This window comes from Macaca fascicularis, chromosome 4 (assembly GCF_037993035.2).
Source record: "Macaca fascicularis isolate 582-1 chromosome 4, T2T-MFA8v1.1".
Classification (NCBI taxonomy): domain Eukaryota; kingdom Metazoa; phylum Chordata; class Mammalia; order Primates; family Cercopithecidae; genus Macaca; species Macaca fascicularis.
The window spans coordinates 17,950,734-18,089,732 of NC_088378.1; the positions used below are offsets into that span (position 1 = coordinate 17,950,734).

The 138,999-nt window shown below is 38.9% G+C and overlaps 1 protein-coding gene, 3 long non-coding RNA genes and 2 pseudogenes across 9 annotated transcripts; 2 read left to right on the forward strand and 4 right to left on the reverse strand.

Moving 5' to 3' along the window:
* Window positions 1–30,548: 30,548 nt before the first annotated feature.
* On the reverse strand, window positions 30,549–61,385 carry HDAC2 (histone deacetylase 2). The gene is made up of 14 exons (XM_005551629.3): window positions 61,098–61,385; window positions 50,139–50,251; window positions 48,706–48,823; window positions 46,660–46,734; window positions 46,054–46,192; window positions 43,302–43,443; window positions 39,529–39,621; window positions 39,343–39,451; window positions 35,813–35,953; window positions 35,175–35,283; window positions 34,093–34,223; window positions 33,171–33,326; window positions 31,530–31,587; window positions 30,549–30,920 (listed from the first exon to the last, which is right to left on the reverse strand). The coding sequence occupies exons 1-14, from the start codon at window positions 61,147–61,149 to the stop codon at window positions 30,890–30,892; spliced, it is 1,467 nt and encodes a 488-aa protein (XP_005551686.2). The 5' UTR covers window positions 61,150–61,385; the 3' UTR covers window positions 30,549–30,889.
* Window positions 57,552–60,966, reverse strand: LOC141410044 (uncharacterized). Its single transcript, XR_012433372.1, has 2 exons — window positions 60,293–60,966; window positions 57,552–59,815 (listed from the first exon to the last, which is right to left on the reverse strand). It is a non-coding gene; the product is annotated as an uncharacterized lncRNA (long non-coding RNA).
* A 301-nt stretch (window positions 61,386–61,686) lies between the features above and the next one.
* On the forward strand, window positions 61,687–70,155 carry LOC135970518 (small ribosomal subunit protein uS14-like; annotated as a pseudogene).
* On the reverse strand, window positions 68,097–108,099 carry LOC141410042 (uncharacterized). 6 transcript variants are annotated; one of them, XR_012433366.1, is made up of 4 exons: window positions 107,947–108,099; window positions 86,825–86,982; window positions 79,880–79,978; window positions 68,097–78,465 (listed from the first exon to the last, which is right to left on the reverse strand). It is a non-coding gene; the product is annotated as an uncharacterized lncRNA (long non-coding RNA). The 6 variants fall into 6 exon arrangements; XR_012433369.1 differs by lacking the exon at window positions 79,880–79,978; XR_012433365.1 differs by lacking the exon at window positions 68,097–78,465 and having other exon boundaries at window positions 78,472–79,978.
* On the forward strand, window positions 103,591–115,014 carry LOC141410041 (uncharacterized). Its single transcript, XR_012433363.1, has 4 exons — window positions 103,591–103,785; window positions 105,310–105,486; window positions 109,523–110,957; window positions 114,436–115,014. It is a non-coding gene; the product is annotated as an uncharacterized lncRNA (long non-coding RNA).
* Window positions 111,181–114,079, reverse strand: LOC135970390 (acyl-coenzyme A diphosphatase NUDT19-like; annotated as a pseudogene).
* Window positions 115,015–138,999: the final 23,985 nt, after the last annotated feature.

Here is a 138,999-nt window from a genome sequence, read left to right on the forward strand (position 1 = left end):
AAGACCCACCTGGGCAACATACTGAGACCCCATCTCTATAAAAAAAAGAAAAAGAAAAAAAATTAGCTGAGCATGTTAATGCACCTGTAGCCCTGACTACTTGGAAGGCTGAAGAGAGAGGATCACTTGAGCCAAGTAGTTTGGGGTTACAGTCAGCTATGATCATGCCACTGCACTCCAGCCTGGGCAACAGAGTGAGACTCTGTCTCTAAATTAAAAAAAAAAAAAAAAACTTTAAAAAGTGTTCATTGATAAATGCATATTCTCTCGAAATTAGTTCAATTTGAAACAACTCCAAAGATGTACATTTCCAGATCCCACCATTTCTTAAAGAAAGGGGTCGCCCTCATCAGACATTTTTCCTATTGTCTTAGGGATTAACATCCCCTCTTACTCCTCATTACTTATGCAAATTTCTGCAGCCGGCTTGAATTTCTCCTCAGAAAATGGGTTTTTCTTTTCTATCACACTGTCAGGCTGCAAATTTTCAAACTTTTATGTTCTGCTTCCCTTATAAAACTGAGTGCCTTCAATAGCACCCAAATCACCTCTTGAATACTTTGCTGTTTAGAAATGTCTTTTGCCAGATACCCTAAACCGTCTCTCTCAAGTTCAAAGTTTCACAAATCTCTAGGGCAGTGGCAAAATGCTGCCAGTCTCTTTGCTAAAACATAACAGGAGTCACCTTTGCTCCAGTTCCCAACAAGTTCCTGATCTCCATCTGAGACCATCTCAGCCTGGACCTTATTGTCCATATTGCTATCAGGCTGTTGGTCAAAGCCATTCAACAAGTATCTAGGAGGTTCCAAACTTTCCCACATTTTCCTGTCTTCTTCTGAGCCCTCCAAACTGTTTCAACCTCTGCCTGTTACTCAGTTCCAAAGTCACTTTCACATTTTCAGGTAGCTTTTAAGCAGCGCCCCACTCTACTGGTACCAATTTACTGTATTTCGCACTGCTGATAAAGACATACCTGAGACTGGGAAGAAAAAGAGGTTTCATTGAACTTACAGTTCCACATGACTGGGAAGGCCTCAGAATCAAGGCAGGAGGTGAAAGACACTTCTTAAATGGCAGCAGCAAGAGCAAACGAAGATACAAAAGTGGAAACCCTCGATAAAACCATCACATCTCATGAGGCGTATTCACTACCACAAGAACAGCATGGGAAACCACCCCTATGATTCAAGTTATCTCCCACTAGGTCCCTCCCACAACACGTGGAGATTACAGGCACACAATTCAAGAGGAGATTTGGGTAGGGACACAGCCACACCATATCACTAATTTAGGACAGATGCATCGTTGCGATTGTAAGAATCAAACCAGAGCTATAACTCACACAGCTTCTGTCACATGGTAGATGTTCCATAAATGCTTACTGTATTTGATTTGGACCTTGTTTCAAAAGCCCTTATTCACATTTTTTTAAAAGTTGTAGAAGGTAATTTGATCACCTTTCTTTCCATCTTTCTAGTTGGCATTTCATGGGTGGTTCCACTGAAAAGCAATCAACTTTGATATTGTTTGAATATGTGTCCCCTCCAAATCTCATGTTGAAATGTAATCCCCAATGTTAGAGCGGGGAGCCTGGTGAAAGATGATTGGGTCATGCGGGCAGATTTCTCATGAAGGGTTTAGCATCATCCCCTTAGTGCTGTCCTCTTGATAGTGAGTGAGTTCTCCTGAGATATGGTCATTTAGAAGTGGATGGCACTGGCCCGGCGCGATGGCTCACGCCTGTAATCCCAGCACTTTGGGAGACCGAGGCGGGCAAATCACGAGGTCCAGAGATCGAGACCATCCTGGCTAACATAGTAAAACCCCACCTCTACTAAAAATACAAAAAATTAGCTGGGCGTGGTGGCGGGCGCCTGCAGTCCTAGCTACTCAGGAGGCTGAGGCAGGAGAATGGTGTGAACCCGGGAGGCAGAGCTTGCAGTGAGCCCAGATCGCGCCACTGCACTCCAGCCTGGGCGACAGAGCGAGACTCCGTCTCAAAAAAAAAAAAACAAAAAACAAAACTGTATGGCACCTACCCGCTCACCCTCTCTCTAGCCTGTGCTGCTGCCATGTAAGACGCCTGCTCCCCTTCACCTTCCACCAAGATTGGAAGCTTCCTGAGGCCTCCCCAGAAGCAGGTGCTTGTGCCATGCTTCCTGTACAGCCTGCAGAACCATGAGCCAATTAAAACTCTTTTCTCACAAATTACCCAGTCTCAGGTATTTCTTTATACCAATGCAAGAATGGTCTAATACAACTTCATACCTTATGACATTGATCATTAGTTTTCCATCTTGCTGAGTAGAATTGTTCTTACTTGGGGTTTCTAAAGTTAATCTCAGCTTAAATGAACACATGCTAGACTTTATAGCTTCACTTATTTGAATTTTGAAGACAAGCATTTAATTATATATGTTGATCAATGTTGATAAACATACTGGATAATGTAAGGGAAAGAGGAGAGAAACAAATTCTCTAATAGGAGTTTAGTTTAACCTTTCCTAAAGTTTACAAAAAAAATCTTAGAACATCAAAAGTCTGTCCAAAAAAATTTGTGAGCAACCTTCTATTTCCCAGGCACTCCCAGGAGCACAAGGGACAAAGAAATAAGTAATATATAGTTCTTACTCTAAGTGAGAAATTTTTTTCATTCAAACAGTAACAGTTATTTTTGGTAAAATAAACTCACACAATGAAACCACAATCTTTTCTAGTCTCATAAATTAATTAGCTAAAAAAATACAAAAGTATTTCTATAACAATTCTTTCAAATTTAATTACCAGATTAAGAATATTCCTTTGGATATTCTAGTTCCATGATTGCTAACGTTATTAATAAAACTTAACATAATTTAATCTATATAATATTCTGACTCATTGGTTCTAATTTAAGACTTCTGAAAACTCAATAAGAAAACCAATTTGTAGCTGTTTTTATACAAACTGCCTCAATCATTTCATTACATTGTTATCACTGTATCAGGGAGAGAAATAAGAATCTATTTTTACTGAATAGAAATGTATTTAAAATAATATTGGCCGGGCCCGGTGGCTCAAGCCTGTAATCCCAGCACTTTGGGAGGCCAAGACCGGCGGATCACGAAGTCAGGAAATCGAGACCATCCTGACTAACACGGTGAAACCCCGTCTCTACTAAAAAATACAAAAAACTAGCCGGGCGTGGTGGCAGGCGCCTGTAGTCCCAGCTACTCGGGAGGCTGAGGCAGGAGAATGGCGTGAACCCAGGAGGTGGAGCTTGCAGTGAGCTGAGATTTGGTCACTGCACTCCAGCCTGGGCGAGAGAGCGAGACTCCATCTCAAAAATAAATAAATAAATAAATAAATAAATAAATAATATTGCCCTCACTCTCTCCTTGTAAATCATAAAAGAAAAGGTGAGATGTGAGCTTTTCATTGTTTAGCCAATAAGATAGGTATTTAATGGTATGGTTGTAATTTGTAATTCTCTGGCTACCAAAAGATTTTTGTACCTTTTATGTATTTATTAGCCATTTGATTTCTTCTTTTGTAACATACATATTTAGGTCTTCTAACCATTTTGCTTATTGATTTATATTAATATTTATATATTTTGAATACCAGGGGTTTTTTGGATATATGTGCTATAAATACTTTCTCTGTTCTGTTTGTTTTTTTGTTTTTGTTTTTAGTTTTTAAAGAAACAGACAGTTTAAATTTACCATCTGAAAAAGTATGTAGCCTTTTGCTTTGGAAAGCTATTTTTACTGGATATAGAATTTTAGCTGGGTAGTCTTTTTCTTTCAATATTTTAAAGATGCTGCCTCACTCTCTCTTGGTTTCCGTTGCTTCTAATGAGGTATCTGGTGTCATTTTTATATAAAATTTTTTCTCTGTACATAATGTATATTCCTTCTAGCTGCTCTTAAGATTTTTATCTTTCTCACTGGTTTCAAGCAATTTGATCATTATATTTCTTGTAATATTTTCTTCAGGTTTCTTGTGCTAGGGATTCTTTGAGCTTCCTGAATCTGTAGACCCATAGTTTTCATCACATTTTAAATTTTTTCAGTTGTTATTATATTTCCTTCATTATTTTTTCTACCCTCACGCTCCTCCTTCAGAAGCTATTATTACAGGTTTATTAGCTGTATTAGTTCATTTTCACACTGCTGTAAAGAACTGCCTGAGACTGGGTAATTTGTAAAGAAAAGATATTCTTTTCACTGTTCTGCATGGCTGCGGAGGCCTCAGGAAACTTACAATTGTGGCAGAATGTGAAGGGGAAGCAAAGACACCTTCACATGGTGGCAGGAAAGAGAGAGCTTGTGAGAGCTCAGGAATAACTACCATTTATAAAACCATAAGATCTCGTGAGAATTCACTCAGTGTCACAAGAACAGCATGGGGAAAACCACCCCCATGATCACCTCCCACTAGGTCTCTCCCTTGACATATGGGTATTACAATTCAGGATTAGATTTGGTTGGGGACTCAAAGCCAAACCACAGTATTAGGCTACTTAATGCTATCCCACAGTTTAATAATGCTCTCTTTATCTTTTTTCAGTCTTTCTCTCTTTGTCGCATCTTGAATAGTTTTGATTCCTATGTCTTCAAGTTCACTAATCTTTTTTCTGCAGTATTTGATCTGATTTTAGTCCTATCCATTATTATATATCCTAGACATCGTATTTTTCATCTGTTGAAGTTATGTTTGGATCTTTTTTATGTCTTTAATGTCATCATACAACATGCTCAATGTTTCCTCTACTTTTTTTCCACTTGTTGAGTTGAAAAAGCCATTTTCTATCTTCTTAAACATGTTTTATATGTTTCTTCTTATAACTATTTTAATGTCCCTATTTACACACTTAATTTACCACTTGTATAATTTATGGATCCGTCTCTACTGACCAGATTTTTTTTCTCCTTATTTTGGATGCAAAATAAGAAGAAAATTGTCTTATTTTTTCATTGTCTTATTTGCCAGACATTGTGAATTTTACCTTGTTAGAGGCTAGATTTTTGTATATCTATAAAAAATCTTAAGCTTTGTTCCAAAAGTCAGGAAATTTATAGAAACAGCTTGACTTTCTCTTGACCTCCTTTTAAGTTTTGTTATATGAGATCAAAGCAGCCATTAGTCTAGAGTTGATTTTTTCCAACTATAGACGATGCCTTTCTGAGAACTCTACCTGTTGCTACATTAATTATGGGGTTTTGTAATCTGACTGATAAAAATACAAACTACTTCCAGCCCTATTTCAGATCCAAGTACTGTTTCCTCTGATACTTGTGGATGGCTCTTTCTCCAACCTCACCCATTAAGTTACATGTATATGCTGATCAGTATATAGTTGAAGACTTAGCTACAGATACCTAAAATTCTCTCTCTCTGTATAGCTCTGTCCTCTCCAGTACTCTGTTCTATGAAGTCAAGCCATTTTGATCTTCTGAGACTCCCAGCTCCACCTCCTCAGCTCAGAAAGACCACTGGGTTGCATCTGGATTTCTCCTTCCGTGCACTGTGGCCTGCAAACTGTCTCCAGAAAGTAAGCTGGAGCAATCACAGGTGTATTAATTTGCTGGGGTGGCCATAACAAGATACCCACAGATTGGGTATTAAAACCACAGCTTTAACAACAGAAATGTATTTTCTCACAGTTCTGAAGGCTAGATGCCCAAGATTAAGATGTAAGGTTTTGTTTCTGCTAAGGTCTCCCTTCTTGGCTTGTAGATGGCCACCTTCTTACTGTGTCCTGACATGATCATTTATCTATATGTGGGTGTGCACCCCTGTAATCTCCTTATTTGTCCAAATTTCTCTTCTTATAAGGACATCGGCCAGGCCAGACTAGGGCCCACCTTAGTGGCCTCATTTTAACTTAATCATCTTTTTAAAGGCCCTGTCTCCAAATACCATCACATTCTGAGGTACTGGGGGCTAAGGCTTCAACATACTAACTATAGAGGAATACAATTCAGTCTATAACAGTAATGCTGCCCTCATTCTGTTTTTCCTGTCTCCCATGGATCACTCTTCGGCGCAGCCTGATGTCTGATAACTATTGTTTCATATATTTGCCTAGTTTTTAGTTGGTTTGGGGGAGAGGGTAAATCTGGCACTATATTATACCATCTTGGTTGGAAGCAGAAGACTGAAACAATTTTAAAGTACTACAATTTGTTAACCTTTTTCTTGCTTACCCTAAGATACGAAGATATTATTTTCTTCTTTTTTCAAAGATTTATAGTTTTGCCTTTCTTGCTTAAGTTTTTAATTCATGTGGAATTGATTTTTGAGCATAGAGTAAGATTGAGGTCCAATTACATTTTTCCCATAAGGATATATAATTGTTTCAGCAATATTTAGTGAAAAGTCCATCTACTTTTCCCTTTGCTATGAAGTACATTCTTATAATAAGTCAAATGTTCATAAATGTACAGTCGATTTTTGAGTCCTCTTTTCCATTGGTCTAATAATTTATTCCTGACCAATTGTGTATGGTCTTAATTACAAAAAGTAAAAAGTTTGATAATACCAATTATTGATGAGTTACAAATGAAAAGAAATATTCATACAATGCTACTGAGAATATAATTCAGTACAACTGCTGTATTAGTGTACTAGGGCTGCTATGACAAATTATCATAAACCAAGTGGCTTAAAACAATAGAAAGTTATTGTCTTACAGTTCTGGAGGCTAAAAGCCTAATATCAAAGTATTGGTAGGACCGTACTCCCTCCAAAGGCTCTAAGGACAAATTCTTCCTTGTCTCTTCTAGCTTTTCTGGTTGGTGGCAATGTAGCTAGCTGCATCATTTCAATCTCTGCCTCTGTCTCTACATGGCCATAGTCCCCTCTGAGTGTGTCTTCTCTGTTCCAAATCATTTTCTCCTTATGACATCAGTCAATGGATTTAGGACACTCCCTAATCCAATATGACTTCTTCCTAACTTGATTATATCTGTTATATCATACAGTCATATCATCAACACCACAGTCAAGATGTAGGACATTTTCATCATCTCAAAAACTTTCCTGATGCCCCTTTGCAGTCAACTCTGTCTAAATTCTGGCCACAGACAAGCACTGATTTTCTTTTTGTTGCTATAGTTTTGTCCTTTCTGAAATTTTATATAGGTGAAATCAATTACAGTAGGTAGTCTTTTTATATGGTTTCTTTCAATTAGCATAACATTTCTCAGGATCATCGAAGTTGTTTTCTGTATCAGCGGTGTATTCCTTTTATAAAAATTTATTACAATATATTGAATTTCCAACAATGGACATTTGCATTGTTTCTCTTTTGCTTCTATGAACAGTGTTACTATGAACATTTGCATACAAGTCTTTGTATAAACTTATGTTTTCATTTTTCTTCAGTAAATACCCAGCAGTGGGATTGCTGGATCATATGAAAATGCCAGACTATATTTCATCAGCAACATCTGAGAGTTCCAGTTGCTCTACACCCTAACACTTAATATTGGTCAGTCTTTTTAATTTTGGCCATACTAGGGGGTGTGTAGTTGCGTATTGTTTGGTCTGAATTTGCATTTCCCTACTGACTAATTGTGTTGAGCTTCTTTTCACAGTGTCTATTAACTATTACTATATCTTTCCTTGGTGAAATACCTGTTTAAGTGTTTTGCCTTCTTTTCAATTGTGTTGTTTGTCTTAGTAAGTTATAAGGGTTTACTACAAATCTGGTTACAAGTCCTTTGTCAGATGTTTTGCAAACATTTTCTACAACTCTATGGCTTGCCGTTTTGTTTTCTTAACTGTGCTTTTCTAAGAATTTTTTAAAAATTTTGAAATGACATACGTCTTCCTTGTTATTTTTGCAAGCTCCTTAAGGTCAGAAATTGTGACTTACATGTTTGAAGTACGTAGTATATAATAGGCACCTGTAAATATTTAGTGACTATAATTAGTAACATTCTGAGGCCAATTATGTGGTAGTCACTGTGATTAGTGCTTCAAATTTTTGCTTGCATTCTACCGTCACGTACCTATAAGTAGATATTCTTACCCTCATTTTGCTGTTGAGTAAATGAAGCCGCAGACAGGCTTCATAGCTTGACTAAGGTTGCACAACTAGTAAGGGATAGGGCCAGACTCCAAACCTGGGTCTACTTGACTTTAAAGTCCATACTCTTAGCCACATGATGATACCACCTTTTGTTGACTAATGAATGAGTGAGTGAATGAATGAATTCTACCTTATTTGTTCTTAAAGATTATGTGTTTATGTGCATATGTATTTGTATTTACTTTTCTACACATTAAAACTCTCTGCAACAATACAAGGAACTAAAAAACACAGTTAGCCATGGTGGTAAGGAAGAGTTGGGAAAGCAAAATAGGAAAGAAAGTTTATATACGTCTTTTTTTTAATTTTTAGACAATGTGAACGTATTATGTACTACATTCAAAGTATTGAGTAAAAACAATAAAGTCCCATATTAAAATAATGGTTTGTATTATAAATCAATAGAAAAACAGTTTGCACATTTAATTGAGGAAGCAATTGTTAACGATTCTTAGACCGGGCTCAGTGGTTCACACCTATAATCCCAACACTACAAGAAGCCGAGTTGGCTGGATCTCTTGAGCTCAGGAGTTCAAGACTAGCCTGGGCAAGATGGTGAAATCCAGCTCAACAAAAAATACAAAAATTAGCCGGGTGTAGTGGCATGTGCCTGTAGTCCCAGCTACTTGGGAGGCTGAGGTGGGAGGATCACTTGAGCCCAGGAGGTTGAGGCTGCAGTGAGCCAAGATTGTGCCACTGCACTCCAGCCTGGACAATAGAATGTGACCCTGCCTCAAAAAAAAAAAAAAAGCAAAATAAAAACAACTCTCAGAATAAGAGAAAGGTTGATTTCTGTGGAGAATTTCCTTTAGGGAATTTTAAAATTTCCAAGGCCCAACATGTGACTTTAGATATGTGCACAGATCCAGGCCAGGAGCAGTGCCTGTGGCTTTAGAATTCACATCTTCCTTCAGTGAATTGTGTAGTAGCTCTGGTGTCTGGCAGCCAAGCCCATCTTACTGTGCACTCTTGGCCCTTAGCAGGTGAGGCATTGGTTACTGTTGAAAACATGGGGTTATTGACATAGAGGTCTACTTGTAGTCAATCGCCGCCTGGATTCACAGAAGGACAAATTACAATGCATTTTGAAAGACTGGTCTACAGTCAAATACCAGTTATCACAGACTTCACTGGCCTTAATGAGGAGGCTGAGATGGATTTAATTACTGGGACACGCAACGCTTACACCAAACTCTTCGATTCTCAACTTGGAAAAGCAAATGTGGATACAGATGAGTGTGGACATAGCTTCAGTAGGAAATGTCAAGTTTGTTCATCACTCTGAAGTTTCTTCAGCTGCCACAGAAACTGCACCCTCCCTCCCGACTGGTTGGTGATCTTGCTTTGCTCCCAAGAAGGTATTTTCTGCTGACCTGATAGATCAGGTAAGAGAGTAGCAATGTGTCTTTTGTCCTCTGCCTCCAGTTCCCTGGCTGCCTGCATTGCTGCATTTGTTATCTGTGGATTGAAAGTGACACCACTCTCGAGGAGGGTGAACGCAGAGGTGTATGCACAGCTAGTACCAGTAACACCCCTAGAATGAGCCAAGAGAAGATGAGGGAAGGAGGAAAGGGAGCCTTAGGTATGGGCCTAGGAAAAAGGTCGGGGGTTACTTATGTAGGAGGTATGGATGGTGAAGCTGGATCTCTTCTTACCTGTGGTGAGCACACCATACCGGACAACCCAGGGCCTACATTGTAGAGGGTGCACTCTGTGCATGCAATGCATTTTGTCAACAGAAAGCTCTGTGTAAAAGTCTTAAAGCAACTCCTTAGAAATCCTGTTTCATTATTAGTTTAGAAGGAATCAAAAATGGAAATGTGGCAAGAACTGTAATGGGTATTAAAAGCCCCCGCTGGCAGTGCTGGGTCTTAGCTCCCTCCAATGGTGATCCTCTTCAAATAAGGAGTCTTGAGCCAAAAATCCACCCTTCCTGTTAAATAAATGTTTATAGTCATTACTTTATTATAAAAGTGATAATAGCTTGACAGTACAGCAAAGCACAATGAAAGATAAATGCATGTAAATAGTATAATGCAGTAATTAAAAGCCTGGTAAAAATCTCAACTCTGTCACTTAATAACCTAAATCACATAATAGCTTTGTGCCTCAATCTTCTAAAAAGTGGAAATAATACTGATAATAATAACAGTAATAGTGTTTGCCTTCATGATATTATTGTGGAGAAGAAACAAGTTAATATAGATAAAGTATTTAACATAGTATCAGGCAACAGGAAGCAGACAATAATTCGTTGTGGTTGGGTTATGATTATTGTTGTTGCTATTATTGTTATTATGACACTAACATTATCTACAACTTTCTATATTTCATCTGTTAACAAACATTTCAATATAAAATCTGATCCTACTCCATGACTCAGACCTTTGTCATTTTGATTGAAAATATGTTTACCTGCTGGTCCCCAGTCTCACTCTTCTGCACCTCAGATCAACTGAGTGTATATTCAGAGGTAAGTATGTGGTAAGTATGCTTGTCATTTACATTATCTGTCAGCATGAGTATTGGTTTCCTAGAAACCTAATATTGAAAACACTTAGCATTGCTAAAAGCATTAAATGAAATAAAGACTCAATATAGCTGCACTAATCTGTGCTTTCTAAATTTACTGATGGAAGTGAAGAAAGTAGGTTGGCATGGAGTTTGTACAATTTATGGATCACACTGATCTGAATTCAGACAGTGTGTGCTCAGATAAAAATATTGTTTCCTTCCATGAGGTTTCCAATTTTGCAGAGAAGAATACCTCTGTTTAGTTCATTACTTAACACAATGGGTGGCCTTGCATTCTGGAAGTGAAATGACACAAGAATGTCTTCACTGCATTATCCAGAGGTAAAGATTCTCTGGCACAAAATCACAACCAAGGTGGGGTCTCAAAACTATAGAACAAATGGCAGCAGCCATGCAGCCAGCCTTGGTTCGGGTGGGCTGTAGAAGTAGAGGTTGTCCTCGTGTGATCAGCACTGACTTCCTGTTGTGGCCACACGGACAGAGATGAGATGGCAGAAAGCAGGAAAGAAACCAGAGCTGCAATTGACAGGTGACTGGTCAAAGTTGAAGGGACAGAGACTACACCAAAGACTTCTCAGAAAATACTTGCCTAGGAGGCTCTTGGAAAGATACTCAGAGTTGCTAAACATATCCTGTTACTAGGAAAACGAGAGTTTTATCTTTCTCTTATTCAAAAAGAAAAAACAAAAAGAAAATTAGTGCTCTTAAGAAAAGGTATTTTAGGCCGGGCGCGGTGGCTCAAGCCTGTAATCCCAGCACTTTGGGAGGCCGAGACGGGCGGATCGCGAGGTCAGGAGATCGAGACCATCCTGGCTAATATGGTGAAACCCCGTCTCTACTAAAAATACAAAAAACTAGCCGGGCGAGGTGGTGGGCGCCTGTAGTCCCAGCTACTCGGGAGGCTGAGGCAGGAGAATGGCGTAAACCCGGGAGGCGGAGCTTGCAATGAGCTGAGATCCGGCCACTGCACTCCAGCCTGGGCGACAAAGCGAGACTCCGTCTCAAAAAAAAAAAAAAAAAAAAAAGAAAAGGTATTTTAATGTCATCCATTATAAAATTAGAAAACCTTGAAAAGCAAATGTTTCTTCTGACCATTTACATTGAGCTTCTTTCATAATCTCATATGCAACCTTGTGGATTGAAGGTGGAGAGTCCTTAGGATCACCCAGGAACATCTCTCTCTGCTCCCCCTGCTACGCAGGAGGAGATTTGAAACCACATGTGTCTACTTCATTTCTGTCACTGGTAAGACAGTGTCATATGCTTTGTAGGTAACTCAAATATATTGTAGGTAACTCATAGATGTTGATTGAATTAATGTTTAATAAAATGAGATCACCAGTTCTGCTGTTATCGTCATCCTCATTTCAATTCACTGAACTTTGTACCAAAGCCAAATATATTATTAAAAAAATAGAAAAAACAAGAAACTTCTGAAAAATTAATACAATCTAAATAATAATCATTAAAAAGTTGGTAAATTATGGTAAAATGGCATACTATGCAGTCATTAAAGAGACAATGTTGCTCTATATTTATTTACATAGAATGGTATCCTTGGGCAAAAAACTTATTTAAAAAATAGAAGCAGTTTAAAATATGTTTGATATAATGCCTTTTGTTAAAAAAAAAAAAAAAAAAAACCATGTATGGGTATATGTGTAAAAATGTGTATGGCTGTGTGTGTTTGTAAATAGGAAATAATTGGAAGATATCCAACACAAGTTTCCATGGATGAGATGGGAGGCAGATGATAAGTGATATTTGTTTCTATATTTTATATATTACTATATTTTCTGTTTTTATAGTAATGAAAAAGTATTAGTTTACATTCTGAAATAAATTTAACTAGCTTAAAATAATATGTAGCAACAATCTTAAAAAATTCTTAATTATTAAAAATCTCATCATCCAATAATTATTTAAATACCTTTTCACACTATCTGTATAAGTTAGCTAATGTTTTATAACAAAGCCTTAAAGTACTAATTTATTATTATGGCCCATGAATCTGTGTGACACCTGAGGACTAAGTATTGACTGACTTAGGTTGAGCTTCGCTGATATTATAGACTGAATTATGGCCCTCAAAATTCCTGTGTTGAAATCCAAATCCCCAGTATCTCAGAATGTGATTGTATTCAGAGATGGGGTCTTTAAAGAGGTAATTAAGATAAAGTGAGGTCATAAGGGTGGGTCCTAATCCAGTAAGATTGGTATCCTTGTAAAAAGAGGAGATTTGGACACAAACCTGAGCATATAGAAAACACCATGTGAAATAAAGACAACCATCTACAGACCACAGAGAGAGGCCTCAGAAGAAACCAGACCTGCTGATGCCTTGATCTTAGATCTCCAGCCTGCAGAACTGTTAGGAAATAAATGTCTGTTGTTTTAACTTACATAGTCTCTGATACTTTGCTATGGCAGCCCTAGCAAACTCACAAGCTGCTATCAACTGGGCTCAAATTGTAGGTTGACTAAGAGATCTGCTCTAGGCTAGATTTGTCTAGGGTACTTTTGCTGGGGCAACTCATCTCCAAATGTCTAAATTTTCTCTTCAAGCACCTGTGAACTTCAAGCTCTGGCATATCCTTCTCATGGATGGCAAGAACACAAGAGAGAAAGTGGAAACATGCAAAATTTCTTGAGGCCTAATCTTGGAGCTAGCACACTGTCACTTCTGTCTCATTCTATTGGTTTAAGCAATTCACATGAGTAAGCCTAAGGTAGAGAATTATGCTGTGCCTACCATGGGAAAGCATTGCGAAGTGGCGTGGTAAAGAGTGTAGATGTGGGGGAGGGACAGTGGGGCAGAGGAATCAGGGCCAATGATATAATCTACCATGATACCTTAGTGTTCACATATCTGTTTATATTGCAGCAGTCTTAGACCACATACTGTAACTATGTATTTCCAATTTCACTTAATATTTAATCTTACATCACATTTTTAACAAAATTCATGTTTTTTATTTTATTGAATGCTTTATATATATTAACTGAGACTTCAGAGGTACATGGTCAATTGCACGGTGGGATAGTGAGGAACTAGAATAAAGAAAATCACATTGAAAATTTGTTGCAAAAAATTAGTCAATAAAATTAACGCATAAATAAACCAATATGAAAGTTTAACTCACATAGAAAATTTCCTAACAGCACAGTGTAGTGTTTTGTACATAGCAAGCATTCAATCATGTTTGTTGAATATATTATGTGAATTTGTTTTGAATGTGGGAATGGTTGCTAAAACAACAGATTCAAAATGTGAAAAACCTCATTTGTTGAAACAAAGAACAACAGCAACAGTAAAAAATACATACAAAATACTGATGGCAGTATAAACTGTAAAATGTCACAATTTAGTATCCATCCTCAGCTTTCTGCTTAGAAACACGTGGAAGCACTTTACAGGCCTGTTAAAACATTTTGATCCACTTGGATGAAAGATTAGCTAAAATTTAGCCATTCTGTTACCACTTTAAAGCTATGATTTTATTTTTGCACTCCAAACACACTTTTAAGTTACTGAAAAATGAATTATCAAAGAATTTTGTTTTCTGAAGAGTGGTAAGCCTCATTTTTCTAAGGGGATCAAAGGATGAGAAAGCTTTGTTGAAGGTTTCCTTCTAAGAGAAAGTAAATCTTGGCTCCAAATTCATTTTCCAAATCAGGAAGTAGAAAATTTTTTCAGGAAAGGATTGAACTAGGGAAGTAGAAAAAAAATATTTTCCACTGGTTAATTATTTTGATAATTTGGTTCTAAAAACATTACCAGTATATATATTGCTAAAAAATATTTTAGTGTTTTATATGGTAAGTGATTCCATCATTTAAAAAGTATGTGGAAATTGCAAAGCTAAGCAGCAGACATATATTTATTACATTTGGTTCATGCATATACTCTAGGGATAGCTAAATGTGTGTATAGTACCCCTCTGTCTCCTCTATGAAACCTCTCCAAAGCTATTATGAATTATATTGTTTAAATATGTACTCACTCAAGCTTCATGAGAGTTATTCCCAAGTCAGTTTCAGACTGAACACATGTTGCATCTGTTTTCTGTTTGTGAATATTGAATGCTTGGCACTTTCATTGGGATATTTTTCTTTGGAATGAAATAATTTCAAATATTCACTTAATCAAAACATCAGTTTCCTTTTCCAGTTTCCATTGTGGATTGTTGGTAGGTTTCCCAGACCTTGTCTCTTGTGCTGTGCAGAGGGACCCTCCTCCTCTTGGTGCATAGGAAGGAGCAGAGGGGAAAGGAGGCAACATCTGGACCATGGGCTTGTCCCTTCTCCACATCTTATTCCTCTCTAGATTTCACCTGACTTGAGGTCTCATTCAAGTACTCTTGAAATTTTAACTGTTTTGTCCTCTTCTGATTATTTATAACTTTCTTTTTTTGTTGTTTTTGAAAATGTTACTGGGAGCAGAAAAATTGAAGTTCTGTGAAGCCACTGGAAACTCACCACTCTCTCTCCTGCCAGTTTCAACAAAAAGCTTTTGTGGACCTATATCTTTGGGATATATATGTTTAAGCTAAATTAACCTGGCAGGAGAGATACATTGAGAAGGGTTGATTGAAGCAGTAAGAGATTGGAAGGGGGGGAGGACAAACTCAGAGGCTCTGGCCATCATGCATAGGCGAAATGAAGAAGATAACTACAGTAAAATTCAGTGGAAAAAAAAAAAAAAACCATGTGCTACTGGGAAAAGCATGGACTTCAAAAATCAGAAAAATTGGGGTTGAATCCCAGCCCAACAACTCATAAACTCTGTGACCTCAAGCAAGGTACCCAACTGCCTTAAACCTCACTTTCTCTACTTATAAAATGGGCATGAAATCAGCATATGTAATTGTTCTAAAGACTGAATTATAAAAGTTTTTAAATGCTTAGTGTTTTAATCAGTTTAAATTGCTACAACAGAACACCATAGACTGTGTTAAACAACAAACATTATTTTTCATAGTTCTGAAGGCTAGGAAGTCTAAGATAAAAGCATGAAGAGATTTGGTGTTAGATGTGTGCCCACTACTTGGTTTATACATGGTCATCTTCTCACTGTATCTTCACCTAACAGAAAAAGGGCAAGAAAGCAATCTGCAGTCCCTTTCATACAGGCACTAATCTCATTCATGAGGGCTCCACCCTCATGACATAATTATCTCCCAAAGGCTCCTCTTAATACTATCACATTGGAGATTAAAATTTCAACTTATGAATTTTATGGGAGGGGACAAAAAGGTTCAGTTTATAACACCTAGTATATAATAGATGTTCAATGATTTTAAATGGACATATTTGAGAGATATTATAAAAGAAAAAATAAATAAATAATGGACTGAATACAGGAAACCAAGGAGAAAGATACTCAAAGATGGGACGGTAACTAGGTTATTGACACACATATTGTAGTGGGGAAAGAGAGTCAGTTTAGAGTAAAAGCTCATGAAGTTAGTATTGAACACATTGAGCTTGAAGCGATGGCAGGCTATCCGAGTAAATACGTGCAGAATGTAGTTGGAAATACAGTACTGGAACACATGTGAAAGGTTCCAGGGGGGCTACATATTGGGATTAAAGATACGAGTTTTAAAATCATGTACTGAGAAATAATATGTGAGTCCATGAGAACAGACAAACTCACTAGAGGCTAATAGCAGAACCTTGGAGAACATCCATAATTTAGAGAAAAACAAAAGAAGAAGATCAATTTTTAAAAACTTAGGAGGAGATCTAGGTAAGCCTTCATCCATGGAAACCAATGGAAAAGTCTCAATGAATGGATAATTGACACTATTACATTGTCAATACATTGGAAAGACCATAAATGCCCATCAAGGGGGATTTAAATGCTCAGCAAATTCTAGCACATCCACATAAAGGAAAACTATGCAACCTTTAGAGAATGGTAGATCTGTATTTATTGACATGGAAAATATTTTAAAACAAATGCGTTAAAAAACCATAGGTTAAAGAACACCATGTGTAGAATGTAATCCTGTAAAAATGAATACATAAATACATATGGAGTAGGTATAGAAAGTCCTTAAAATTGTTTTCTGAGTTCTACTAACAATTACCTATGATGGCATCCAAGGCGAGTTTTACTTTTTCTTTGTACATTTCTACACTACTTTTTTTTTTTTTTTTTTTGCAATAATCATGTATCATTTCAAAAACAAAGTATTTTTAGAGAAGAACGAATACTACTGAAGTTGGTATTGTGACTTTATATTCTTATATTATCTGTTGGTCCACATTGAATCCTTTCTGCCACTTGCAGGCCATTTGCTCAGCCTTAGGATGTCTTTCTGCAGGTTACCTCATTGATTGGACCTACCTAGCTCTTTAGTTAGCATTAGTTAAAGTCACTAGTGTTGTCCTTTGAGGTGCTCCGTGGAGAAAAAGTGTTGTGTGGTCAATAGGTTAGAGAACTGTGAATGTGATACCTCACTTTAAGAGATCACCAGTCACTCCTGCACATTCAATCTGTGAAGGTGTTCCTGAAAATGAACTTGTCAACATTTAATCTAATACTTCCCCAAAATCTTTGAGCATTGAGCTATTTTCTTGTTTTATCAACTGCTAATATACCATGGAACTAGTATCTGCAAAGCAGATTATGAGAGACATGAACTTAAATGGTGATCCAGTGCTTTGTTACGGACTTTTCAGCTTTTCTTGAGTGAAATTCAGTTTGACCAGCTAGTACATGCAGTCCCTAGACTCCCTTGGAATCTCTCCAAGAGACAGGTCTGTAATCTAATATTTCCCTTTTTTCTGTGGTAGGTCTCCATCAGGCAGGTTGTACACTGTCAGCAAGTACTTTATAGTTATATTTTTTGATCTCTTCAATATTCTAGTTGGATTAAAAAAAGACAAAAATACAGAGAATCCCAAAGTTTGCTTCTTTGTGTAAATTGTTCATCTCCAACTTTCCTCTTATCTGGAAATTAGAAAATGTTAACAATATTTCAGTGGTAGAAAGTTAATCACATTTTGCAGCCAATGAGTTGTTTTAAGAAACTATCAAAGTAATTTATGTTTTCATTGAAGATAAATTGAGAAATAAATAGAAGAAATTTAAAAACATATTAATCACATCATACAGAAAAAAAATCACTGTTAATATTTTGATTGTTAACCCTCTAGACTCTATTTATGTTGATACACATATATAGAGTCTGGATCACCATTTAAGCTCAAATTTTTCATAATCTGCTCTGCAGGTACTAGGTCCCAATTTTATTAGCAGTTGCGAAAACAAGAAAGAATTCTATGCTCAAAGAATTTGGGGAAGTATTATTAATAGATTAAATGTTGTGAAATTTATTTTCGGTGTATGTATTTGTTTTTTTGTTATCACCTGAACAACAATGTAGTCACATTATATGTTTGTTATATAATCTGCTTTCCCTCACTAATTAATATATATGTAAATATATTTCCATGTCAAGAATATAGACATACATTTTAACTTTTATGGAATAATAAGTATTTAAAATAATTAATAAACTATACCTTCTTAAAGATATTTTTAATGTTTTATAAATTGATACATAATATACGTATTTCATGGTACATGTGATAATTTAATACATTTATATAATTTGTCAAGATCAAATCAGAAGGGAAGAGGGAATGAAGAGAGGTTCATTTTTTTTGAGATGGAGTTTCACTCTTATTGCCCAGGCTGGAGTGCAATGGTGTGATCTCGACTCACTGCAACCTCTGCCTCCGGGGTTCAAGCGATTCTTCTGCCTCAGCCTCCCTGATAGCTAGGATTATAGGCAGCCACCACCACGCCCAGCTAATTTTTAGTAGAGATGGGGTTCCACTATGTTAGACAGACTGGTCTCGAACTCCTGACCTCAGGTGATCCACCCACCTCAGCCTCTCAAAGTGCTGGAATTACAGGCGTGAGCCACTGCGCCCAGCTCGATTTAATTTTTTAATCTATATTGATTTGGTTTTTGTAAATCATTAGAGACAGGAGTCTAGTTTCTTTCTTCTGCATATGGTTATTTAGTTTTCTCAGCACAGTTTATTAAAGAGGCTGTCCTTTCCCCGTAGTATGTTCTTGGCAATTTTGTTGAAAATTATTTGGTAGTAAATGATGGGTTTATATCTGAATTTTCTATTCTGTTCTGTTGGTCTGTGTTTGTTTTCATGCCAGTACCATGCTGATTTGGTTACTTTAGTTTTGTAGTATATTTTGATGTCAGGTAATGTGATGCTTCCAGCTTTGTTCTTTTTGCTAAGGATTGCTTTGGCTATTTGGGATCTTTTATGGTTCCATGTAAGTTTCAGATTTGTTTATTTCTGTGAGGAGTATCATTGGTATTTTACTAGGAATTGCATTGAATTTGTAAATTGCTTTGGGAAGTATTGTAAACTTCCTTCTTAGTACTGCTTTTGCTGTATCCCATAGATTTGGGTATGTTGCATTTCAATTTTCATTTGTTTCAAGAAATTTTTAATTTTTTTCTTAATATCTTTATTCACCCTTTGGTTATACAAGAGTATATAATTTAATTTTCATTTGTCTGTGTATTTTCCAAGGTTTCTCTGGTTACTGATTTCTAGTTTTATTCCATTGTGGTCAGAAAAAATATTGATATGATTTCTACTTTTTTGAATTTTTTGAGAAGTGTACTGTGGCCTAAGATATGGTTTATTCTGCACAATATTCCACCTGCTGATAAAACAAATGTGTATTCTGCAGCAGTTGGAAGAAATGTTCTGTAAATGTCAGTTAGGTCTATTCATTTTAGCGTGTATTTTAACTCTAGTGTTTCTTTGTTGATTTTCTGTCTGGATGATCTGTCCATTACTGAGAGGAGGATTTTGAAAGTTCCCTACTATATATATATATTTTTTTTTTTCTTTCTTTTTTTTTTTTTTTTTTTTTTTTTGAGAGGGCGTCTCGCTCTTTCGCCCAGGCTGGAGTACAGTGGCCGGATCTCAGCTCACTGCAAGCTCCGCCTCCCGAGTTCACACCATTCTCCTGCCTCAGCCTCCCGAGTAGCTGGGACTACAGGCGCCCGCCACCACGCCCGGCTAGTTTTTTGTATTTTTTAGTAGAGACGGGGTTTCACTGGGTTAGCCAGGATGGTCTCGATCTCCTGACCTCGTGATCCGCCCGTCTCGGCCTCCCAAAGTGCTGGGATTACAGGCTTGAGCCACCGCGCCCAGCCAGTTCCCTACTATTATTGTATTGCAGTCTATCTCTCGCTTTAGATCTATTGCTTGCTTATAAATACTTGGGAGTTCTGGTGTTGGGCACATAGATTCTTATAATTGTTATATCCTTTTGCTGAATTTATCCCTGTATCATTATATAGTGAATTTCTTTGTCTCTTTTTGCAGTCTTTCATTGGTGGTCTATTTTATCTTATATACATGTAGCTACTCCTCTTCTTTCTTGGTTTCCAGCTGCATGGAATATCTTTTTCCACCCATTTACTTGTAGTCTGTGTCTTTATAGGTAAGGTGAGCTTCTTGTGGTCAGCATATAGTTAGGTCTTGTTTCTTTATCCATTGAGCCGCTCTGTGCCTTTTATTTGGAGAACTGAGCATATTTACATTTAGTGTTATTATTGATAAATAAGAACTTACTTCTGCCATTTAGTTGCTTGTTTTCTATCTCCTCTTTTCCTTTCCTTTTTTTTTTTTTTTTTTTTTACTATTTTCCTTTGTGGTTAAGTGATTTTTCTCTGGTAGTATGTTTTAATTTATTGGTTTCATTTTTAGTGATTATATTATATTGTGGTTACATTATACTTATAAGAAACAATGTATAGATATACAGTTATTTTTTAAAGATGACAACTTATCATAGATCACAAGTAAAATAAAAATAAAGAAAAAAATTTAAACTCTAAATGTAAACTTCATCCCCCACCAAATGTTGACTTTGTCTCAATTTACATATGTTTATATTGCATATCTCTTTCTAAGTTGCTGTAACTATTTTTATTTTTGAAAGATTTGTCCTTTGGGCTTCATACTAGAGTTATGAGTGGATTACACACCATAGTTACAGTATTATTCTGGGTTTGTCAATATACTGAATTTCCATCAGTGGGTTTTTTTTTTTAATCTTCAATTGTTTTATTTTTGTGTGTTAGTGGATTTTTCCCCCCCTTTCAGATTGAAGAGCTCCCTTTAGTATTTCTTGTAAGATAGGTCTGGTGGTGATGAACTTGCTCAGCTTTGGTTTATCTAGGAAAGACTGCAAATATTACAGTATTCTTTATAATCTTAATCCATTTCTGATACTGGAATTTTGACAGGCATTGCACTGAATCTGTAGGTTGCTTTGGGTTGTATTGCCATTTTAATTATAAATCTTCTAATTTATGAGCCTAGTATTATTTAGGTTTTACCATTTTTTTAGATCTTTAATTTTTTTCAGCAGTGCTTTGTAATTTTCAGTGTATTAAGTCTTTCACCTCTTGGTTAGATTTATTTCTAGTTATCTTATTCTTTTGAGCACTATTGTACACAAAATTGTTTTCTTAATTTCCTTTTCAGATTGTTAGGTATATAGTAACCAACTGATTTTCATGTGCTGATCTTGCACCCTGCAACTTTACTGAATTAATTAACTTTGGTAGTTTTCTTTTGGATTGAGATTTTCTACATATAAGATTGTGTAATCTGCAAATCAAGATAGTTTCACTTGTTTCTTCCCAATTTAATTGACTTTTATTTCTTTTTCTTGTCTAATTGCTCTGCTCTAATTCTAATACAATGTTGGATAGTGATGATGAAAGCTAACATCCTTCTCTTTTCTTGATCTAAGGGAAACTTCAGTTTTTCACCATTGAGGATGTTAATTATGGGTTTTTCATAAATGTTCCTTATAATGTTGAAGAAGTTCCCTTTTATTGTTAGTTTTCTGAGCATTTAAAAATATATCATGAAAGGGTGCTGGATTTTATTAAATGTCCTTTCTGTGTCACTTCAAATGGTTGTGTGTTTTTTTTTCTTTGGTCTAGTAATGCTGGGTATTACATTGATTGATTATCTTATATTTAACTTATCCTGTATTCCTGAGATAAACTTAGTTGTGATTTATAATCCTTTTAACATGCCGTTGGGCTCAGTTTGCCAGTATTTTGTTGGGGGTTTACATCTATATTCATAATAGATGTTGGTCTGTAGGTTTTTTTTTGGCAGGGGTGTTTGGGGTTTTGCTTTTGTTTTTGTTTCTTGTGGTGCTTTTGACTGCCTTTGGTCTCGGGAAAGCTTCATAGTTAAGAATATTCCTTTCTATTTTTCAGAAGTTTTAAAAGGATTGGTGTTAATTCTTTAAATGTTTGGTAGAAATCATCAGTGAATTTGGTCCCAGACTTTTCTTCGTTGGGAGGTTTGTGGTTACTGATTTAATCCCGTTATTTGTTACAGGTCCATAGAAATTTTCCATCTGCTGTTGAGCCAGTTTTGGTAATTTCTGTGTTTCTAGGAATTTCTCCATTTCATCTAGGCTATTGAATTGTTGGTATACAATTCTTCATAGTACTCATAATCTTTATTTCAGTAATGTTGGCAGTAATATCTCCATTTCCATTTCTGATTTTAGTTATTTACATAATCTTTTTCTTAGCCTAGTGGTTTGTCAATTTTGTTGATCTTTTCTAAGAACTTCTCAAATTTGATGAAATACGTGAATCTACAAATCTAAGGAGCAACAAAATCCAAGGATAAACACAAAGAGATCCATATTGAGATTCAATGGGGTGTCACAGTTCAACATGAAGACTATTATTTTTCTCAGTGTGATGCCTCATTTCCTGTGTCTCTGAGTCTAGAGCCAATCTGATTCAACTTCAGCAGAGGGTACACCTTTTTATTAGTGTGGAGGAGGGTGCTCCTTAGGCTTCTCAGTGTAGGGGAGAGTATCCAGGGGTCTAAATACTCCTCTTAATGACATGAGTCAGTCTTCCTATTTTAAACTCCAGTCTGCACTGGTTTTCTATGATGCCTCACATTTCTAGACCTTTCTGGAGCTCTGTTCTGGGAACCGATTGCTCCCTAGCTTTTCCCTTTGCAGGTGGTTTTAGTCACCACTTGCTGGTTAACTTTCCTAAATGGTCATTTCCCTTCTCTGCTGTGGTTTCCTCTTCCATTTTCCTTCTGGATTTTTACCTCCTTTTAATATACTAGTGAAGCTTTGGGAAAGATCAGAGATAAACTCATATCTCATTTAACTTCATAGCTATCTGAAGTTGATATTTTCACCGTTTTACAGATGAGGAAACCGAGGTGTAGGAAACTTATCCAAGGTCACAAATAAGTGATGGAGCCTAGTTTCAATGGTCTTTATATTGCCCTATATAGCCTCCCTGAGAATAAGTACACACAGTTTGCCTGAATATCATCTGACTTCACTGTTCAAAATCACATTTTGTTTTAGAGTTCCCTCTGTTCTTTATGGTAAAAGTCAACAAATTCACCCTCAGAATAGCGGTGATAATGGCTCGGAAAGATGTTGATAGTTGTGCAGGAAGGAAGAATGGATTCACTTTTAGGGAATGGAGGGCAAAGCAAGAGACTCAGGTCTAGCTAAGCCCAGGCCAGAGATAATAGCGGACACACTATTTCATTGCACACAAAAGGTAACACCAAAGTCCTTTGGAAAGGGGAATAGGCTAGTTAACACTTTATTGCCTCTCAACTTCAAGTATCTCCTCTATTGTTTGCACTGCAGTATTGGAGTTGAACCCTTTAAATATTTCTGTTTTGCCACTTGGCATGATGTCAAGCTGCTTTGCTAGTGGAGGAAGGAGCTTCTTTTCTCACTTTCAGGTGTGCTCTTCTCATCAGGTCCCTGAAACACACATGGCTTCTTTAGCTCCTTACTCCTACATCTCCAGCCAGTTCTCTAGGATCTGACCGCTGCTGTGTATAATGATTGGCAGCACTAGATAGCTTCCCTTGCACCAGCTCAGGGAGTTTCATGATAAGAGTTCCTCCTGTGAGACAACTTTCCATGAACAGCTTTCCCTAACACTCTAGAGGGCAGATATCCAGCAAACGTTTGAGAGTGAATTTTCAACAAGTTATACCCATGCAATGCTCTGAGGACTTCTCTGCCATCCAGTGACCCATGAGTGTGGATTCTCTAGAATGTATATACACACACACACATATACGTGTGTGTATATATGTGTGTGTGTGTGTGTGTGTACATATATATAGAGAGAGTTCTCTTTCTTTTATCCCTTATTCCAGTCCTGTTATTATTAAGGATTATATTTAACTTTACATGGTCTCTGACTTTGATTTTTTTTAATAGTAATGCTTGGTATAATCAACTGATTTAAAACTTTTTAAAAATGAATTTCTATGGGCAAATGTTTAAATATGAGAAAAAAAGTTGACATTAAAAGGAATGTCTAATAAGCCTATCCTATTCAACAACCAAGAAAGATATTGCACACCTATTATACATAAAGACATAAAGGCATATATATTTTGGACTTTAAAGAGCTTGCAGGACAGGAAAGGCAAAAACGTTTTATCTTTAATGCCAACTCTTACTATCTGGGTTAATGGCTATCTGGGTTGATATGGATCTCAAGGCCAGAAAGGAATGATCAATTTGTGACATCAGACACAAGTAAAAAACAGGGAGTGGTGGAAAAGCATGTCAGCTGTTACCTAGACAGTTTCATAGATTTAGTAAACTGAAGCACAGAAATTTAAATGACTTGCCCAAAGCAAAGTTGTATAATGTAAAGGCTGGTGCTAGACCCGTATATGCGACTTCCAGTGCATTGTTCTTTACATGTTGCTGCTCTAGATGACGATGGTGTTTTGAGGTCAGGTCAGAAGCACAAACAATTTAAGATGAGGCTTGTTTACCTTACTTACCTATTGGGGTACAGATGTGTTTTTCTGTACCCAGATAAATCTACAGATTTATTGCCCACCAAAGTCACAAACAGACTGGAAATAAGATAGATTTACAGAATTTTCTGCCTAACTCTAGAAATAGGATGGCAGAAGAGTCATTACGTTAAGAAAGCCCAGTGCTTTGTCATTTACTTTAAGACGTATTAATTTGGATTTCAGACAAAACAGATTACAAAAGGGTGTTTGGCATCAAAAGGAAATAGCACAGGAATTATGCCTAAGCCTATTACATATGAACACTGAATTATACAAATAAATGTGTGTGACAATAACAATGCTTATGTGATTGTTGGGGAAGATGACAGCTAGTAATAATTTGGACTTTGAATTATATTCTTTCCTGGAAAATGGTATTTAAATTTTTCACACCTACTTGCCCAAACTTTCTTATCAGATGCTGAGTTGAAAAGAACATACCTAGATTCTATGAAAATTAGAAATCTAGCCTTTTTAAGAATATGACTTTGGAAATACTGGTGAACAGATCTCCCATCCTTACGCTTGGAGGGCTATTATCTACCACGGGCACAACAGTGCCCTCTTGAGCACCTTAATTTCACCTAGTCTAGTCAAAGGCAACACAACTTCAAACCTTCTGGCTAGACTTCAGAATAAGAAAATTTTTGAAGTGCATTTCTCACTTAAGGACATAGCATACTAAAAAAATAAAAGCAAAAGGGGAAACTCTTGGCCTTTTAAATCAAACATTATTTGTTGCCAGAAGTGTAATGACTTTTTGTTGGTATTTGTTAAGTACAACCAGTTTTGATACTGTGTTCTCTTTTACTTTAGGAATTGCCTGTCTGTACTTTCCTTTAAAAGTTTAACCTGTACACCATCCTATTAAGTATGTGGCAAGTGCATGGAAGTGACCCTGGATGTTTATTTCTGAAGAAACCAAAAAGATGACTAGTAGAGGATACGAGAGAAGCTGGAAGCTACTGATTTATCAATAGAATCAAAAATCCACAACACAAAAACAGATTAGAGCTTCTTTGTTCAACTCACTCCTAAGTATAAACCACTGGTTGCAAAATGGGTCTGGCCAAAAAAATTTCATATTCAGAATCCTGCTACTCATTTTACTTTAGAAATATTATACATTTCTTTAACATTTAGAGTAAAACAACCTTAATAAAAAGAGCAAATAACAGAATCTAATCAAGGTGTCTTCTGTCCTTAACCGGCTGTTTATTCTACTAAAAAAGAATTTTTCATAATAATCCTAATCATAACTCTGCAGTGTTCAAAGACCAAAGGAGTTAGGTACTTAGTTTAGTAAACAGTAGTCGTGGAACAAGCACCCAATGCCCCTGAATATTCACTGTTTTAAGCTATAATTCCTAGAAATAAATTTCAATTATTTCCCATTCTGTATACTAACCGATTCTTACCACCAGTCAAAACAGAAATTATTCTGGCTCTAATATTAGTTCCATTTTGTCTGATCAGCAAAGTCACAATTAGTCAATGACTACCAGATATACTCTACTGTGTTTTGCAGATGTAAAACTTAGAAATTAGTGTTATAATTCTTATAGAAAAACCTTAAACAGTATACTTAACTGTAGTTTAATTCAAATAGTTTTTAATCCAATATTGCATTCAAAAAGAACCTGTTAATACATGTTACTCTGCTTGTTACATGGGCCACCAAGTGACTGTAAAACACACAGAAAAATTTTTAAATGCAGTATCTGCCATCTTGTGGTAGAGTGAGGAAATGCAGCAATTGAGAAATTGCTAAATGCTGTGATCCTGAACATTTCTCCACATTGCTCATGTAAATAGCCAATAATAATAATAAGATAGTTCTATATTTATGTAATCTATTTAATACCATTTTTCTTGAGATTATCCTTGAGTACATTACAGAGGCATTAAATCCCTCCAAAGTTGTCAAATATTATTTGTATCCTTGCTAAAATCAGGTCTCAAAAAGATTGCTTCTCTATCCACCACGACCTAGCAGTCTGACGCTAGTAGGCCTCAAACTGCAACAAAAGGCTCAGCTACAACCCATCTGGCATCTAAAGGAACACTCGAAAATTTAGAACTTCCCCTGGCACCACTCTTACCCAACTACCTACCTTTACCTCATAACAACAGCAAGCCAGGCGCGGTGGCTCATGCCTGTAATCCCAGCACTTTGTGGGGCCGAGGCGGGTGGATCATTTGAGGTAAGGAGTTCAAGACCAGCCTGGCCAATATGATGGGAACCCGTCTCTACTAAACATACAAAAACTAGCCAGGTATGATGGTGCACGCTTGTAATCCCAGCTGCTGGGAGGCTAAGGCATGAGAATCACCTGAACCTAGGAAGCAGAGGTTGCAGTGAGCTGAGATCATGCCACTGCACTCCAACCTGGGCAACACAGTGAGCTCTGTTTAAGAAAAAAAAAAAAAAGACCAAAAAAAAAAAAAAAGCAGCTAACCCTTACTGAGCATTAACTATGTTATTAACTCAATCCTCACAACAAACCTATGAAGCAGGGACTATTATTTTCCTCATTTTAAGTTACAAAGCAACTGAAGCACAGAAGTTAGTAATTTTCCTAAGATTATAGTGAAGAGACCCTAAGTTATTGAAATGATTACTACTTGTTTTCAAAAGCCCCTATCATTTATATCACAATGTGAATAACAAATATTACCAATCCCAGTTATCAAAAAAACTTCAGCAGTATTGCTATATCAAAACCATAAAAAAACAGAAGATGCAGGTGACTAACTTCAATGTAAAAACTTCAAATAATCACCCACTGACAGAATGCTAGTAGCTCTGGTAGAAGGGCAAAGCTTAGATATGATATAACTAGCTTAGAGTACCAATGCTGACTTAGAACAGTGTCCACCCATGCCACAGACAACTGAGACAACGTGGCACCTTCATTAAATGAATTAAATAACTTTTGAGTTAATGTCTTAGTTTACTAAACCTGACATGAGTTTCCTCAAACACTTGCCAATAGTTGCTTTCTAAGTCTGTAACATGATAGGTTTAGGTCAGGTACAGTGGCTTATGCCTGAGTCAGGAGAATCGCTTGAGCCTAGGAGTTTGTGACCAGCCTGGACAACACAGGGAAACACCGTCTCTCCAAAACAAAATTTAAAAATCAGCTAGGTGTGACACTTGTAGTCCCAGCTACTTGGGAGGCTGAGGTGGGAGAATACCCTGAGCCCAGAAGTTCTAAGATGTAGTGAGATACGATCATGCTACCACACTCCATCCTGGGTGACCGAGATCCTTTCTCTAAAAAAAATAAATGGCCAGGCGCAGCAGCTCACGCCTGTAATCCCAACACTTTGGGAGGCCAAGGCGGGTGGATCACGAGGTCAGGAGTTCGAGACCAGCCTGGCCAACACAGTGAAATCCTGTACTAAAGACACAAAAAAAATTAGCCAGGCATGGTGGCAGGCGCCTGTAATCCCAGCTACTCAGTAGGCTGAGGCAGGAGAATGGTTTCAACCCAGGAGGTGGAGGTTGCAGTGAGCCGAGACTGCGCCACTGCACACCAGCCTGGGTGACAGAGTGAGACTGTCTCAAAATAAATAAATAAACAAAATATGTTTTAAAAACGAGGTTAAAAAGTAAGTCTCTCTATAGCTTTTTATTTACTGAGGTTAAAGATCTTTTCATATTTACAAACTGTTTCCCAGTTCACATCCTTATACATTGTTCCTCTACTATCTTTACATATGAGCCTTTTGACCTGGGATGTGTTACAAATCTGCCTCCCACTGTCTCTTGTCATTTTTCTTGACTTGGCTTCAAAGTTTTTGTTGGTCCACTGAATTAATTTTTGTTATCAAATATATCATTTCTTTTATAGTTGAGTTTGGTGTCAACTTAGGCCTTCTCCAATCCATTTGCTTTAAGAGTTTAGGTTTTTGGTAGTTTTATCTTTTCCTATTTAAATCTTCTAGTGGAGGGCAGAAAACTCCTGGGTTTTTTTTTCCATTTGGTTATCAGTTGTTATCCTAATTCCACTTACAAAATAATGTCTGTCCTTGCCAATTTCAAATATCATTTTTATCCTACATGAATTTTTTAAAGTATTAGAGTATTTTGACATCCTACTATGTTACACTTACCTTACTAGACACCAGAACCATAGCGTCTTTACAAATTATTTCTAGAAATTTTTGTTATTACAAATGGGGGTCTTTGTTCTTCTAACAGATTTGGTCACTGTTACTGATTTCTGGATATTAATGCTGTACCAAATCACCTTGCTGAAATTGCTTTAGTTCTCTTGAGGTGTTAGTTGTATATAACAAACTACTTAGAAAAACAAAAACTCTTAAATACACCCAAGGAGATTCAGTATAGTATTAAAGTGTACAATTTCAGCATGTTCACACAATGGAATACATAGCAGTCAAAACGAACTATACTTAACATGTCTCAACAGGGGTAGATCAGAATATTAGATGGAAAAAAGCAAAGGGCCTTTGTCTCCCAGCACCTGAGTACTGAGCTCAGTTCTCATCTTTACTGTCCATCTCCGGGATCTCCTAGGTGACTCTACCACAGCCCCCACTGTCCTGTGAGCTGCAGGTACTGGGAGATCCATAGGGAGGATGCCGGAACATCTGGAGCCTGGGAAATGGTATTTTCTTATTTGAAACTGAGGATCATCATGGTGGACAGGAGGCACGGTGGGAGGAGGGCGAGGGATAAGACTACAAATAGGGTGCAGTGCTCGGGTGATGGGTGCACCAAAATCCCACAAATCACCACTAAAGAACTTACTCATGTAACCAAACACCATCTGTACCCCAATAAGCTATGGAAAAATAATAAAAAGAAAAAAACGAAAGTTACAGAATTGTCTAAATGTAATACCATCTGTTTCACCAACACTAAATACATTTAACTATCCTCCTAACCAAGGGACTAAGTTCCTTAGTTCCTAATGTCATAAAGGTTTACAGGTTGATAACAAATATGTAGCTAAAGTACAAAAACATGGGTAAAACATGCACAAAAACATGGATAAAATAATCACAATAGTGATTACTTCTTAAGGCTGGGATTACGGATGACAAAAGTACACGAAGAGAGCTTCAATTTAGGTGTATTTTAAGAAAAAAACACTGAAGCAAATATAGCAAAAGTAAAATATTTGTTAAATCTGGGTGGGTGCACAGCTGTTCATTACAAAAGTCCACGTGCTATTGTGAATGTCTAAAATATTTAACAGAGCTGTAAAGAAATATTTTCTCTCTTAATATTTTATCTCAAAAGAATCAATTGGGGCCTAACAAAAAAGGAGATTTTACTGATTTTGGCAAGTTCCTAAAATGTTTTGTCTTCTTTGCACATCTTAGTAGCAGGAATTACCCTCACTTGTCTGCTTCCTGGCACTAGAATGTAAGCTCTGAGTGAAAGCATTTTTCCATTATTCAGTTACACTCCCAGTCTTAAAATGGGCAGACACACAGTAAGTAGTTGTTGAATGATAGATCATTTGTGTTTACTTCCTTGACTTAGAAACCTGGATGTCATGTAACTAATAACGGAATCTGGATGCCATGTAAATGCAGTAAAAGAAACAGGTTTTGTCTGAATAGCAGGTTCCATTATAACCCAGCAACATACTAAACAGGCAAGTATGGTCAACACAAGTTCTGGTCCGTTTCTTCTTTCAATTCAGAATTTCCATTTCAATTTTTGAGGATCTTTGGGTCAGCTCAAAGAACTCCTACATCTCAACTGTAGAGTCTGTATTATTATTTCATAAATTGTAATGGGATGTTAATCTTCACTGATACTAACTGGCTAAGTTATAGAGGGCAAGGTGGTAGAATTTCTATTGCAAAAATAAATAATAATTACTATAAATACTCTTCCCAAAGAAACAGCAAATAAGATATCTTTCGAGCTGTAATTATTATCTTTCATCTAGAGTGTATTGTAAGTCTAAAGAAATGATGTCATTAGCCGTTGAAACAAGATTTCATATTGTAGTAATAAACAGACAAAAGACAATCCAAGTACAATTTTTTAATAAAGATAATTACAAAAGATGGAAAAATCAGCTCAGAAAGGCCAATTACTTCTTTAATAGATCAGTTTTTTTGACATAATAACTCACATCAATTTTAAATACTATCACATAAAGCATGGTGGAGAAAAGAAATTTTGCTTCATAATTAGAAAAACTCACAATAAAACTTGCCAAGAAAAACAAAAACGAAAAAGCCATTTGAAAATAAATACAGTCCATGCCAAAGTAGTATAAAATGAAGCCAGAAGTCTTCAAAAAGAAAACATTTTCCTTTCAATATTTTCTTTTTAATGATTTTCTGAAATTGGTGAGACTGTCAAATTCAGGGGTTGCTGAGCTGTTCTGATTTGGTTCTGTTAAAAGAGGCAATGTGAAATATTAACAATGGCACAATCTCGATTTCAATGCACTGACCTACTCTATTGATCAGGTCCTGTAGGCTCATGCTAACAAACACATTAATTGATAATGTCTTAAGTGTTTCTGGATAATTAATGCCTTAATCTTTCTAGTGATTTTATAATCATTCCAAGTTATCCTGTAAAGGCTGGCACAAAATTATGTATGCTCAAACTTTTACATGCTTTCTGACAATAAAATCCTCAACTGTTTTTACTTAAAATTGTTTCTTAAACGTACCTATCTCACAACACTAAAAAAATCATGTACACAGAAATAACACCATGAAAACCATTAAGTGCACATATAAAAGACAATAGCAAAAAAGGATCTCAGATAAATGATGTATAAAAATACAAACTGACTTAGTTTATATTGATAAACCAATAGGTAAGATGGCATATGTTGTCTTATGTACCAATACAAACTAAAATTCAGAGCACCTCATAATGATGTTCTAAGGTTCAGTCTAGTATTTCTGAAGTGTGTACACACACACACCAATAAACATGTTTAGCATTTTTATAGTATGTAAAAAGTACTCAATAAGGAACATCATTTACCCTTTGGTATCTGTTTTTTCACCACTGTTGTCCTTGGATTTATCTTCTTCCTTAACGTCTAAAAATAAAGATTGGGAAAAGATTAAAACCTATTTTGAAATATAAAATGTATATATATTATTTCAAAATATACTTTATTTTTAAAATATAAAAAAGTATCATGCAATCTTATTATTAATGAATTAGGGTCTAAATAAGCTTTGTGTTGGGTGTTTCCTAAACGATGGCAGTACAAGCTATGAACAGTCACTGGATTGGGGTGGGGAGGAAGAGAACAGGTGGCCCTAACTCTAGGTTTTGACCTATAGATTTAAAAAGTGTATTTCATTTTTCTGTAGGCTGAAGAAGTTTAACAACTGCAAGGCCCTATCAGAAGAGCCCCATCACCAAATAGAGGGTTTATTTTTTAAGCACAGAAAAGATAAAGCTTTTAAAAATGACAACACCAAAAAATAGACAAGACGACGACATAGTGAAAATGAAAGAAAAGAAAAAAAGTTAGAAAAATCCTACAGCTAAAGTCAAGTCCTTACCTCAGTCATGGCTTGAATTTTTGGATGTCAATCAGTATACAAATATAGACTGAAGCCATCATTATAATACACTGCGAAGTTAAAATTATAAAATGGTAGATAGAGAACTGTATGTAGCCTATTGAGGAGTGAATTCACAAGGAAAAGAATAGAACTAGATGTGTCAGATGTTACAAATTACGAACTCTCTAGTTAAAAAAAAAAAAAGCCAGCTTATTCACATAACTTCAATTTGATAGATACAGGAAAAATTGGATCAGTACCTCTAAATCAGTTTTTCACATGCTACAGGATAAAAATTAACAGGTTAACTAAAACGTGTGCTCATCACCATTACCTGCATTAGGAAATGCATCAAGCGCTGAGAATACAAGTATTTAAGATATTGTGTTCCCTAGCCATGAGCAGCTCAATCTAGCAGGGAGACAAAATCCTGTGAGGTGCTATAATATGTGTTAAATAAAATGGCAGAGGCATGTGTAAGTGTTCTGGGAAGTCAGATGAAAGGTAACAGATTCAGGTAGCAAATTCAATTGCCTAAAGCTAACACAGCGTTTTAAGGTAAGGCAATGTATCAACGTATTAACTCCTTCCTAACCCACATCCCAAATCCCCTCCTAGCTTTCCTCAGAGCTTTTAATGTTTTCTTCAATTTCTGAACAAAATCTATTATTTGACCTTTTTCAAAATGGCAAAACTAGTCTAAGGGTATGTAACTCTTCTTTGTGTTTTCTCCCATTAAATAAGCTTTAGGTAGTTAAAAATTACCTTAGAAGTTCAGTTCTGACCATGCATTACAAATAGATTCATAATTACTTTGTCCTCTTTCTTACCCAATCTCTATCACAGTACAATGTTTACTATTTTAAACCCACGTTATCAAGAAGATAAAGTTTCCTATATTATTAAAGCAAACAGGAACAATAACATTTATATAAAAGCTTTAAGAGCTAAGCACCACTTACATGTAAGAAAAAAGAGAGTCATCTACCTAGCATACTTCCTCCTTTGATACTTGTGAAACTGACTTTAGGATCTCATAAACATTACAATGTAGCTCAATTTTTAAAATTTACAATTAAAATAACTACCAAGAAACAAATCTGACCTGCTTTTTTGTCCTCTGTTTCTTTCTTATCTTCTTCAATTCTAGCTTTCTTTGCTCCTTTCTTATGATCAGCCACATTTCTTCGACCTCCTTCTCCTTCATCCTCAGAATCTGAGAATTCTTCATCACAAGCTATCCGCTTGTCTGATGCTCGAACTGCACAAAAGATTTTAATAAATTTTGACAAAAAGAGTCATAGGTTTTATAATCATTATAGCATACTCATACAAACGCACCAGCAGTTACCACATTTAAAGGTAAAGGATAACAGATGCCTAATGATTTTAAAATTTGAATGGAATGAATGGTTTACTTAATATTGAAAACTTTGCTTTCAAGTATGAAGAAATGGCTCAAAAACACATAATAAAAATTGGGGGAATTTCTTTTTCTTTTAAAAATGCTGAAACTCTGAAGGAAAAAAGTGTGTTTTTCTAATGGGGATAGGAATAATATCATTACTTAAAAAGTAGCATTTTATTTCAGAGCTGAGAGGTGAAGTAGACCAAAAAAAGTACCAATACCAAATATGTTAGACAGTCTATACCACTACATGTACCATTATGCTACAATCTAACCATCATATTAAGTGTAATGAGAAGTTGCAAAATCAAACAGATGTTTAGTTATTTGGTTCACCCTACTTCAAATAAATGAGATGTCTTATTAATTGCCAAATATACTGAAGTGGCTAGCTTTTGATAACTTTCAATCATGTATGTATATCCAGCCATACAAACTGAAACTGCTGACACCCAAATCAGGTTTTGAGATCAGGAAGGTAAATCTCTGAAAGTGGCAAAAATGACAATAATAATAGTGTGCTCGTGAACATGACTTAACAGTGAAGTTCTTAGGCCACTAAAACCTTCAATTTGAAGTATCATTTTGACAAACTGGAAAAATAAAGGCATTATCTTACTAGAAATTCTCTTGTCTGGATCTTCTCCATCTTCATCTCCACTGTCTTCATGAACAGCATCTTCTGGAATAGCTTGCATCTGGACACCAGGTGCATGAGGTAACATGCGCAAATTTTCAAATAAACGCTGTCTAAATTACACACGCAAAGTTTATTAGACAAAATTCAATTTCTTTGCAGTTCTTACATGCAAGAGAAAATATTTAGCAAAAAATTTCATCTTTGGTCTAGCTAAACCTATAAATTAAAAGGTCTCTCTCTGTTGCCCAGACTAGAGTGCAGTGGCAAGATCATAGCTCACTGCAGCCTCAAACTCCTCACTGTAGCCTCAAACTCCTGGCAATCCTCCTGCCTCAGCCTCTGCATTAGGACAACAACTGTACGCCACCATACCTGGCAAATTTTTAAATTTTTTGCAGACAAGGTCTCACTATACTGCCCAGGCTGGTCACAAACTCCTGGTCTAAAGCTATCCTCCCATCTTTGACTTCCAAAGCATTAAGGTTTATAAGCATGAGCCACCTTGACTGACCAAGGAGGCATTATTTTAGTCCCCCATTTCAATGAGGGGAAAACACAAGCACAAAGGCAGGTGAACTTATCAAACATCATACAGCTTGTTTGTGGTACAGAGGTGACTCAAACCCATGCTATGTACTATAATGTCTCTACTTTGCTTGTGGAGACAAAGCCTTAACAAAATGTTTCAGACAATGAAAATAACTTATAGTGCGCCTTGCAATTTTCAAATACTTTTCAACTAATAAAAAAATATTATTTCCATTAACTGAAGAAATTAACTGGCTGAACATGGTGGCTCATGCCTGTAAGCTCAGCACTTTTGAGAGGCAGAGGTGACAGGATCACATGAAGCCAGAAGTTCGAGACACCCATCCTGACAAAAAAATTTTAAATTAAAAAAATAATAATAATAATAAGTAACTTAATGTTTCAAATCCTTTAGAAAGAAACAAGAGAAATGTCTAATAAAGTTAAAAGGACCCATCATACTTGGCCCTCTAAAGCATCCTAAATCTTTGTCAAGATAAAATGTTTATCAAAACAATTCAACGATTTCTTACTTTATCTTTTCCATATATTCTGGAGTGTTCTGGTTTGTCATGTTTGAAGGACTAATATGCAGTTTGAAGTCTGGTCCAAAATACTCAAAGTAATCATTATACGGCAACTCTATTGAAAACAATAAAATAGAGTTACACATTACAAGCTGAGTTTTCACAAAAATCCATGCACAGAATCCAGATTCAGGTGGTGAAATAGTTCCAAAAGGTTTAAAAGTGAACATAAAGTGAATGTTCTCCTATTTATAAAGAATGGCACTTACTCTAATCATCCATCCATCCATTTTGATATACAGTCTCTGACTTTCAACGGCTTGACTTACAGTTTTCTCGCTTTTTTGTCACAACTTCAATGTCTTGTATTCAATAAATTACATGAGATATTCAACATTTTTTTTTTACAAAACAGGCTCAGTATTAGATTATTTTGTCCAACTGTAGCCTAACCTAACTGTTCTGAGCATGTTCAAAGTAGGCTGGGCTAAGTCATGTTTGGTAGGTTAGGTGTGTTGTATCAATCTTCTACTTATCATACTTTCAATTTATGATGGGTTTATCAGGACCTAATTGCAACATAAGTGGAGGAGCATCTGTACTGACAGTTCATACAATAAAGATATCATAATAAGAACACTTACCATTGGGAATCTCACAATCAAGGGCAACTGCAGTCTCATATGTCCAACATCGAGCAACATTACGGATTGTGTATCCACCTCCACCAAGCATCAGTAATGGTAAGTTAAAAGTTTTTACAACTTCTACACATTTAGCATGACCTAAGACAAGAAGATTTGGGTAACAACAAAATCTGCATACTGCAACAGTTTGAAAAATAAATTTTAAAAAGATAGTAAGTGCAAATGTTATTCAACCAAAATGGTTTTCCAAATATTTAAAAAACAAATAAAAATGTAAAAAAGTTCGAGTCTAAAACTCCTTTCCAAACACGTTTCACACAATAATACATTAAAAAATTAAGATTAACTAGCTATTTAAAAGTTTTTAAATACTATTTTACACTTTTTAAAACACTTTTATTTAAACACTTTTTAAAAGTGTCCCTGATGGAAGTCAAGTACACAATTATATTAAGACTATAATATGAACATACACCTATTTTATTAACACAGAAAGATGTTCATGTAGGGTTACATGGTGAAATTAATCAGGTTACAATAAAACATTATGTATAATCTAAATTAATTTTTATTACCACTTCTTTCCTTATGGACATGTGTAAAATAATTACGGAAAGCTAAACAACATAGTTTAACCCTGAGTTAACTTTAGGTAGTGGTACTGAGTAATTTTCATAACTTAAGAGTTAAAAATATCTATTACTATTTTCAAAAACTTCTTCAACTTCTATGTGTAAAAATTTAAATATAATATTAATAGTAAACCTAACATAAAAGTAAATATTTTCTGTGGATACATGTCTTAATTCAATAATCATTTATAAGTTACCAGTAAGTTCTCCTTGAGGAATATTACCAGTTAGGCACATAACTCAATCTTTAAAGAAGAAAATCGTTTTTCTATATTTCTTTCCAATTCAGAGTTAATTTTACAAAGTTTATCCGTTCTCTTCATGTAACTGTATACTGTGGGAATTTTCATTAAGCATTCTTCAATAGTTGCCCTATGTGATTTACATAATTCTAGCACCCAATTTTTATTACTGCTACTAGAAAAGTTTCTTATAACAGATAAAAACCATTTGGATATTTTTAAAGACAAAACAAACATACAAAAAGTTAACTTACAGGCTTCCAAGTCAAGATAGCTGGCTAAACAAAGAGATGTTTACTTTTCCTTCATTCCAAAACTTGACAAAGATGACTGGAAAGGGATTTTTTTAAAGGCCAAAATTCAGAAAAATGAAGAATGGGAGAGAATACAAGAGCAAGAACATAGCTGATGGGAGCAAGGAGATGGACAAGAGATAACTAACTTCAGCAGATCTGAAAAAGCTGAATCAGGCCGGGCGCGGTGGCTCACGCCTGTAATCCCAGCACTTTGGGAGGCCGAGGCGGGCGGATCACAAGGTCAGGAGATCGAGACCACGGTGAAACCCCGACTCTACTAAAAATACAAAAAATTAGCCGGGCGCGGTGGCGGGCGCCTGTAGTCCCAGCTACTCAGGAGGCTGAGGCAGGAGAATGGCGTAAACCCAGGAGGCGGAGCTTGCAGTGAGCCGAGATCGCGCCACTGCACTCCAGCCTGGGCGACAGAGCGAGACTCCGTCTCAAAAAAAAAACAAAAAAAACAAAAAAAAAAAGAAAAAGCTGAATCAAAGCTGGCAGTAGAGAAACTCAGAATGAAGTTTAACACTTGGGAATTACAAATATCCTTACATGCTTTATACAACTGAAACACTATTAGCTGAAATACAACGTTAATTTTTCTCTAAGAGTGAAATGATTATAAAAACTATTAAGTACAAAAACATTAAGGACTTTCATGTCTAACAGGAAAACTGATAGTTAATACACACTCTTAAGAGTACATCAGGTAGATCGTTTTAGAAAGTTTATAGGCCGGGCGCGGTGGCTCAAGCCTGTACTCCCAGCACTTTGGGAGGCTGAGACAGGCGGATCACGAGGTCAGGAGATCGAGACCATCCTGGCTAACACGGGGAAACCCCGTCTCTACTGAAAAATACAAAAAACTAGCCGGGCGAGGTGGTGGGCGCCTGTAGTCCCAGCTACTCGGTAGGCTGAGGCAGGAGAATGGCGTGAACCCAGGAGGCGGAGCTTGCAGTGAGCTGAGATCCAGCCACTGCACTCCAGCCTGGGCGGCAGAGCGAGACTCCGTCTCATAAAAAAAAAAAAAAAAAAAAAGAAAGTTTATAAACATTTTGAGGCAAAAGATGGTTATTAACACATTAAGTTACATGCTGTTCAACCACTGCTGACCTACAAAGGGACAATTAATTTAATATCATTTAACTTAATGTAGAATAACAGACTATACCATAATTCTAATACAGCTGGTATAGTAGCAATCGTAACATTAAGTAAAGAAGCTTTTAATATCTGTATTTAGTTATCCAATTCCATTAAGACCAGCAGTTGTTCTGGAGAAAGTTCTATCTGAGAATTCTCTACATCTTAGAGAATACAAAGCAGAGTATCAACTTGCTACCTAAAAGTTCACATGGAAAAAAACCTCTAAAATCATACACAAACACTCATGATAAAAATCATTTCTAACCAACAAATAAATTTTAAGATCTTATTAAATTTCAGATTTATTCTTACACCCTAGAAGTTCATTCCAGAATGGTGATATTTTGCTTTGGCCTAGACTTCCATCATATGCTGACTTCAACACGTGATCAAAATTTAGTATGTACTGCAGCACTCCTAATCTCCCACACACTTTTTATCAGGAAGCTACTTGAGAAGGCGCTCCACGAAAACATGAGAAAAAAATTAACGACAGAGAATAGAGCCACCAGGAAGAACCAATACAATAGAAAAAAAGCAGAGAACAGCTATATGTCCCGCCAGGTCTACCAAAGAGAGTCATCCAAACATGAACAGATGAGAAGGCTGTTTTTCAAGAAGGTAAAAGTGACAGAATACTCAATGGATCTGAACATATGGAGATACTGAGACACCAGTAGTTTAGCAATAAGTGGAGAGAAAACTAAGCAAATGTGAAACTTAGGAACAATTATTCGGCAAAGAAAACTTGGATAAGCTGAAAAGTGTTTAAAGATGCTGCTGTAAACACTAAATGTCACAACCAAATTCTGATTTGTAAAAAATAGAGATGTGGGAAGGGTTACAAGTATGCTGTGGGCAAAGTGGTGAGGAGAGCTAAACCCTCTTCTTCCTTAATGAGAATAATCCAATTAAGTAATAAAGTATGCATTGTTTTATTGACACTGAGTCAACAAAAACATTCGAAAATAGCTGCCTTGGGTTCAAACTACAATAAACTAAAAAACTAGTCATATATAAATGTACATATAAATCTGCCACAATGTAACAAGAATAACTCTAGTCATATATACAACAGACAAAACCCCAGGAAAAATGCAGAGTATAGTGTTAAAACAGCAGGCAAGAAATTACAATGAGAACTTTTATGGGAAGTTCTTAGGTGGAAGAAAAATCATTTTTTTTCTGGGAATACCACCCTTTGAATTGCTTACCTTTCACTGTTAGATTGAAACAACCCAGTCTATCACCAGATAATGAGTCTGCACCACACTGTAATACCACAGCACTAGGTTGATACATCTCCATCACCTTTGAGATAATCTACACACAAGATAACAAATGTTAGCATCTCCAATAACATTCTGAAATTCCATTCCAATTTTGAAAACAATACTTACAGGCTTAAATATCTGCCCATATGACTCATCATCTATACCATCTCTCATTGGAAAATTGACAGCATAGTATTTGCCTTTTCCAGCACCAATATCCTAAAATACATAAACAGATCTTAGAGAATATTCTATAACAAAAAGTTTGACATTTGCTTACTACATTTTGAAAAGACTAAAAGACTATTAAGGATCCAATTTTGAATTCATCTTAGAAGTTGAGACCGGAACAATCAAATTGAGAAAGGAAATAATAAAGAACAAATAAGTATATGCTCCAATATTTATAAACTGATTGTAAAGCACACAAGAACCATTTTCAATTAATCTGTAGTGATTATTTTTGAGAGAAAAGAAATTTAACACAAGCAGTTAAAGGCAATGAAATTACATTATTACCTTAAACCAGAAAATCCATCATAAGCAGAATATGTAAGATGGCAAGGCAACTTTATGAGTAAACCTGTGGAAAATAAATGAAGCCAAAAAACCCTGCAGGACAATCATCCGCACAATCCTTCTTGTGGTTCACAATCTGTTGGTATGAGTTTACTTATGATGAAAGAACGACCCAGACTTTCTCGAAGATTTAACAGCTACCAACTAAAGCACCAGATTTGTTCTTTTTTTTTTTTTGAGACGGAGTTTTGCTCTTGCTGCCCAGGCTAGAGGTGCAATGGCACGATCTTGGCTCACTGCAACCTCTGCCTCCCAGGTTCAAGCAATTCTCCTGCCTCAGCCTCCCAAACAGCTGGGATTACAGGCGTGCGCCACCATGCCCGACTAATTTTGTATTTTTAGTAGAGACAGGGTTTCTCCATGTTTGTCAGGCTGGTCTCAAACTCCTGGACCTCAGATGATCCGCCCACCTCGGCCTCCCAAAGTGCTGGGATTACAGGTGTGAGCCATGGCGCCCAGCATCAGAGTTGTTCTTTAATTGGACTTCAAATAAATTTTGTTTCTACTGGTTGAATGAGTATCACTCCAGGCATTAATCTCTCTCAAAAGACACAAAGGTTCCAGCTACATATACTCTTAAATGATATATACACGTATTATATATACTTATTTGTATATGTTATGCATTTGTATGTGTGCGTATGCATTTGTGTGTTATGTATTCCTAGAAGATACTGTATAGTACAGATATTACTATAAACTAGTATTTTAACTGCAATACCAAAGGATTAGGAGCGTGCCACCCTTTTTCTTCTTTTTTTTTGATGGAGTCCTGCTCTGTCACCCAGGCTGGAGTGCAGTGGCGTGATCTCGCCTCACTGCACTCCAGTGAGCCAAGATCGCCTCCTCGGTTCAAGCAATTGTCCTGTCTCAGCTTCCCAAGTTGCTGGGACTACAGGTGCATGCCACCACGTCCACCTAATTCTTTTTTGTATTTAGTAGAGACAGGGTTTCACCATATTGGTCAGGCTGGTCTCGAACTCCTGACCTCAGGTAATCCACTTGACTCAGCCTTCCAAAGTGCTGGGATCACAGGCACGAGCCACCGTGCCTGGCTGGGGTGTGGGGTGCCTAATTCTTATGTGTGTTAAATTATAATGTCTGAAGATCCATGAATTTTTAGGATTACTAGCACTTGTGCAAGTTCTTCCTGAACCTCTCATGGAATGGTCTTAGCTTCAGTTCAATTTCACAAAAGCAAAATTTACCCTCAATATTAGAGTTATGAGACCCATCATCCAACGAGGGGAAAGCAAGCAAAATTACACACCTCCTCTCCCAATTTTTCTTGCAGTCTAAATTTTTATTAAGATTTAGTAACTAAATATAAGCCATACAAATATGGAAAAGACAAAGTATAGTGAATCCTTACACTCCTACTGCACAGTTAAAACACAGACGAAATATATTTTGACTCTAAGATTTCAGAATGCAGAAAAGTTGGTCAGCACTTCTCATCCTAACTGCCACTAACTAGCTGGCAACTCAGAGCTGCTGCCCTTGTTAGACTAAGCTTTATCTTTTCCAGGTCTCATTCTGCAACTGCTACTACGCCACCTTTCTTTCTTCCACTGACTACTCGAATTAAAGCAAACAGAGTTTCAACAATGAGCTAAGCTCAGCGTAGCCTTCTTTTCAGCATTAGAATGAATTAGCAGGCAGAAAAAGCGAGTGTTTATTAAATTAACATCCAAAGATACATGTGAGTTACACAGAAAGTCCAAATACAGCAGTACGTATAATGTAACGACTGATTTTAATTCTCTCACAAAATTATGTGGACATGCTTAAAATATTCAAATGTTATCCTTAAAACATCATTTAATACAGCGACTGTAAAATCTTAAGAAAAAGATGTTGAAACCCAGTCTCAAATCCTTCTAAAACATGCATTCTCTAATATTTTCAAAAACTTCAAACTGTAAGAATTATGAATAATAACTGAGAAGAGACCATAGCGACATTCACCTGTCAGAAATTACATGAGGCTTCCATTTTCCACTTCTGAGATAAACTAGGATCATACTGCAAAGATACTGTCTTATTCTTTAAGCTTAAAACAGAGAAGACTTTTGCTTGACTTCCACTAGGATGTAATGGTTGCTGACAAATATATTCTATCGGTTTACAGCAGTGATTCTCAAATCACCCAGTTTCTGGGCCCTAAGAATGTGTATTTCTAACAAGTTCCCAGGTGATGCTGGTCTGCTTTCTCCTCAGTTTAGGGTCCACTGTTTGAGAACCACTAGTCTGTATGACCAGGTGGAGAAAAGGATAAATTGAAGGAGTTTACTGGCAAGGAACTGAAATTACAAATCTGCAATTTTAAAAGCTAAATAATTTAAACTCAAACCAAACATTTGACCTCCCACCCATTTGTAAGTATGGAAAAGTTTTACTAAGGTAACTCTTTTACTCAAAGAGTTTACTGAGAAAGGATCACATTGTGGTCTAACAAAGAAAAGCCATACAGCTTAAGAATACTTTATGGCAACTCTTTAAATTCTGGTTGCTAAACTGTAACAACATACCATAGACGTGAAAAATAACCTTAATAAAATAGTTTAGAACTTTGTTCAATGCCATATAAGACAAATCTCCCATATAATCCAGGCTGAACTAAAAACAGCTGTTTAAATTATTGAATAAATTTCAACATGTGTGTAGTTAGGTTCAAAAAAAGTGTGGTGAGGCAAAAAACCTTCAATGAGCTTACAGAAATAGGATTTGACCAGTGGTTTTCACAGTCATAAAAGACAAGAGCATCAAATGGAAAAAGATAACAGAAATAAAATAGAAATACACTTAATGTAACAGGCAGGCAGGGCTACACTATTCTTTCTCTACGTAAATACATTACCAACTTTAGAAGTTTAAGGAAAAAAAAAAGATTAAAATTAGACCTACTAAAAGTCAAGACCAATCACAAAAGAGAGGAGCAGAAGAACCTAAAAAGACCTAGTCTATTTTATTCCACCGATCCTTATAATCAATAGCAACATAGGCTACCATCAGGTAGTTTTGAAGATTCAAACTGAACATCAAGAGAAGGGCTTCGTGCTTTGTGGATATTCAAAAATATTTATTCAACCAAAGAAAACAGCTGAGAAAAAAAAAAAAAAAAACAGTCCTTAAGTTCTCACTAAATTTTTGCTTAGTTAGCAACAGTGAATTTTAGCAAATGTTACTGCATATGAAGTAATTGAATTCTGCATACAAGTTTCAAATTATTAACTCAGGAAAAATTCTACTTCAAGTATAAGGTTACTGATCTCCTAGGTTCGTCTCACAGTATTTATTAAGACAGAATTTAGTCTTACCCTCAAGTCTCCTGTGCCAGGAAAGTATTCCCCATATTTATGGAATGATACCGTCATTACACGATCTGTTGTATAAAAAGCTTCTTCAACACCATCACCATGATGAATATCTATATCAATATATAAGACTCTCTGATGATACCTGAAAGCAAATCCATAAGTTTTTGTTTTTTTCTTTAAAGGTTATAAGATGGGAAGAAGCACCACAAATTCAGGAAACCTATTTTTGAGTTCTAACATTCCAGGATGTTTAATCACCTTTTAAATTCGGCCTAAAAGGCTATTCAAATATCTGAGGTTTGAGCCTTAGGCCTTTAAATACCCACTTATGGCCCTACGTAGGTTAAAAAATACATATTTACTCTTTGTGAAATTTGTTCCATTCTACATGCTTCAAAAACATAGCACATGTTTCTAATATATGAAAAACTGAAGATTATACCATACTCAAGATTGTTACTTTAATTAAAACACCTCTGTAATAAATCTTCAATATTATAAAATAGGGATTGGCTAACTATAGCCCATGGCCCAAATTTGGCCAATTGCCTCTTTTTTCAGCTTTGAACTAAGAATAGTTTTTATATTTTTTAAATGGTTTAAAAACAAAACCGAAACAAGAGTATTTTCTGACATGTGACAATTAAAAAATTCAAATTTCAGTGTCCATAGAAAAAGTTTTACTGAAAGATGGCCATGCTCAATTGTTTATTACCCATGGCTCCATTTGAACTTCAGAATTGGTTAGCTGTGACAGAGGCTACATGTGGTACTCTCATCATTTCAAACTGGTGCTTGGAACACCACAGATAACAATGACACAGTTGTAACTCAAACACAGTTTAGGAGCCACATGAATCACCATATCATGACATTTTGTTACCAGTGTATACTCATGTCAAAATAAAGGGAAAATGGACTTCTCATGTCATCCTTCTGAAGTACAATGAAGTGAGATTTTGTTATTAGATGGCAAAGCATTGTATTTATTATGTAATGATGCCATAGCTGTGCTAAATAAAACAATACAATGTAAATTGATATTTCCAGACTAAGCACTCATGAGACTATTCTCATAAGAATATAAAGAGCGTATAATAGTATAGCAAAATTTCTTCACAAAATTTAAAAAACAGAAATGAGGCTGTGATCAAGGTAAAGTTTCTGAGTGGCTCATGTGTTAGATAAGCAAGGAAAGCTGTGCACCAAGTCAATTTATTAAATCATGTTTGATTACACCACCCAAAAAAATTGTGTCCAGAGAAATTAAAGTTGTTTAAAACTATTAGCTGAGTGGGCAAGAACTTGCTCAAAGAGTTGAAGACACTGGAACCAACATCAACAGTCAATTAAAACACAAGGCAAATGATTGCAAATGATTTTCCTTTGCTCCTGATGAGCTGACAAGATGTTACACTGATCCTGCTCAATTACTGTTTATTTGAGGAGTCAGTATCAATTTTCAGTGACTGAAAAATCAGCCTCTATGGATAGCATGCATGGAATAACTACAAGCAAAAAACAGCTCAGTACAATATAAAGTAGAATCTGCTAAGATGTGTCATAACTGATGGCAAAAAATAACATTGCAAATGTCCACATTCATAAGTACCTCTACAGATCTCTCTCTCTCAAACTGCAGCCACAGCTAAGGAAAAATAACTCCTGCAGCAACTCAGAGATAATTTTATATCCATCAGTAGAGAACAAAGCCTCATTCACATATGGAAGTTAGGCAGTTAGACTAACTCAACAGGTAAACAAATTTCCTTAAATACTGGTTTCAAATTTTTGTCTTCAATTTACAATTTACAAAATACTAGAACATAAACTTCCAAGGTCATTGTCATTTTTTATTAGTTGAAACTAACTAAAATGAAAACTGCCAAACTACTTTTAAAAAAGGATATTTAATGGGAGTTTTGACATTTACATACACTTCTAATTCTTTTTTTTTTTTTTTTTTTTTTTTTGAGACAGAGTCTTGCTCTGTAGCCCACGCTGGAGTACACTGATATGATCTTGGCTCACTGCAACCTCTGCCTCCCAGGTTCAAGCAACTCTCCTGCGTCAGCCTCCTGAGTAGCTGGGATTACAGGCACGTGCCACCATGCCCAGCTAATTTTTGTGTTTTTAGTAGGATGGGGTTTCACCATGCTCGTCAGGCTGGTCTTGAACTCCTGACCTCATGATCCACCCACCTTGGCCTCCCAAAGTGTTGGGATTACAGGCGTGAGCCACGGGCACCCAGCCTTTTATACACTTCTAATTCTTTTTTTAAGGTAGGATCTCACACTGTTGCCCAGGCTAGAGTGTAGTGGCAGGAACATGGCTTCCTGCAGACTCTACTTCCTGGGCTCAGATACTCCCACCTCAACCTCCTGGGTAGTTGGGACTACAGATGCATGCCACCACATCTGGCTAATTTTTTTCTTGGCAGAGATGGGGTTTTGCCATGTTGCCCAGCCTGGTCTCAAACTCCTGGGCTCAAGAGATCCACCCACCTCAGCCTCCCAAAGTGTAGGGATTACAGGCCTCGGCCATAGTGCCTGGCCACACACTAACTCTTAATAATTGAAGATTTGGGCAAACTCCCTGCATTTCTTCATTGTTTTGTAATGAATTCCCAGAAAATTCACCATTAACTATTTCAACCTATGGCTTACCTGATTTTTTTTAAGCCACAGACTTTTATTGTGTTTTAATGAAAACATTTTATCACTGAAAAAAGTACCAATATAAATTAACATACTTTAGTAATTCAAGGATGGCAAGCACAATATCATTAACATAACAGAATCCTGATGCTTCTGATTTCTTAGCATGATGTAATCCTCCAGCCCAATTAACAGCCATATCAGTCTGTTGTCGGTTTAACTTCACGGCTCCAGCTAAGAAGTAGAAACAAGGTAGACTTTTTAAATATTTAACATAAAAAATTAGTACAACGAGACGAAAACCCTACAAGTGTATGCCATGCATAAGAAAGAGCTTAAAATCATAAAACTTAACAAAAATCATCTATGACATAAATAGGAGTTTCTCCTTAGAAAAACATTCTCCCAGAGCTGCGCCCTGAGATTAAATAATGGTTTATGTAGATGGTGGTACTAACAATGATAGCTAGAAGACAAGGGGGATGAAAGAAGTCTGTAAGTGAAAAATGTAAGTTACAAAAGTATTTAAGTCACAATAACAAAACAGAGGTTTGAAAGCAAATTGTACTGTACTATAAACATACTGATTTCCTTTTGTTATCAAAATTCACAATCATTAAAACTCCTGCTTTACACAAATAACCTGGAAGATACACACCAAATTTAGAACAACTTTTAAATCTGATTGTATTAGCACTTACCAACTGAACCACCAGTTGAGAGTTGACAAAACTCAAAGAGTCCATCAAACACTGGACAATCTTCTCCAACATTAACTGTGGAAGATGGATTTCATTAATTTCAACACACTCTGCAAATTAATGAAAGCCTTTTCTTACAAAAACTATTTCCTACAAATACTTTTTTTGCTTGATGCAATCATCAAACATACACTTCACAGTGTAATATAAAGTTTACAACTTTAAAATATATTTATTGTTTTATCCAAGGTAATTACAGTGTTATCTGTGAAAGATCATCATCAAATCTTATCAGGAGTATCTGTGGAATATTTCTGGTCTATTAACAAGAACTCAATAGTTGTCTATGCACAACAGTTCTCATTTAATTAAAACACAGGCTTAAATTTTCTAGACCTTTCCCCTTAATATTACAGTAAGTTAACATTCTAAAAGTAACTTCAATTGCTGTATGATTTACTTTCTTTAAAACTCCTTAAATACGTATTAATATCTGTAACTTTGAAATGCATGTCAGGAAGTTACTAAACCAAAAAGATGTAACAGCTGGTTGCCTATTTCCGTGGCTAATCTTGATCTTGAAAGCTTGTAAGAATTAACTAGGTTCATGGGAGCCAAAATACAGAAGGACATTAAAGACAACAAGGAAAAAACATATACAGATAAATAACACAACATCACACATTTAGTTCCTCAGTATTGACAGAATGAAGGGGATATGGCAGACATATATAACCCTTTCTTAGTCTTTCCCTATGCCCTTGAATTGTAACCTCTTCAAGAATAAGGGTCCTTGTTTTATATATTAATATCTTTGTACATCCTTAAGTCACAAGCACTATAAGAAATACATTTTAGTTTCTTACTGCTCAGATAGATCATAATTTTTTTTTTTTTTTTTTTTGGATACAGAGTCTCACTCTGTTGCCCAGGCTGCAATAGCGTGAGCTCGGCTCATTGCAACCCCCACCTCCGGGGTTCAAGCAATTCTCCTATCTCAGCCTCCTGAGTAGCAGGATTACAGGTGCATGCCACCACACCCAGCTAATTTTTTTGTACTTTTTTTAGTAGAGACAGGGTTTCGCCATGTTGGCCAGTCTGGTTTCGAACTCCAGACCTCAGGTAATCCACTCACCTCGGCCTCCCAAAGTGCTGGGATTACAGGCGTGAGCCACCACACCCAGCCAGGATCATAAGCTTAATATAAGTCATTATTATGCAGGTTTTATATCAATCCTGTTACGCTGTTTGCCCAAGGGCTACCCATGCCTCTTTTGCGTCTAAGTTGGAAACTTCATTGAAAAAAAATAATAATTAAATACTATCTGTTCTAATTATATTGTAACATTATAACAAATCAAATAAGATACGGTAGAAATGTATATGAGGTTGTAAATATGAGATGTCTAGTACCTACACTAATTTAGTATTATAATCATCACTGAAGTCAATCAATACAAACACTAATGAGAATGATCTTCAGTATCAAGCTTTAAGATACTGTTCCAATAATTTTAAGCTGACTTTTGCATTCTACCTTCAAGCCAATTTGTTACCAATCTCTCAAAATAAAATATTTTTAACCTGTACAACAGAACATTATGTAGAATCAAAAGCTTCACTAACATCTCAACACAGAAAAAGAGATGTGTATTATAGTCCAGGTTAACTGAAGTACACAAAGAGAAGACAAGAGGTATATGTCAAGCTAAGGCTAATCAAAGTGTAATCTTGTTTTTGTTTTTTGAAGCAAGGGAGCAAGGGAGTGAGGTCTCCCTACCAATATGTATTTACCCAAAGTTATCAGGGGAGCAAACTAGGAGTAGAACAATATCCAAACAGCAGTTTCATGAACCAGTAAGCTTCACATAGGTTTGTTTTTTTTCTTAAGTAGCTTTAGTAGCGTTACAATGACTTTTCAAAGTAGTAAATAATTGTAACATATTAGACCAACAGGAAAAATATTCAGATTTGGATCATTTGAAGCTCCTAAAAATACTAATTTACATTTATCAATGTGAAAATACTTTTTACTTAGAAACGTACATCTCTGCATCTGCTTACTATACTCAGACATATTATCTGGTCTTATTGACCGCAGAAATTTGATATACTCATCACTGTGATATTTTGTCATTTCTTCAGCAGTGGCTTTATGGGGCCTCTGTGAAGAGAAATAAATGTCAGAACTGTGGAATTACAACTGGTTATATCAGTATTATCAAACAAATATACAAATTCTCCTAATAGTCTCCTCAAAAGAACTAAGTCTACCGGAACAAAATATATAAATTCCAAAACCAACTCAAACTTATACATGTGTTTTAGAAAACAGTAATCAATTTCAAAACTAATTCAAACTCCTTTAAAAGCATTACACAGGCATATCAACTATGATTTAATCACTCCTTATTTTAGTGGAAATAGGTTGAGTAAAAAGTCAAATCCATATGTTCATAAACTCTACTTTCTCTCCTTTTCCATGATAAAACATACAATGATTTCATCAATGAAATCACTCACTAAACTAGAGTGTCAATTCTAAATCTTTGTTCATGACCTGTCGTCCTTTCTTCTATCCTAATCTTCTTTGTTCTGAAGAGCTCAATTTCACGTATGACACAATTCTTCCACAAGACTTCCAGACTGAATCTTATTCTAACTTCCCCTCTTCTCTAAATGTCTACATGTAACTGAAAATTCACATATTCACATATACTGCCTAACATTAATTGCTTTAAATATTTATTTTCTCCCCAAATAGCTAATTGTTGTGTCTGTATTTGTTTACACATACCCTCATCTTTATCTACAAAAACATTAAGGCAGCTGTTGCACTTGTTATTTGTACTATGCTTGGCCACTAACACAGTATTCTATATGTATTATATGCCCTGTAAATATATGTGGGATTAATTTTATGTGTAATTATTTTGTAACAGCCGGTCAACTCTTTTCAGCAGCACAGTCAGATTAACAATTATTGAAAAAAAAAAAAAAAATAGTTAATATGCCACACTGAGTTGTTGCTATACTGAGTTGTTCTCCAGAAACATGAAAGTCTAGGGTAGGGGTAACTTTTTTAAATGCTTAAAGGAAGATGGAAAAAAAAAAGCTATAGTTCCCATTCTTATACATCTCTTAAGAATAAAACAAAAAGAGTTTTTTCAGCAGCACAGGCAGGTTACCAATGATTGTAATAAAAATAGTTAATATGCTATATGGAGTTGTTCTCTAGAAACATGAAAGCCTAGGGTAGGGAGAACTTTTTTAAATGGTTAAAGGAAAAGGAAAAAAGAGGCTATAGCGCTCATTCTTATTCATCTCCTAAGAATAAAACAAAAAAAGAAGTTTGTTTTCTTCCAGATCTTTTCATCTGCTAAATGCCCTCAAAAGGGGAGTAATAGACAAAGTTTCACAGTAGCTAAAAAAAAAAAAAAAAAAATCAGTGCTGAATATGTATCAAAAGGAATACTCACATATATTTCCATTTTTCTGTATAAGCCATAATTTAACAACAAGTTATGGGTCATGCGGATTCTATGAGGCTTCATGGGATGACCCTGTCCATAATAATAATTTCCAATATCACCTAAAATAGAAAAGACACAAACTAAATACAGACAAGAGACTCTCCATGAATTATTTGAATTTATGTATATCTATCATTAGAAGGCATTTACTACTTAACAAAATGTATTTAAAACCTTAGTGACTTAGATTTTGCAACTTTCAAACTGTATCAGACGACCAAGATGCTATGCACACTTTTACCAGCTGAAGACTCCATTATTACATACTACATTTATCTGTAGATCAAGGAAAGCAAGCTTTTCTGATTTTTAGTTACCCCCAGTTTTTAAAATTTCTGTTCCTTGAAGTGATGCCTGCTTTCAGTATTCTCTGGCAAATTCAGATGCTTATGGTAAGTTCTCTGAGTTTTACTGGTATGATTTAAAATGTTTTCAGCAAATAACTGCTTCTTGGATGAATTGCTGGCATTTCAGAAATCTCATAAAACGCCAATGGCGTTTTAAATGTTAAAACATACTGTGTCCATATTAAGGCCCATCAGGGAAGTTTTGGTAACTGAAATTTAGGTCCTAAATGAGGTTTTGCTCCACTAAGACACAGCATGACATTTTGCAAGGTGATAAAAATACTGTCTCATTCTTCATGACTAAAAAGTTTTAATTCCTTGTTAAATATATAATTCCTTGTTAAAGTTACAATTCTTGTTAAATGGCATCTTATATCACAATGTCTTTAAACTCATGCATAAGATTTAAAAAAGAGAAAATAACACCAAAATCACAGATTTTCATCAACTAAATTTCAATAAAATTAATACGTCTAGGTAAAGCTCCAGTGTTTCTTATAATAGTAAATAACAAGAAGTCTCTTAAATATATAAAGTCAACCCTCTGTATCTGTGGACTCAACCGAGGACTGAAAATATTTTTAAAAAATCGATGGTGGTGTGCAACATGTATAGACTTTTTTTCCTTATCATCTTCCCCTAAATACAGTGTAACAACTATTTACACTGCTTTTGCATTGTATTAGGTATTATGAGTAATCTAGAGATGATTTAAAGTATAAGGGAGGATATGCATAGGTTATATGCAAATACTATACCAGTTCATTTAAGGAACTTAAACACCCATGAATTTTGCGATCTGTGGAGGTCTTGGAACTAATACCCCACAGGGTCAGGAGAGTCAAGCTATTTTAATGGTTTGAAGTCTATCATTTCAACATAGACATATATTACAATAAAAGCTAGGATAAAGAATGCGATTTATCCACTAAATCTTTCAAAGTCCTCCCTAAATACACCTTTTGTTTGTTTAATGGAAACAACCCCAAAACTTTTTTGTCCTCTCTTCTACATATTTGATAACAGTCCAGGACAAGCAATCAGCTTTCACAAAATCCATGCTTCTAACAACACAAATATTTGCTTTTGTTGGTATCATACCTCTAATTTTACCTAACTTCATTTTCAACACAGCTCTCTTCTCAAAACAATTCATATACACAAGGTCTTTTAAAGGGAAAGCCACCTTTTCAAACGCAGGTGCCAACAAGGCTAAGAAACAATATAGACTTTAGCAAAGCAGAGCCATGGCCCTTTGCAACATTCCTCTGCAATTATAATTAAGAGGCAATGAATGCAGAAAATAAACTACCTATTAAGAAAGAATCTACCATAAAGCTCTACCTTACATGGTGACAATATAAGGCACATACAATTCCTTGAAAGCAGCCTGGTCTCATCAATTCTTAGATATGGAAAACCCACTAGTGTTATAAAGCATCATGTAATTAAGTTAATACAAGGGAAAGCATTTCTTAGTTATCGCTACTAAAGAAATTAATCATTAAAGTAAAAATAAATAAATTCTAGTTTTCACTAGAAATGCAGATTCTATGAGGTTTCATGGGATGACCCTGTCCATAATAATTTCCAATATCACCTAAAATAGAAAAGACACAAACTAAACACTAACTTCCATCTATCTGCCTCTGCGTAAGAATTACCCAAATCAAATGTCTCTAATATCTACTACGTCATAACATCAAATACTCTAGTTATGCGCACACTGAAAATCCAGTGAAAAGCCCCAGGCCCCAGTAACTGGAGACTACAGTAGCAATTTCTGAGCAAGTGTATTTGGGAAAACAAAAAACAAAAAACAGTAATTAACACTTGTTGAGTTTACGAGAAGGTACTATTCTAAGTACTTCACGTATCTTTTAATCTTACCAATAAACTTATGATGTGGGTATTATTACATTATTCCTATTGTATAATAGTAAAGAACGATGAGAAACAGACAAGTCAGGTAATACTGCCTATGTCACATAGCTAGCAAGTGAAGGAGCTAGATTCAAACTCCGGCAAGACAGCTCACAGCTAATGTTCTTAAGTAGTAACACGGAATGCCAAGGGCACTTATAGATTCACTAGAAATGGCAGGGTGAAGGCTGAAAAAAACAAGACATAATATGAAATATAAATATTTTAAATAAAGGCTTCGGATCTTGGTTAATTTAAAGAAAACCAACACAAGAAACTATGTACCTAATATATCAGAGTAATTTACTTTTTACTAATAGGGTCCTCAAATTGTATACGAATATGCATAGCTTTCAACAAGTTTCTCTGTTGAAATTTAGGGACCCCAGTCCCACAAAGAATACACAAAGAACTTAAATGATACATGTATACAGGGCAGCCAAGCTACAGATAATTATTTGGTTAACCAAGAATTCTTCTGGCTGGGAGCGGTGGTTCACGCCTGTAATCCCAGCACTTTGGGAGGCTGAGGCGGGCAGATCACGAGGTCAAGAGACCAAGACCATGCTGACCAACACTGTGAAACCCCGTCTCTACTAAAAATACAAAAAATTAGCCGGGTGTGGTGGCGTGTGCCTGTAGTCTCAGCTACTCAGGAGGCTGAGGCAGGAGAATCACTTGAACCCTGGAGCTGAGATTGTGCCACTGCACTCCAGCCTGGGTGACAGAGAGACTCTGTATCAAAAAAAAAAAAAAAAAAAAAAAAAATTCTTCTTCTAAAATACAAAGGGGTTATAAAATAACCATCTCCAACTTTTTCCCACTAATTTTGTATCTCACAATTCTCTAGATGGCTACTTTGCAGGCATCCATTTTTTTTTCTTTTTGAGATGGAGTTTCGCTCTTGTTGCCCAGGCTGGAGTGCAGTGACACGATCTTGGCTCACTGCCACCTCCGCTTCTGGGGTTCAAGCGATTCTCTGCCTCAGCCTCCCAAGTAACTGGGATTACAAGGGCCCCCGACCACATCTGGCTAATTTTTGTATTTTTAGTAGAGACGTGGTTTCTCCATATTTGCCAGGCTTGTCTCGAACTCTTGACCTCAGGTGATCTGCCCGCCTCGGCCTCCCAAAGTGCTGGAATTACAGACATGAGCCACTGTGCCCGGCCCACTTTTGCATAAAGCATAAAAAAGCTAAGAAGTTTTAAGACCCTACAATTTTTATTCATCATTTACATGGTCAGTAATGTATTAATAATTTGGGCATTTTAAACGTTACTGATTTTCGTCAAAATACAGCTTGATTATCCCTAATCTGAAAATCTGAAATCCAAAACGTTCCAAAATCTGAATTTTTTTGAGCACCAACTTAATGGTCAAGCAAATGTTAACTGCAGCATGTCAAATTTTTTATTTTCGAATTAGGGATGCTAACTGGTAAATAATTACAAATATTGTAAAACGTCACCAAATCTGAAATACTTCTGGTCCCAAGAATTCAGATAAAGGATACTCAACCTTTACATAAAAATACTTTACCAATAAAATAAATATCCAGAAAAATCAGCTCAAGGTGGTTCCTTGAACACAACAAACTTTGTCAATGCAAAGAAATTACTGTAAAGAATTATTTATCTGCAAACTTTTACAAATTGCTCACTCTTCAAGAAGCTAACAGAATGGAAGTGTCTACTAAGGTCCACAATCTCTTATCCATATTCCTTGAAATTAGGTATGTTTCCAATTTTACACTTTTTCAGATTTTGTAGAGATATGGTACACCTGCCATATATTACGTAATAGCCTAGAGTTTGGGGGGCATGACATAATCAAACATAAATATTTCTGCAGCAAAAAAGTGTGAATATTTACAGTATTCACAGTGGAATAAAGATCATAAATAGCCTCACATTGATTCAGGTTAAGATTTTGATTCCAAATGAGTTACCAAAATTTTTTTCAATTTTCAGGTCATTTTGGATTTCAGAACTGTGAAATGTACCTTTAGACCCAAAGATAAGTTGACTGTAAAAAAAAGACTCAGAAAAAAACAAGAAAAAAGAAAAAAGTGTATTATTTTCATCTTCCAGACTACGTAGCCCACTATCCATTTTTTATACATATTAACACATCTTTAATACATATTTCAAGGAAGTCACTTCTCCTTGAGACATTTGGAGCCTTGGCGTCCATAATACCATTTTCTTGGATTTTACTCCTAGCCCAAGGCCACTCCACCATCAACCTTTAAAGATCAAGGGTTTTCAGTGCATCCATTCATTTAATAAATCAAGAGCCTACCATGTGCCAAGCAGGTATTGTTCTAAGTGTTTGGGTTCATCAGTGAACAATAGTTCTGCCCTAAATTCTCTTCTCTTGGGAGTTAAGTCCTGGGACCAGTTGTCTGTCTATGCTGTATCTTTTTCAGTCTCAATACTTCACCTGATATAAACTGAGAAATCCCAAATTTCTATGTCTAGACTCTCCTCTCTGGATTACAAACTCACAGAGGTTAACTCTCTTCTCAGTCTTTTCACTTGAATTCAATAAGGATCCCAAATACATGTTCAAAACAGCTCTTTATTAGTATTCCCAACCTTAGTGAGTAAGTACCACATACCACCTAACTGCTCAATCCAGAAACTTGGCTTTATTCTCTACCACCATCCCCCAGCTCCAATTCCATTTCTAATCCATCAAAAAGTTCTATTGGTTTGAGGCCCAAATCTCTCTTAAATGTGTCTATTTCTATCTAAAATGCAACCATTACATTTTATATGGACTAAAATGCGTTCAATTCTTGCTTCCAGCCTATAGTCCACAACTCCTTACCAATTATTTGAAGAGAAATAATTGCATTGTACTTGAAAAACTTTCAATGGCTTTCCACCTCTGGGTAAAGTCAAATTTCTTACCACACAGTTTTGTGCAGTCCCACCTTTTACTGCCCAACATGGGACTCCACATTTTCCTCATCTTCCTTCCCATTAAGTGCACCAAGTTCTATTAATAACTATCTGGCTTTACTATTTGTAATACCTTATGTAGTAACTCTTTTTAAGGCTGGCCCATTCTCTTCCTTCAGGCCTTCCCTTTTCTGATTACCCTATCAAAGGTCCCCTCTCTTTTACTTTTTTTTTTTTTTTTTTTTGAGACAGAGTCTTGCTCTTGCCACCTAGGCTGGAGTGCAATGGCATGATCTCGGCTCACGACAACCTCTCCGCCTCCCAGGTTCAAGCGATTCTCCTGCCTCAGCCTCCCAAGTAGCTGGGATTACAGGCACCCGTCACCATGCCCGGCTAACCTTTTTTTGTGTTTTTAGTAGAGACATGGTTTCACCATGTTGGCCAGGCTGGTCTCGAACTCCTGACCTCATGATCTGCCGCCTCAGTCTCCCAAACTGCTAGGATTACAGGTGTGAGCCACTGCACCCAGCCCCCTCTCTTACTTTATACCTGCAGTCTTTTATTTCCTTCTTAGGACTTGAGCAATCTTTTGTCTATTTAGCACACAGTAGGAACTTTAAGCCTATTTGATATGTCTGAACCCAAAGCTGGCTTAATGAACAAGTAAGTATAAGCAGACTGCTACTGAAATACAGAGGAATAAGGCTTACTCATCAGTACAAAAAAATTCTTAGACTTATCTGAATTCTTCCAAGTTTAAATTTATTAACATTCCCTAAGAGATGCCTTCTCCAATCGCCAAGTGTTTTCCTTTAAGGACTTGTCAACAGAGGCATTTAAAGTTTTTGTTAAGGATTTTTGTTTGTTTGGTAGCAGAGGAAACTCTTTGAAAAGGAGAAAAGAAAAATAAAGATTCCAGATGTTGATCTCGCCTTGGACATTAAAACCAGAGTCAATGTGGAAAAGGAAAAGTGGTAGACTGCACCAAACAGAAACGTGAATCTGTTTTCATCTAAACAATACAAAAAATGCCAAAATGCCACCCATCCTACCTAAATGTAGTCCAGAGGAGTTCCAAGAATTAGAAGGAACGTTTTATGAAAGTGTTCTAATGAGGAATTGGCTGGGCGCAGTGGCTCACGCCTGTAATCCCAACACTTCGGGAGGCTGAGGCGGGTGGATCAACCTAGGTCAGGAGTCCGAGACCAGCCTGGCCAACGTGGTACAACCCCGTATTTACTAAAAAATACAAAAATTAGCCAGGCGTGGTGGCATGTGCCTGTAATAATCTCAGCTACTGGGGAGGCTGAGGCAGGAGATTTGCTTGAACCTGGGAGTGGGGTGGAGGTTGCAGTGAGCCGGGATCACGCCACTGCACTCCAGCCTGGGCAACAAGAGCAAAATTCCATCTCAAAAAAAAAAAAAAAAAAAAAGGTATAAGGAATTAATCATTTATTCATCACTAATTCAAAAAAAAAAAAAAGCTACGTTTTTAAATGTAGTTGGCAAAGATACAGACACAAGCAAAACAGACAGACTGTCCTAATGAAGCTTATGTTATAGTGAGGAGAGAGACAAAAGTTATATGGTACAACCAAAAGGAAGAAAAATAAGGCAGTAACAGGGACTTAGGTAATAGGAGAAAGCATCTCTGATAAGGTAAAATTTGAAAGAAAAGAGAGGCAAAAGATTTCTGGGGGAAAGACAAGTACAGGAAAATTTCAGTCTTATTTAGTCACATTTTATTGTGCAATTAGTATTATTGGTATTTATGAACTGCTGCTGTAATTAATTTAGCACTTATTTGCCTCCAAAGAAATGATTACCTATTTCACGGATAATAAAGATTTATACTACAGCTAAGAATCTATGCAGTTGTATTAAAGGTTATTCGGCAAAAGACTTTGGTACCACTCCTAAATACAAGTCTAAGAAAATCTGACAACCGTTGACTGCCAAGTAGAATTTCTATAATTTGCTAAAGAAGGAGTACATTGGGAGGTATCATCTTGGTAATTTTTTTTTTTTTTTTTGAGACCGAGTTTCGCTCTTGTTGCCCAGGCCGGAGTGCAATGGCACTATCTCGGCTCACTGTAACCTCTACTTCCTGGGTTCCAGCCATTCTCCTGCCTCAGCCTCCCGAGTAGCTGGGATTACTGGTGCCTGCTACCACACCCAGCTAGTTTTTGTATTTTTAGTAGAGACGGGGTTTCGCCATGTTGGCCAGGCTCTTCTCAAACTCCTGACCTCGGGTGATTCGCCTGCCTCAGCCTCCCAAAGTGCTGAGATTATAGGCTTGAGCCACCACACCTGGCCTAATCTTGACAACTTTTATGTTTATATAGTTTTATCTGTATACAGTCTTTGAGTGTTTTTTTCTGGACCACTTGTCTCCAAATCTGATTATGCATCCCTCTCAGAGTAGTAAAAACTAAAGCACAGGGCAATTTGTGTATAGTTACATAATTAGGTATATAAACCCTATTATACTGCATACACCATAAAAACAGGCACTAAATATATTTGGCCTCAAGATTAATTCAAAACAAAGTATAGTTAAACATGTCTAGATAAAGTATTAAAAATGTGAGTACTATAACTAGAGCCTAACACAGCTTGGCTGCTAATTATATTTAAGTAGAGAAAAATCACGTCGTTTTAAGGCCCAGAAAGGATCTTAGTGACTATCTAATTAGCTGTATCATTTTACAGATTGTTGATGATGATCTAGTGTATAAAGAATGAACATGATTTAGAAGTATGTTTTTGGGAATTTGGAGGCATGGGTCAATAGCTACAGTCAGAGAAGTAATAACTTCTCTTACTTTTCAAAGATTTAAGGATACCTAATCCATCAATGTCTGAAGGTTCCCTTGGGACCAACATTTCAGTGACCTAAACGGTTACCGGAAGATTACATAATGTGTGCAGAGAACAATATGTATATCTTTAAAAGTTCTTTCATTAAGATGCAAACAGCCTCAGTGGCAGACATTCTGTGTGGCCAAGAGGCTCAGTGTGCCTAACAGCCCCAGGAAGACTAAAGGTAGGATTCCTATGGTTACAGAATTTGCTACTTCCCTCCTTTTCTTTTTCACTCACTTTCTTCCTTCTACTTCCTTTACCAAGAAGTTAAAACCATCTAACCTAGGCTAGCAGATAATTCAGACCCTATTACTACAGATATAACCCATTCCCAATCCAATTCATGTTATATACCTTAAAGTCACATAGGTACAGAAGCTCCTTTCCTTGCATTCTTTTCTCACAATAAAAAAAGAATTAGTATTGCCGCTTTTCTAAGCTGACAAAACAGTGTTCTCTAGTAATAAAAATGTAAGTTTTTGGATGAGATCACGCTATCACATATTAATAATTAGCATAATACCTATAAAATTTAATAATCTCTGCAAAATATTTTAACTCCCTCCCACAAAAATTCAGATTATGTGAAATATAAGCAACTAAGAACTCCACTTTAAAAAAAAAAGTGAGTCACAGACAAAAGACAAAATAACCCACCAGAGATTTCCAAACTATCAGCTATTCACTTGGTTGCTGGCCATCAGGTAAAGCAGGTGAATGGGCTACAATAAAGTATTATATTAAGTCACAATCACAAGACAAATATTTCCACTCTACTTATCAACCTTGCATCCTTCCCCGGGGACTAGTGCCTGCTCCCATTCACACAACAAAGATTATCACAAATGGACCCACGACAAGAGAGCTGTTCAGAAACTGCTACTCAAGTGTACCCTCCTGGTTCTAGGGTTCCACTGTGGTGACAAGAAATTACAAGCAGCTTCCTTCATCAGAGCCCATCACTACCAACAGCAACTGACAGCTTCCAGAAGAACCTCAGTACCACTTTCCCTACCCAAAACCTTTCCTCTTTACTCCAACCCTTGACAAGGATAAATCTCTAAACTTCATAAACAAGGTAATTCTACAAATTAACTTATACACAGGGTTACTTCCTTTCCAATTTGATCAAGGAATGCAGGGCAAGAATAACCCAAAATATGCAATGTAAATCATGTTGAAATTAAAATGTATTTCCATCTCCACCCCTCCACGATGGCATAATTTCAAATCAATTTATATAACACATATCTGGTCCTCTGAAAAATCATTTTTTAAAAGGGCTGTTATTATTCTGTCCTAGCTATCGCAGATCAGACAATTCAGATTTATTCTGTAAGATTTCAGATTTTCTCCAAATGACACAGGTGGTTATTTTATATATAAGAGTCATTAAAAGATTAATCCTTTTTAACTAAAAAGAGAGTACGGCCATTTACAAGTTAAAGGCAGATTTATTCTAAGCTGGTGCTCTAGGTTCTTACCTCTCTAAGATACTGTGATTTACAATACACCAAATGTAGGAAACAGCTTCCAAAATTTGTATTGCTTCATACAAATCAGGACTTTCAGGTCAAGGAGCCTAGCATAGGTTCTCTGTTAAATTTTGGAATCCTTTTTCTCAAGAGTAACCTACTAGAAACTATTTACCAAGCCTTTGTGAAATCTGTAAAACAGGTTACTACTCCATTCAGCCACGAAACAGGATTCGAAGATTTAATATTACTGCTCATACTCCAAATTATAGAATGCTTAAAATTATCTGACTTTTGTAATTCACTACACGGTGAGCTCAAATTTACCTTATTAGAATATTTAGTACTTCTGCACTTCTCCCACTTCTCAAAGTTTTCCCACACCAGGATGCCCACCACCTAGGAACAGCCTTTGCAAGATACCAGTGCTCTCTAAATCCCCAAAGCAGGGTCGATTTCCCGATCGAACAAAGAGCAACAAAGAAGTGGGTGGTAACCACCACTCTCAGAGGCGAGCCAGGACCCATCGAGTGTGATCTACAACACAAGCAGTAGCAGTTCCACATCTCCCTACCACCTCTTACTTCCTGCGAAGGCTTTCTGCCTGAAACTGGAAAATCCGAACTATTATTGAGGAAGTGGAGCCCTTCCATTTGAATCCTGAGAAAGAGGCGCTCAAAGAATCCGGCGAACAAAGGAGAGGGTTGGAGCCCACGCAAAACATGGGTGTGATAAAGCCACACGCCGGACTTGAGCCCCCACCCTCAGTAACTACTCTCCAGCGCCCACCCGGGAGGAGGGGTCCGGGGAAAGACTGGAAGCCGAGGAAGGAGAAGACGCTCCGGCCAGACCCAACGCAGGGGAGGGGAGGCGAGCTGGCGAGGAGGGGGGAAGGGGACGGGAGGGGCGGAGCTCTCGCGGCCGCGGGGCTTTGTGTAGAGTCGAGGCCGGGGTAGAAATTTTGCCTCGCGGGGGACGGGTCGAGGGGATAGAAAGCCTACGCCGGGCACCCCAAACCTGCGCTGCCACGAATGGTGGGCAGGAGAGAGGAGAGAATGGGCCGCCCCCTTCCCCGCCACCACCAAGGCGGGGTAGGCCGGCGCCGTCCCCAGCAGCGGCCACCTTCGAGGCTGCGGACGGCACGGACGAAGGGGGAGAGGCAGGAGACAAGCGGGGCTGCCCCCCGATTCCCGCCCGCAGGAGCCGCGGGTGCTGCGCGAGGAAGACGGTCTCGTTCTAACCGCGCCGGGCCGGGAACGGGTTAAGATGCGGCCAAATGTCGGTCCCTCCTCCTTCCCACCCCTCAGCTCCGGCGCCCACTCGCGACGGCGGCCGCGGAACCCAGCACCCGGCCCGCGCGCCCACCCGGACACCGGCCCCGCAGCTCACCGTCGTAGTAGTAGCAGACTTTTTTTTTGCCGCCTCCTTGACTGTACGCCATGGACTCCCCGGCCACCGCCGCCTCCGGGCTCCTCCTCCTGCTGCTGCTGTGGCTGCTGCTGCCGCCGCGGCTCGGCCGGGAGAGAAAAGGGCTAAGGGAAACGTGGGGGCGGTAGTCCCGCGGGGAAGGGCAGGTCGGTGGGAGGAGAGGAGGGGGCGCCGGGAAGGCTGAGGTGCCGAAAGCTCGGAACCGGGGGTGGCAGCGGCACCAACTAGCGACACGGGAGAGGGGAGGGGGCCACCAAACCACCTCCGGAGGCCGCAGGGAGGTGGGCGCGCCCACTGCGGCCTCCGCGGGGGAGGAAGGGGCACGGCTGGAGAAGGAGGTCGCTTCGGGCTCGAGATTAGAGGCCCTCTGAGGGTGAACAACCTGCGCAAGGCGGCGCCATATACAGTCTTAAAATGAGGAAGAAGACAAGCTTTCGCTGCGCAAGTAGATCCAGGGAGCGTGCAGCCGGGTGAACGTTCGCCCCCCTCAGGTCTGCGCGCAGTGGTTGCGCCTCTCCCCGAGCCTGCGCAGTCGGCGCCTCGTAGCCTTGGCGGTCTGGACCCCTTGTCGGCGTCCCACGCTGCTCCCCTCCCCCACTGCCGCGAAGCTCCCGCCCGAGCCGACCACGTGCCGGGAGCCCGGCTGGGAGAGCCCACTCCCGCGCCCCTTCCGGGCCCACGACCGCGCCGGGCTGCGGCCCATCGCCCCAGTGCCTGGTAGCCTAGTTTTCTCGTTTGTCGTTTGTTCATTTATTATTATTATTATTATTATTGTTTTGGCCCGTAATGGGTAGGAGGTATAAAGGGACCTATCACTGATGTTAAGGGGAGAGGGTACCGCTTGGGTTTTAATAAGCGTTTGTGGAGCTCATTTATAAGATACAGTTCTAAGCACTTAAATTTATATTTCATTGATAATCTATTTATAATAATCTCACTTAAGGCTCCCAACAACTCTAGGAAGTAAGTGGTAATTGTACTCCTTCATTATAGATGGAGACAGATTAAGGAACTTGTTCTTACTGCTAACTGATATGTCTGGAGGTTTGAACTCATTCTGCAAACTCCACGCGCCTTTGCTGTTCCACTCTGCAGCGATGCTGCTGCCTAGACACTGGAAGATTGGAGCAGAAAGACTTTCGAAACTCTTGGAAGTTATGAATATATGTGTTCCTGTGTTCAGTAATACACATTTATCAAGCACCTACCCTAAGCCAGCCACCTTGCAGGTGAGGGCTAGAGGCTAACAGCCTGTTTCATAGCACCCATCCCGATTATATAATTAGCACCCATCCCGATTATATAATTTAAGATTCCCCCTCCCCCACAATACACCCCTCTTAAAAAAAAAAAAAAAAGCTGTATTGATGCTGGAATTTTAGAGCCACTACCAAAAATACCCTTTTTATTTTGCTGTTTTACTTCAAAATCCCGAAAGTGTTCATGCTTAAAGCAGCAATTTTTCCCAACCTCACCCCCAAGAGATTTAGAAAAAGTCCAGGGTGGCCCCTGCCCTCCCTCTGCCCCCTCCTCTGTATTTTTAACAAGACCCCAGATGACTGATGAAGTTGCTAGAGAAATTACGGTGAGTGAAGCACTGGCCTAGAGGTAAAGTTAATTGACCTTCTAAGTTGTGCTCTATCAAGTACAAAATCAACTTGGAAGATTCTGAGAACAGAATAAGTGAATTTAGTAGAAGTGAATGTTCTTACCCAGGGCAAACACAATGAAGTCTGAAATGACACTTTGTTTCCTTTGGGAAGGCTTCCCTGACCCCTCTCCAGCCAAGACTGTTCTCCATTCCATGTACCTTGTATGCTGTAGCTCAACACTTAACCGTGTTGCAGTTGCCCACAACTTGTCTGAATGTCCCACTATGAATAGAGTATCATAAGTGAAGGAACCAGGTTTATCTTGCATATCATAGTTTCTCTAGTGTCTGTGACTTAGGGCAAGTCACTAAAACTTTTTTTGAATTGCCTTATCTGTAAAATGGGGCAGTATTACTTAGAGAGTAGTATTGAGAATCTCAAATAAGAAAATTAATATGGAATACTTTTTAAAAATGAAGAACTATATGAATAAGGGATTATTAGGATTACTATAATAACAGTGACGATTACTAATTACTCTTTGTATCCACAGCACCTAACATTGAACTTGTAAGAAGAGCCTGGACGTATCTTTTGACTGGCTGAGAAACTTATTTGTTATTTAATAATTTAAACCAATAGAAGCAAGTTGTATTACCTTTAGAAACTGGTGTGGGAGAAGGAGTTTTATCCAATGATAGGAGTCGGCCAAGAGAATTCTGTCTATAATCTCTACTATGTTAGCAGAGCTAAAAGTGGCATCAGTTATTGAAACCCATTGATAAGCTCCAAATTTCATTGACCACATTCTAACTCTTCTGTATCAAACCCTTTTAAATATGGAGTTTTAGACAGCATGCAGTAAAAGGAAACCAACTGAAAGCATGGATAATTCATAGGATGCATGCATAGTTAAGGACTGTCTTTTTCCTTAAATTGTTTTTCTTTAGTTTCTGCTCCATCTCTAGGTGCTTACTTTTTCAATCTTGAAGATATTTAGTGTGTTGAAATTGTTCGGTAAAATGATCTCTTAAACATAAATGATTATTTAAGAATAGGACTGTTAAGAAACTGATAGCCTCAGCTTATGCTAAAAATTAAACCCTGCTGACAACTGCAGCAGACAGTTTAATTTTTAATTCCTGTAAGAGAATTATTCATATAAGCTTATTTCTACTCTAAGGAAATTTAGGTTTCTTAGTGCTAATTTTGTGTAGCAATTCCATACGGTGATACAGAAGGTAGAGAAGTACAGTGGCACACTAGAGTGTTGTCGTAAACTCAAACAGCCTCAAGCTGAATTCTGATCTTGTAAGCATAGTGCCTATCTTTACACAGTACTACAAGCTGTAATTCATAAACCTGAATAGCAACATCTAACAATGAGAGATTATAGTACTTTTGAACTGTGCATTTGTGTAACAAAATTTCAAATTACCCATTTACATTAAAAATATATTTTTGAACTATAACTTATCTACTAAATTACTGTTACATTAAACCTTTCAAGACATTCATGTTACACTGTTAACTAATGCTTTGCAGATGACCTTCGAAACTATCACTTTGATCTAATCCACCCACTTGCTCAAATTTTCTAATTTTTATACTCACCCTGCATCTGAGAAAATTAACTTGTTAGTGTCTCCTGATCACCCTACATGTGTATCTTAATTTTCTTAATTCTTCCTCTTTCCTATCTTAGTGTTTTGTTTGTTTGTTTTCACTCTTGTTGCCCAGGGTGGAGCCCAATGGCATGATCTCAGCTCACTGCAACCTCCTCCCGGGTTCAAGAGATTCTCCTGCCTTAGCCTTCGGAGCCACCCCCCCCCCAGGCTAATTTTTGTATTTTTAGTAGAGGTGGGGTTTCACCATGTTGACCAGGCTAGTCTCTAACTCCTGACCTGGTGATCACCCGCCTCAGCCTCCCAAAGTGCTGGAATTACAGGAGCCTCCGCACCTGGCCTCCTATCCTAGTGTTTTTAACCTTCCTTAAAATCTAGTCATTATTCTTCTCCACCTACCACCAGAACTGTACAGATGGAGGTGGCGTATGCATGTTGTGACCATGGGGTGGAAAGCCACATGACAAGAATAGTGGAGCAGAAGGATAGGGACCTGGGTCCTTGATGACCTCATATGTAGCCGTTCCAGACCTGGACTGTGTACTTCCTGGACTGTGGTGACATGCAGGAAAAAAAAAAAATGAAACAAATGGAAAAACACATTTAGGTAAACCACTGTAGTTGAGATTTTGTTATATGTAGCTGAATATAATCCTAACTCATGCAAAATCTGAATTAGAAGTTAGTGGTTTCTCGTAATTTCTCCCAACTACAGGCTTCCCTTGGGAGACAATTTTCTGGATTTCTGAATATCTTGAGAACAGAGGTGCTGGTTTTGTCTGAAACTATCTTTTCAGTGATGTTTGTGTAGTGAACAGCGTTCCAAGGTAGTAAAAATGACTCCCTCTGGAGAGAAGAACAAGCATGATTACTACCCATTATAAAAGAATCAGGTTCTCTAAGTACTAGACTGGACTGGACTGGACCATACTAATACTATACTATGCTATACTATACTGTACTATACTATACTATACTATACTATACTATACTATACTATACTATACTATACTATACTGCAGTCCATTGCCAGTACAAGTATTATGTGGCATCTTCATGTTGGCATATGGGAATTGGGGTTCAGAACAGCAGCACAAAAATTAATACTGTTGCTCTGGTCATTGCTATTGCCATGAGTAATAAATTATCCCTTAACATAGGAGTCTTGAGTCTAATACTAGCATGATGAAACTGTGGCTGGCTAGCTTATTAGCTTGCAAATAGGGTAAATTTTCAGATTGTTTAAGGAACCTGGAATAGACTGCATAGACCTCAGATGACTGTGGGCAGCTCTCTGAAATAGGGCCACGCTAGTTACTTGGAGGAACTTTCCAGCGGGAAAGCAGACTTATTTGTGTGTACTTTGTGGTTGGTTGTCCCAACAATGGGAGTCAGATAATTAGAAAAGTGGTAAGAAATTTGTCCCTGAGGCTGGGCGCGGTAGCTCACGCCTGTAATCCCAGCACTTTGGAAGGCCAAGATGGACGGATCATGAGGTCAGGAAATTGAGACCATCCTGGCCAACATAGCGAAACCCCGTCTCTACTAAAATACAAAAAATTAGCCAGGTGTGGTAGCGCACACTTGTAGTCCCAGCTACTCAGGAGGCTGAGGTGGGGGATTGCTTGAACCTGGGAGGCGGAGGTTGCAGTGAGCCGTGATCACAGCACCGCACTCCAGCCTAGCGACAGAGTGAGTTTGTCACTGAGTTCAGCTGAAGTGATTAATGATATCACCTGGGCGTTAGAAGGCAGTCAGCTCCAACTCAACTCACTGACCAGAATTGTTATAGATGATAGAATTGCAACAGATGTCAGATTCTGAACCATCCCTAAAACATCCAGCTATGCCTGGATTAATGCCACAAACCAAGTAGAAGGGTCAAATGAGAGTCTTAAGGAGAAAGCCACTGACTTTCCAAGGTAGACCCTGTTGGTTTATGGTATTCAGAACTCTGGGTGTCGTCAATACTTTGTCCTGCTGCTTGGGTATTGTTGATAGTCCCTTAATTAAGTGCTATATGAGACAAATGGAATTAAGCCTCTATACATCAGGTTAATCACAGTGGTCAATGGAGTCACATATTCATATGAAATTTTGAGTTCTACCAAGAACGTGTAAGGGTGGGTGGTTAGAAGAGGAAGATCTGTCTTGGTCCTGAGTGTCCCTGCATAATCTTGCTAAGTATGCCAGATTGCAAGTTTTACCTGTCTCCTGAGACTGAGCATTTTTGCAGCTAGACACATAGACAATTAAGTGGGTCAGGGTAACTGTACAATGACTCTTGTGTAACTGCTCAATATCAGGGTAAGGGAGATTGGCTTGTTTGCTGCTAGTTCAAGAAGTTTGGACCCTTGGATCTGGGTTTCTCTTTTGCAGTGCAACCCACTAAGTGTGCAGGGGGCATCTGGGTCCATTATATATTCCCTGTGGGAGTTGGGGGCAAGAGGAACTGACAAATATGCTGATGCTCATGCTGCTTTCTGTGCTATAAGCAATAAAGTACTTTGTCTCCTAACTAGAATTTTTGTGACTTCTGCCAGCATCCATGAAACCAGCAGATTAATTTATTAGCTTGCAAGAAGGGTAAAATCTTAAATGCTTTACAGTTCATGACAAAATGTAGTCATCCCTCCCTCAGTAAACGTGAAGGATTGGTTCTCAAACCTGCTGCATATGTCAAAATCCATGCATACTCAAGTCCCACTGTTGATCATACGGAACCACAGTATAAAAAAAGCTGGCTCTCCATATACATGGGTTTTACATCCAGGGAATGCTGCATTTGGTTGAAATGCAATTCCACATGGTTCAAAACTGTTTTGTTCAAGGGTCAACTGTAATGCCAAAGCATTGTAAGCAATGAGAATTTTTTTATATTGTAAACCCACAGAATCTAGGAGTCATCCTAATTTGAATGAATAAAATATCAAAATTAGGATGACTCCTAGAATCTTTCTCATCATAGGTGGGAAACAGAAAATTCCTAGGAAATTTTACATAAGTTTTGGATAGGTTTAACTAGAAAACTCCATTGGATTGATAGTGGTCCTGTTTCTCTGGAGAACCCTTTCTAATGCAACCGTAGTAAAAGGATCAGTACTATGTCACTTAAGAATAAACTGAGAGCTACATAACTGCAGTCTGCTACACTGAAGCTCTCCCATCTTAAAAATTTTCTTTCAACTCTTGTGACACTATAGACACTAAAGAAGGAAATAACTGAAAAGGTCACTTAATTTTTGTATTTTGCTGTTTTCCTTTACAATATATTTCCAAGTACTTTAAAAGTACTTATAGCAAGCAATGAAGACTTTTGCTCTTCCCAATAGAAAATTATTCAGTGTCTTTATAATAAAGATTTACCAGAATTTAGCTTAACACATTTTACTCTACTAAACAAAAATTTTCCGTTTGTTTCCTTTATTACTCACTGCTTTCCATTACAATATACTTGCAAATGCACATTACCTAGGTAGAGGGTTGAAGCAAGTTTAATTGGATCATTTTATTTCTTCATTTTATTATCTTAAAATTTTAGGATAATAGGTATTCCCTAAAATTGTAGATTCCCCATAAGTTAATTTGTAAATTGAAATTTGGTTTATTAAAATTATATTTTAAATCATTTAGAGACTACCCTTGATGGAATTTTATGACTTTAAAAGTGCTTTCCCTAAGTTCTCTTTTGGTGCCCAGCAAAGTTCTGATGAGTTTTTCTTTCTTTCTTTCTTCCCTCCCTCTTTACATGCCTTTTCTTTTTTTTTTTTCCAAGAACAATCATATTTTCAAGACTTTTGTTAACAACATAGATGAGATCCTAGGATGGTTTCTGTAGTAAGAATTTTGTGAATTTTATGAATTTTAATCCCTAAAAATTTGGAGCGTATTTTACTGGGAAAAAAAATGTTGAGCCTTACATGTAATAAAATTACTCTATTTTTCAAATGTTTAATGACAACTTTATACTTTTCTGATTAATGTTCATAGTCAAAATGTTATACAAGGCAACTGTGCTATTAATAATGATTGTAACATAAATGATGTAGGGAAGTCTCTCTTGGCAGACCGATCACTTCCCTTTTATACTGTTTCTACCTTATCATTTCTGAAACAGGAGTTTTCATGCTTCAGTGTATATAAAAACTCCCTGGGAATTGATTTATTATGCCAGTTCCTTGGCCTACCTTCTATATTTCTGAATTGGAAGTTCTGGACTGAGATGTGGGGAGTCTGCATTTTAACAAACTTCTCAAAGTAATTCTGATATAGATGAGCCGAGATCCACTCATTGACTAATGCTTGGTATCCAAACATTTTCTGCACATCAGGGTAGCCCACTTAGATTTTTAGCTTAAATTTTCTTATAAATTGAATCATTTCGCTCATGTTAACTGGGTAAGTTAGTGGGACCTGACTTCTGCCTTTTGCCACTAGGCACCATGATAGTTTGGAATGGATTAGTATTTGTTTATTTTTATTATTATTTTTTTATATTACTTTTCAGATGGAGTCTTGCTCTGTTACCCAGGTTGGAGTGCAGTGGCATGGTCTCAGCTCACTGCAACGTCTGCCTCCCGGGTTCAAACAATTCTCTTGCCTCAGCCTCCCGAGTAGCTAGGACTACAGGCATTCACCACCACGCCCAGCTAATTTTTGTATTTTTAGTAGAGTCAGGGTTTTACCATGTTGCCCAGGCTGGTCCTGAACTCCTGACCTCAGGTGATCTGCCCACCTCGGCCTCCCAGAGTGCTGGGATTACAGGCGTGAGCCACCACACTTGGCCAGGAACGGATTATATTTGTAGCTACGGTTGAATGCATAAAACTTTGAGTTGTAGGGAATTTGAGTTTTGTTTTATATGTCATTTAATAGAAAATAAGAAAATACAGACAAAAAGGAAATAAATTTTTATCATGCATCTCTCTTCCCAGCCCTTAATATCATTTTGTTGCACACACTTCCTTACTTTTGAAATACACATAAGTTGGTCGGGCGCAGTGGCTCACGCCTGTAATCCCAGCACTTTGAGAGGCTGAGGCGGGCAGATCACCTGAGGTCAGGAGTTTGAGACAAGCCTCACCAACATAGTGAAACCCCATCTGTACTAAAAATACAAAAATTAGCCGGGCATGGTGGCGCCTGCCTGTAATCCCAGCTTCTTGGGAGACTGAGGCAGGACAATCACTTGAACCTGGGAGATGGAGGTTGCAGTGAGCCGAGATCGCACCATTGCACTCCAGTCTGGGTAACAAGAGTGAAACTCGTCTCAAAAAAAACAAACAAAAAAGAAATACACATAAGTCTATGTAAGCAGGTGAGGATATATGTTGTAAAACAAAAATTGGGACTTACTGTTTATATGCTGTCTTATAAATACATAATGTATTAAATTTGCCTTTCCCCTCTCAATAATACATTTCTGTATAAATACATGCAAAAACATTTCATGCATAAATTAAGATTTAGCCTTTTACCTCGTTGCACTTCGGAGAGCAAGATGGGTCACCAGCAGCTGTACTGGAGCCACCCGCGAAAATTCGGCCAGGGTTCTCGTTCTTGTCGCGTGTGTTCAAACCGGCACGGTCTGATCCGGAAATATGGCCTCAATATGTGCCGCCAGTGTTTCCGTCAGTAGGCGAAGGATATCGGTTTCATTAAGTTGGACTAAATGATCTTCCTTCAAAGCATTATCCAAGGCCATCTACTCAGTGAAAAACCATGATAGTTCTTTGTACATAAAATAAACATTTGAAAAATAAATAAATAAATAAAAATTAAAAAAAATAAAAAATAAATAAATTAATTAAGATTTAACTAAACCCTGTTAGATTAAAAAACTTTTGGCTGTTTCAAATAGTGCTTTCTTTAAATCTATTAAAATACGTCTTCATGCTTTGGTCCAATATTTAGCTTAAAAAGCTTTTGATGCATAGTTATCTCTATGTCCATTAGAATTATAAAAGTGTACATTATTGAAGCATAGGGGACAGTGGTAACTATAGTTTTTGTCGGTTTACTACCTTTTTTTCTTTCTTTCTTTCATCTTCTGGTTCTTTGGGTGAACTATAACTCCTAACATCCTGTTTGGCCACTCATCCTGGGCCAGGATCCTGGTAGGGTTGTAAAGCACATAGCCTCCATCCTCCCATTCCAGGCGTGTGCTTGTAATCCAAATTGGGCCAGAATATTTTCCCCAGACATTGCTGACAGAGCAAACTGGAGAAACTTACTCTATTTGCTTTTGGCTGTCTTCCTTGACCTTGAGGAGAAGCCTGTTTGTACAAAGAGGAACTGAGAAAAATATAGAGGGAAGTAAAGAGATATAGATGATAGACAGAGGGAGAGCTAGCTAGTTACCTAGCTAGAAAGAAAACATTTGAGCCCCTGGATTAAGCCATGCCTGAAAGCTAGCACTGCCTCTAAACTCCCCAGTTATATGGGCCAATAAATTCTCATTTTTTGCTTGAACTAGTTGATATGGATCTCTCTTACTTATAACCCAAACAGCTTTTATTATTACATAATGCAAATTCAAAATAAAATACAAAAATTCACTCTTCTTATCAGTAAATTAAGTGTTATACAAACTAATTGCGTATTATGTGGTCCACAATTTTAAACATGTAAGCTCTTAAGCTTACATGATTTATCACTCGCTTCTAACTAAGTAAACATCTAACTTTGTAGGAATACTGTACTTTAGCAAAACATGATTTTTTTCAGAGACTGAATATTTAGATAAATAAAAAGTTTCTATGACTTCACATTTCAAAATTTCGTCCTATAATATTATTCTAAATGCTCAAGGTGCAGTGAAAATATGGTTGCAGTTATGAAAGTTCAGTTTACTCAGCTTTTCAAGAACACATTAATGTGCAAAGACACTATTACACAACTTTGCTTTGCAGTTGCACTTTTCGCATTGGAGAGAACTGTTCAATCATACTTTTGTCATTATATCTTAATACTTGCATAGTTTTTGACACAATTGTTGTACAATAAAGCTACAGAAATATGATTGGCATTACTTTATAAACTAAGGACACAAGCACTGTTACATCTCTTATTTTTCCCATTTCTAGTTTGAAGTTTCACATGCCGTATTAACTGGAAGGATTGTATCCCTTCCTAAACATCTTTCCTCTCAAATTGTCGAAGAACTCTAGGAGATGACAGAATTAAAAGCAGGTCTGTCCTGTGAACAGATGGCACTGAGGTCCGCAATAGCTCTTCACTGCCACAAGGTGTCACAGAAGGAAGAGCTTGCACAGACTGGCCACCCTCTGCTGTAGGGAGACCCTTGCTGGTCCAAACCCCTGTCTAAATATCAGTAACATCCCTCTGTAGTTCATTCCCATTCCCTGAGGATCATCTGTTATTTTCTAAAACACAGCCAGCCTGTGAATGTTGCTAGATCCAGAGAAACATGTAGGAGTAAGTATTGCCAATGTCCAAACCAGCCCTATCCCATGAATGCTTAAGTCCTTACCTTCTTTTAGAGGGTTGGGGAGAGCTTTCAATTTTTATATAATTTTTAACTTTCAGAATAATTGCAACAATAGTATGAGAAACTTCTGTATACCATTTCCCCAGATTCGCCAATTATTCACACACACGTTTTGTTTTTGTTTTTGTTTTTCCTAAATGTAGGTTGGAAACATTTCAGTGTGTATTTCCTAAGAACTAAGACATTCCCTTACATAATCAGATAAAGTCATCAAAATTAGGAAATCTATATAAAACTTATCTAATTCAGGGTTTGTATTAAAATTCCTACAAACTATCCCAGTATATTTTTACAGCTAATTTTTCTGCTAATTTTAGATCCAATCCAGGATCATATATTACACTTAGCTGTGATGTCTGCAGAAATACCACAGGAGTGATGATGTGTCCTTAGTGACCATGACAGGAGATGCATTAATCTATTTTCCTTGTCTGTCGGTCTTGTTAACTTTGAAAACTAGGTCAAGGTGGTGTCTACCAGGTTTCTCCACTGCGTAGTTTTCATTTACCGCTTTGTAAATAAATTATTTGTGGTAATAGACTTTAAGACTCCCCATGTGGTTCCTTAGTGTTCCTCAAAGAATGGTTAGATGGCTTCTAAGAATGGATGTACCAACAGAGTTGAAGAAGGTGGCATTTTTATGATCTTGCCTCAGAAGTCGCATAACTTTACCTCTACAGCCCTTCTTGGATGAAGCAGTCACAAAGGTGCACCCACATTTAAGATGGGGGGACATAGAGCCCACTACTCCAATGTCAAGGCAACATTTCAGAAAAACATTACGGATTGAAAGGATTATTGCAGCCATCTTTGAAATGCTCTGTTGGCCACACTGGGCAGTACCATGCCTACTGAATCATAGCCACTTACTCCCAGCAGTAACACCCCTCCCACTGTGTCCAGTCTGCTTAATTTTAGGCCTCTGTGAACCTTCTTAAGATTGGCATTCTCAAGAGAGCCCTGGGATTAACATCCAGTGAATTTGTTGGGGCCCAGTTGTCTCATGTGCCTCTTGCTGCCACCGTGCAGTGCAGCAGATAATGAGGGGTGGCACCCTCCTGTGAGTCATGTTAGCAAAGAGAACAAAGGCAAATAAAAAATGTTGCCCTTTATCCCAGAGCCACTTAGAAACAACAGTTGACTTTTTTTCTTCTTCTTTTTCTTCGAGATGGAGTCTCATACTGTTACCCCAGCTGGAGTGCAGTGGTGCGATCTCGGCTCATTGCAAGCTCCACTTCCTGGGTTCAAGTGATTCTCCAGCCTCAGCCTCCCGAGTAACTGGGATCACAGGCATCCACCACCATGTTCAGTAATTTTTTGTATTTTTAGTAGAGATGAGGTTTCACCACGTTGGCCAGGCTAGTCTCGAACTCCTGACCTCGTGATTCACCCGCCTTGGCCTCCCAAAGTGCTGAGATTACAGGCATGAGCCACAACACCCGGCCCAGCAGTTGACTTTCCAACCTCCTTTATTTTCAGTTATCTTTGGATGCCACTTGTACACACTGGTCCTAGGATCTATGCACAACTCATAGTTCACTTTTCCCACGCTCTGCCCCAAGGCCATCTAAATTCCAAACTATGTATATGATTCCTGAGACAGTGGAAACTTTTGGAACTCCATGTTCCAAACATAGAATAGAACTCTATGTTCTACTCCTTGAATGGGCTGAAGCTTTACAAATTTTCTACTTGTAAAGTGTGTTTAGTAGCTGTGGGGATAAGAGGTTGGTGACCTCTTAGGTAGTAATCTGCCTCATCATATTGATCTAGAATGAGGTAGCCAAAAATATATGTTTTTATGAAAGAATATTATATATATATGTACACTACAAATTGGCAAAAGAACTTGAATTCTTTTGAACTTTTCAAAAGAATTTGAAAAGACACTTCAAAGAAGATTGGCAGATGTCAGGTTCTTTAAAAGGTGCTCAACCTCAGTCACTAGGGAAATGCACATCAAAACCACAATGAGATGCCACTATACACCTGTTAAAATGACCAGCGTTAGAAAGACTGATCACCTCAAGTGTTAACAAAGACGGGGGGCAATTTGAGCTCTTATGCACCATTGTTGAGAATGTAAAATGGCACAACCAATACGGAAAACAATTTGACAGTTTCTTATAAAAGTTAAACATTCGGCGGGGCGCAGTGGCTCACACCTGTAATCCTAGCAGTTTGGGAGGCCAAGGTGGGTGGATCACCTGAGGTCAGGAGTTCAAGACCAGCCTGGCCAACATGGTGAAACTCCATCTCTACTAAAAATACAAAAAAAATTAGCCAGGCATGGTGGTGGGCACTGTAATCCCAATTACTTGGGAGGCTGAGGAAGGAGAATCGCTTGAACCCAGGAGATGGAGGTTGTAGTGAGATCGGATGGCACCACTGCACTTCAGCCTGGGCGACAAAAGCAAGACTCTTCCTCAAAAAAAAAAAAAAAAAAAAAAAAAGCACAGTATCATGTGCCTATAGTCTCAGCTTTTCGGGAGCCTTAGGTGGGAGGATCACTTGAGCCCAGGAGTTTGAGGCCAGCCAGGGCAATCTAGCAAGTCCCTGTCTCTAATTTTTTTTTTTAAAGTTAAACATACATCTATCTTGTGATCCAGCCATTCCACACGTAAGTATTTATTTAAAAGAAATAAGAGGTTATAAACATACAAAGATTTGTACATGAATGTTCACAGGGGCTTAATTTATAATAGCAAAAGACTTGAAAAAACCCAACAATCTGTCCATTAACAGGTGAATGGCTAAACAAATTGTGATATAGCCATGCAGTGTGATAGCATTCTGCATTAAAAAACGAACTATTGATATGTGAAGCAACATAGATGAGTCTCAATTGTGCTAAGTAAAAGAAGCTAGACAAAAATAAATACGTACTGTATAATTTCATTTATATTAAATTCTAGAAAATGCACTTAGTGATAGCACTTCAGTGGTTGCTTGGAGATGGGAGGAGCAGTGGGAAGAGCAGAAAGGGAAGGATTACAAAGAGGCAAGGGGAAACTTTTGGAATTTATGGATATATTCATTATTGTGATTGTGTGGATGATTTCATAAGTGTATATGCAGGTCAAAACATCAAATTGTATTTTTAAAATATGTGCAGTGCAGCATGTTGTACAGAAATTATACATCAGTTAAACAAAAAGAGTACTAAGTATATATCCATTACACATGCTTATAATATGAATATTTCAATTCACAGGCTGGAGGATAAAAGTAAAGTCATATTTCTTTATTTTATTTATTTATTTATTTATTTATTTATTTATTTTGAGACAGAGTCTCGCTCTGTCGCCCAGGCTGGAGTACAGGGGCGCCATCACTGCAACCTCCGCCTCCCAGGTTCAAGTGATTCTCCTGCTTCAGCCTCCCGAGTAGCTGGGATTACAGGCACCTGCAACCACGCCCGGCTAATTTTTGTATTTTTGGTAGGGATGGGGTTTCACCATCTTGGCCAGGCTGGTCTTGAACTCCTGACCTCGTGATCCACCTGCCTCGGCCTCCCAAAGTGCTGGGATTACAGGTGTGAGCCACCGCACCCGGCCAAGTCATATTTCTTTTTAAGAGACTCCCATTCCATCTATTCTTTGATCTCTTCAGGATCTCCATTGTGATACATTTAAGAATACTGAGGTGTGGCCGGGCACGGTGGCTCAAGCCTGTAATCCCAGCACTTTGGGAGGCCGAGACGGGCGGATCACGAGGTCAGGAGATCGAGACCATCCTAGCTAACACGGTGAAACCCCGTCTCTACTAAAAAATACAAAAAACTAGCCGGGCGAGGTGGCGGGCGCCTGTAGTCCCAGCTACTCGGGAGGCTGAGGCGGGAGAATGGCGTGAACCCGGGAGGCGGAGCTTGCAGTGAGCTGAGATCTGGCCACTGCACTCCAGCCTGGGCGGCAGAGCGAGACTCCGTCTCAAAAAAAAAAAAAAAAAAAGACTACTGAGGTGATTTGTCTAAAAGGGCCATAGTTACATGATGAGGAAATGTAATGGTCTGCTGAAGCAGCCCATTTGCTGCTGCTGTTACTATTCCCATCAAGGAGTCTTCAAGGTGCCAGGTAAGGAGAGGCCCTGGCGTCAGCCACATGCTCTGCCCAGAACAAGTGCTGTCGTCTCAATGTACATCCAAGAATATACATAGTCTATTTCTTTTAACTGCACACAGATTATGTGCTCCATGTAAATAACCAAGGACATTATGGCCTAGAAAAGCAGTGCTGTCAGTGATAGTATAATTCTCAAAATCTAGATCTTCAGTAATAAATAATTTCATAAGAGGGCCACCACCTAAGTTTTCTTCTATTGAAAATCTTTTCTATTTCTCTCTCTCTCTTTTTTTCAGGGAAGGATCTAAATCTACATTTAGTCAATGTTTATTGTTCTCCATAATCCTTAAAATCCTAGGCTTTAGCATCTGTCATAGATTTCAGTGACCTCAGACTAATCTCTGAGAACAATGGATGGTTACTTGCTTTATTTTTATAAATAATTTCATAAATTTTTTTCAAATGAAGGGCATCAAGTCCAAATGCTGTCTTCCTCTCTAGGGAGTGAAACTGCCATTAACTGTGCAAAAGGGCAGGGCATACCCTGGTTGAAACAAATACGTATGTTAAGTTTTCCTCAAAGAAGCGTCAGACACCCCGGGGACAAGAACTTGGAACTGGCCTTGGGATAGGTAGAGGATTGGCCTCCCTGTATCTTCAAGTGATGGAAATGCAGAGGTTCTCATGAAGGGGCCCCCAGAACCTGTGCTATCTCAGTCATCCTTCCCCAAGGGGAGTTGCTCTGTAGATGCTAAATTCAAACAGCTGAGTTAGGAGTGGAAGTTCTTCATGCATAAGGGAAGTCCAGGGGTCAGAGCAGCCAAGGTTCTTCAGCTCCTTAATATTTTTAATATTAGACACACAAACAAAAAGCAGTCTGGGAGTTTGTAAGAATAGGCTAGCCAATCCAGTGACCCCTACTCATAGCTAGATGTGCTTCTTCTAGATGAATTCCAGTGGCAGAGAAGACGGAGGGAGTTCCTCTACAGTGATTGCAAGACCGAAGATGTGAGTTTGCTACCATTTGTCATTCAAAGCTGCCTAAAAATGTAGGGGCAGCTATGTGGTTGGGATCTTCAGAACTGCTTTGTTACTGTCCCAACCACTGTTTAGGGCTCTGTAAACTAAGTCCACTCCTCTCCTTTGGCATACACTCGCCTGCTGAGACACAAGCAGGAGCTAGAACCCATTGTCCATCCTCTGTCAGTTAGGAGGGGCTTTGAAATGCTGGCCACACAGGGGTTTTTGTGAGTTTCCAGGCCTTCTGCTCCATGGATGCCAATACATTTGGAGGATGATGCCAAATAGCAGCCTGAAGAATAGCTGGGAGAGCAATGGCCAACATACAAAAAAACTCCTATGGTGCTTGCCCTGGCCTTTTCCTAGTTGTGGCAGTTGTAGATTTTTGACACATTCAAGATGGCCATACTATGAAAGCCAGCACAATCAATTATGGGCCATTTTGAGGGCACTGGGGCTCACATGTTGATATGATTAGGCTTTGTGTCCCCACCCAAACCTCATCTTGAATTATAATCCCCATAGTCCCCACTTGTCAAGGGAGAGGCCAGGTGGAGGTAATTGAATCATGGGGGTGGTTCCCCCATGCTGTTCTTGTGATAGAGTGAGTTCTCACGAGATCTGATGGTTTTATAAGGGGCTCTTCCCCACTTTGCTCAGCACTTTTCCTTCCTGCTGCCTTGTGAAGAAGGTGCCTTGCTTCCCCTTTGTCTTCTACCATGGTCATAAGTTTCCTGAGACCTCCCCAGTCATGCTGAGCTGTGGGGTCAACTAAACCTCTCTTATTTATACATTACCCAGTCTCGAGCAGTTCTTTATAGCAGTATGAAAATGGATTAATACACATGTCCACAGTTACTTGTTTTATGAACTTAAATCTTTTTATAGTAAATATAAAATTCCTGTGCCAGAGTTCCCTATGGACTACCAAAAAAAGCAGTTACGCAGGTAGGTGTCATTTTGGCTTCCAGCAGCTTACATGTTGAAATTACCCAGACTTAGGGAAGTGCTTTTTGATTCCACCAAAAAGCTAAAGAATCTAAATGAGGTATAGATGGGGCAAAAAACCTCTAGTTAGCAATAAGCTTTTCCAAGGAAGGGTTAATGGGGGTCTGAGAAGAGACTAAAACCCCAAATTTAAACACTTATGATTATCTGTGCTCTGTGGTCCATAACACCAGTTATCAAAGTTGTATGTAATACTTTATATTTCATAGTACAATATAATTCTGTGAATTGCAGTTTTGAAAAATCTATAAAACAGAACAAGCCATTGAATCAGCTAAGATGCTTTGGGCTGAATGTAACTGAAATCATAATTCAAAATGGCTTAAGCAATAAAGACATTTATTATCTTCTTAACAGGGAATCTAGAATAGGGTAGACTGCAGGGTTGGCTGATGCAGCAGCTCTGCAGTTTTGTCAGAGCCAGGTTCCTTAGATGACATTTTCTACCATCCACAGAGTTAGTGTCATCCTAAAGTTGGCATCAATTAGGGCAATGGTCGTCCTTCTTCTCATCTAGTAAGACAGAGGAAGATATGATGGGGTCTAAGTTGTTCTTGTCAGTTTCCTTGGCCAGACTTGATCATGGGCCCATGCTGAACTGGTAATTGTGGCAATGGGAAAGACATGCACTTCTTAGTTTAGAATACAGAGGTTTCCATCTTATGCTGAGAATGGGTTGCACATGTAGAGATATGGATCCCTTCAGGCCTTAGGGCTGCCATTTGTTCTTGCCCCAAAGCCACTGTCACATCTGACCAGTCATCTCCAAGCAGAGCGGCCTCTTCCTTTTATCCTACAGTGCTATACAAGCACTATTTTTTTTTGTCACATCACACACACACACAAAAAAAGCTGGAAGCATTGGCTTAGGTGGTGGATACAGTCCCTTTCCAGAAGTATGGGGATGTGTAGACTAGAAGTATATCTCTTACTGATATCAGGGTAAGAAGGAAGAAGGGAGCATGGATAATGCATAGAAAACTTCCATGCCCACATGATATAAATAAAATCCAAATCTGATAATCATTTATTAGACTTATAAAAATTAAGTCAAAATGTCCTCAAAAGAATTGATTGAAAAAATCCTTAAAATGGTGAAGAAGAGTGCCAAACCAAGAAAGGGCACTGAATGAATGTAAAGTCTTTCAAAGTGCGATTGTTTTAGGTAAAGCAATCTGATGAATTTTTCTATTTTCGTATTATGTACAATATGCTTATGTTTCAGTATCTCTCATGTACTTTCATGATTTTGATAACTTTAATAGAGTATTTAGATATTTTATTGTTTAAGAGTAGACAATACTTAGAAAGCATTCATCCATGTCAGGCAAGAACTGTATTAATTCATTTAATCTTCACTATAGGTCCATGAGGATATACAATTTTTAAATCCATTTTGCAGATGAGAAAATTGAGAAATAGAGAGGTTAAGTAATTTTCCCAAGAAAACACAGCTAGTAAGCACCAGAACCTGTGACTGAACCCAGAAAATTTAGTTTCCAAATTGTGTTTCTTATAATTTGATTCAGGATGCTCTGGAAGACACAGAGGTCTAATCCAGTGGGTACTAAACTTTTGTCTATGAGCCACAATAAAAAAATAAAATGTTTATTATAACATAATGCACACACACTAAAAAATCTTAAAACAATACTTACTAGGGAAGCAAGCATTCTGCTATTTCTGTTCCATTCCATTCTATTCTTTGTTCTATTCTTTAAAAAGTCAATTGTGACCCACGAAATTAATTCTAGAACTAGTAATGGGTCATGATAACCAATTTTAAAAACGCTGGCAATATAATAGGATTGATTACAGCGATTGTGGTGATGACTTAGATGCTCAATGGTTGTTTTAGTCTGTTTGGGCTGCTATAACAAAATGCCATAAACTGAATAACTTATAAATAACAGAAAGTTTTTCTCACAGTTTTGAAGGCTGAGCAGTCCAAGATGAAGGCACTAGCAGATTCAGTGTCTGGTGAGGGCCTGTTTCTGGTTCATAGACAGCCATCTTCTCTCTGTGTCTTCACATGGTCAAAATGGAGAGGGGGTTCACTGGAATACCCTTTATAAGAGCACTGATCCCATTAATGGGGGCTTTATTCTCATAACCTCATCACCCCCCAATAGCCCCACCTCCTGATACCTTAGGGGTTAGGATTTCAATATATGAATAAGGAGGGTTAGGGAAGAAACTTCAAACCATAGCAATGGTCATTTTTGAGCCAGAGGTCTAGTTCAGGAAAAACATGGAGGTGGCAGGCCGAAGATTAAAGGCATAACTGGGTTCCAAAGCAAATTACTCTCAAGTTTCCAAGAGAACTTTGAAGGGTTTTGAGTTGTGAGTAATTAACTGGATATAAGATCTGGAAGTCAGTAGCAAATAGTAGAAAACCAATCAAAGGTACGTAGATGAGACCACTGGGGAAGAATGTGTGAAGTGGGAAGATAAGAGGCCCAGAACAGAACTGCAAGGAACAGCAGTGTTTATAAGAGGAGGTGAAGAAGTGCCTGTTGGAGAGGAAACTGTGGCAGCATTGGAGTAGGAGGAGGCCACGGGGAAGCATGGTGTCAACGGAGGCACAGAAGCCAAGAGGGGCTGGAGATGTCGCTGGTGTCAGCTGCAGCAGAGTGATCACATATCAGAGGTGCTGAAAATTGATTGTTGGATCAGTATTTATGATTCAGTAGTGTATTAGTTTGTTCTCATGCTGCTAATAAAGATATACCCAAGACTGGGTAATTTATAAAGAAAAAGAGTTTTAATGGACTTACAGTTCCACATGGCTGGAAAGGTCTCACAATCATGGTGGAAGGCGAAGGAGGAGCAAAGCCATGTCTTATATGGTGGCACGCAAGAGAGTATGTGCAGGAGAACTGCCCTTTATAAAACCATCAGATCTCATGAGACTTTTTCCCTATTACAAGAATAGTACAAACAAATGGACAAAAATTCCATGCTAACAGATAAGAAGAATCAATATTGTGAAAATGGCCATACTGCCCAAACTAATTAATAGATTCAATGCTATTCCCATCAAGCTATCATTGACTTTCTTCACAGAATTAGAAAAAACTACTTTAAATTTCATATGAAACCAAAAAAGAGCCATATAGCGAACATAATCCTAAGCAAAAAGAATAAAGCTGGAGGCATCACACTACCTGACTTCAAACTATACTGCAAGGCTACAGTAACCAAAACAGCACAGTATTAGTACCCAAAGAGATATGTAGATCCATGGAACAGAACAGAGGCCTCAGAAATAACACCACACACCTACAACCATCTGATCTTTGACAAACCTGACAAAAACAAGCAATGGGGAAAGGATTCCCTATTTAATAAATGGTGCTGGGAAAACTGGCTAGCCATATGCAGAAAACAAACTGGACCCCTTCCTTACACCTTACACAAAAATTAACTCAGGATGGATTAAAGACTTAAACATAAAACTTAAAACCATAAAAACCCAAGAAGAAAATCTAGGCAATACCATTCAGGACTTAGGCATGGGCAAGTACTTCATGACTAAAACACCAAAAGCAATGGCAACAAAAGCCAAAATTGACAAATGGGATCTAATTAAACTAAAGAGCTTCTGCACAGCAAAAGAAACTATCATCAGAGTGTACAGGCAACCTACAGAATGGGAGAAAATTTTTGCAATCTATCCATCTGACAAAGATCTAATATCCAGAATCTACAAGGAACTTAAACAAATTTACAAGAAAAAAAAACGCTATCAAAAAGTGGGCAAAGGACATGAAGAGACACTTCTCAAAAGAAGACTTTTTTTTTTTTTTTTTGAGACGGAGTCTCGCTCTGTTGCCCAGGCTGGAGCGCAGTTGCCAGATCTCAGCTCACTGCAAGCTTCGCCTCCCGGGTTTACGCCATTCTCCTACCTCAGCCTCCCGAGTAGCTGGGACTACAGGCGCCCGCCACCTCGCCTGGCTAGTTTTTTGTATTTTTTTAGTAGAGACGGGGGTTTCACCGTGTTAGCCAGGATGGTCTCGATCTCTTGACCTCGTGATCCGCCCGTCTCGGAAGAAGACTTTTATACAGCCAACAAACATATGAAAAGAAGCTCATCATCACTGGTCATTAGAGAAATGCAAATCAAAACCACAATGAGATACTATCTCATGCCAGTTAGAATAATAGTCATTAAAAAGTCAGGAAACAACAGATGCTGGAGAGGATGTGGAGAAATAGAAATGCTTTTACACTGTTGGTGGGACTGTCAACTAGTTCAACCATTGTGGAAGACAGTGTGGCGATTCCTCAAGGATCTAGAACCAGAAATGCCATTTGACCCAGCAATCCCATTACTGGGTATATACCCAAAGCATTATAAATCATTCTACCATACAGACACATGCACAGATATTTGTTGCAGCACTGTTTACAATAGCAAAGACTTGGAACCAACCCAAATGTCCATTAACGATAGAATGGATAAAGAAAATGTTGCACATATACAGCATGGAATACTATGCAGCCATAAAAAAGAATGAGTTCATGTACTTTGCAGGGACATGGATGAAGCTGGAAACCGCCATTCTCAGCAAACTACCAGAGGAACAGAAAAGCAAACACCACATGTTCTCACACATAAGTGGGAGTTGAACAATGAGAACACATGGACACAGGGAGGGGAACATCACACACCAGGGCCTGTTGGGGGGTGGGGAACAAGGGGAGGGAGACTATTAGGACAAATACCTAATGTATCCAGGGCTTAAAACCTAGATGATGGGTTGATAGGTGCAGCAAACCACCATGGCCCGTGTATACCTATGTAACAAACTTGCATGTTCTACACATGTATGCCAGAACTTAAGTAAAATTTAAAAAAAAAATAAAAAAGAACAATAAGGGAAAAAGCTGTCCCCATGATTCAGTTACCTCCCACTGGGTCCCTCCCATGACTTGTGAGTATTATGGGAGCTATAATTCAAAATGAGATTGGAGTGGGGACACAGCCAAACCGTATCAAACAGCTAGGGGGAACTGCCATTCATCTTATTACCCTAAGCTTTCTATTTTCCTTTTCAGTTTCTAACTTCTCCTGCTTTAGCCTACATACCTGGCTGTCAGCCTCTTTTCTTTTCCTGATTTCTGATTCCTCTGCTGAGCATGGTTCTGCCTGAAATCCAGCCTAACTCAGAACATACAGCCCACCAAGCCCTTACCTGTGATATATTCAGTGTCTACTGTGGGGCAGGTATATATTTTCCCCTTCAGGTAATCTCACAACAATCCCACAAAAGACAATTTTTCCTCATCTTACAGATAAGACAACAGGCTTAGAGAAGTGAAGTGACTTCTTCCAAGTCCCTCCCAGGACAAGAATATTGGTCTGTCTGGCTCTGCAGCCAATGATTCTACTACCTAACTTACCTGTACACTGAGCCCCAAAGGGCCCATCCTGTCTTTAACCACCTTTCTCAGGTGTCCAGGCCTGGAGCTCCTTCCCCAAGCCTCATTAGCTATTGGCTAGATTTTTGTACAACTCTAATGGACCTTGGACCACAGAATAGTTAGCCAAGTGACTCCAGGTATTGTGACCATCCCAAATTACCTGCTGCTGTTTCCCTCTCACCTAAACCAATCCAGTGTTTGTTTTTTATTTTAAACTTAAAAGAGTGATTCTATAATTATGCATTGTTAGAAATCTGTAAGTCACAAAAAATTAATCAAGGTATAAAGAACACCACTAAAGTATTAAATCTTTCACAGACCATGAGCAGATATCATTGCCGTTAGTACTTCCAGACTGGTATGAAGTTCCCTGTGCTGTGCTCTTCTGCTCCCTCCTCCACTTCCTCAGCAGCCTGCCAGTGAGGACCTAGCATGCTCTGGCCTCACTCCTCAAGAATTATGACACTGAGGGTCTTAATTGACCACAAAACTCAATATGAGATGAAAATATGAAGTAGCTACCAGAAAATTGAATGCCATTTTAGACTGCATTAATAAAAAATTGTGTCTGGAGAAGGTTTTGGAGTATTGCACCTACAAACCATCTATAAACAATTATAAAACAATGAAGGCCGTGTGCTCAAAGTAGTCAAAAACTAAAATAGAAGGAAAAATAGGATAGAGGAGGAGATGGCCTTTGAAATGGGCCTTGAAATCTTGGTAGAATTTTGATAGGTAGAGATGGCAGTCAGACATTCCAAACTGAGTTAATGTGTTTTTGGTTTTGTTTTAATTTTAGAGACAGGGTCTCACTCTGTCACCCACACTGGAGAGCAGTGGTACAATTATGGCTCATTGCAGCCTCAAACTCCTGGGCTCAAGAGATCCTCCCGCTTTAGCCTCCAGAGTAGCTGGGTCTATAGACATAAGCCATCATGCCCTGAGGGTCAGCTGCAGCCCTGTTTTAGAAATAGTATGGACTCAGGGGCTAGAATAGCAGCCAGAATTCTAGCTTTCTCTTTCCCCTCATTGTTCTCTTCATGTGTGCTTCGTTCATCTCTTTTTGCAGATTGGCATCCTCTGCTTCTTGAATCCCCATGCAGAAAATATGGCTACCAACAGCTTCTGAATCTACCTGCAGAGAGACTGACTGCTCTGTTATTTTCCCAGCATCTGTGAAGAGACTCTGACTGTCTAAAATGTTGGTATAGTGATCACCCCAGGGTTAAGCAACCATGACTGGTGAAAAGGAAAAACGTTATGAACCTGGCTGTTCAGAGCCACCTGAGGAAGCTTGTAGGAGAAGGTGTCAGTTTACAGAGAGAGGGGAGGCCTGGGCAGATGATACAAGAGGTGCCCATTACATCCCTCTGGAGGTGAGCTGTCTAAAATGGTAGGCACTGGCCACATGTAGTTACTTAATTGTAAATGTAAACTTCTTAAAATTTCCTTGGACACATTAGCCTCATCTCAAGTGCTCAATAGCCACATGTGGCCAGTGGCTACTGTATTGAGCAGTAAAGATATAGAACATTTCCCTCATTGCAGACATAGTGAACACCTCTCCTCTAGAGTTATTTTTGGTTCTACCAGCAAAAGCCCAAGTGTTCCAGCTAGAGAAACAGCAAATTTCTTTGGGACATGAACAACTAGAAAACATCTCACCTTGTCCTCCAATAACTTGGAAAGAAAGTTTTTGTTTGGAGACCCCAGAACTGGTTCTTGTTTTTTGTTTGTTTGTTTGTTTTGTTTTGTTTTTGAGACAGGGTCTTGCTCTGTCACCTAAGCTGGAGTGCAGTGGCATGATCTTGGCTCACTGCAACCTCCGCCTCCTGGATTCAAGAGATTCTCGTACCTCAGCCTCCTGAGTAGCTAGGACTACAGGTGCACACCACCACACCCAGCTAATTTTTGTGTTTTTAGTAGGGATGAGGTTTTGCCATGTTGGCCAGACTGGTCTCGAACTCCTCGAGACTGGCCAGACTCACTCGACCTCAAGTGATCCACCCACGTCGGCCTCCCAAAGTGCTGGGATTACATAGGCATGAGCCACCACACTTGGCCTGGTTCTTGATTATATCCCATTTGAACACTGAACAAAGCCTCCTAATTTCATTATGCCTGAATTCTTAGACTACCTTACCCCCAAATTTCAAAGATAATTAATTCAATCATCCATCTCATCTTCGTTATGCCAGGCTACCAGACAAATGCAATTCCTTTTAGTTAACTGTTTTGTCCAGTTTCCATAATATTCTGTTTCTTCTTCTGCTGGTTTCCTTCTCAGTCCTGTCTATTATGCCTTATCAGGACTTTACATGGCAGAGATGGCTGCTGTCCCCTAAAATTCAGCATCCCCTTTCACAGTGTAGATATGTCAGTTGAATTTGGCTGCCCAGCCAGGAACCGCATCTTCCAGTCCTTCCTGCATCCAGATTATGCCATGTGACTAGTTTTCATCAATGAAATGAGAAAGAGATTTATGTCACCTAACAGATTGGTTTTTTTAAAAGCATCATTGTTTTCTCTGCTCTCTTCCCCTGTCTGAATAGGAAGGATTCTGTAGCTTTAGGGGAAGTCAGAGCCACAAGATGGAAGGAGCTTGGATCTCCGAACTATTCCATGGAAAAAAGCTGCAGTCAATGAAGAACACCTGCAATGGACTCTTAACCTGGGGGTGACGACAACCACTGAAATGTGAGGGCTTATTCGTGAGCGTTTGTCTAGCATTACCCTAACTGATACCTAATTGATTTCCTCACATCCTCAAACTTCTTGCCTTCAATTTCTTCTCCTGCCTCTCCCCTAGCAGTCCAGTTCCCCTCAAGCTTCTGGAAGAGAGGCTGCTCATTCTTCCACAGCAGCCTAGACACCAGGGAGGCTGAGAGATGCTACTGGCGTTTTCTTTTCTTTTTTCTTTTTTTTTTTCTTTTTGAGATGGTGTCTCGCTCTGTCGCCCATGCTGGAGTGCAGTGGCACAATCTTGACTCACTGCAACTTCAGCCTCCCAGGCTCAAGCGATTCTCTTGCCTTGGCCTCCCGAGTAGCTGGGATTACAGGTGTGTGCCACACCCGGCTAATTTTTGTATTTTTAGTAGAGATGGGGTTTCACCATGTTGTCCAGGCTGGTCTCGAACTGCTGACCTCAGGTGATCCGTCCATCTTGGCCTCTCAAACTACTGGGTGTGAGCCACCACGCCTGGCCGGTATTGGCATTTTCTTAACTCCTAGTTGCATTGTTCAGACCACTTCACATGTGAAATTAATGCCATCCAACTTTTTTTTGTAGTTGGTGTTCCACACACAGATTGGCATTGACATTGTTAAATACTCTGCCTGTGCTCAGGGAGAGAATTTGAGGACAATAGGGAATATTGGCATCAGTGTCTATGGCAACCTAAAGAAATGTATATGAATTTGCGTATACATCAAGCTCTCTACTTACCATGAGGAAAAACATGAATTCTCTCCCAGTCTGGTCTCTCTTATTAGTCTCACTCTTCTTTCCCCCATCCACCAACTGCCTCATCTGTCCCATTTCCATGGGGTGTGTGGGCAGCTGAGGGAGATCCAGCATAAGACATCAGTGCTGAAAAGCCTAGCCTGGAAAAAGCAAAGGCCAAATGAGACTCCATCACAGAATTTCTAACACACATATCCAAGGTGCAAGGACCAATTTGTCAGACCTTTAGATTACATGATAATTGACTGATGATTCACTTTAGAGATGTGAAAATAAAAGTACTTTTATATTTTTGTTTTTCTGAAAATGGTCCCAAAGTTCAATGATTTTCTCGCATATCTCAAATATTACAATGCCATCGGTGATTTAAGGCCAGCACATTTTTGCAGGATATCTGAAAAGAACTTACTTTTCCATAAGGCCCTCTAAGTTTCTTTGCCGCTTATTAGATTTATAGCTGATTCTTTCAAAGTTGACTGTGACCTTGACCTACAGACAACAATAGCAAAATACAAATTTTGTGGAAGGCAGTAGCACTGTCTTTCTTGGATAAAGTCTGCATCTCCTACCAAGAAAAATTCTAAGAGGTGTTGCCAAGCTAATGCACATGGTTAAAGTAACTGCCTCACTGCCCCTTTTCTTTCTTTCTTTTGATTTTTTGTTCTAGGTTTACTGCACTTGCCTCTAGCAAGTTATGGAATTCTGTGCCACTCAAGTCCTCTATCTGTTGCAAAAATGTGCATCCCAAGATGGTGCTCTTGAGCTGTGGTGGAACATCTTCAGACAGACACTATGGGACCCACAATGAAGCAATTGAGAAAAAGGACACCCCTAAAGAACCACCAGGGTGCAGCATTCCTGAGTGGCAGAAGCCATGCAGGAAATCGCAGTATGTACAGCTGGCACTTTGAAGAACAATGAATTCCTTCAAGGCTCTATGCAGGCATTTCAAACAGTGGCTACCAGACAGGCTTGGCATAACTTAGACTCAGTTACAGCTAGAATTATTTTATTTCTGGGTAGGTAACTGAGAGAAGCAGGAATTGTGCATTTATCTCAGTATGGTTTTATTTTTAAAGAATGAAACAGCAACAAATAGAAACAACTGCACAAAGAGCATAGTTTCTTCTAAAATAAAGATTATATTAGAACACTCCAAATGGGGACACATTGTCTGACAAGAGGTCAGAATATCAGAAAATGGAAGTGTCTTACTTAATTAAATAACCCTGAAGTAATTTAATTTCATGGGTAAGTGAGACTTTTAAAAAGGGTTAAACAAAAGCCAAATCCCTAAGTAGAAATATGTAGCCCGATCGCCTGCAAAATTGTTACAGATCTTTGTGTTTTATTTTCACAGATGCTGCACCTTAGTCCAGGGATTTTTAAAGTGTGGTTCCTGAAAGAGCTATCTCAGAGTCATCCGTGTTGATGGTGTAACGTAAAGATTTTCGGGCCTCAAGACTGAAGTAGGACAAGGAATTTGAATTTTTAAGCAGCTCACCTGACTTGTCTGTCCTCTAATATCTGAGAACACCTGACTTCTGCTCTTTCAGTAAAGGCAACAATGGTTTTATGAGCACTGTCGTCACATCTCTCCACTCTAGGGATCCTTCTCATTTCTCCCAGACGAGGTCACCCACAGCTGCTGCTTCTAACTGCTGGCTTCCAGCCTGCTGTCTGCCAGCTGGCTCTACCCTCTCCTATAACACAGCAGAGAGTAGCTGTGATCTCCTGTGTGCTCACCCTCCGCTCCCTTGGGTCCATGTTTTGGTCCTGCACTTAAATTTTACAAGCATACTCTCTTTCTCTTAAGGTAAGCAACCATTTTAAATCTCAGCAGTAAACAAAACAAAAAATCACCAGGAAACTATATCAAATCAGGTTTTTTTGTTTGTTTTTTGTTTTTGGTTTTTTTTTGTGTTTTTTTTGTTGTTTGTTTGTTTTTGAGATGGAGTCTTGCTGTGTCACCCAGGATGGAGTGCAGTGGAGCGATCTTGGCTCACTGCAACCTCTGCCGCCCAGATTCAAGCGATTCTCCTCTCTCAGCCTCCTGAGTAAGCTGGGATTACAGGCACCCACCACCAGGCCTGGCTAATTTTTGTATTTTTAGTAGAGATGGAGTTTCACCATATTGGCTAAGCTGGTCTCGAACTCCTGACCTCAAGTGATCCGCCCACCTCGGCCTCCCAAAGTGCCGGGATTATAGGCATGAGCCACCACGCCTGGCATCAAAGCAAGTTTTAACCAGCCTTTTTGTCCACTGATAACATAAAGGAGGTCAGCAGCAGCTAATTCCTGTGCCGGTAGAGCTTTCTTGTCCTTTCACACTGCAAGATAAATAATCACTTAGCTAAGAGGCCAATTTTACCTTTTTAAAAAAAATTTTTAAATGAGACCGGGTGCAGTGGCTGACTCCTGTAATCCCGGCCTTGGGAGGCCGAGGCGGGCAGATCACTTGAGGTCAGGAGTTCAAGACTAGCCTGGCCAACATGGTGAAACCCCATCTCTATTAAAAATACAAAAAAATTATCGAGGTATGGTGGTGGGCACCTGTAATCCCAGCTACTTGGGAGACTGAGGCAAGAGAATCCCTTGAACCCGGGAGATGGAGGCTGCAGTGAGCCAAGAGTACACTACTGCACTCCAGCCTGGGCAACAGAGCTGGACTCTGTCTCAAAAAAAAAATTTTTTTAAATGAGAGCTATATCTTATTAACAAAATTAAACTATGTTTGTTTTTGGAGTTTTATTTTTGTAGCATTTACAGAAATCTGTTAAGAGCTTCTTAATTATAAAAATAAGTTAATAACATATTTCTCAAATTGACTTATCAATTCATTGTCATTGTGGATGAAATTACTTTATAATCAATTACCAGAAAGAAACCTGATTTGATTTCAGCTCACCCCCAATATTCAAGGCACTTGGATTTTTGGTCTCCGCCCATTTATTATGTGGTCTACTAAAAATAGACCACATCCTAGGAGTTAGGATTCCAAGAACAGTTTCCACTTATTACTCACTTCTTGATATTTATGAAACTAGTCATTTCGCAAATATGAGCTCTACTCTCCAATCTTTAGAAGAAAAAAGAAAATAACAATAACAACAATAGAATTTCATTCTCTCCAGAGAATTAGCAATGAAACGAGAGTGGAAAGAAAGCAAATGGGAATGTTAGAATTGGGGAAAATGTAATGCAAAGCCAAATGTGAATAGGAATTGCAGTTGACAAGAGGGGAAAAGAGGGTGTGGAGGACAAATATACCAACAGAAAACATGTAAAGTCAATAGCATGCAACCTTTTAAAAAATAAATGTTTTAAGTTCATTTTGATAGTGGATAGGACAAGAATATTGGCACATTATGAAAAAAGACATGACAAGACTATGAATAAATTTTAATGAAAATATATAAGTGGATTACCCTCTATTATAACACCAGAGGCCACAAAACTATAGGAAGCAAATTCTTCACTAGAAAATATTCTTCACAGTCTCTTTTAATCATGATGTATACATCTTCATTCTACATTAACTTTCATACACAGAAACAAATTAGAATGACATTCATTTCTATACTTACAACCTGACATCCTTAGATATGTGAATCTTATGCCAACTTAGAGCAAAAATCAAAATTGGAAGATTATAGTGTAAGAAAAGACAATGGCTTGTAATCGCAGCACTTTGGGAGGCCGAGGCAGGCAAATCATGAGGTCAGGAGTTTGTGACCAGCCTGGGCAACATGGTGAAACCCTGTCTCTAGTAAAATACAAAAAAATAAGCCGAGTGTGGTGGCGGGCGCCTGTAGTCCCAGCTACTCGGGAGGCTGAGGCAGGAGAATTGCTTGAACCCAGGAGGCGGAGGTTGCAGTGAGCCGAGATTGCACCACTGCACTCCAGCCTGGGCAACACAGTGAGACTCCATCTCAAAAAAGAAAAGAAAAGACCATGGGGGAAGACCAAATCAAGTTGTAGAGACTTCTGGTGTGGATGTGCAGACACGGTTTAATCCATAGTCTATGGTAATCACCATCTGTAAGTGGAGACCCCAGCCTACTTGACTTGGTGGTAGACATTCTTTCCACTGGCAGCAGCTTTCATTTCTTTTTCCTGGAAATTTTATCTTTCTTTTCTGTTATAGAGTAAAATGGAAGCCTGCTAGCAGAACACATCTATCCACATGACTCTGATATAGTAGCCTGCATTTCCCAGCTTATACCAGCTTCCTTTATGGGAGTTATTTTTCATTGCATTCCAAAGACAAAAGACCTTCGGTGATAATCAGTAAAGATCCTAACTTGGTGGCTGACAGTTTTCTATGGAACATGCAGTTCTGACTCCAATAAGCCACAAGGCAGTTCAAATAAAACACTTGGCTGCCCTTTGGGAAGGAGCTGGTGGGCACATCTTTCTCTTTTCCTTCACATCTCATTGCCTGTTGTCACTCATGGAATATGTGCATGGCAGGATCAAGACACCACCGTCTGGTGTTCCTGCTGGCAGGGAAAATGTTGGATTTTGAACCTAGATTCCCAATTTATGTTATTTTACACCCCTCTACCATTATCTCCATTTTATTACCTGGGGGGAAAGTCGTGTTCACTAAGGAGGAGGTGGTTATTGCAACTATTTGAATCTTATCTGGGGCCATTAGGAATTCATCCATCTGTCAAACCTGTGGAAGGAAGGAATATGAATGGAGTACCAGTTCTGATGGTGAAGGGTGCCTTAGAACAGATGTTTGAGTTAACAAGTCTTTTCAGTGGTGTAACACATACCAGGGTAGCACTGGTACCAAATGAGAATGGGGCTTTGTCTTTGTAGCCTTTTTTCCCTTGTGGCTTGTTGCAGTGGTTTGAACGGCATGGTTTTTTATTTATTTATATTTTTTTAAAGAGAATTTAGCAATTTGTGGGATTTTTCTAGAATTGAATACTTTGATAATAACTCATTTACTGAAGGAAAGTCCCGTTGTGAGATTTTGCTTTGTTTTTTGTTTTCATTTTTTTAAAGAAAGCACAGCAGCATCAGTTTATTATTGTACTCTATTTTAGGGCTACTCCCACTTTAGACATTCTTTGTGAGGTGTCATGCTCTCTCTCTCTTCCTCTCTCTTGGGTGTGAGGGAGGCTTTGCAATATGTTCCTGTAAGAGTTCTCAAAAGTGAGAAATGAGATTTTCAATCTTCTCATTCAAACAGTAACTGCCTGAAAAGCCAAGAAGTGGAGTGACGGGTGGTGTTGAAGGTGACAGATTGATGAAGATAAGGAGAAATGAATTTGGATATGCAGGGAGGAGCAAACCAATGAAGAGTTGTAAAAACCAGAAAAGCAATTCTGAATTAGATTTAGAAGTGGGAGAATGACAAGGTTAAGTTTTCTATAGGGAGAAAGTTGTTAGGTTGCCTTGTTTGAGACAGCCTGGAATTTCTGAAAAGTGGAAATTTAAAAAAAACTAGAGCAGTGTGATCATTCACAAGAGGCAGGAGTTGATGGTAGGGGTATCTGCAGAGGCAAGCCTTGGGCAACTTCTCTGGGGGTGGTTACTTAATTCTTTGCCGTGGTTTGGTCAAAACAGTGTATTAGTTTGTTTTCACGCTGCTGATAAAGGCATCCCTGAGACTGGGTAATTTATAAAGATAAAGAAGTTTAATGGACTCACTGTTCCACGTGGCTGGAGAGGCCTCACAATCATGGCCGAAGGTGAGAGGCACATCTTACATGGTGGCAGACAAGAGAGAACTTGTGCAGGAAAACTCCGCGTTATAAAACCATCAGGTCTTGTGAGACTTATTCACTATCATGAGAACAATGTAGGAAAGACCTGCCCCCATGATTCAATTACCTCCCACTAGGTCCCTCCCATGGCACATGGGAATTGTGGGAGTTTCAATTCAAGATGAGATCAGAGTGGGGACACAGCCAAAGCATATCAAACAGGTTGTTTGTTTATAGAGAATTAACTGCACATCAAATATGTGAGTCAGACTTAAAGTCATAGAGAACTGACCACAGGAACCCCTGCATGAGGCTCAGATTTGGAAAGCTCTCTTGCTCCTGGCCTCCTCGTATCATATATAGTTACTTCATCATTACTTTTAGCTCTGTGGCTTGCACTAAGTATCTTGGTCTCTGTTGCTTCCTGAAAATTGACAAGAAATGAATAATCCAAGTGATCTAACCCCTTCAACTCTGTCTGTCTCACAATGCATCCTTTTCCTCACCTTAACATAGGTATTGGCAAGGTTAAAGGAAAAACAGTTGGAAATCTACATTAAGACATGATGGAGAACAATGTCTAGGTTCACTAGCTTTCTGGGCTTCCACAGAGTCTCTCCCTTTGTGGCCTGCATGAAATGGTGGACACATCTGCTCTCCCATCCCCAGCCCTGTTCTCTGGAAAAGAATTTTACAGTGCCCAGGGCAAAAGAGCTAGGCAATCCTCATCTTCCCACCTAGCTCCAAGGTTTCTAGTGAGAATCAAGTGAAATAACATGTACAGAAGTGCTTTGTAAGGCAATATAAACACAATCCATATATAGGTGTGAATATAATGTTTTTCTTAAAATTCTCACTTCACATCTCCTTTTCTTATTTTTGTCTTTCTCATGTGTGTGCATAGAACTGCCTGAGCATATGAGTGCATGCATGTGAGTCTGGGAAACATTTGCAAAGTTTCACCTGAAAAATTTCTTTCTATACCATCCTAAAATTTTTATAGAGTTCAAATTTCAATTATTAGATTGGTGCAAAAGTAATGGCAAAAGCACCATTTTTTGCCATGGCAGTTTTCGCCATTACTTTATTGTGCATTTACAAGAGGTAGTCAACTCTCCCATATACACAAAAGTTAAGAACAACACATATTGAACAGAACAGGGAATGGAAAAAGTGCTTTTATAATAAGCATCTTTTTTTTCACCAGCCTTAGCATTCTTAGGACAAATTGAATTCAGTAATCCCCATAAGGCCTAAAGATGAACTTATTTTTTAAGAGAAAGATGAACTCCGTGTCAAGATGGTGGAAGAATATTATTGCTATTCCTTTTATTATCATATATAGTACCTTTCCATTGAAAAGCCAAAGGTATTTTACAAAATCTGACAGTGATCCTCTTAATGTCCCTCTGGGCTGAGCAGGCTTCATTACAAACAATAAATAATAACTGCCCTTTATTTTGAAATGTCTCCGACAGAAGCTATTAAAAATGGATTGGATAGTCATGATTCATGGATTCTAAAGGGAGCTTATTTTATGAGAGGGAAGATGGTGGGTTCCTAGATGTTTCTATCTGTTGGAGTTGTTTTGACTCAAGAAGCTAATTGCATCAGAACTCCAGTGTACCTGAAAAGTGTCTCTCATAATTACTAACATTTACTTACAAATTAAAAGAAATATAGGCTATAATCATATTATATAAAGTAAATATGAAACAATTATCAATTTACCGACTCACTGAAGATCTCCAAACCAGATAATGAAACTATCTACTGGCTTGTCTTCTGACTGAGTTCCCCTGAGTTAGTTGTTTAACTAGAGATGTCAGTCACACTGCCTGGCTGACCTGCAGGTGCTCCAAAGGAAAGTGTCCCCTTCTCCATTCCCTACTGAAGGAAGAGCCCTGGGCAGTCACATTTGGTACCATGTATTCCCACCTCTCAGGACACAACTGGTTGGAAAAGAGTGGGCACCAGACCCAGGGCAGTCAGTGTATGAGCTAGTTAGTGACCCATGCATGAAAGATGGTCTAAGCCAATGAGACTATCTATCTTAGGCAATCCAAGTGGGATATTCTAGGAGAATAGAGTTATCAGTGGGAAAATACAGTGAAAGGGAGTGAAATGGAGATAGGCTGGACCACGTTATGAGTGAGGTAAACTGTGCATGAGCTATAGTTATAAATGAGCATATACTTCAAGATGGAGAAAAGAATCACAGATTAGAGGGTGAATAAGCCAGTTCCTAGGAAGAGAAAACAGAGAGGCATGTGTGGAAGGGTAGGTGCCCTGTCAATTGCAGAGCACTGCGGCAAAGACATACTGCTGAGATCTCCAGAGAAGTCTTGGAGTAAGACCCACCTTTCAGTTTATTCTCCTGAATGTATGTGTGTTGACCCTACTCTGGCTTCTGTATCTGTGACATTTCTTTTGTCCTCTTATATGTTCCCAATATCCTGACTTAATTGAGTTAGTTTGGGTCTTTGTTCCTGGAAACCAAAAAGCTCCTTAAGACAGTGACCCTCCAGCATGACAAGGAGTATCGGATATACTTGTTGCTTAGTGTCCACTTCACCAGTGTGTGAATGCAAGCCGTAACTTAGAAACAAATAAAGCAACAACAGCAGAAACATGTCTTCCCAGAACATCTTCCACCAACCTTTGAGACCATTCTCTACTCTGTAGACGTTTTACTCATTAGCACGCTAATTATATCTTTCAGCTGCCAAGCAGGATTAGATGTTATTCTAATAAAAAAGGCATGTAGACAGGGGTATTCATGGAATCTCACTGCATTCTCTTTCTAGCCAGTTTAGTATCAAAATTGTCCCCATTAGTATCAAAATACATATGCAAAACACCTGACAATTTATGCTACACTTTATGCTACAATTTGTTCTATTCTCTTCCCCAAACACTACTTTTAGAAATTAGCTGTTTTCCTTTGGCCATCTAATATTCAAGAGCCATGCAATCATCTTTCCTTACTATTTTCTGGCTTTGATTAATCATCTTTTAAAAATTACTGAATATAGTTGTCACTATTGACAAATAAAACCAGAAGTTCTCATTAAAATGTTACACATTTTCGGCTGGGCGCGGTGGCTCATGCCTGTAATCCCAGCACTTTGGGAGGCCGAGGCGGGTGGATCATGAGGTCAGGAGTTTGAGACCACCCTGGCCAACATGGTGAAACCCCATCTCTACTAAAAATACAAAAATTAGCCGGGCACAGTGGCAGGCCCCTGTAATCCCAGCTACTCAGGAGGCTGAGGCAGGAGAATCTCTTGAAACCGGGAGGTGGAGGCTGCAGTGAGCTGAGATCACGCCACTGTGCTCTAGCCTGGGCAACAGAGCAAGACTCTGTCTCAAAAATAAATAAATAAAATAAAATAAAATAAAATGTTCTACATTTTCATTAATATTTACTCTCCTTGATATTATTCATTAAACAATTAAATTACTATTAGCAGATAGTAATTGCAGGGTATAAAATGCAAATGTCTATGGTATCATACAAGTATATTTTGCTGATAGAATTTAATTTAAATGCTCATTGTTGATTGGTCCTTTTCTCATAGAAATAAAAGATAACAGGAGTGCATATTCCATTCACTTATATTAATGAATGCATTTATTCAAGAAATCCTGGTGGTGTTTAAGTTAATGATATGAAAAGATCATGACTTTTTAGCAGATGGTCAGTGGAAAGATATCTGCCTAGGCACAGAATAGACTGAGGTTGAATGTTTAATGTCTGTGGGTGTTTACTGCTTCTCTCTGTAGACAGGATAGCACTCCTGAGTCCCAAGGAGCTGAAATTCTTTACGTTACCTTGAAGAAGGGAATAGTTTGAACATCAATGATTTCTCACATTTTCCTCTACGAGTGACCCGTTAAAGAGTACTTTCAGGCTGGGAATGGTGGCTCACACCTATAATTCCAGCACTTTAGGAGGTCGAGGCGGGCGGATCACCTGAGGTCCGGAGTTTGAGACCAGCCTGACCAACATGGAGAAACCCCATCTCTACTAAAAATACAAAATTAGCCAGGTGTGGTGGCACATGCCTGTAATCCCAGCTACTCAGGAGGCTGAGACAGGAGAATCGCTTGAACCCAGGAGGCGGAGGTTGCAGTGAGCCGAGATCACGCCATTGTACTCCAGCCTCAGCAACAAGAGTGAAACTCCGTCTCAAAAAAAAAAAAAAAAAAAAAAAATTCTCCCATGGAATTCTTGTTTTAAAAGAGTCTTTCATATTTGAAATATACCTTTCAAATATGTTTATTTAGTTATTGATTTATTGAAAACATTCCATTAATTCAATATATATTTAAAACTAAAATGAGCTTCTGATTAGGATGAGAGAGCAATCCTTAGCATACTGACTTTATAGAATTTCAGTCAAAATCAAAAAAATTTAACATTTTAGTTAGTTTGTATAGACCTTTTCTCCTAGGGTTTTTGAGATATTGAAAATAAGCTCAGAAATTCCATCAGTACCTTCTGATATTTCTAAGGAACACTAGGGTAGGAACCACTGTCGTCACCATCTTTGTGGTTTTTCAGATTTCCCAAGGTAATCTTGTTATCAAATGCTCATTTTTACTGCTAGCTCTGATTTGGGGTTTTGATATAATTCGGTTATATCTGTAGCCAACAGATCTTCCTATCTTCAATGCTAACAGAACCTGGATTTGATCAATTCTTATGTATTCCATGTCAAGGGAAACTGACTCCTCACCAACCCCTAGGAAGGACTTATAGTCTACTTGTGCCTTTCCCTGCTTTGCCTTTCATTGAGTTGGTGTGTACAATATGTTACTTAGTTCTATCAATGAGAAATGAGGGGATGTCTACTGATTTAAACCAATCATAGTACGTAGGTGACAAAAATCTGACCAATGAGAAGCCTGATGGGGAGTTTTATGAAATGCTTTCTTTATTCTTAAAAAAAAAAAAAATGGCAAAAAGCAAAGATGTTTCACTTTTCCTTTGTATTGCCTGTGGAGACTTTGTAATGATGTGATACCTGGAGCTAATGCAGCCATTTTGTGACCATGGGGAAACTGCTGGCACATTGATGACTGGCAGGCTGGAAAGATGGAAAGAATCCTGGCTCTGATGATTTGTTAAGCAATTTTGTTAACTAACCTGGAACTTCTTTACTCCGGGAACGCTTTTTACATAATGTAGCTTAAGTCACTTTTTGATACATTTCTCTAGATCGTTCTGATGCTCCCACCTAAAGGTAATTCAACTGATATAATATAAACAATCATAATTTTAAAAATATTAGCAGTTAACAAATATATTCATGGAGTCTCAGAGTTGGGAGGGACCTTAAAGGTCATCTAGTGTAATCCTCTGCTTGTGTTATCCAAATTAAAAATTTGATGCACAATCTGTAATCACTGTTGTGCATTAGATGCTGTGATATAGGCTTACATTGACCTTCTGAAATTATTGTCACAATGACTAAATAAATGGCATATTATTAATAAGAGGCAAGCTGTTGTGGGCTGAATTGTGTCCCCCTCAAATTCATGTTGAAATTCTAACCCTTAATGTGATAGGGCCTGTAAAGAGGCAGGAGATATTTGGACATTTGAGGAATTTGGAGATAGAATTTTTAAGAGGTAATTGAAGTTTATTTTTGAGACGGAGTCTCATTCTGTCACCCAGGCTGGAGTGCAGTGGTGCAGTCTCAGTTCACTGCAACCTCTGCCTCCCGGGTTCAATCCATTCTCTGCTTCAGCCTCCCGAGGCCACCACGCCCGGCTAATTTTTTTGTATTTTTTAGTAGAGACGAGGTTTCACCATCTTGGTCAGGCTGGTCTTGAACTCCTGACCTAGTGATTTACCCTCGTCAGCCTCTCAAAGGGCAGGGATTACGGGCGTGAGCCACCGCGTCCAGCCTTTGACCCAGTTTATTGGCTGGATATGTCTTCTGATATGTAAAATTGCGAGGGCAAAGAAGACAAGATTGCAGGTAACATCCCTTAAGACTGTCCAGCTTTCTTTGATCTTATTCCATGCTTATTAAGCAGTTTCCTTTTGATTAATTAGGCTACCTAACTACTTGGATAACCGGTAGAAAGTGCCCTGGATAGCCGCCTGATATAATTAATACATTAGAGAGGTGTATCACACGTTATAAATTAATAACTTAATGCTCTGACCTCACATAACAGTCTCGTGAGTATAATTAGAGTAAATAATTTGTTCGTCATTCACTCAGCACTTGTGCTGGGAACTACCATAGGTGCTGAAAATATGGAAGTGAAGAGGATGGATTCCGGCTCTGAGGGCTTCTGTCTCTATTAGAAGCTCACAGTCCCACAGGCAGCTCTTATAGGTACCATTTAGGGAGCAAGTCTTAGACACCGGAATAAGGACTTTCTGTGTTTCACAGTTGTGCTTCTTGTTCCCTTTAACCTCATTTCTTAGAATTATTTCCCTCATTCATTCTGCTTTGGCCATGCTGGTCCATAAGCTGTTTTTTTTGTTGTTTGTTTGTTTGTTTTGAGACAGAGTCTTACTCTGTTGCGCAGGCTGGAGTGCAGTGGCACGATCTCAGCTCACTGCAACCTCCACCTCCTGGGTTCAAGCGATTCTCCTCTCTCAGCCTCCGGAGTAGCTTGGATTGCAGGCACCCGCCACCATGCCCAGCTAATTTTTGCATTTTTAGTAGAGATGGGGTTTCACCATATTGGTCAGGCTGGTCCTGAGCTCCTGACCTCGTGATCTGCCTGCCTTGGCCTCCGGAAGTGCTGGGATTACAGGCGTGAGCCACCAAGCGCAGCCCATAAGCTCTTTAAGTTTTTTCTTGCCAGTCTGCTCAGGACTTTCATGGAACCAGATTGCGTGGCAGATGATTCAGCTGGAGAAAGCAATATTTTGGCTTCTTTTGTCTACCTCTATTTTTTTTTCCAAAATTAATTCCTTCTCAGTCTCATGATATATTTGAAGAAAGGATCATGGAGCTCTTATCCCTGTTGTTCACGCACACTGACCTCCAGTTTGATTTTCTAGACCCTTCAGTTTGAATTCATGGATGGTACCATGATATCCATGCATCTCTTGTTGGGAAGTGGAGACTTCTTCCCTGCGTGTATGGACCTGCAGTGATATGTGCTGTCTTTCTAAAACACAATGAAAAACATGTAAAACTCCTCCCATTATGATTTGAATAAATGTCAATTTATTAAAATTTTTCTTTCCCTACTTCACATCTTTTGCCTGAAAATATAAGCAGACATTCTTCTCCAGTGTCTGCTCTTTCATCCTGCTAAGGGTGAGGATTCAGGATATCTTTTGGATGCCTACTCCTTTTAAGGCAGGCCATTTATAGTTTTGCTGCATGGACATAATTTTAACCTTTTCAAAAGAAGCAGGGCATGTTTCAGAGGAGAGGTGAAGTGAATTAAAGACAATAGCCTCTCACAGTCTGATCTGAACTATGGTTTGGGTCAGACAGTATTTTAATTAGTTTGGATTTTCAGTCCATTAAAGGAAAGCTCTGATTACATTTTACAACAGGTCACTAGACAAAAATCTGCTTCATCTGCACAATGAGTGTGGTTCCTTTTCATTTGACTACGTCACTGGAAGACACTTACTCTGTGCTGGGGAGCAGAAGCAGCCCATGAGGGTGTCTCATTCTCTCAGCCACATCAAAGCACTTTTTACACCACAGAGCCCTGAGGGACGATACTTAGATGCACGAGCTGATGTTTACTTATTCATTTCATAATATCCAACATCAGCCTCATGTCCTTAAAACAATGGGGTGGTTGCTGCATTCAAAATGCATCAGTTACCAACTCCAGAACCCAATGTGAGATTACAGGATAACCCTGCCCCATGTAATGGAAGCCCCTATCTTTCCACTTTAACAGTGAGCCGAGGAATAAGGAGGGAAACTGTAGTTCTGGAACATTGCAGTGCCTATTAGAAAGAAAGCATGCTTGCTGTGCCTGTGCTTAATAGTTGGTCTTAGAATGACCAAAAAAATGTGGGCAAGGAGGGCGTTAAAAACTTGAATTTTTAAAGCTGTAAAGCCTGGGGTTTAGTGGCACTCTGAAATGTTTGCAGTATGTGTCAGTATCACTAAAAACTCATTATATTAAAAAAATCACTTCTGGTCATGGAAAAGCATCATCCAAAAATACAGTAGACTTTCCTTGCCTTTCAGTCCTTTGTAAAAGGCATTTATTTAATAAAAGACAAGTCCAAGTAGGCATTTTAAAAAATTCATCATTGTCTTTATTTTACAGTAGAAAAACTAAGTCATTTCATGAAAAATTGTTACCGGTGGAGGGTGTTCAGTTGTTATGCCCAGACCGTTGGTTCCCCAAAGAAGACCACCAGAGTCCAGAGTCAAAGCCAAGCGGCAAGGATTTTTACTACAAGTTCGAACTTGGTCCCTCCATTCCACAGCATACAGGAGGGCCTCGAACAATGCGAGTGCTTGCTTTTTATAGCGCGATGTAAACAGGATATGTAAAGTTACAGGGAACAAGGTAATTCTCTCGGTTACAGCATTACAATTGGTTAACATTCTACATTTAGCATTCCTTATCGGAGATCTCTCAGGTGATGTTTTTCTGAAGTTTGAAAGAAATATGGAGGAATGTGTTTGTGCTGGGCTCAGGAAGTTGGGAGATATATGGGGGATGTGCCTCATTCCTTTCACAGTTTCTTGGCATCTTGAACAAAGAACTGGATAAAATGCACTAAGCAAGGAAGGAATGAAGGGATTTATTGAAAATGGAAGTACATTCCACGTTGTGCGAGTGGGTCGAGCATAGGGGCTCAAGGCACCGTTACAGAATTTGTGGGGGGTTAAATACCCTCTAGAGGATTCCATTGGTTACTTGGGGTACACCCTATGTAAATGAAGAGGATGAAGTGAAGTTACAAGGTCATTTACTCCATGTATACCCTATGGAGAGGATATTCCCTGCCACAGCTGGAGAGTAAATTGGCATTTCTTTACAATATTTATTATTTTACTTTAATCAAGATTAAGAGCTTTATGAAAATGTTAGTTAGCCAAATATCTCCAATTCTCCATCAGGTTTTAAAGAATATTTTATTATTTAAACTTTTTCTACATCTTCCCCTACTTAATGATTCCTTACTACATTGTTTCACAAATAACCTTTTCAAATCTGTACTTTGAACTAACTTTTAGATAACTTCTGAATTAGACAAAATTATTCTTTTTTTCACTAACAACATAACCCTTTCTGGCACATTTTGTATACAAAATTATGGATTAACTAGAATTTTTATCCTTAGAAACCTAATACTTCAGTGAAACCCTAAAAAGCAAGAAATCTTGAACTCTCAGATATGGGAATTTATAGATGAGAACAATTCCACAATTTTGGAAACATATTTGTCTATATAACGACCCTTTCTTAATTGAAAACGACCCAGATATTAAGTGAGCATCAAAAATAACTTTAAGATTTTAATTTACACAAAAAGTTTACCTAAAACACTTATTCCATTCACTGTACTCAATTCTTTGACTTTTAACCTGGGAGACAGGAGACAGCAATCAACATATGTAAAATGAACATTGGTTTGCTCCAGAAAGGCAGGCGGGAAAACTCAAAACAGGGAGGGGGTTTGGGGGCTTCCAGGTCACAAGTAGGTGAGAAACAAATGATTGCATTCTTTTGAGTTTCTGATTAGCCTTCCCAAGGAGACAATTAGATATGCATTCATCTCAGTGAGATTTTAAATAGAATAGGAGGTAGGTTTGCCCTAAAGAGTTCTTAGCTAGAATTTTCCCTTCAGCTTGGTGATTTTGAGGGCCCAAGATATTTTCCTTTCATAAATTACTCTCATTTGTTTAAAAAAAAAAAAAAAAAAAGCATGCAAACCAAGATCGTTTTGGCTGGGTTTATAGTTTTATAACTTTCTATGTCAAACACTCACATCTCAAAATCTCTAGCAAAGACAAATTTATCAAATCCAGACAAAAACGTATGCTTACAATTCTGAAGGCATTTCTATCTTTATTTTACCAATAATTTTTTTTTTTTTTTTTTTTTTTTACCAATAATTTTAAAGCCAGCTTGTTTAGTAATGTAAGTCACATGAACTTGAAAACTGCTTAGACTATTTACTTAATTTATGGGCACTCTTTTACTTATAAGCCAATTTGGTAGACACAGGCTATAACACTAAGTATACATATAAATAAACACATCTAGACACGTATACACAGGCATCAATGAAGATCCAATTGCTTACAACCCTAGCCATGAGATAGCAATAAGAGCTCACCAGTTTTACTTTGTTTGCCCTAATAGATAATCCAATGAAGGCTGTGAAGCAAAATTTCAGGTAAAGCAGTTTTGACAGCAATTTGATTTTTAAAGGCCAAACTTCCCCAGACTCCAAAGAACACTGAGGCTAAACAGCACCAAATGAGAGCATCATATGTTAGTTAACTAGGCCCGCTGCTTAGCACAAAAGCCTGCATACATGCAATGGCCATCCCACTCTCCCAGTAGACAGTGAACTCCAGATTCTAAACAATTTTGGGGCCAAGCAGCATTGCAACTCTGAGAGAAAATTCTAAGGAGGGCTTATGATTGTCAGGCCTCTGAGCCCAAGCTAAGCCATCATATCCCCAGTGACCTGCACATATACATCCAGATGGCCTGAAGCAACTGAAGATCCACAAAAGAAGTGAAAATAGCCTTAACTGATGACATTCCACCATTGTGATTTGTTTCTGCCCCACCCTAATTGATCAATGTACTTTGCAAACTCCCCCACCCTTAAGAAGGCTCATTATAATCTCCCCCACCTTTAAGAAGGTTCTTTGTAATTCTCCCCACCCTTGAGAATGTACTCTGTGAGATCCACCCCCTGCCCCCAAAACATTGCTCTTAACTCCACCACCTATCCCAAAACCTATAAGAGCTAATGATAATCCCACCACCCTTTGGTGACTCTTTTCGGACTCAGCCCTCCTGCACCCAGGTGAAATAAACATCCTTGTTGCTCACACAAAGCCTGTTTGGTGGTCTCTCCACAGGGATGCGCGAGACATTTGGTGCTGAAGACCTGGGTCAGAGGGACTCCTTCAGGAGACCAGTCCCCTGTCCTCACCTTCACTCCATGAATAGATCCACTTACGACCTCAGGTCCTCAGACCAACCAGCCCAAGGAACATCTCACCAATTTCAAATCGGGTAAGTGGTCTTTTCACTCTCTTCTCCAGCCTCTCTCGCTACTCTTCAGTCTCCCTGTCCTTCCAATTCCAGTTCTTTTCCCTCTCTAGTAGAGACAAAGGAGACACATTTTATCTGTGGACCCAAAACTCCGGCGCCGGTCACGAACTTGGGGAGACAGCCTTCCCTCGGTGTTTAATCATTGCGGGGACGCCTGCCTGATTTTTCAGCCACATTTCATTGGTGTCTGATCACCACAAGGACGCCCGCTTTGGTCACTGACACACATTCCCTTGGTGGCAAGTCAATTGCGGGGACACCTGCTTTGGCTGCTCACCCACATTGCAGCCCAGGGCTGTTCCCCACCCCGTTTCTCCGTGTCTCTACCCTCCTCTTTAAACTTGCCTCCTTTACTATGGGCAACCTTCCACCCTCCATTCCTCCTCCTCCCTTAGCCTGTGTTCTCAAGAACTTAAAACCTCTTCAACTCTTACCTGACCTAAAACTTAAACGCCTTATTTTCTTCTGCAATACCGCTTGGCCCCATTACAAACTCAACAGTAGTTTCAAGTGGCCAGAGAATGGTACTTTCGATTCGTCTGTCCTACAAGATCTAGATAATTTTTGTCGAAAAATGGGCAAATGGTCTGAAGTGCCTGACGTCTGGGCATTCTTTTACACATTGGTCCCTACCTAGTCTCTGCTCCCAGTGAGACTCATCCCAAGTCTTTTTTCTTTCTATCCTGTCTGTTCCTTCAGTCTCCACCCCAAGCTCTGAGTCCTCTGAATCCTTCCTTTCTGCAGACTCATCTGACCTCTCTCCTTCTCCTCGGGCTGCTCCTCACCAGGCCATGCCAGGTCCCAATTCTTGCTCAGCCTCTTCTCGCCCACCCCATAATCTTTCTATCACCTCCCCTCCTCACACCTGGTCTGGCTTACAGTTTCGTTCTGTGACTAACCCTCCCCAACCTGTCCAACAATTTCCTCTTAAAGAGGTGGCTGGAGCTAAAGGCATAGTCGAGGTTAATGCTCTTTTTTCTTTATCCGACCTCTCCCAAATCAGTTAGAATTTAGGTTTTTTCATCAAATATAAAAACCCATCCCAGTTCATGGTCCATTTGGCAACAACCCTTAGATGCTTTACTGTCCTAGACCCCAGAGGAAGGCCATCTTATTCTCAATATGCATTTTATCACCCAGTCCACTCCTTTAAAAAAAAAAAAAAAAAAACTCCAAAAATTAGATTCTGGCCCTCAAACCCCACAACAGGATTTAATTAACCTTGCCTTCAAGGTGTGCAATAACAAAAAAGAGGCAGCCAAGCAGCAACTTATTTCTGAGTTGCAATTACTTGCCTCCACTGTGAGAGAAACCCCAGCCACATCTCCCGCACACAGAACTTCAAAATGCCTAAGCCACAGCGGCCAGGCAGTCCCCCAGGACCTCCTCCCCCAGGGTCTTGCTTCAAGTGCTGGAAATCTGGCCACTGGACCAAGGAATGCCTGCAGCCCGGGATTCCTCCTAAGCTGTGTCCCATCTGTGCAGGACCCTACTGGAAATCAACGGATTATCCAAATCACCCGGCAGCCGCTCCCAGAGCCCCTGGAACTCTGGCCCAAGGCTCTCTGACTGACTCCTTCCCAGATCTTCTCGGCTTAGCGGCTGAAGACTGATGCTGCCCCATCGCCTCAGAAGCCCCCTGGACCATTGCAGATGCTTTGGGTAACTTACAGTGGAGGATAAGTCCGTCCCTTCCTTAATCAATATGGAGGCTACTCACTCCACATTACCTTCTTTTCAAGGGCCTGTTTCCCTTGCCTCCATAACTGTTGTGGGTATTGACGGCCAAGCTTCAAAACCCCTTGAAACTCCCCTACTCTGGTGCCAACTTGGACAGCATTCTTTTATGCACTCTGTTTTAGTTATCCCCACCTGCCCACGTCCCTTATTAGGCCGAGACATTTTAACCAAATTATCTGCTTCCCTGACTGTTCCTGGGCTACAGTCACACCTCATTGCTGCCTTTTCCCCCAGTTCAAAGCCTCCTTCACATCCTCTCCTTGTATCTCCCCACCTTAATCCACAAGTATAGGACACCTCTACTCCCTCTTTGGCGACGGAGGGTGCACCCCTTACCATCTCATTAAAACCTAATCACCCTTACCCGGCTCAACGCCAATATCCCATCCCACAGCATGCTCTAAAAGGATTAAAGCCTGTTATCACTTGCCTGTTATAGCATGGCCTTTCAAAGCCTATAAACTCCCCTTACAATTCCCCCATTTTACCTGTCCAAAAACCGGACAAGTCTTAAGATTAGTTCAGGATCTGTGCCTTATCAACCAAATTGTCTTGCCTATCTACTTCGTGGTGCCAAACCCATATACTCTCCTATCCTCAACACCTCCCTCCACAACCCATTATTCGGTTCTGGATCTCAAACATGGTTTCTTTACTATTCCTTTGCACCCTTCATCCCAGCCTCTCTGCTTTCACTTGGACTCACCTTGACACCCAACAGGCTCAGCAAAATTACCTGGGCTGTACTGCCGCAAGGCTTCATGGACAGCCCCCATTACTTCAGTCAAGCCCACATTTCTTCCTCATCCGTTACCTATCTCAGCATAATTCTTCATGAAAACACGCATGCTCTGCCTGCCGATCGTGTCTTGCTAATCTCCCAAACGCCAACTCCTTCTACAAAACAACAACTCCTTTCCTTCCTGAGCATGATTAAGTATTTCTGCCTTTGGATACCTAGTTTTACCATCCTGACTAAACCATTATATAAACTCACAAAAACAAATGTAGGTAACCCCATAGATCCTAAATCCTTTCCCCACTCCTCTTTCTGTTCCTTAAAAACAGCCCCAAAAGCTGCTCCCACACTAGCTGTCCCTAAATCATCCCAACCATTTTCATTACACAGAGCCAAAGTGCAGAGCTGTGCGGTTGAAATTCTTACACAAGAGCTGCGACTGTATCCTGTAGCCTTTTTGTCCAAACAACTTGACCTCACTGTTTTAGGCTGGCCGTCGTGTCTCTGTGTGGCGGCTGCCACCACCCTAATACTTTTAGAGGCCCTCAAAATCACAAACTATGCTCAACTCTTTACAGTTCTCATAACTTCCAAAATGTATTTTCTTCCTCACACCTGACACATATACTTTCTGCTTCCTGGCTCCTTCAGCTATACTCACTCTTTGTTGAATCTCCCACAATTACCATTGTTCCTGGCCCAGACTTCAATCCGGCCTCCCACATTATTCTGGATACCACACCTGACCCCCATGACTGTATCTCTCTGATACACCTGACATTCACTCCATTTCCCCATATTTCCTTCTTTCCTGTTCCTCACCCTGATCACACCTGGTTTGTTGATGGCAATTCCACCAGGCCTAATCGCCACACACCAGCAAAGGCGGGCTATGCTATAGTATCTTCCACATCTACCATTGAGGCTACCGCTCTGCCCTCCTCCACTACCTCTCAGCAAGTCGAACTCATTGCCTTAACTCGAGCCCTCACTCTTGCAAAGGAATTACATGGCAATATTTATACTGACTCTAAATATGCCTTCCATATCCTGCACCACCATGCTGTTATATTAGGCAGAAAGAAATTTTCCTCACTACGCAAGGGTCCTCCACCATTAATGCCTCTTTAATAAAAACTCTTCTCAAAGCCGCTTTACTTCCAAAGGAAGCTGGAGTCATACACTGCAAGGGCCACCAAAAGACATCAGATCCCATCACTCAGGGCAATGCTTACGCTGGTAAGGTAGCTAAAGAAGCAGCTAGCCTTCCAACTTCTGTCCCTCATGGCCAGTTTTTCTCCTTCTCATTGGTCACTCCCACCTTCTCTCCCACTGAAACTTCCACCTATCCATCTCTTCCCACACAAGGCAAATGGTTCTTGGACCAAGGAAAATATCTCCTTCCCACCTCACAGGCCCATTCTATTCTGTCATCATTTCATAACCTCTTCCATGTAGGTTACAAGCCGCTAGCCTGCCTCTTAGAACCTCTCATTTCCTTTCCATCATGGAAATCTATCCTCAAGGAAATCACTTCTCAGTTGTTCCATCTGCTATTCTACTCCTCAGGGATTGTTCAGGCCCCCTCCCTTCCCTACACATCAAGCTCGGGGATTTGCCCCTGGCAGATTGACTTTACTCACATGCCCCGAGTCAGGAAACTGAAATACCTCTTGGTCTGGGTAGACACTTTCATTGAATGGGTAGAGGCCTTTCCCACCGGGTCTGAGAAGGCCACTGTGGTCATTTCTTCCCTTCTGTCAGACATAATTCCTTGGTTTGGCCTTCACACCACTATACAGTCTGATAACAGACCAGCCTTTATTGGTCAAATGACCCAAGCAGTTTCTCAGGCCCTTGGTGAAAGGACACAAAGATAGATGTGTACCCGCCCCCCACCCGCTACACCCTTGTTCTGCTCTCTAATCTTTGCACATACCAGAGATTTCGTAAGTTCTGTGAGTACCTGGTTTTCTGCACGTACCAGAGATTTTGTTTTGCACATACCAGAGATTTTGTAAGTTCTGAGGCAAGGTCACAAGACGTGTTTAAGTAAGATAAACTCTTGCTGCCATAAACCTGCTCTCCCGCCTCAAAGTTTGAACCAAAATATCAGAAATGGCGGGAACCAATCATAGTTAGCCAAATCGCCTTGTTCAAACACTAGCCAATCATATATCTGATTTGTATAATAACTCTATGCCCACTTTTCTTAGACTATATAACACTGCTCGGAGCTCAGTGGGGGAGCTCTCCTGCCCGTCTCGTTTCACGAGCGAGGGAGAGTTCCAGGTTCGAACCTGTAATAAAGATCCTTGCTGCTTAGCTTTGACTCTGGACTCTGGTGGTCTTCTTCGGGGAATAAACGGTCTGGGCATAACATTGGTAATTAGTGGCTCCTGGTTTTACCTCAAATCGCCACCCTTAAGTCTCTCTTGAAGTGGATAGAAGATCTTCAGTGGCAAGGTGCCCTCCAATACTTTCACCCTGAAGAAGTCTCATTCATTTATATTCACTCTTATTCTGGTTCCCATTCTTATGCCACCCTCTACCTCTCCCCAGCCATCTCTACCACACTATCAAATTCACTCTCTCCTAGCTGTTTCTAATCCTTCTTTAACAAACAATTGCTGGCTTTGCATTTGTCTTTTCTTCAAAATCACTGAGACCCTGACTTACTCACTGCTAAAAAACAGGGGGACTCTGTATATTTTTAAATGAAGAGTGTTGTTTTTACCTAAATCAATCTGACCTGGTATATGACAACATAAAAAAAACTCAAGGATAGAGCCCAAAAACTAGCCAACCAAGCAAATAATTATGCTGAACCCCATTGGACACTCTGTAATTGGAAGTCCTGGGTACTCCCAATTCTTAGTCCTTTAATACCTGTTTTTCTCCTCCTCTTATTTGGACCTTGTGTCTTTGGTTTAGTTTCTCAGTTCATACAAAACCACATCCAGGCCATCACCAGTAATTCTATACGACAAATGCTCCTTCTGACACCCCATAATATCACCCCTTACCCTAAAATCTTTCTTCAGTTGAATCTCTCCCACTGTAGGTTCCCACGTTCCCCCTAATCCCACTTGAAGCAGCCCTGAGAAACATCGCCCATTCTCTCTCCATACCACCCCCAAAATTTTTCGCCGCTCCAATACTTCACCACTCCAACACTTCACCACTATTTTGTTTTGTTTTTCTTATTAATATAAGAAGACAGGAATGTCAGGCCTCTGAGCCCAAGCTAAGTCATCATATCCCCCTGTGACCTGCACGTAAACATGCAGATGGCCTGAAGCAACTGAAGATCCACAAAAGAAGTAAAAATAGACTTACCTGATGACATTCCACCATTGTGATTTGTTTCTGCCCCATCCTTGTACTTTGTAATCTCTCCCACCCTTAAGGAGGTTCTTTGTAATCTCCCCCCACCCTTAAGAAGGTTCTTTGTAATTCTCCCCACCCTTGAGAATGTACTATGTGAGATCCACCCCCTGCCCCCAAAACATTGCTCTTAACTCCACTGCCTATCCCAAAACCTGTAAGAACTAATGATAATCCCATCACCCTTTTCTGACTCTTTGGACTCAGCCCGCCTGCACCCAGGTGAAATAAACAGCCTTGTTGCTCACACAAAGCCTGTTCGGCGGTCTCTTCACATGGACACATGAGACAATGACTAGGTCTCACAACCTCTACTAAGAGCCTCCCCTTTGGGGAGGCTGAGGTCCACAGGATCCCTCAGAGTGTCCTCCTGTGGGGTGCAATCTTAAAGTGTCAGATGTCACTGTTTAGGTGGGCACCAGTGCCACTTTTCGTGCTTTCCCTTCAGAGCCTACTATGAGCTTTCCTTTGTACCTGAGTGTAATCCTTGACTTTTAGCATCCTTATAATTTGATAAGGCCATGCTTTCCCAGTGCTTTCCTTTCCACAAACTTCAATGATAGGAACTGGAGGCTGGGTGGGTTTCTTTTGCTCTTAGCCAGTTGAACAGGGGAAGGGTAGAATATAGCATAAGAGAAGAAGGTTTAAGTCACCTGAAATTTGTGCAGGTTTGCTCTGAGCTGTGCTACATGTAGGGAGCAGGGACCACACCCAGAAAAGATAAAAAAAAAAAGTCATTTCCTCTTCTGGGCAAGGCAGTTATTCCCATGCATTCGTAGGCCTTCAGGCAATACTAGGGAGTGACTCCAGCCAATTGTCCTCAATTTCCAAGGAGCTACTAGGAAACAGCCACAGAAAGACTGAAAAAGAAAGAAAGGGGGAAAAAAAAAGAAATGAAAAAGACCCTGGTCCCTTAAGCAAACTGGGTGGTGGCAGTTCGGCACCTTCACATGGAAACCCCTTAGTTTCACCAGCCACCACCAGTAACCTGCAGTTGCTTCCTTGCTTCAGTGCTGTCCACCAAGGGTCCTGAGTTGGAAAGAAAAGAGAGACAGAGAGAGAGATTCCCCTGTAAAGAGCAGAAAGGAAAGGGGAAAGAAGAAGAGAAGTAAGTCCCAAACTTTGGGCCTACCTTCTCCTGGAACTTCTGACTGGCTCATCAAAATATGTTACCAGTGGAGGGTGTCCAGGTTATTGGCATCTTGAACAAAGAACTGGACAAAATGCACAAAGCGAGGAAGGAATGGAAGATTTATTGAAAATGAAGGTACACTTCACAGTGTGGGAGTGGGCCTGAGCATAGGGTGCTGTTACAGAATTGGTGGGGATTTAAATACCCTCTAGAAGATTCCACTGGTTACTTGGGGGTACTCCCTATGTAAATGAAGAGGATGAAGTAAAGTTACAAAGTCATTTACTCAGTGTATGCCCTATTGTTGGGAAAAGTACTTGGCGGGGGGGGGAGGGGTGGTGGGGGGGGGCCTGCATAAGCTGGCCATAAAAATATGGGACAATAAGTTGTGGAAAGCCACAAGAGGCCTCTGAGGAGGAAAGCCTCCTAATTGCCATCATGTTCCCATGCTCAGAGCGAGATCTGCTCTCTTGTCCATAAACACTGTGTTCAAGGAGAAAGATACTCCTTTGAAGCATTGGAATGTGGCCAGACATGCAGCCTCCTAGTTAAGCAGGCTCCCACTAGCTACTCTCTGATAAGTTAAAGATATGCTGTTTAAGCATAAAGGAGATTCATTTAAACCACCTCTGCTATACATTACACTTACGACACACTGCCTCTCTTTCACTGTTCGCCCTGAACATCTGCTTCTTAGATCTAAGTGACCGTACTCAATAAATAGTGTGGAGACCAGAACTTTGGGTCTTTGCAGCCTCTGATTTGCTCTGGCCCCCTGGCTCCTACCTTTATGAACTCTTAACCTGTCTCTTCTCATTCCTTTGTCGCCACCAGACTTCAGGTACCCTATGGGTTGTGTTGAAGCTGGTCCCCAACACCCTATGGAGAGGATATTTCCTGTCATAGCTGAAGTGTGAATCAGCCTTATGTTCCCTTGGCTCCAGACCCTATTTTCTTGCCTCAAAATGAAATCATTTGTCCAATGCATAATACAGTCAAAGATCTTGACACAGTAGGTGTCTTAACTAACATTTCTCACCTTTTTTTTTTTTTTTTTGAGATGCAATTTCTCTCTTATTGCCCAGGCTGGAGTGCATTGGTACGATCTTGGCTCACCGCAACCTCTGCCTCCTGGGTTCAAGCCTCGGCCTCCCAAAGGCATGAGCCACTGCACTCAGCTTCTCACCTTTAGTCAATAAATATTATTTATCTTTAAAGACAATGAAAAATTACTCACTAAATGTAGTAAAAATAAACATCATTATTTTAAACACCACATCTCTGTAACCTCTTTACATTCATTAACACTCTGGAGTAAAAACAATGATGGTTTTCGTTATGGCTTTGTGTTTCTTTAAAATATCAACTAAAATAGATTTCTAATCTTTAAAATGTCAACTAAAATAGATTTCTAATTTGGGAAGCATAATAACTAATGTCATTTGATTTTAAAAGGAATTGTATCTTAATCATCAAGCTAAAGACATAGAAAGAAAACAAGGACATGGTCCCTTTTAGTTTGTCTCAGTCTCCTGTTCACCATCTAATCAGGCACCCTTAAAATAATTCCAGCAAAATGTCTAAGAAATTCATGGATCAACCTCTAAAGCACATTTGGAAAAGTGCCAATATAGTGAATGGCAAGAAAAACAATAGCAGCAGAATATCTTATTTAAACTTGTTTTTTCTTTTTGAGACAGAATCTTACTCTGTCACCAGGCTGGAGTGCAGTGATGTGATCTCACTGCAACCTCTGCCTCCTGGGTTCAAGTGATTCTCCCGCCTCAGCCTCCCAAGTAGCTGGGGCTACAGGCACACTCCACCATGCCCAGCTAATTTTTGTACTTTTAGTAGAGACAGGGTTTCACCATGTTGACCAGGATAATCTTGATCTCTTGACCTCATGACCTGCCACCTCGGCCTCCCAAAGTGCTGGGATTATAGGCATGAACCACCGCGCCTGGCCTTATTTAAACTTTTGAGATAATAAAACAATACAGGAGTGGGAACCCTTGTGATATTTTTTTCTTATTTTGGTTAACAAGATCATTAATACTTTATAAACTTTATACATGTGGCACACTGTAAGGTTTAAAGAATAAAATAAGCAAGATAGCTCCCTAAAACATTTGAAATAAGAAATACTACATTATAATAACTTTTATAGGCACAAAATTCCTTACGTTTTGAGCAAGTTGAAATTCAACCCTCATTAATCACAAGGACTCCAAGTAAGCCAGTTTACAAACCAGCATGGGCACCCTACAGATGGCTCTTTCTTACTAAGGAGTTCTCGGGATAAACGTGTTTACACTTTGAACAGTCACGTAGATATCATACAGATGGTGATTGGATATCACTATTCGGTGAAATTACTTGCCTTCCTTCATGATTTCTTCAGCCTTTGTTTGTTTGTTTGTTTGTTTGTTTGTTTGAGACGGAGTCTCGCTCTGTCGCCCAGGCTAGAGTGCAGTGGCGCCATCTCGGCTCACTGCAAGGTCCGCCTCCCAGGTTCGAGCAATTCTCCTGCTGCGACTACAGGCGCCTGCCACCACGCCTGGATAATTTTTGTATTTTTAGTAGAGACAGGGTTTCACCATGTTGGCCAGGCTGGTCTCGAACTCATGACCTCAGGCGATTCACCCGCCTCGGCTTCCCAAAGTGCGGGAATTACAAGCATGAGTCACCGCACCCGGCCCAGACTTTCTTTTCAGTAGACAAAAGATTTTCGAAAAAGTCTGAATCTTCCAAGTGTAGCTCATCAATTGGAAAAAGCTGGAGCCTCCCGTCAGCAGTTAACAAGGTGATGGGCATTCATCTTTCCTATCCTTCTAATGCACCATCCAGACAAAATTTGTGCAAGTCAGGGAGAGAGGCCAAGTTTTCAAGTCTTCTTATTTCGTAGAACTGTGAGGGTGCCAACCACATTTCTTTTGATAAGAAACTCAGCTGCAACTGACAGAGATGACCACTGGCAGCCCACCACCTTGGCCAAGTCAGGGTAAACCGGCAGCGGCTCAAGGAGGCAACGCAGTAAGGAGGCCGCGCGGGAGTGACGAGTGACGGCGGGCATGAAAGGTGTGAGCCAGGCACTCCCGTCCTGCAGCGCCCAGATGTCGGGCGTGCAGTCAAGTTGCAGGCACAGCCACAGGAAGGAGCGCAGGTCCCGGTGCAGGCAGGCTGGCCCCTAGGCAGCTTGAGGACCAGGCCAGGCCTTGGCGCAGGCCAGTCGGGGAGGCCCTGGGCCAAAGCAGCATTATGGCCACCTCCTCCAAGCAGCATTCGCTTTTAAGATGCCAATCTATCAGTACTTTAAGATTTCAAAGTGAAAATATTCATAGTTTTCTGGTCAAAATAAAAATTCCAAATGTTCCCTGGGCCAAAAAATGTACAAATGCAAATTAAAAGCACAATGAGATATCACCTCACACTTGTTAGAATGGCTTTTATAAAAAAGACAAAAGATAAGTGTTGATGAAGACGTGGAAAAAAAGGAATCCTTGCACACTGTTGGTAGGAATGTAAATTAGTACAATCATTATAGAAAACAATATGGATGTTCCTTAAGAAAATTAAAATAGAACTACCATATGTTCTGCAATTCCACTACTAGATATGTATCCAAAGGAGATGAAACCCATGTGTTGAAGAGAGATCTGCACCCCCGTTTGTTGCAGCATTACAGGAGCAAGCTAAGAAATCAACCTGAGTGGCCATCAACAGATGAATGGATAAAGAAAATGTGATACATAAACACAATGGAATACTATTCAGCCATGAAAAAACAAGGAAATTCTGTTTTATGTTACAACGTGGATTAACCTGGAGGACATTATGTTAGGTAAAAGGCACAGAACGACAATACTGTATAATCTTACTCGTGTGTGGAATCTAAGCAAGTTGAACTCAGAGAAGAAAAGAGTAGAATGGTGTTTATCTGAGGCTCGAGCTATTGGAGGCGACAAGGAGGTGAGGTTGGGCAAAACCGAAATTTCAGTTACACAGGAGGAATACGTTCAAGGGATCTAGTGCACAACATCATGACTATAGTTAATGGTATGTTACATTTTTGAAAAATGCTAAGAGAGTGGATGTTATATGTTCTCACCACAAAAATGATAACTCTGTAAGTTAATGTGTATGTCAATTAGATAGACTTAGTCATTCCACAATGCGTATATACTTTAAAAATCATGCTGTACATGATAAATACATACCATTTTATCTGTCTATTAAAAAAATAAAACAATGTATAAAAGGCATATATTTCCCTGACTAAATCTTAAGTTTCTTACTAGCCTCTGAGCTCCTTGAGGGTGGAAATGTGTCCTAGTTATGCTGACATCCCTGATGCCTTGCAGGGTACTGACTGCAGAAGAAAGGAAGAAAAGGAAGGAAAGGAAACTTCCGTCAGTTATGAAGAATTAATGTAATAAAAAGGAAACACTTCAAACAAGAGTGGGAGATCATGGCAGAGAGTGATCCTTTAAATGCTGGAGCCAGTTTCCTCTTTCTTCCTCCAATATGTTCCTTTTTTGTTTCTTGAGACCAAGTCTTACTCTGTCACCCAGGCTGGAGTGCAGTGGAGTAATCTTGGCTCACTGCAACCTCCGCTTCCCAGGCTCAAGTGATTCTCCTGCCTTAGCCTTCTGAGTAGTTGGGATTACAGGTGCCCACTGCCATGCCTGGCTAATTTTTGTATTTTTAATAGAGACAGGGTTTCATGTTGGCCAGGCTGGTCTTGAACTCCTGACCTCAGGTGATCCACCCGCTTTGGCCTCCAAAGTGCTGGGATTACAGGCGTAAGCCACCAAACCCAGCCCCTGTCTTCTTAGGGATATTTTTTTCTGGCCTCTAACACATGTTAGGGCCTTGCATTTGAATTTCATAACTTTGTGGAATCATTTTACTGTAGTAAAGAGAGCAACATGGAACGCCAAGAAGTCTTGCCTGGGGGTGTCGTTTATTCCTGTGCCTCTTGTGACTTGGGGGAAAGGCAGGCATCTTTTTGTGGTTTAATTTCCCAGAGAATTATCCTCATGAGGCACAGGGACACTGGATAAATATATGTAAAGAAATTAAAACTTTTTAGATTAAAAAAAAAAAGCCAAGCCAGGACGAAGTCTTATTATGGATAATACACTTGATGCACATTACTGAAAATGGGGTCATTTGTGGGCAATGCAAATGATTTTTGTCCCAATAACAATTTCATGATGCTAATTTTAAAAATATTCTTAGAACCTCAGTTAAAAATAAATGCATTTCTTTGACTTTTATGTTTTAAAAGAAGCCTAATTTTAAGAATATAATTGATGATTAATTACACTGCCCTTTTTCATAGACCTGATAATAAAACACTATACTTTTTACCATACTTATGAAAATAATTACAGCACTCGATTTTAGAATAATTTTTCCTAGACCTTCTTTCAAAAGCAAATGTACTTTCATTGCTAGTTATACCTTACACTTACAGTGTAATCATAAGTATACAACATTAATTAGTTAAGATTTTCTCTTAGGAATGACACTTCTTTGTATGGCTTTAGAAAATAAAGTATTAATCATTTTTAAGAGCTGACTATATAACAAGGGGTTATTGTCGTGGATTTCAATAAAGAGGTGTGTTTTCCACATTCTAAATGTGTGCATATTCCTCATACCCATTGTCTTCCTGGGTTTCCTCTCTTGGTGAAGGGCATCACCAGCCGTCATGGAAACCTGGAGACACTAGAGATTCTTTCCTTTTAATCATCCCAAACATCAGTTATCAGGTCCTGCAGATTCTTTCTTCTTGTCATCTCTTCTCTCCATCCCCTCTTCTCATTCCCAATACTATTGACATAGTTCAGACTCTTATCAGCTCTTGTTTGGACGGGTAGGCTTTTTATGACACGTCCCCTTCAGCAAACTAATGTATTCAAACTCTCCAATAAATTAGATTTGATGACATTATGAGATTAAATACATGTACTATTTGTCTAATATTTTATACATTTCAAATATAAATTTTAGAAGATGAGATAATGAAACAATAGTGTTTTGGAAACTGTATTTATTAACAGCACAAAAGCAGTTTTCCCATGAATTATAGAAATTTGTCAATGCTTTTGATAATTATTAAACATCTTACTTTTTTAAAAAGAGAAAATAAATTTTATTTTTTAAATTTATTTTTTATATTAAGATATAATTGATACACACAAAACTAAGCATATTAAGTATGTACAGTTTGAAGTGTGGACATGTGCATCCACCTGTGAAACCATCACCATAATCAAGGTAACAGACATATCCATCACCTCCAAAAGTTTCTTTGCATCTTTGTGTGTGTGTGTGTGTGTGTGTGTGTGTGTGTGTGTGTGGTGGTAAGCACATTTAACATGAGATCTAGCCTCTTAATGGATTTTTAAGTGCATAATACAGTATTGTTGACTGTGTTGACTTAGAGGTACTATGCAATATGGTAAATCTCTACAACTAATTCATATTGTATAACTGTGACTTTATACCCATTGAACAACAGCTCTTTCTTTTCCCTCTCCCCAGCTCCTGGTAACCACCATTGTATTCTCTGCTTCTATGAGTTTGACTATTTTAGATGGCCTCATATCAGTGGAATCAATAGGTGAATTAACAAAGTGTGGTATTTATACACACACACACATGCAAAAGGCAAAATGGAATTTTATTCAGCCTTTGAAAAGAAAGAAATCCTGTTATTTTTGGCAACATGTATTAACCTGGAGGACATTATGCTAAGTGAAATAAGCTAGTAAGAAAAGGACAAATACTGTGTAATTTTTTTTATATGTGCTACCTAAACTAGTTAAACATCTTACTTTTTAAAATCCATTTCAGGCTGGGCGTGATGGCTCACACCTGTAATCCCAGTACTTTGGGAGGCCAAGGTAGGTGGATCACGAGGTTGGGAGCTCGAGACCAGCCTGGCCAACCTGGTGAAACCCTGTCTCTACTAAAGATAAAAAAAAAATTAGCCGGGTGTGGTGGCACACACCTGTAATCCCAGCTGCTTGGGAGGCTGAGGCAGGAGAATCTCTTGAACCCAGGAGACAGAGGTTGCAGTGAGTTGAGTTTGTACCATTGCACTCCAGTCTGGGTGACAGGGTGAGACTCCATCTCAAAAAAAAAAAAATCTATTTCAAGTAAACTTTATTCAACGGCAGCTTTTATGTAGAAAAGATGATACACTGTGAGTGTGCAGCTGGATGAATTTTCACAAAGTGGACACAGCATGTGAGCATGTAGTTTAAATTAGGACCAGGATATGGAACATTGCCAGTACCTACAAGCTCCCCTCATGACCTCTCCCAGTGACTCATTCTCCTCCCCCATCACCAAGGATAATCGCTAGCCTGACCTCTGATGCTACAGCTATGTTTTACTTCTTTTGAACTTTATACACAAATTTCATCAATAGCAAATCCTCCTTTGTGTCTGGCCTCTTTTACTCAATGTGAAGTTTCTGAGATTCATTCATTTTGCTGTAAGTAGCAATATATATTTTCATCCTCGCTGTTCAAACATCTTACACATTCTGGTGACTTTGTACTACCACTAACTAATAGATGACATCTCACAGCACAATACACAATTTGGATAAGGTTTATCTTTAAGGATGTGAAACAATATTTTACATAGGCTTATGGATAATTTAGACTGTTTTGGCCAATTTCTTGTTAGATCTACGTGGTCATTGCTTTTAACGATGTGGTTGAGAAAGAGCTTCAGCTCACAGAAGAGGAGGCGTTAGCTCTGCCATTTCCTTGTGCTTGAATTATTCATATCATCTACAGTCTAACATCTCTTTGCAGGAATCTTTTAAAAATCATGTGCTCATTTTTTTGAGGGCTAGTTTAGCTTAAATTAGATAATATAAGCCATAAATCCATCTCACTGGGAACATCTTAGCTGAAATAGACACTCTAAAGTTTGTGAGATGAAGAGTGTCACTGTCAATGGTTCTACATCACAGAACTCTCTTCACTCTGCCATCAGGATAAATAGCACATGGCCCTCTTGCACATAGACCAAGGAAAGATCTCAGTATTAATTCGTGTACTACTGGTAAACCTTAATGTTTTAGACAACAATAAATATAACAAATAACATATCAAAAGAAGTTCTGAATTTAAAAATTAGCCAGGCATGATGGTGCGTGGAGCCCGTAGTCCCAGCTACTAGGGAGGCTGAGGTGGGAGGACCGCTTGAGCCCAGGGGTTTGAGGCTGCACTGAGTTATGACTGTATCACTGCACTCCAGCCTGGGTGACAGAGCAAGACCCTGTCTCAAAAGAAAAGAAGAAAAAGGAAAAAGAAGTTCTGAAGTTCTGATTTCCACTAAAATGGATAGGCTTGCCCCTCTCCTAGGGCACATACACTCTTCTCACCTTGGACACCACTGATGACATGAATACAATAGTATCCTCCTAACATTTTTTCTAGCCTCACATCCTACTTGAGTCTACTCTCCAGACAGTCGCCCAGTCAACTTTTTCAATGTGTATCTAATTCAGGTATTTTCATGTTTGAAAACTCTTTAGCACCCCGATCTCTTTTGATAGCTCTGTGATCCATGTCCTGCCTACACTGCCAATTCATTCAGTTCTGCCCTCCAAACTGACCCCTCCCCTGCCAGCATTTTCCTGGCTGTCCTCTAGTCACCTTTAGCTGCTTTTTATTACCCTAATATGGTCCACACTGGTACACGTTCCCATACTTTTGCTCATTTTGCTTTCCTGCCTAGAAGGCCCTCCCATAGCTCTTCTGCGGGGCAAATGTTTTCTTCTCTTTGTAACTTGTCTTATGAATAATCTTTTTGATGAAGCTTTTCCTTTCAGTGGTGGGATTTTAGTAACCACGTTGTGTAAGAAGCCTCTGTCCTTGGCCGGGTGCGGTGGCTCACTCCTGTAATCTCAGCACTTTGGGAGGCCAAGGCGGGTGAATCACCTGAGGTCAGGAGTTCAAGACCAGCCTGGGCAACATGATGAAACCCTATCTCTACTAAAAATACAAAACTTAGCTGGGCGTGGTGGTGGGGACCCGTAATCCTAGCTACTCAGAAGGCTGAGGCAGGAGAATTGCTTGAACCCAGGAGGTGGAGGTTGCAGGGAGCCGAGATCATGCTCTTGCACTCTAGCCTGGGCGACAAGAGCAAGACCATCTTAAAAAAAATGCTTTTATCCTCAACTCCTGCCCTACTTCCTACTTTCTGGTTTCTGTACTTAAAGTCCAGCAGCATCACTGGATTTGGGATTCATCAGACACCCCTAAATCCTTAACTTTTTCGTAAGCTAACTTCACTGGATTTTTATTTGTTTCATTTTAGAGTACCAGCAATCCCCTTTCTCATACCTAGTTTTACCCTTAGTGCCCCAGCGAACTCCATCTAGATCTTCAAACAACTATACACTCTTGTTTTTATGTTCTCACTCTAAGTGACTGTGGGTTGTTTGAGAGCAAGGTCCATAAAGTATTGGTCTTTATATTGCCAGATCTCAGCACAGTCCCTAGAACAAGGCAAATATGCAATTCCTTAAGAATGAATAGCTATGATACTGAAATAACCAAATTATCTTGCATAATTCTGTATGGGTTAAAAGTTGACCCAATGAATGAATAGAAGGAATTTATTCCCTTATCTACAAATTCTCCTATCCTAATAAATTTATTTAGGAACTTCCTTGATTGCTTTACTTCTGACCCATATGTCAGAGAATCAGGCTGAGAGAATGAGTATGTTCTAGGCCTTGTGAAGGTAAAGGTAAATATCAGCTTGCCCAAAACAGAAAGCAGGACTTTTTAAAGTTTGGTTAATTTCACTCATCAAACATTTGTTAAAAACTGACTACATGGTATTTTGTGCTTAGTACCAAGGGAAATCTATAAATGTGTAAGATATGTTTCTTACGTTTGAGCAATCAGGCTACAGTACTAGATGAGGAAACATAAGGGATATTATTATGTAAACGCAAGGCAGGATCTATCCACTAGAGCCTAACTAGATAGAATTACGTTTCCTTAGTAACATTCATTCCTTTGCCCCCAGCATTTTATTTTTTTTTTCTTTGTCTTCCTCCTCCTCCTCCTTCTTCTTCTTCTTTTTCCTATTCTTCTTCCTCTTCCTCTTCTTACTTTCCTTCTTCTTTGAGATGGGGTCTTGCTATGTTGCCCAGGCTGGTCTCAAACTCCTGGCCTCAAGCCATCCTCCTGTCTCAGCCTCCCAAAGTGCTGAGATTAAAGGCGTGAGCCACCATGCCTAGCTGAAGCATTTACTTCTTTCCCTAGCACCTTCTCAAAAAGTACATACTCGACAAGCCATGATGGCTTTCAAATTGCCAAATTCATCAGACTTATTTTTTTAAAGTTTACTGGTTATCAAACTTTGGAATATACCAGAATCATCTTGAAGGCTTTTAAAAACACAGACTGTTGGGTCCCACTTCCAGATTTTCTTATTCAGTTTTGTGTGCTACCCAAAAACACATATTCCTGAGCTGGGCATGGTGACATGCACCAATAATACTAGTTAATCAGGAGGCTGAGATGGGAGGATCACTTGAGCCCAGGAGCTCGGGTCTAGCTGGGGCAACATAGTGAGATCCTGTCTCTTAAAAAAAATTATAAACTTCTGTCAAGGCTCCCTTAGTCTAATGTTGGCCTTAGTGCAGGAACCTGGTTGCATCTTGGATAGAGTGCTCTTACGGAAAGACTAAACATCACATTTGAAAGACTATGTGCTAGATCAGCAACACTGATATTTGGAGTTAGACAATTCTTTGTTTAATTCCTCTGTCCTGGGCATTCTGGGATATTTAGCAGCATAGCTGGCCTCTATCCACTAGTTGCTAATAGTAATTCTCTCACACTCCTCTCTCCTTTCCTCCCTTCCACTCCCAGTTCTAACAACCATAAATATCTCCAGATGTTGCCAAATGTCTTGTGTGAAGCAAAATCACCTGTAGTTGAGACTCGCTGTTAGATTTATCACTTCTTAGCTGTGTACCATCAGATTACTCAAGGAATCTCTCTGTATTTTGGTATTATTATCTGTCAAATGGGTATAATGACATATCTTAAAGGGTTGTTGTATGGATTAAATAAGCAGATGTATATGGGAGTGCAAGCTGATTTGGACTCAGAGTTTGACTCATCTTAAAACTCATTATTCTCCTGGCTTCCAACCCCTAGAAGATATCATTTCTTTTGCTTTTCTCTCTTTTTTCATTGACTCCTCTACTTCATCCAGTCTGCTAATTCTCATATTCTCCAAGGCTTATTTTGAATACCTTCAATCGTTCCTTTTTTTTTTTTTTTTTTCAGATGAAGTTTCGCTCTTGTTGACTAGGCTGGAGCACAATGGCACGATCTCAGCTCATGGCAACCTCTGCTTCTCAGATTCCAGCGATTCTCTGGCCTCAGCCTCCCGAGTAGCTGAGATTACAGGCATCTGCCACAATGCCCGGCTAATTTTTTGTATTATTTATTTATTTATATTATACTTTAAGTTCTAGGGTACATGTGCACAATGTGCAGTTACAAAGGTATACATGTGCCATGTAGGTGTGCTGCACCCATTAACTCATCATTTACATTAGGTGTGTCTCTTAATGTTATCCCTCCCCACTCCCCCCACCCCACAACCATTTCTCTGATGGCCAGTGATGATGAGCATTTTTTCATGTGTCTGTTGGCTGCATAAATATCTTTTTTTGAGAAGTGTCTGTTCATATCCTTTGCCCACTTTTTGATGGGGTTGATTTTTTCTTGTAAATTTCTTTAAGTTCTTTGTAGATTCTGGATATTAGCCCTTTGTCAGCTGGGTAGATTGCAAAAATTTTCTCCCATTCTATAGGTTGCCTGTTCACTCTGATGGTAGTTTGTTTTGCTGTGCAGAAACTCTTTAGTTTAATTAGATCCCATTTGTCAATTTTGGCTTTTGTTGCCATTGCTTTTGGTGTTTTAATCATGAAATCCTTGCCAATGCCTATGTCCTAAATGCTATTGCCTAGGTTTTCTTCTAGGGTTTTTATAGTTTTAGGTCTAACATTTAAGTATTTAATCCATCTTGAATCAATTTTTGTATAAGGTGTAAGGACGGGATCCAGTTTCAGCTTTCTGCATATGGCTAGCCAGTTTTCCCAGCACCGTTTATTAAATAGGGATTCCTTTCCCCATTTCTTGTTTTTGTCAGGTTTGTTAAAGATCAGATGGTTGTAGATGTGTGGTATTATTTCTGAGGGCTCTGTCCTGTTTCACTGGTCTATATATCTGTTTTGAGACCAGTACCTTGCTATATACTGTAGCCTTGTAGTATAGTTTAAGTCAAATAGGGTGATGCCTCCAGCTTTGTTTTTTTGGCTTAGGATTGTCTTGACAATGTGGGCTCTTTTTTGGCTCCATATGAACTTTAAAGTAGTCTTTTCCAATTCTGTGAAGAAAGTCATTGGTAGCTTGATGGGGATGGCATTGAATGTATACATTACGTTGGGCAGTATGGCCATTTTCACGATACTTATTCTTCCTATCCATGAGCATGGAATGTTCTTCCATTTGTTTGTTTTGTGTCTTCTTTTATTTCGTTGAGCAGTGATTTGTAGTTCTCCTTGAACAGGTCCTTCAAATTCCTTGTAAGTTGGATTCCTAGGTATTTTATTCTCTTCGAAGCAATTGTGAATGGGAGTTCACTCATGATTTGGCTCTCTGTTTGTCTGTTACTGGTGTATAGGAATGCTTGTGATTTTTGCACATTGATTTTGTATCCTGAGACTTTGGTGAAGTAGCTTATCAGCTTAAGGAGATTTTGGGTTGAGATGATGGGGTTTTCTAAATATACAATCATGTCATCTGCAAACAGGGACAATTTGACTTCCTCTTTTCCTACTTTAATACCCTTTATTTCTTTCTCCTGCCTGATTGCCCTGGCCAGAACTTCCAACACTGTTGAATAGGAGTGGTGGGAGAGGGCATCCTGTCTTGTCCCAGTTTTCAAAGGGAATGCTTCCATTTTTTGCCCATTCAATATGATATTGGCTGTGGGTTTGTCATAAATAGCTCTTATTATTTTCAGATACGTTCTATCAGTACCTAGTTTATTGAGAGTTCTTAGCATGAAGCACTGTTGAATTTTGTCGAAGTCCTTTTCTGCATCTATTGAGAAATTCATGTTGTTTTTGTCATTGGTCCTGTTTATGTGATGGATTACGATTATTGATTTGCGTATGTTGAACCAGGCTTGCATCCCACGGGTGAAGCCGACTTGATCATGGTGGATAAGCTTTTTGATGTGCTGCTGGATTTGGTTTGCCAGTATTTTATTTAGGACTTTCACATCGATGTTCATCAGGGATATTTGTCTAAAATTCTCTTTTTTTGTTGTGTCTCTGCCAGGCTTTGGTTTCAGGATGATGTTGGTCTCATAAAATGAGTTAGAGAGGATTCCCTCTTTTTCTATTGATTGGAATAGTTTCAGAAGGAATGGTACCAGCTCCTCTTGTACTTCTGGAAGAATTCAGCTGTGAATCCGTCTATTCCTGGACTTTTTTTGGTTGGTAGGCTATTAATTATTGCCTCAATTTCAGAGCCTGTTATTGGTCTATTCAGGGATTCAATTTCTTCCTGGTTTAGTCTTGGGAGGCTGTGTGTGTCCAGGAATTTATCCATTTCTTCTAGATTTTCTAGTTTATTTGCATAGAAGTGTTTATAGTATTCTCTAATGCTAGTTTTTATTTCTGTGGGATCGGTGGTGATATCCCTTTTTTATTGGGTCTAATTGATTCTTCTCTTTTTTCTTTCTTATTAGTCTTGCTAGTAATCTGTCAATTTTGTTGATCTTTTCAAAAAACCAGCTCCTGGATTCATTGATTTTTTGAAAGGTTTTTTGTGTCTCTATCTCCTTCAGTTCTCCTCTGATCTTAGTTATTTCTTCCCTTCTGCTAGCTTTTGAATGTGTTTGCTCTTGCTTCTCTGTTTCTTTTAATTGTGATGTTAGGGTGTCCATTTTAGATCTTTCCTGCTTTCTCTTGTGGGCATTTAGGGCTATAAATTTCCCTCTACACACTGCTTTAAATGTGTCCCAGAGATTCTGGTATGTTGTGTCTTTGTTCTCATTGGTTTCAAAGAACATCTTTATTTCTGCCTTCATTTTGTTATGTACCCAGTAGTCATTCAGAAGCAGGTTGTTCAGTGTCCATGTAGTTGAGTGGTTTTGAGTGAGTTTCTTAATCCTGAGTTCTAGTTTGATTGCACTGTGGTCTGAGAGACAGTTTGTTGTAATTTCTATTCTTTTACCTTTGCTGAGGAGTGCTTTACTTCCAACTATGTGGTCAATTTTGGACTAAGTGTGATGTGGTGCTGAGAAGAATGTATATTCTTTTGATTTGGGGTGGAGAGTTCTGTAGATGTCTATTAGGTCCTCTTGGTGCAGAGCTTAGTTCAATTCCTGGATATCCTTGTTAACTTTCTGTCTCATTGATCTGTCTAATGTTGACAGTGGGGTGTTAAAGTCTCCCATTATTATTGTGTGGGGGTCTAAGTCTCTTTGTAGGTCTGTAAGGACTTGCTTTATGAATCTGGGTGGTCCTGTATTGGGTGCATATATATTTAGGAGGATAGTTAGCTCTTTTTGTTGAATTGAGCCCTTTACCATTATGTAATGGCCTTCTTTGTGTCTTTTGATCTTTGTTGGTTTAGAGTCTGTTTTATCAGAGACTAGGATTGCAACCCCTGCTTTTTTTTGTTTTCCGTTTGCTTGGTTGATCTTCCTCCATCCCTTTATTTTGAGCCTATGTGTGTCTCTGCACGTGAGATGCATCTCCTGAATACAGCATACTGATGGGTCTTGACTCTTTATCCAATTTGCCAGTCTGTGTCTTTTAATTGGAGCATGTAGCCCATTTACATTTAAGATGAATATTTTTATGTGTGAATTTGATCCTGTCATTATGATACTAGCTGGTTATTTTGCTCATTAGTTGATGCAATTTCTTCCTAGCATTGATGATCTTTACAATTTGGCATGTTTTTGCAGTGGCTGATACCATTTTTTCCTTTCCAAGTTTAGTTCTTCCTTCAGGAGCTCTTGTAAGGCGGTCCTGGTGGGGACAAAATCTCTCAGCATTTGCATGTCTGTAAAAGATTTTATTTCTCCTTCATTTATGAAGCTTAGTTTGGCTGGATATGAAACTCTGGGTTGAAAATTCTTTTCTTTAAGAATGTTGAATATTGGCCCCCACTCTCTTCTGGCTTGGAGAGTTTCTGCTGAGAGATCCACCATTAGTCTGATGGGCTTCCATTTTTGGTAACCTGACCTTTCTCTCTGGCTACCCTTACCATTTTTTCCTTCATTTCAAATTTGTTGAATCTGACAGTCATGTGTCTTCGAGTTACTCTTCTCAAGGAGTATCTTTGTGGCATTCTCTGTATTTCCTGAATTTGAATGTTGGCTTGCCTGACTAGGTTGGAGAAGTTCTCCTGGATAATATCCCGAAGAGTGTTTTCCTACTTGGTTCCATTCTCCCTGTCACTTTCAAGTATGCCAGTCAGACGTAGATTTGGTCTTTTCACATAGTCCCATATTTCTTGGAGGCTTTGTTCATTTATTTTTACTCTTTTTTCTCTAAACTTCTCTTCTCACTTCATTTCAGTCATTTGAATTTGATCGAATCAAATTCTTTCTTCCACTTGATTGAATCGGCTACTGAAGTTTGTGCATGCGTCATGTAGTTCTCGTGCCATGGTTTTCAGCTCCATCACATCATTTAAGGTCTTCTCTATGCTGTTTATTCCAGTTGGCCATTCGTCTAATCTTTTTTCAAGGGTTTTAGTTTCTTTGCGATGGGTTCAAACATCCTCCTTTAGCTTGGAGGAGTTTGTTATTACTGATCATCTGAAGCCTTCTTCTCTCAACTTGTCAGAGTCATTCTCTGTCCAGTTTTGTTCCATTGCTGGCAAGGAGCTGTGTTCCTTTGGAGGAGAGGAGTCACTCTGATTTTTAGAATTTTCAGCTTTTCTGCTCTGGTTTCTCCCCATCTTTGTGGTTTCATCTACCTTTGGTTTTTGATGATGGTGATATACAAATGGGGTTTTGGTGTGGATGTCCTTTCTGTTTGTCACTTTTCCTTTTAACAGTCAGGACCCTCAGCTGCAGGTCTGTTGGAGTTTGCTGGAGGTCCACTCCAGACCCTGTTTGCCTGGGTATCACCAGTGGAGGCTGCAGAGCAGCGTATATTGCAGAACAGCAAATGTTGCTGGCTGATCCTTCCTCTGGAAGCTTCATCTCAGAGGGGCACCTGGCCATATGAGGTGTCAGTAGGCCCCTACTGGGAGGTGCCTCCCAGTTAGGTTACTCGAGGGTCAGGGACCCACTTGAGGAGGCAGTCTATCCATTCTCAGATCTCAAACTCTGTCCTGGGAGAACCACTACTCTCTTCAAAGCTGTCAGACAGGGATGTTTAAGTCTGCAGAAGTTTCTGCTGCCTTTTGTTCAGTTATGCCCTGCTCCCAGAGGTGGAGTCTTCAGAGGCAGGCAGGCCTCCTTGAGCTGTGGTGGGCTCCACCCATTTTGAGCTTCCTGGCCACTTTGTTTACCTACTCAAGCTTCAGCAATGGTGGATGCCCTTCCCACAGCCTTGCTGTTGCTTTGCAGTTCAGTCTCAGACTGCTGTGCTAGCAGTGAGCAAGGCTCCATGGGCATGGGACCCTCTGAGCCAGGCACGGATATAATCTCCTGGTGTGTCATTTGCTAAGACCATTGTAAAAGTGCAGTATGAGGGGGGGAGTGTCCCGATTTTCCAGGTACCGTCTGTCACGGCTTCCCTTGGCTAGGAAAGGGAATTCCCTGACCCCTTGTGCTTCCTGGGTGAGGTGATGCCCCCCCCCCGCTTCGGCTCATGCTCCATGGGCTGCACCCATTGTCTGACAAGCCCCAGTGAGAGGAACCTGGTACCTCAGTTGGAAATGCAGAAATCACCCACCTTCTGTGTTGCTCATGCTGGAAGCTATGGACTGGAGCTCTTCCTATTCGGCCATCTTGGAACCTCCTCCTAATTTTTTGTATTTGTAGTAGAAATGGGGTTTCACTATGTTGGCCAAGCTGGTCTCAAACTCTTGATCTCAGGAGATCAACCCACCATAGCCTCCCAAAGTGGTAAGATTACAGGCGTGAGCCACTGTGCCTGGCCCAATTGTTACTTTTGTGTAAATGATTATCAAATTTAAATCTCCAGAGCTAATCTCTTTCAAATTCCAATTGTGTGTGCACAGTGGCCTGTTGAATCTTTTAACATAGATTTTCCTGCTAACACCTGAAATTCAACATGTCTAAAATTATTTATTCTATTCCCCTTTTCTTTCTGATTTTTCTACTTAAGTGAAATGCATCATTATTTTTTTTTTCTACAAGAAATAAGCTCAGGGTCCATGTGGTCTGGTCTAGGGATTGTGCAACATTTGAAGAAATAGAGCTGAGCTGCAAGCTCCGCCTCCCGGGTTTACGCCATTCTCCTGCCTCAACCTCCCGAGTAGCTGGGACTACAGGTGCCCGCCACCTCACCCAGCTAGTTTTTTTTTTTTGTATTTTTTAGTAGAGACGGGGTTTCACCATGTTAGCCAGGATGGTCTCGATCTCCTGACCTCGTGATCCACCCGTCTCGGCCTCCCAAAGTGCTGGGATTACAGGCTTGAGCCACCGCGCCCGGCCTGAACTCCATTTTTCTAATTAGTGTTTTGAGTAAACTACAAAAGGAGGTAGACTAAGGTTTTCTGCAAGATCTAAAATATCAACTAATTAAGTGCAAGTCAACTTCTATACCATTACATATAAATCACATTTAGTGTAGTATTTGGGTTCACTTTGAAATGTTTGATTGAAACATGTAGCTTCATTGGGTTTGGGCCTCCAAACTCAGTGTCTCAGCCTTGAAAGACTTTGAGGGCCTTGAAACAAGCCTTTCTGGAGAAGTTGCAAATGCAGGTTATAATATGCAATATTATATATTAAATATTGGAAATTTATTTTTATTTTTTCAAAAAAGTATGTGGGCCAAATAAAGTCAGCTGTGGGCCAGACTGGGCCCATGGGCAAATAGTGTATGAATCTGGTTCTATTGGTGTGAATTATTGAAATAGTTTTTATGCTGGTTTTTCCATCTTCATGCTTTTAATCTGTCTTGTTCACAGGTATTGCCTTAATCTTCCTAAATCATCAGTCCATTTATCTGCAGAATAAAGTACAAATTGCTAAGCCTGACATTCAAGACACTACATCTTTTTGCTCTTAATTACCTTTTCACTTTTATTTTCCATTATATCTGCTACGGGAATCCTGACTGTATTCAAATCAGAAAAGCCAGATGAATTCCAATCTCTAGCCCTTTGCTGACATGCTTTCCTTACCCTGGATGCCCAAGTTCCTCTTCTTCATTTGTCCAGTGCTTCCAGTACTTTCAAACTCACTTCATGTCTGCAATCTCTGTGAATTCTTCATTGACACCTCTCTAAGAGCAAGATGTTACCTCTTTCTGTAGCATTTGTTTTCCTTAGCTTTCCTTTGGTTGGTAGTTTGTACACTTAGCTATTTTCAATACATATTCTTTTGTTTTTGTTTTTGTTTTTTTGAGACGGAATTTTGCTCTTGTCTTCCAGGCTGGAGTGCAATGGTGCGATCTCGGCTCACTGCACCCTCTGCCTCTAGGGTTCAAGCAATTTTCCTGCCTCAGTGTCCCAAGTAGCTGGGATTACAGGCGTGTGCCACCATGCCCAGCTATTTTTTGTATTTTTAATAGAGACGGGGTTTCACCACATCGGCCAGACTGGTCTTGAACTCCTGACCTCAGGTGATCTGCTTACCTCGGCCTCCTAGAGTGCTGGGATTACAGGCTTGAGCCACTGCTCCCAGTCTTTTCAGTACATATTCTTATGTATGTTGGTTTTTGCCTCAGTAAATGTTTGGTGATGGTGAAAAATCTAGAGTTATATATGCTGTTTCAAAGTCTAGAAGATAAAAGAGTTAACATGCCCATCAAAGGACCAACTTTCTTAAGAAGTCACTTATGTCCTTGAATAATCTCAGGACACCAAAATGGAGAGTCAATACATGAAAAAGGTCATTAATCCAGCTGCCTGGGAGCACTTTGATGATTGATGGAACTTTGGACTGAATCGGCCAGCTGTTCTGTTCAAAGCCAATGTATATTTTTAGAGCGAAAGTGTGTGACAAGAAATGTAGGACATTTATTTTTGCTCAGAAGTTTCTAGACATGTTTCTGTCTGCTTACACCTTCTTCAGAAAGCAGTACAGATGAGAAATAGCCCTGATTTACCAAGTTTTGTGTTAGATTGACTTTTCCTTATTAAGTGATGATTCTTCACATCATATTGTCTATCATATTAGAACATTTTTTTAGACAAGTTGTAATCTACTATTTATATTTAATAAAAATTGGTTCTTGGTACATAACAATTTCACCTGTAGGGTACTGTCATGCAGACTTTCTAAGATTCCAAGGTTACAGCATCTTTCTTTCTTGCATCCGAGAGTTAACGTTGAGTGCTTGGCGTGTCATTAGTAGCATTTCCCTGACTCTGGCCTTTACACCTTTTACTCTGAGTGTGAAATGCTCTCATACTCTTCATGGCAAACTAATTATGATGTTGGCTTTTGTATGTGTGTGTGCTGCTGCTCTAATATCTTTAAATGGCATCTCTTATTACCCCTGTTAGTGAAAATGATCATATTTTCCTGCAAGCAGGCTAATTCTGTTTAATGAAGGGAATCTTTGTCCATTAGTATTCCCAATTGGTTTCTAAAAATAAAGCCTAATAATTTATTTAGGATAGAGGTTAAACTAGCCAGTCCACAATTTTCTGAATCTAGAGCATTCTTGATCTGTTGTTACTGTTATCATTATCTAATTTCAATTCCTCAAGAATTTTTCCTGAATTCTTGGCTGATGTTATTCCAATTAAATCACCTTGGTGTTTAAGTGTTGTGCTAAGAATTTTTCTAATCAGGACTTTTTTTTTTTTTTTTTTTTGAGACAGGCTCTCGCTGTCACCCAGGCTGGAGTGCAATGCTGCAATCTTGGCTCTCTGCAAACTTCACCTCCTGGGCTCAAGCAATTCTCCCACTTCAGCCTCCAGAGAGGCTGAGAGCATAGTGTGCAACACCAGGCCCAACTAATTTTTGTATCTTTTTTGGTAGAGATGAGATTTCACCATGTTGCCCAGGCTGGTCTCCATGAACTCCTGGATTCAAGTGATCGGCCTGCCTTGGCCTCCCAAAGCGTTGGGGTTACAGGCATGAGCTACTGCACACAGGCTTAATCAGGACTTTTAAAATTGACTGGCCAGGCACAGTGTGGCTCATGCCTGTAATCCCAGCACTTTGCCAGGCGGAGGAGAGTGGATCATGAGGCCAGGCATTCGAGACGAGCCTGGCCAACATAGTGAAAACCCGTTTCTATTAAAAACGCACAAAATTAGCCGGGGGTGGTGGCGGGCGTCTGTAATCCCAGTTACTTGGAAGGCTGAGGCAGGAGAATCGCTTGAATCTGGGAGGCGGAGGTTGCAGTGAGCCGAGATCACGCTATTGAGCTCCAGCCCAGGCAACAGTGCGAAACTCCGTCTCAAAATAAATAAATAAATGATAAAATGACAACACGAATTTTGATAACGTGACAGTAAATGTTGACACTGCAGTCTTGTTCATTCTTTTGTTTTATGAGTAAATCAGCCTGTGAGGGACACGGAGATGGTTTTCACTGCCTTTTCGAAGAAACTGATGTACTTCTGATTCCTAAAGAGCAGTTTGAAATAAAATCAGGCAGAGTACATTGAAGGCAGCTAGCTTGTTTCTTTCATTTGGAACTAAATGTTTGTTTGTTTGTTTTTTCTTCTCATCTTTAGCTAACAGTCCTTCCCCAAACGAGTTAAGTAGCATGTGATATGTTTCTTGGCATAATCTTTCCATCTGTTGCTTGTCTACCTTGGGCAAATTTTCCAAAACAATTCAATTTTGTCAGTTTGCATCTCATTTAAATACGTTCAGAAAGCTGTGAACTACTGTCCTGAAAGTTTTCCAAACTTCCTAATTCACTTACCGTTAGAAAAAAACCATATATATGTATTATATATATGTATTTTATATATATGTATTATATATATGTATTTTATATATATATGTATTATATATATAATTTAGATGTTTGTAACTTCTCCAAAACAAAAACAACAACAAAAAAATGAGTCCAATAGAGTAGGACATTCTACCTGTCTTACGATTGCCTGACCTTTGGTTTTGTACATTATTAAAAGAAAATCAATTTAATTTCTTATTTCTTGTGTAAGTTGCAAGTTTTCTCAGTATTATTTCTCAAATAACCAGTTTGTTTAAAGTGGGAATATTTTTTAGTATTCTGTTTTTTAATAGAATATGAAAATACCATAAAATATGGGTTGGAGTAGTAAATATTCTGATTAATAGATAAATCTCATCAATTCTTTTTACCAGAATGGATGTAATCTTTGGGCATATGGACATTTTTCATGCTGAAGATATGTGAAGTGTGGCTCCAAGAATAGAATACATTCGACGACACGAATAATCTCTGTATATGCTACACAATACATTACTTTAACAAAAAAGTCATTGATGATAACTATGCATACTGAGAACTTAGCTAGGCACTGTGGATACATTATGGAGACATGATTTATATCAAGTTAACATGCTAGTTGGAGAAACAAAAATGCAATATGGTCATTTAAATGATAATATAAGACAGTAAGTCAATAGAAGTTTATAAGGTAGTATTTGTAAAAGTGAGTTGTGAATTCAGAGGAGTGCAAGGTCATTGGGTGAGATTGGTCAGAGATGTCTCCATAGAAGAGTTGACACTACAGCTGAGTTTTGAATGATGGGAAAGATCCAAATAGGCAAAGGATAGGGAGAAGGCATTTTGGATGGAAACAGTGGTTGGAGTGAAGCTTACAGTCAAGAAAGCAAGAAGACATGCTAGGAACCTCATAGTACTATTTTTGTCAGTTAAGAGTAGGACCTAAGTTTGAAAGGGTATTTAGAACCAGATTGTGGAGGGCCCTGATTGAAATCCTAATGGACCTCGAGTTTGTCTTTAGAATAATGCAAAATTACTACAGGAATTAGTAATCTCTTTGCTCTTCAGTTAACTATTAAGTTAGGATAATAAAATAGTTCCTGTTTCATAGGCTTGTTGTGAGAAACAATGCATATAAAGTCTTTAGAACAGCATTTGTCATATAATAAGCCCTCAAAGTCAGTGATTATTATTTTAAATTATTATTAGTATTGTTTTTATTGCTTAGTATGAAGGAGCATTATGAAGATGCTGACACCAATCTCTTCAGCAGCGTACAGGAAAGGTTTCTTGGGTAATCATTCCTAAGCTTCATCTTCAAATTGCTAAATTCTTCTTTATAGATCTTTTAAATAAAACAAATATATGAAATAAAATGGAAGATCCTCTTCCATCATTCATCATCAGCCCCTTTTTTCCTGAGTTATGACTTGGTTCAGTAAATTTTACTCTTTTCTCAATAGTCCCAATTACATCAACTATTTTACTCTATTTTATATCTTTGCTCACTCTATCCCTCCATTATGTCCTCTATTTTGATGCAAAACAAAAAACAACAACAACAAAACCCTCCTATATATATAAAAGTGCATCATGAAAGATATGGAGCAGAACAACAGTTCTCTAGCCCTTGCTCAACGTGCTCTCTATCCCTTCAGTCACTCATTTCTTGGGCTCCCCCTCCCCTGATGTGGTAGGCACTGTGCCAGGCTTTGGGCACACTGAGATCAAAGACACATATCCACTCTCCTTTCTTGTTTTCCATGTACTCCCTTACTGAATGCCAGGAGAGAAATGGAGAAGAGCGAGGAGGAAATGAGAGAATCAGAGAGAGAATAAAAGAAGGGTATAACTGAATGTAGGGGACAGAGAAGCAGGAACAGTGAAGATAAGAGGAAACACATTCAATATCAGGTTAGGCTTCTAGGCTGCACACATCCTGTGGAGCTTCCTGTGTGGTCCCTGATGCAAACAAAAAGGGAAAAATAACATTCTGAATTGATGTGGTAATTAAAAGTAATATATTACATTCTTCCCAAGACCTAAAATGACTTTACAGTAAAGGCATATGGAATAATTTAACCAACAAATGATAGAGAAAATGTTTTTTCAGAACAGTACCTGTGTTTTAAAAAATGTATTGCTCAAAGTATTTAATAGATGGCACTAGTCAATTTTAATATCTATCTTCTTTCTGGCAAGGCTGGTCACTCATGATTGCAAGTAATTGCCTTTTAACCTTTCAGGCAGATAATATAAAGGTTTAAATATTATCCAGTAAGTATCTACTAACTTTTTTGAATTGTGTATTTATTTTGGAAGCTCTTTCTATTTTATAGAAAATGCATTATTAATTTTTTAAAATGTATTTTGCTCCCAGGACTTCTATTCTATCTTTATAGTGATGCTACTTATTAAATTTAAAAAAATACCATCATGTGACACAAACAAATGCAAAAATATTCCATGCTCGTGGATAGCAAGAATCAATATTGTTAAAATAGTCATAGTGCCCAAATTAATTTATAGATTCAATGCTATTCCCATTAAACTACCACTGACATTCTTCACAGAACTAGAAAAAACTATTTTAAATTTATATGGAACAAAAAAAGCCCAAACAGCCAAGGCAATCCTAAGCAAAATGAACAAAGCTGGAGCCATCATGCCACTTGACTTCAAACTATACTACAGGGCTGCAGTAACCAAAACAGCATGGTACTGGTACAGGAACAGACACATACGCCAGAGTGGTGTTTCACAGCTGTAATCCCAGCATTTTGAGAGGCCAAGGCATGAGAATCACTTGAACCCAGAAGGTGGAGGTTGCAGTGAGCCGAGATCGCACCACTGCACTCCAGCCTGGATGATAGAATAAGATTCTGTCCCAAAAAAGTAAAAATGTCCTGAGACTTTGCTGAAGTTGCTTATCAGCTTAAGAAGATTTTGAGCTGAGACGATGGGGTTTTCTAAATATACAATCATGTCATCTGCAAACAGGGACAATTTGACTTGCTCTTTTCCTACTTTAATACCCTTTATTTCTTTCTCCTGCCTGATTGCCCTGACCAGAACTTCCAACACTATGTTGAATTGGAGTGGTGAGAGAGGGCATCCCGGTCTTGAGCCAGTGTTCAAAGGGAATGCTTCCAGTTTTTGCTCATTCAGTATGATATTGGCTGTGCGTTTGCCATAAATAGCTCTTATTGTTTTCAGATATGTTCTATCAGTACCTAGTTTATTGAGTTTTTAGCATGAAAGGCTGTTGAATTTTGTCAAAGGGCTTTTCTGCATCTATTGAGATAATCATGTGGTTTTTGTCACTGGTCCTGTTTATGTGATGGATTGCATTTATTGATTGCATATGTTGAACCAGCCTTGCATACCAGGAATGAAGCCGACTTGATCATGGTGGATAAGTTTTTTGATGTGCTGCTGGATTCGGTTTGACAGTATTTTATTGAGGATTTTCACATTGATGTTCATCAGGGATATTGGTCTAAAATTTTCCTTTCTTGCTGTTGTTAAAGTCTCAGGATACAAAATCAATGTGCAAAAATCACAAGAATTCATATACACCCATAGCAGACAAACAGAAAGCCAAATCATGAGTGAACTCCCATTCACAATTGCTACAAGGAGAATAAAATACCTAGGAATACAACTTACAAGGGATGTGAAGGACCCCTTCAAGGAGAACTACAAACCACTGCTCAATGAAATAAAAGAGGACACAAACAAATGGAAGAACATACCATGCTCATGGATAGGAAGAATCAATATCATGAAAATGGTCATACTGCCCAAGGTAATTTATAGATTCAATGCCATCCCCATCAAGCTACCAATGACTTTCTTCACAGAATTGGAAAAAGCTACTTTAAAGTTCATATGGAACCAAAAAAGAGCCCATATTGCCAAGACTATCCTAAGCAAAAAGAACAAAGCTGGAGGCATCAAGCTACCTGACTTCAAACTGTACTTCAAGGCTACAATAACCAAAACAGCATGGTACTGGTACCAAAACAGATATATAGACCAGTGGAACAGAACAGAGCCCTCAGAAATAACACCACACATCTACAACCATCTGATCTTTGACAAATCTGACAAAAACAAGAAATGGGGAGAGGATTCCCTATTTAATAAATGGTGCTGGGAAAACTGGCTAGCCATATGTAGAAAGCTGAAACTGGATCCCTTCTTTACACTTTATACAAAAATTGATTCAAGATGGATTAAATACTTAAATGTTAGACCTAAAACCATCAAAATCCTAGAAGAAAACCTAGGCAATACCATTCAGGATATAGGCACGGGCAAGGACTTCATGTCTAAAACACCAAAAGCTATGGCAACAAAAGCCAAAATAGACAAATGGGATCTAATTAAACTAAAGAGTTTCTGCACAGCAAAATAAACTATCATCAGAGTGAACAGCAACCTACAGAATGGGAGAAATTTTTTGCAATCTACCCATCTGACAAATAGCTAATATCCAGAATCTACAAAGAATTTAACAAATTTATAAGAAAAAAATCAAACAACCCCATCAAAAAGTGGGCAAAGGATATGAACGGACACCTCTCAAAAGAAGACATTTATGCAGCCAACAGACATATGAAAAAATGCTCGTCATCACTGGTCATCAGAGAAATGCAAATCAAAACCACAATGAGATACCATGTCACACCAGTTAGAATGGCGATCATTAAAATGTCAGGAAACAACAGATGCTGGAGAGGATGCGGAGAAATAGGAATGCTTTTACACTGTTTGTGGGAGTGTAAATTAGTTCAATCACTGTAGAAGACAGTGTGGTGATTCCTCAAGGATCTAGAACTAGAAATACCTTTTGACCCAGCCATCCCATTCCTGGGTATATACCCAAAGGATTATAAATCATGCTACTATAAAGACATACACACACATAGGTTTACTGTGGCACTATTCACAATAGCAAAGACTTGGAACTAACCCAAATGTCCATCAATGATAGACTGGATTAAGAAAATATGGCACATATACACCATGGAACACTATGCAGTCATAAAAAACGATGAGTTCATGTCCTTTGTAGGGACATGGATGCAACTAAAAACCATCATTCTCAGCAACCTATAACAAAGACAGAAAACCAAACACCACGTGTTCTTACTCATAGGTGGGAATTGAACAATGAGAACACTTGGACACAAGGTGGGAAACATCACACCCAGAGCCTGTTATTGGGTAGGGGGAGTGGGAGGGATCCATTAGGAGAAATACCTAATGTAAATGATGAGTTACTGGGTGCAGCACACCTACATGGCACATGTATACCTATGTAACAAACCTGCACGTTGTGCACATGTACCCTAGAACTTAAAGTATAATAATTTAAAAAAAGATTAGTTAGAGAAAAGTGTCTGATACATAGGAAGGCAAACTAGCAGCTTTGAGATCCTGAAAAGTCACATATGCTCACTTTAGCTTATTATTGAATTGTTTGAATACAATTATAAAAGCTGCAGTCTATTTTTCTGGGGTGGTACTGCTTTTTAAAAAACTGAATTATCTTTGATTCTTTTATTCCTGACTGAAAAGTTTGAATGTGCTTCTTAATAGAATCAAAATACACATATTAAAATGTTAAGATCAAAATAAATAAAATAAAATAAAATAAAAAAACAGACACATAGACCAATGAAACAGAATAGAGAACCCAGAAGTAAGAACACACACCTACAACTATCTGATCTTCAACAAACCTCACAAAAAAGAGCAATGGAGAAAGGATTCCCTGTTCAATAAATGGTGCTGGGATAACTGGCCAGCCATACACTGAAGATTGAAAATAGACCCCTTCCTTACACCATAAACAAACATTAACTCAAGATCAATTAAAGACTTAAACACAAAACTCAAAACTACAAAAACCATGGAAGATAACCTAGGCAATACCATTCAGGACATAGGCATGGGCAAAGATTTCATGATGAAGGCACCAAAAACAATTGTAAGAAAAATAAAATAATTGACAAATGGGATCTAATTAAACTAAAAAGCTTCCGCAGAGCCAAAGAAGCTGTCAACAGAGTAAACAGACAACTTGAAGAATGGGAGTAAGTTTTTGCAAACTATGCCTCCAACAAAAGTCTAATATCCCACATCAATATGGAACTTAAACAAATTTACAAGAAAAAAAAACCCATAAAAAAGTGGGCAAAAGACATGAACAGACATTTTCAAAAGAAGACATACATGTAGTCAACAATCATGTGGAAAAAAGCTCAACATCACTGATCATTAGAAAAATGCAAATCAAAACTACAATGAGATGCCATTTCACACCAGTCAGAATAACTAATATTAAACATTCCAAAAAACAACAGATGCTGACAAGGTTGTCAAGAAAAAGGAATGCTTATACACCCTTAGTGGGAGTGTAAATTAGGTCACCCTTTGTGGAAGATAGTTTGGCAATTCCTCAAATACCTAAAGACAGAAATATTTGACCTAGCAATCCCATTGCTGGGTACATACCCAAAGGAATGATAAATTATTCTTTTATAAAGAGACGTGCACACCTGTGTTCATTGCAGCACTATTCGCAATAAACAAAGACATGGAATTCACCTAAATTTCCTTTAATGATAGACTGGATAAAGAAAACGTGGCCTGTATTTTTTAAAAAACAGTTCTTAGTTGATGTTCATGAAGAACAGTGAGTACCTAGAACTGTGCCGCTAATGAAAGGAAATCCTAAGAAGGAGCATTTCTTTACAGAGCTGTGTCATACCATCCTTTGGGACCTCCGCTAGAAAAGTAGAATCAAGTCTGAAATAATGCCTTTTTAATTGTATCTTCTAGTAATACAGATGTAGGACAGTACTTTATCATACCTCTGTGAATGCAAAAATATCTTGTACCCACTTTATGATACGTAGTAGTGACCATGCTTTATCAAAGTCGTTTTTAATAATGTTATTCTAGAACGTTTTTCTTCCAGATAATGATTCAGAAGCTAATTTAAAAAATGGTACCAGGTACCACAACAGT

Coding starts and splice junctions, on each gene's coding strand:
- HDAC2 (XM_005551629.3), bottom strand. CDS start 61,149: ATGGCGTACAGTCAAGGAGGCGGCAAAAAAAAAGTCTGCTACTACTAC. Junction 43,444..46,053: donor GCCATCCTTGAATTACTAAA/GTATGTTAATTT, acceptor ATTTGCTTTCAG/GTATCATCAGAGAGTCTTAT. Junction 39,452..39,528: donor ATGGGCAGATATTTAAGCCT/GTAAGTATTGTT, acceptor TCTTGTGTGTAG/ATTATCTCAAAGGTGATGGA.